This window comes from Phyllostomus discolor, chromosome 2 (genome assembly GCF_004126475.2).
Source record: "Phyllostomus discolor isolate MPI-MPIP mPhyDis1 chromosome 2, mPhyDis1.pri.v3, whole genome shotgun sequence".
Classification (NCBI taxonomy): Eukaryota; Metazoa; Chordata; class Mammalia; order Chiroptera; family Phyllostomidae; genus Phyllostomus; species Phyllostomus discolor.
The window spans coordinates 44,310,626-44,450,000 of record NC_040904.2 but is presented as its reverse complement, the minus strand read 5'-3'; the positions used below and the strand labels follow the sequence as shown (position 1 = coordinate 44,450,000).

The 139,375-nt window shown below is 48.0% G+C and overlaps 6 protein-coding genes, 1 non-coding gene and 1 pseudogene across 36 annotated transcripts; 2 read left to right on the top strand and 6 right to left on the bottom strand.

Annotated features, from left to right (window-relative positions):
* Positions 1–67,615: 67,615 nt before the first annotated feature.
* CHRD (chordin) lies at positions 67,616–77,060 on the bottom strand. 4 transcript variants are annotated; one of them, XM_036017792.1, is made up of 23 exons: positions 76,503–77,059; positions 76,162–76,265; positions 75,556–75,688; positions 75,271–75,399; positions 75,079–75,178; positions 74,860–74,950; positions 74,342–74,483; positions 74,090–74,230; positions 73,933–74,015; positions 73,708–73,855; positions 73,444–73,550; positions 73,200–73,319; positions 72,265–72,421; positions 71,708–71,928; positions 71,140–71,253; positions 70,537–70,809; positions 70,365–70,458; positions 70,195–70,251; positions 69,813–69,916; positions 69,246–69,348; positions 68,683–68,837; positions 68,423–68,522; positions 67,879–68,068 (listed from the first exon to the last, which is right to left on the bottom strand). In XM_036017792.1, the coding sequence occupies exons 1-23, from the start codon at positions 76,648–76,650 to the stop codon at positions 68,013–68,015; spliced, it is 2,880 nt and encodes a 959-aa protein (XP_035873685.1). In that variant the 5' UTR covers positions 76,651–77,059; the 3' UTR covers positions 67,879–68,012. The 4 variants fall into 4 exon arrangements, with proteins under 4 accessions (XP_035873684.1, XP_035873685.1, XP_035873686.1 ...); XM_036017793.1 differs by having other exon boundaries at positions 67,879–68,065; XM_028504688.2 differs by having other exon boundaries at positions 75,556–75,685.
* A 1,649-nt stretch (positions 77,061–78,709) lies between these two features.
* On the top strand, positions 78,710–86,132 carry THPO (thrombopoietin). 2 transcript variants are annotated; one of them, XM_036017786.1, is made up of 7 exons: positions 78,710–78,834; positions 80,433–80,601; positions 80,830–80,957; positions 81,377–81,463; positions 83,083–83,250; positions 83,465–83,545; positions 83,662–86,132. In XM_036017786.1, the coding sequence occupies exons 2-7, from the start codon at positions 80,589–80,591 to the stop codon at positions 84,307–84,309; spliced, it is 1,125 nt and encodes a 374-aa protein (XP_035873679.1). In that variant the 5' UTR covers positions 78,710–78,834; positions 80,433–80,588; the 3' UTR covers positions 84,310–86,132. The 2 variants fall into 2 exon arrangements, with proteins under 2 accessions (XP_035873679.1, XP_028360770.1); XM_028504969.2 differs by having other exon boundaries at positions 78,711–78,834; positions 83,465–84,223.
* A 1,440-nt stretch (positions 86,133–87,572) lies between these two features.
* POLR2H (RNA polymerase II, I and III subunit H) lies at positions 87,573–91,943 on the bottom strand. Of its 2 annotated transcripts, none has more exons than XM_028504498.2 (5): positions 91,541–91,943; positions 90,340–90,423; positions 90,164–90,257; positions 88,834–88,917; positions 87,573–87,936 (listed from the first exon to the last, which is right to left on the bottom strand). In XM_028504498.2, the coding sequence occupies exons 1-5, from the start codon at positions 91,611–91,613 to the stop codon at positions 87,819–87,821; spliced, it is 453 nt and encodes a 150-aa protein (XP_028360299.1). In that variant the 5' UTR covers positions 91,614–91,943; the 3' UTR covers positions 87,573–87,818. The 2 variants fall into 2 exon arrangements, with proteins under 2 accessions (XP_028360299.1, XP_028360301.1); XM_028504500.2 differs by having other exon boundaries at positions 91,532–91,942.
* Positions 89,073–89,965, bottom strand: LOC114490653 (annotated as a pseudogene).
* Positions 91,944–92,174: 231 nt separating the features above from the next.
* CLCN2 (chloride voltage-gated channel 2) lies at positions 92,175–107,548 on the top strand. Of its 4 annotated transcripts, none has more exons than XM_028504929.2 (24): positions 92,177–93,772; positions 95,961–96,117; positions 96,281–96,412; positions 96,748–96,876; positions 96,964–97,097; positions 97,192–97,269; positions 97,352–97,430; positions 97,557–97,682; positions 97,798–97,882; positions 97,968–98,069; positions 98,860–98,944; positions 99,085–99,240; positions 99,605–99,674; positions 99,921–100,031; positions 100,256–100,469; positions 100,841–100,974; positions 101,229–101,401; positions 101,526–101,640; positions 101,860–101,933; positions 102,164–102,217; positions 102,345–102,383; positions 102,559–102,663; positions 106,927–107,013; positions 107,148–107,548. In XM_028504929.2, the coding sequence occupies exons 1-24, from the start codon at positions 93,701–93,703 to the stop codon at positions 107,340–107,342; spliced, it is 2,706 nt and encodes a 901-aa protein (XP_028360730.1). In that variant the 5' UTR covers positions 92,177–93,700; the 3' UTR covers positions 107,343–107,548. The 4 variants fall into 4 exon arrangements, 2 of the variants coding, with proteins under 2 accessions (XP_028360730.1, XP_035873678.1); XM_036017785.1 differs by having other exon boundaries at positions 102,158–102,217; XR_004901292.1 differs by lacking the exon at positions 107,148–107,548 and having other exon boundaries at positions 92,175–93,772; positions 102,158–102,217; positions 102,345–102,472.
* A 147-nt stretch (positions 107,549–107,695) lies between these two features.
* On the bottom strand, positions 107,696–116,387 carry FAM131A (family with sequence similarity 131 member A). 9 transcript variants are annotated; one of them, XM_036017787.1, is made up of 9 exons: positions 116,112–116,387; positions 115,319–115,617; positions 114,877–114,937; positions 114,529–114,621; positions 113,728–113,870; positions 111,451–111,544; positions 111,019–111,201; positions 110,723–110,839; positions 107,696–109,427 (listed from the first exon to the last, which is right to left on the bottom strand). In XM_036017787.1, the coding sequence occupies exons 4-9, from the start codon at positions 114,614–114,616 to the stop codon at positions 108,952–108,954; spliced, it is 1,101 nt and encodes a 366-aa protein (XP_035873680.1). In that variant the 5' UTR covers positions 114,617–114,621; positions 114,877–114,937; positions 115,319–115,617; positions 116,112–116,387; the 3' UTR covers positions 107,696–108,951. The 9 variants fall into 9 exon arrangements, with proteins under 9 accessions (XP_035873680.1, XP_028360425.1, XP_028360426.1 ...); XM_028504624.2 differs by lacking the exon at positions 115,319–115,617; XM_028504625.2 differs by lacking the exon at positions 115,319–115,617 and having other exon boundaries at positions 116,203–116,387.
* A 483-nt stretch (positions 116,388–116,870) lies between these two features.
* Positions 116,871–135,795, bottom strand: EIF4G1 (eukaryotic translation initiation factor 4 gamma 1). 14 transcript variants are annotated; one of them, XM_028504397.2, is made up of 34 exons: positions 135,650–135,788; positions 134,774–134,830; positions 134,476–134,568; positions 134,093–134,239; positions 133,577–133,597; positions 132,808–132,984; positions 132,490–132,589; positions 131,374–131,486; positions 130,486–130,578; positions 130,215–130,281; positions 129,101–129,928; positions 128,708–128,796; positions 128,437–128,623; positions 128,213–128,346; positions 127,930–128,088; positions 127,594–127,773; positions 127,201–127,398; positions 126,868–127,014; positions 126,428–126,664; positions 126,144–126,248; positions 125,861–126,020; positions 125,554–125,654; positions 124,860–124,962; positions 124,520–124,622; positions 124,104–124,336; positions 123,848–123,966; positions 123,557–123,729; positions 123,135–123,260; positions 122,901–122,982; positions 121,077–121,175; positions 120,852–120,986; positions 120,655–120,736; positions 120,370–120,510; positions 116,871–117,486 (listed from the first exon to the last, which is right to left on the bottom strand). In XM_028504397.2, exons 4-34 carry the CDS (start codon positions 134,117–134,119, stop codon positions 117,305–117,307), a joined length of 4,701 nt encoding a protein of 1,566 aa, XP_028360198.1. In that variant the 5' UTR covers positions 134,120–134,239; positions 134,476–134,568; positions 134,774–134,830; positions 135,650–135,788; the 3' UTR covers positions 116,871–117,304. The 14 variants fall into 14 exon arrangements, with proteins under 14 accessions (XP_028360198.1, XP_028360188.1, XP_028360191.1 ...); XM_028504387.2 differs by having other exon boundaries at positions 127,594–127,776; positions 134,093–134,179; XM_028504390.2 differs by having other exon boundaries at positions 134,093–134,179.
* Positions 125,735–125,810, bottom strand: LOC114491253. The gene has a single exon (XR_003684051.1). It is a non-coding gene; the product is annotated as a small nucleolar RNA SNORD66 (small nucleolar RNA).
* Positions 135,796–139,375: the final 3,580 nt, after the last annotated feature.

Genomic DNA, 139,375 nt, shown 5'->3' with positions numbered 1-139,375 from the left:
AATGTGCTACTTACTCAACTTTGCCAAAACAAAAACAAAAACCCACAACTGTATGTTCACTTATAAAATGGAACTACAGCAGTCACTCCCGGCCCGATCCTTGGTGTTGCTGTCCATGATTTCAGTTACCTACAGTCAAACTTGGCCAAAAAATAGTAAATGGAAAATTCCAGTTTTAAGTTTTAAATTACACACTCTTCTTCACCATGAGCAACTTGAAAATCTGGAGCCATCACTCCAACCCTCCTGGGACCCAGTCACTTTTTTGTCCAGCCCTCTGTGTTACCACGCGCACCCGCTGCCTGCTTGTAGTTATCCGGAGCAGTGGTTTTCAACCAGCGTGTGACAGCAAGCACACTGGTGTGCTGCAAGTATTTTCAAAACATGCCGAACCTGACTATTTAGTCAGGGGCACTGACTTCTGTTCCCTTAGATTGCCAAATTTAAAAAATGACAAAAGCCAACACAACAATAGCCAGCCAGTGTCAATGAATCAAAATTACACCTATTTTTTTGTCAGATTGGGGGAAAAAAATCACATATTTTTTGGTGTGCAGCAGAATTTTGGTAATTAGTTTATGTGTGCCATGAGGTCAAAAGGTTGGAAATCACTCATCTGGACTTACCTTCATGGTCGCAAACATTATTGGAAAGCCCTTGAAAAGTCCCGGACCTGCCCATTAGTCTTGGCTGTGAGAGAGAGACTGAGAGACCACACTCACACTGTATTATCTGTTGTAATTGCTCTGTGTTATTAGTGCTGGCTGTTCATCTCTCACTGCGCCTAATTTATAAGTGAAGCTTTATCGTAGGTATGTCCATAGAGGAAAAACATAGTATGTAGAGGGTTCGGTCCTCTCTGTGGTCTCAGGTGTCCACCGGGGATCTTGGAATGTGTCCCCCCACCATGGACACAGGCGACTACTGTAGTTCTAGGCTCAAATATTTATCAGCAGATTTTTCACCTCCATAACTCTAGATTTGATAGGTTCTAGAACTGGATTATTATAAACAGGGTTTCACTTGTATCTGAAAGTCCTGAGGGGGACTTCTGGCCAAGATTGAGGTGTAGGTAGACACACTGTGCCTCCTCACACAACCAAGATAGAGACAACAACAATTTAGAAACAGAATAACAACAAGAACTGACAGAAAATTGAACTGTATGGAAGTCCGACAACCAAGGAGTTAAAATAGACACAGTCATCCAGACCAGTAGGAGGGGTGGAGTCGGGCAGCGAGGCGGAGAGGGGTCGAGGCACAAAGAGTGGTAGGACCAGGCATGTAAAGCATCCCAGGCACGCAAGACCGCAGTGGGCGGACCCTGGGCTTGGGTGGAAACCAGCAGACACAGCAAGGTGGCGATTGTGAAACAAGGCACTGCATGCAACCCAGGGTCCCAGCGCCAAGAAATAGAGCCTCAGGGCACTGATTGAAAATGCCTGTGGAGGTTGAGGCACAGGGAGAGACTCCCAGCCTCACAGGAGAGTTTGTTGGAGAGACCCACAGGGTCCTAGAATGTGCACAAGCCCACCCACATGGGAATCAGCACCAGAAAGGCCCAGTTTGCTTGGGGGAAGTGGTGGAAGGTACTGAAATCTGACAGAGAGCGGAGCAAGTGCCATTGTTCCCCCTCGGACCCCCGCCCTACATACAGTGTCAGAACCCAGCGACTGGGTTGACCCGCCCTGGTGAACACCTAAGGCTCCACCCCTCACTACATAACAGATCCACCCAGACCAAAAAAATGGCCCAAACAAAAGAACAGATAAAAGCTCCACAGCAAATACAACTAAACAACCAAGAGATAGCCAACCTATCAGATGCACAGTTCAAAGCACTGGTGATCAGGATGCTCACAGAATTGGTTGAATTTGGTCACAAATTAGATGAAAAGATGAAGGCTATGGTAAATGAAATGAAGGAAAATGCACAGGGAACCAATAGTGATGAGAAGGAAAATGGGACTCAAATCATTGGAGCGGTCCAGAAAGAAGAAAGAAACCACTAAACAGAAAGAATGGAGAAATATGAAATCAAAAAAATGAGGAGGGGCTTAGAAACCTCCAGGAACGTTCCAACATCCGAATTATAGGGGTACCAGAAGGGGAAGAGGAAAAGCAACAAGTGGAAAAGTTATTTGAACAAATAAAAAAGGAGAATTTCCCCATTCTGGCAAAGGAAATAGACTTCCAGGAAGCCCAGGAAACTCAGACAGTCCCAAAGAAGTTGGACCCAAGGAGAAACACACCAAGACACATCATAATTACATTACCCAAAATTAAAATGAAGGAGAGAATCCTAGAAGCAGCAAGAGAAAAGGAGACAGTTACCTACAAAGGAGTTCCCATCAGACTGTCAGCTGATTTATCAAAAGAGACCTTACAGGCAAGAAGGGGCTGGAAAGAAGTATTCCAAGTCATGAAAGGCAAGGACCTACATCCAAGATTGCTCTATCCAGAAAAGCTTTCATTTAGAATGGAAGGGCAGATAAAGTGCTTCTCAGATAAGGTCAAGTTAAAGGAATTCATAATCACCAAGCCCTTATTATAGGAAATGTTAAAGGGACTTATTTAAGAAAAAGAAAATAAAAAATATGAACAGTAAAATGACAGGAAACTCACAGTTATTAACAATTGCACTTAAAAACAAAAACAAACTAAGCAAACAACTAGAACAGGAACAGAACCACAGAAATGGAGATCACATGGAGGGTTAGCAACAGCGGAGTGAGAGAAACAGAGGGGGAAAAGGTACAGAGAATAAGCAGCATAGATGGTAGGTAGAAAATAGACAGGGGGAGGGCAAGAATCGTATGAGAAATGTAGAAGCTAAATAACTTATGACACATGGACATGAACTAAAGGGGGGGAATGTGGGTGGAAGAGGGTGTTCAGGGTGGAGGGGAAGGAAGGGGGGTAATGGGACAACTATAATAGCATAATCAATAAAATATATTTTTAAAAAAAGGAAGTCCTGAGGGACACAACAGAAACCTTTTATTGCGCCAGTCTAGTAGCACTAAAGGCTGGTGGTAACGCCGATGGACCATGACAAAAAAAATTTCCAAAACACCCCTGGGAGCAGTGTTGCCCTGCAGAGAACCATGGATTTTTATGAAGATACAGTCACACGTCTGTGGTTTACAATCTAAGTTACACCTGATTAAATAAAAATACAGTCACACAAACAAAATCAGGGCTGTTTTAACAGCTTTATGAGGTGCATACCCTTACTTGGAGGCCCTGCCTCAATCCCATCAAGCTTACTAAAATGCACCCTCAGCCTACTGTAAATGTGCTAGCAGCCAAACCTCCTGTGCTAGGCCCCATTCTAAGTATTTTACAACCACCTCTGAAGTAGGCACTATTATTATTCCTGTCTCACAGATGAGGAACAAGCTCAGAGAGGTTTGGTGACTTGCCCAAAACCACCCAGCTGGTCAGTGTTGCAGCCAAAATACAAAGCTAGGCCCTCTGATGCCCACATACTATGGCCTGTATGACTCTTGTAGAGTTTATACCTAAGAGCAATTTAAGTTGTCATTTATGAGTTAGTTGAGTGACAGAGGACTTCCCCTTTGTCAGTTTCTGCTGTGGAGTTTGTGTTTTGAGCCCATCACTAACTTGAGGTCTCAAACATCCATGTGAGGCCCCAGGTCCCCAGTCCCAAGCCTGCACTGCCTGACGCCTGCAGTTGCACCTCGCAAGCAATTGGGGGGCCCACATAGGCACTCACCTTCTCTCTCCTATTTGTTAGTGTGTGTGTGAGTGTGTGTGTGTAAACAATGACAATGATTAGCTTCTAGAGCACTGTGACCCCTGCAGTTGTTATCTCTAATGGCCCCCACCTTGCTGGATGTGTTACTATTTCAGTGTCTAGATGAGGAAACTAGTGTCAGGAAGATTAAGTGACTTGCCCAATGTTACACATAGCATAAGAAATGACAGCTAATTCAATCCTGATCCATATGACTCCACAACCTCTGCCCCTCCCCTGCCCCCAGAGAACTCAGTTTTGGCACCTTGGGACTTTCCTGTTTCTTTGCCTAACACTCCTTTCCCAGTAATGGAACTGGCAGGTTGCCAATCATCCTCCTACCTAGTTCCCATCAGCAAGAAATCACAGCTACTGGTTCTTTCCCCACAGCCACTGTCATCCCATTCCAGAGTGGGATGAAGCCCTCAGATTCTCGCTAGAGCACAGCCAGTGCAGAGGTTGCTCTGGATGGGGACTCCACAGGACTATTTTCTCAGTGCCAGACCTCCCTGTTCTTTGCCTGAGCACTACCGTCACCCATCACTTCTCCTGACCATGCTCTCTTCTTAGAGACCCCTCCTCTACAATCCTGGAGGCCGTGACTGCACCTCGTTGCCCATCACCCTTGTGGCCTGGACCCTAGGGGACCCAAGGCATGGGTGTGAAAGATTTATTCAACTGGCTCCTCTCTCTTGAGACTGAGACAGACTCCACGGGCCCTTCACCTGGAGGTCTCAAAGAATAAGGCTGAAAGAGCCAAATTTCATTGGGCATGCCGTAGAGAAAGCCAAGGGAAGGGCATGCAGAAGCAGGCACAGAGAAACAAGAGAAACAAACGGGAGACCTTGCAGAGCCAAGGTGGTGGGGGAGGGGGACAGGAACATAAAAGGAGAAAAAGACACTTGGCCCCTGCCTTTGCAGTGCCCAAATACTCCTATCCTTAGGCTTTGTGAAAGATGTCAGTCTCCTTCCAATATATTCCTTTCTCAAAACCAAAGCTCCCTGCATCACCTGCTGAGCCCCACCACAGCTCTAGGTGCTGAATCCCTGGACAAAGGTTCAACCCGTTCCTTAATCCCGTCCCCACCCCACTCACTCACCCCCACACCTCCAACCTGGTAATTTGTGAAACTAAAGTGGGGCCTGTCACCTGTTCACCTCTGAGTCACAAACACTTACCCCCAGGGCTTACCAGGAGCACTGGGCTCACAGCCCCTCCAGCATGCCCCAAGTCTAGCCCTCCTGTGGACACTGGTCCACTGTGCTCTGGCTCAGCCCTGTCCATTGAGTAGCTCCCTGAGGTCCTTTCCATGATCACTTTGCCAATCCCAGACTCTCAGGGCTCAGCAGGGACTCAAATGATTCAAAGCCTGTCCTGCCCCACCCACTGAGTGGCATCTCTCAGTTCAGAGGTTAATCTCCTATTTACCTGAGCTAGTTGGGCACATGCAATGGAGCACCACTCAGCCAGTAGAGTGATGGTAGCCTGGTGATCTGGAGATACATTCACATCTACATCACCGAAAGTAGGTACATAGATATGCTTGTAACCAGCTGTGTCTTCATAGGAAACAGTCCTGTAAGTGTCATGGTGATGTTGTTGGTTTGTTTGTTTGTTTTTGTTTGGTCTATTTGCTTAAACATTCTTCTGGCTTCACTACTTATCATAACATGGATGAATCTCACAGAGACAATGATTTTTTTAAATCTCACCAACAAGAATATACTGTCCATACATATGAAATTCAAACTCAGAGAAACCAATCTACAATAATAGGAGTCAGAATAGTGGGAATTTCTGTGTTGACTGGGAGGGGAATGAGGGAGTCCTCTGGGGTGCTGGGAATGTTTTCTCTTTATCTGGGGAGATTTCACATGGGGTTATACATATGCAATAATTTGTCAAGCAGTGCTCTCAGGAGTAGTGTACTTAGTTGCTTGTAAATTATACCTCAATTAAAAGTACAAAAACAGCCAGTCAAGAAGAAGGTGTAAGTAAACACAGCTCGCCTCCTTGCACAACAACATCAATATTTCAACTAAATATAGAACAACCATCATTCAGAACCTTCAGAAATCTAGTTGAATGGAAGTCTGACTACTGTGAAATTAAAGAAACCACATCTATCCAAAATGGTAAGAGGAGTGGAGACCCAGAATGGGCTAGTCCCAAACCCATGTGGGTGATAAAAATTCAGGAGGATCACCTCTGGAGCAGGGAATCCCATACCCACACCAGGCTCTGAGCCCAGAGTTCCAGTGCCAGGAAGATAAGTCCCCATAATTTCTGGCTGCAAAAACCAATGGAGATTGCATTGGTGAAAGAAACTGCTGGATTCCCAAGCAGTTCCTCTTAAAGAACCCACACATGAACTTACTCAGACTCGCTCTCTCTGGTCTCCAGCCCCGGGGGAGCAGTTTGAAAAGCACCAATGGCATACAGGGAAGAACTGAAGTGCCTGGTATCAAGACAAAAGCTGGGGGACAGCCTTCTCCCAGACAAAAAGGCAGGCAGAGGCTATTGTCCTTTTCTGAACACTCCCCGAACAGAGACACAGAGCTGGCAGGCAAGTGCCATATCTGACACTCCATATACCAGGCCAGCACTCTTTGCCCTGGTGATTCCCTGAGGTTCCACCCACCCAACTTACAAGCCCATCCAAACTGTTAACAGTGCCTTTTCCCTCTAAATGGCTAGTTTTGGCTCATACTTCATAACTTCCTAAATCCTCTCAAACAAGCAACTGTCATCCTCAATGAGCCTCTAGCCCCTGTCTGTCTTGCTAAGTGGCCCCAGGCCCAGCACTAGCAGCAGCCAGCCTAGACTCATAGCTTGGCTTGAAGCCAACTGGGAATCTTCAAGCCCACCACAAGTAGCAGTCATTTCAGGTTGCTTTGTAGCTCAAGCAGGGTGGCCCTGGGCAGAACACAGTGGGTGGCTGACCGTGGCTTGCACTTGGAAACCCCAGAGCCAGTGCATCCAGTAGAGAGCTACAGACTACATCAGAGCACCACTACCCTGCCTCTGGACAGCTGATCCTCCATTGAGGGTGGAGGTTGATAGTCAGTGGTCACAGCCAATCCTTGCAGCTCACTGGCTGGGTAAATCCCTTCCATTGACCTGCCCCCAACAATAAAGGCTCAACTACAAGAGGAGAGTGTACTTAGCCCACCCAGAAGGTACACTTTGAGTACACAGATTTCCCAATCTGTGGGAAAGGGGAGGCTGTGTCACTGGACCCTACAGCACACTTACTACATTAGGTCATGCTACCAAGACAGAGAGTCATAGCAGCTCTACCTCATATATAGAAACAAACACAGGGAGGCTGCCAAAATGGGGAAACAAAGAATCATGGCCCAAATGAAACAACAGATCAAAATTCCAGAAAAGAAACTAAACAAAAGGGGGATAAGCAACCTATCAGATGCAGAGTACAAAACACTGGTTATGAGGATGTTCAAGGAACCTAGTGAGGACCTCAACAGCATAAAAAAGATTCAGTCAGAAATGAAGGACACGCTAATTGAAATAAAGAAAAATTTACAGGGAATCAACAGTAGAGTGGATGAAGACAAGAATCAAATCAATGATTTCGAACATAAGAAAGCAAAAAGCAAGCCATCAGAACAACAAGAAGAAAAAAGAATCCAAACAAGGAAAGATAGTGTAAGGAGTCTCTGGGGCAACTTCAAGAAGTCCAATATTCACATCATAGGGAAAATAGAAGGAGAAGAGAATGAGAATGGTCATGCCTCCCAAGCAGGGACAAAGGAAATGGGTGAAGGAATGCAAGGAGACCTAGAGGCTTTTAGAGGTGAGCAGGGGTAGCTGGACCTCAGAGAGATTCAGGGCAAGTCCAGATTTTAACACCCACACTCTGTCTAGACCCTTTGATTAAGCAAATAGTAGGGGTTTACTTAGCATCACATTGTGGCACTGTTCCCCAGCACACATCTGACAGTGTCCAGTGCTGAAATGAGATGTAATTATGCAGGATCTCTGCACAGCACAACTCCAGGTGTAGCCACGCTCATCATAGTTTTGCAAATGGCACTCCCTGATGTGGTGCAGCATTCAGCCTTTGAAGCCACAGGCGGTAGACCTGCCCAGCTGAGTGAGCCTGAAGCTCTGGCAATACGTCCTCTGTGGGCCATCTTTTTCAAGGCCCATTGAGCAAATGTGTGACACAGAGAACTTGGGCCAGGCTTCCAGTGGCCACAGAACAATCATACTATTTCTACCTTACTGTCCTTTGCCACACACATGGCAGCAGCACACCTTCTGTGATTTCCTGCCCTGCCCACAGATCTTCCACCAGCACTGCCATTGTCAGGCTTACAGAATCCCTTCCCTCCTACCATGATGTATCAGACATCACTACTTCAGAACAAGGAACCCATCTTATGACAAAGGGAGTGTGAAATGGACATAGGATCTACTAGTCTTACTGTGTTCTTCAGCACCCAGAAACAAACAGTCTAAGAGAACATTGGAATGGCCTGTTAAAGTCTCATTTATAGTCCCACCAGCTTGGGGACACCACCCTGTGGGGCTGAGGCACATCCTCTAAGATGAGGTACAGGCACTGGCCAATGGGTGATACATAGTGTTGTTTCTTCAGTAGCTGTTTGACTTGGAACCAAGTCCAGGAACCAAGAGTCAGAAGTAGGATCAACCCTTCCCACCCTTACTCCCAGTGGCCCACTTTCAGACTTTGTGCTTCCTGTACTAACAGCCTTATCCTTGGTTGTATTAGAAGACCTGGCACCTATAGTGGAGGGGAGGAGGAGAAAACATCTAACAAAGAAGGGGTCTAGTGAACTTGAAGCTATACCTACTACCTGGACTCTTTGGAATTCTATACCAATGGACAAAGAAGCCAAGATTCTTCACTGGGGTTGATAATTGATTCTGGTTTCCATGAAGAGCTACCATTGCCATTTGGTGGCACCAAAGACTTTGACCAAAACTCAGAGGTCCCATGCCCTGTAATACCACATGCAGGCAACCATTGCAACCACTGCCCAGCAAGGTCAAAAAAGCTAAGGCTCAGATCCATTGGGATGAAGGTCTCCCCACCAGGCAACCACCCCACACCAACCAAAGTGCTGACTCATGAGAGAGGAAAATCTATACTGGTGATGGCAGGAGGTGATAAATACCAGTTTCAGCTTTGAGACAGCTGCAGCAATGAGGACCATAGCTTGTTCTACTGACATCCTTATATTACATTCTGGCAGAGATTGTAGCTGACCACCTTCTGGATTGAGACTCTGTGGTGGACTGGACTTGAGAAAAGGCAAGAACAAATCAGAGTGATGCACAGAGCCCTCTTGTGCACCACTTCAAATCCTCTTGTCCACACCTCTTACTCCAACCACTGCTTTGGCAACCAGTTTTGCACAGACTTTTTAAGCAGTTCTTGCCAGTGCAACCTGACAGTGCCTTGCCTTGGGCCCAGTGCTATATATCTCTAGTTCTGTCCTTGATGCTGTTGGCACTTATATATGTGCAACCCAAAATAGAGGGGGATTTAAGGCTCATGGTGTTATTATTATAGTCTAAGGCTTAGATCAGTGGAGGATAGAAAACAAAGGATAAATTCTTCCTCTTTAATCGCTCAAGCAGACAGCTGAGTTGCATTCATAAGCTTAGCCAAAAGCCTTCTAGTTGGAGCACCAGTCATGCAAAGCAGTGGTCAACTCACAAACACATTGTTCCTTCCCCATTTCACTTGTTTGTTCTTCACTCTTGCTCCCTGTAATCACTTTCCCAAACAAACTCACATGAAAGCCTGTATCTCAATCTCTGCTTTGGAGAAAACCAAGGTAGTTTGCATGGCCACACCTAATAACTGCAAAGGAACTGGGTAGCTATGTGTCCACTTTCTGTTACTAAGGAAGAAGGAGTGAGTGGGTTTTGGTGGCCAGCTAGAGTCTCCATCTCTGCAGGGAAGTGTGAAAACATTTAAAAGATGCCCCATGTAAAGAGGTAAATATAATAAAATTTTGGAATTTAAATGGGTAAATAGTAAAGCTGCTCTTTTCCTAAGAGGAGAAAACATTTATTTGGCCATGACCAGGACAATGGAGAGGAAAAAGGAGTATTCTAAGGGACAGGTGGCTGGAATATGACACACTTAGTGGACAGGAAAGAAATGATGAGCCATTAAAGGAGAAAAACTTGAGAAGTTTGGATAGAGGGGAGTGGCAGATGAACAAAAACAAGGAATAAGGTTGCCACTCAAAAAACCTATCATGGTTATAGCAAAACCATAAATTTGGTTATAAATATTAGTGTGAGAGTCCTGACTTGCCTTCCCCCCCCATCAAAACCCTTCCCTCTCTTGACTCAGAGTCTCTGCTTTCTTTTCTGTCTCAAAAAAACTGTTCCCTCTTGTTTAGATTTGTCCCTCCCCTGTGCTTCAAACTCATTTTCAGAACTTGCTTCAGATATGCCCTGTCTCCTTCCTCTCTTCATTTTCATGGACTCTTTCTCCTTGTGTAGATTGCCCTCAGTCCCCTTCCTTGTCCCTTGCCCCTAAACTGCCAGAGAACAGTCCATTTGTCTTGTCTCCACCTCCTTACCACCCACCCTCTAACCAGCCCAGCCCAGCTTCTTGTATGTGATAGTACCAGATGCTGTGCACTACTTGTCCCTCTTGACTACCACCTTGCTCTGAAAACTCATTTCTGCCTGTGTCTTCTAGACACTTTTTCTACATTGCTGCTCTATCCTTATCATTAGCTCTTTTGGTTCCTCCTGCCTTGCAAATATGGGTTCTCCCAAAAGTTCAGTCTTTGGTTCTGTTCTTACTGTACACATTCCCTCCAGACAATCTTATCTGTTCACATTGTTTCAACTTTTCATGTTATTAAAGTATTTCCCAGATTTCCATCTCTACTCCTGTATTTCAGACCCACATTTGTAAGAGTTATCTGAGCACTTGCACAAGGAACACCAACTAATATTTCAAACTCAAGTAGTTCTCTCAAGAGAATGGCTATCCTTTTGCTATATGACAGTTGTGGGTTATACACATTTGAAGTATTTTATATTTTTACCACAATGATAAAAAAGCCCAACTATTTTCTTGCTGAAACACACACACACACACACACACCCTGAGATCCCGAGCAAGAGGAGTTAGCAAGTATCCTTCCAATACCCTGGATCCCCAGTATCTGATGCTGTTCACCCCTCTTCCCCCACCTCATACTTCATGGCCATTCCATAGGCCAGTGATCTCAATCATGCACCCCAGTTTCTTCCCTCATCTTCTATCTTTCTAGTTCACTCCCTCATTACTCAAACTCCAGCAATGTTCTGCCTCACAAGGACCTAAGATCCATTGATCCTTCCACCTTCCCCAGTCCCTCCACCCCCAGATGTCCCCCCTTCCCTTCTTGCCAAATTTAATTTTCTCAGCCAATTACTATTATTAGTCTATTGATCAGACCTTAATTCCTTTGCCCTTCTTTCACTTCATGGAACTCTCTTGGAAGAACTACAAACCAGGTTAAATCCAGCTCTTCACCTCCTCCACACCTCCTCCTGTACCTAAATCTGCCTAGGAAAAAAGATGCAAAACTACTGAATGTTTTCACTTTAGATTCATGACCATGAACCTTAAGTTCAGCTCTACTCTAGCTAAGTAACCATCTAATATAGTCCTAAATGATTATTTTTACACCTATTTTCCCCTCAAACCTCTAACACCTTCTCTATCCTCACTCTCACTTATGGTCTTGCTTCCTGCTTTATTGAGGAAATAAAATCTGTCTAAATGAAACTGTCCTGGACTTCTACCACCACATCATCCCACCCACCACATCTGTGCCACCATATCTGTATCACCTTCTTTGACGACAGATAAACCATGTGGCCCTACCTAAAGCCAACTGCTTACCTGCTCAAGGACATCTCTCTAGTAATTCTACCCTCTCTCTCATACACATCACCAGATTTTCCCTCCCTACTGAGTTTTTCCCACGAGCATATCATCAGAAAACCTCTTTCCTGACCCTTCTTTCCTCTCCAGCTACCATTCTACTTCTTTGCTTCCCTTCGTAGAAAAGCCACTTGAAAGTATTATGTATATTCATTGTCTCCAATCCCTCTCCTTCAGTTCTCTACTGAATCCACTTCACTCAAGCTTGCCCTTACTACAGTACAAAAATGTCTTTGAACAAGGTCATCAGTCACTTCCATGTTGCAAAATCCAATGATTACTCCTCTGTTCTCATTTTACATGATCTATCAACAGCATCTAGTACAGTTGATCATCCCTTCCACCTAGAAATACTCTCTACCAAGACTACCTCTCTGGGTTTTCCCTCCTCCTTGGCTGTTACTGCTCAACCTCCCAATGCTTCATCTTCCACTTCTTCACCTAGGAGTTTTCCATGGTACTTCTTCATCCAATTTGCAATCTCACCCAATGTTAAACTATTAAATATATTCACATGCTGAAAATTTCCAAACTTATATTTCCAGTCTTGAACTCCTCCTTGAATTCCAAAAAGTATATTCAACTTTCCAAAAAAAGAATTCCTGATTGTACCCCCATGCCCCAAATATGCTCAATCTGCAGTCCTCAGGTAATGGTAATTCTATTTTTCTGTTACTCAAGCCAAAAACCTTGAACCTTGATGCTTCTTTTTCTTTTACACACAAATCCAATCCAATAGAATACCCTGTTTTCTATTATAAAAGCAGAGAATTACCTACAAAGGAGTCCCATAAGACTGTCAGCTGATTTCTCAAAAGAAAATTTGTAGACTAGAAGAGACAGGCAAGAAGTATTCAAAATGATGAAAAGCAAGGACCTACATCCAAAATTATTCTACCCAGCAAAGCTATCACTTCCAATGGAAGGGCAGATAAAGTGCTTCCCAAACATGGTAAAGCTAAAGCAGTTCATCATCACCCAGCCATTATTACATGGAATGTTAAAAAGACTTATTTAAGAAAAAGAAGATCAAAACTATGAACATTAAAATGGCAACAAATTCACAACTATCAACAACTGAACCTAAAAAAAAAAACAAACAAACAAACCAAGCAAACAACCAGAATAGAAACATAGGTATGAAGATCACTTGGAGGGTTATCAGCTGGGAGGAGAATGGGGGAAAAAGTTCAGGGATTAAGAAGCATAATTGGTAGGTACAAAATAGACAGGGGGGTGTTAATAATAGTATAGAAGTGGAGAAGCCAAAAAACTCATATACATGATCCATGGACATGAACTAAGGAGGAGATTGCTGGAGGAAATGGGTGTACTTGGCAGAAGGAGACAGAAGGGAAAAAAATTAGGAAAACTGCAATAACATAATCAAAAAAATATAATTTTTAAAATGTGCTTTCATTTTAAGAAATTGTATTTGGCATTTAGATTTTCCAACAGGGCCTGGCCAGCATGGCTCAGTTGGTTGGAGAATAATCCTGTTAACTGCAAGGTCTCAGATTTGATTCCTACTCAGGGCATATGCCTGGGTTTCATGTTCAGTCCCTAGTCAGGGTGTGTATAGGAGGCAATTGATTAACGTTTGTCTCTCACATCAAAGTTTTTCTTTCTCTCTCTCTCTCTTCTTCCCTTCCTCTTTTTCTAAAAAAATCAATAAGCATGTCCTCAGGTGAAGATAGATAGATAGATAGATAAATTTTCCAACTCTTAAGGCCATGACAGAGTGTTAGCCCTCCTGTCATAAATAACTCTAAAACTAGACAAATGTATAAGGTATCCTTATAAAGATATTGGGAAAACTGGGGAGATGCAAGAGAATGGATGAAGAGGTGAGGGGATTAAGAAGTACAAATAAGAAGTCACACAATAGCCATGGGAATATAAAGTCCAGAAATGAAGTACACAGAGAACTTATACACATGACCCATAAAAATGAACAATGGTGGGGTCATTGCCTGAAGAAGTGGGGGGTGCTCGGTGGAGAGGGGCAAAGGCGAAAAAAATCAGGACAACTATAATAGCATAATCAGTAAATATAATTTTCAAAAAGAAGTTAGCATGATGAAAAACTGCCTCAAAAAGTATTAACAGGAAATTGTTCTAGGTTAAACGGAAATAAGGAAACATAATAACTACTGTATTTTCAGACTATGCACCCCCCCTCCAAATTTGGGAGGAATAATGGTTGTTAATGCTGCTGTTGAGTTCTGTTTACATTTACATTGGTGAAATATTATGTTATTTATGTTATTAAATATTTTACCACATTTTTTGCTTCAAAAATTTTTTCCTATTTTCCTGCTCTAAAACCTAGGTGAATCTTATGGTCCAAAAAATATGGTAACTGCAATATGTGACTCTTGATACAATCCTGAATCAAAAAAAAAGAAGATATTAAAGTAAGTTTGGGCATAAATGGGAAAATTTAAATATAAACTGAATATTAGATATATTATTGCACTAATGTTAAGCGTTTAGAGTGTGGTAATGATCTTGTGCTGTGTAAGAGAATGTCGTTATTTTTACAGGATATATATGTGCAGAAGTATTTAGGAGTAAAATGTCACAATATTTGCCATTACCTTCAAATGACTCAGAAAAAAAAAACTAGAAAGAGAGAAAGAAAGGAAATGTAGCAAAAGTTGATTGATGATTAAGGAAAGGATATGTGCATATTCAGTGCAATCCTCTTTCAACTTATATGTAAATTTGAACATTCTTTAAATTAAAAAAAATTTCAGAGAAAAATAAAACAGCCAAAATGACCCTAGAGAAAACAAGGATAACTAGGGAACAAGAGAAAACTTTAAAATATACATATAGAATCTTTGGTTAAATTTGAGAAACTACAATAAGCATGAAAATACAGAATACTTTAAAACCAGAAAATTTAATGAACAAGATACCATGCTTAGAAATTAAAAATATGATCACTGAAAAAAAATTTCAATAGAAGGATCAGCAGATCAAAAAATTAAAGAGAATTTGCTACCTGGTGTATGTTGTCAATTTGGCTCAAATAAACTCTCATAAAAACTCAAAAATATGTATATTAAAAAGACCACAAAATAGAAAATGTAACAGAAGACATAAGCACTATAGAGGGTCCTAAACCAGGACTCCAACATCTGATTAACAGAAATTCTAGAAACTAGGGACAGAAACACTGGGGGTGAAGGGCAAGAGGTACCATATTTTTCAGACCATAAGACGCACCTAGGTTTTAGAGCAGGAAAATAGGGAAAATATTTTTGAAGCGAAAAATGTGATAAAATATTTAATAACATAAATAACATAATATTTCACCAATGTAAATGTAAACAGAACTCAACAGCAGCATTAACAACCATTATTCCTCCCAAATTGGCAGGGGGGGGTGTCTTATAGTCCCAAAAAGCTATATACTAAAAAAATATAATAAAATTTCCTAGAGCTGAAAAACATTTGACTTCCATACAAGATCCCACAAAAAAAGAGTTAAAAAATAACTCCACCAAGGCATACTTACATCACCATCATGCAAGTTCAAGATGCTGGGGGTACAGAGGTTGCCAAAAGATTCCATTGAAACAGTTAAAAATAAACAACGGAAACCTCATCTAAAAAGTGAAGAAGCCCTAAAGGGGAGCTCTCACTCACGGCCACCCAGGCCCCAAATGGGAGGACATACCACAGCAGGAGGAAGGAACAATTTTCCCTTGTCCAGAAAAACACCTGAATGGTCACCTGAACTTTTTAGCTGATTGCCTTCCATTTGGCATCCTGGTTACAGCCCAGCAAATGAGAAACTGCCACATCATCCAATGAGAAGCCATCACCATCTTGAACTCTTCAGACCCCTCCCAACTTCCTCTTTATCACCTATAAAAGCAAGCCCCTCTCTCTCCCCTGTTCTAGGGACTCACCTGTGATTTGCCACAGTTGGCTTGTTCGGAATTGCAATTCTCAATTCCTCTGCTATTCCCAAAAAACCTATATTCCAAAAGCAGAAACAAAAAAAAATATTTTGCTAGTAAAATAAATGGCTCATTTGTTTTTTTAAGGTCAACAAGACATGTAAATAAACACTCGAACACGTCACCTGCAAAGGACCAAGAATCAAGTAAGGAGTGCGCCTCACAGCGGGAGGCCTTGGCAGCTAGAGGCTGGGCCCTTTTCCAGGAGGGCCTTGTGCTTTGCCCAATACCATGTTTGCTGTCCTAGCCGTCTTTTTCACAAGAAAGAGAGTTACCTGAGAATAACAATATCAACTTATTTATCTTCATATCCCCCTGTCCGCTTTATTCCTAAAGTCCTACAAGTTGAGATGAAGTTCATTTATATAAGCTCCAGTCAGTCTCTCTCGACCTCATTATTTCCTCCCTCCCCATTTTCTGGCCCCTTCTTTCCCTGGTCGCTTGTTCATCCCAGAAACACTGAGGGAGAACTCAGTGTGCTAGGTCAGGGGTTATCAGATAAACAAAGACCAGCCCTGGGTTCCAGGAGTCCACCCCTGTGAGGAGAGACCAGTGCGGGCCCTCCTGCGGGCTTGGCAGTCTTCCTCTCCAAATTACAGCACAGAACCCAGAGATTCCTACACAATAGTTTCATGCTACCTATTCTTAAACTTGACTTAAAAGTGAATTAAATTTCCTGTTGAAGTAGTTTAAAGTTTGAATTTATGGAATTTTCTAAAGGGTGAGTGGCTCCTGAGGGAAGACAAGTTTCCTCCTTAGTATTGTTATATGGATACCAGCCCCGAAGGTTTCCTGGGCAGACAGAACCAGCTTAGTCGTGAATTTAGCTCAATTCCCAGTCACTGTGAAGCGCTGCCTTCTCACTGCAGAAGCCCCTTTGGGGCAGTGTTCCTCTAAGTCTCATTCTAGGTTTGGGTTTGAGTGCTCTGGGTTTGCAAACTTTTTGGTGGGTGCACAGTACATTTTTACTAATCACTACTTCAGTGATTCATTGGTTTTACTGTGGCTATTTCTGAACCTTTGACAGTGTAATCCAGGTGGAAGCCATAAATATTCCCCAACTGCTGTACCCACTCCTCCTGTGAGCCAATCCTGGAAGCAGAGGCCACAGCAGGCAGAGGTCTCATCGGGGCTCCTGTGAGGATCACAATGGTGATTGGCCCAGGGGCCCTGAGCCCAACAGGCAAGTGGGACTGGGAGCCCGAAACTCTTCACAAACAGTTCCCAGATGAGCACCTCCCCCTAGTGGCCATTAGTGGACGCTGCGGTGCTCTCAGCCCAGGAAATGCCAAAGAGGAATATAATGTTTTTCCCGCAAACACCCCACGGACCCTGGACCACCATTTCAGAGTCTGTCCTGTGGAAGAGGCACAGGCCACCTCCACTTATACAAGTTTCCCTGGGTCCTGGGTGGAACTTGACGGAGTACTAGATTCTCCTTGGTTGTACCAGACCATAGCCTTCGCTCAAGGCCTGTTTTGTGAAGGCAGCTGCCTCCTGACCAGTCCCTCTGGGCATCAAGCCTTGATAATGAAGCTTAAGCTCCAGCACCATCCCTTGCACAAGTCCCTTCTATGGACAGTGAAAAGACCTTAGCAAAATGCTTGTATAGACCCCTATTTATGCAAAATCTGAAAAAAGTAGGATTTTAAAAACTATTTTTCCTAAAGAGGATTCCAAAAATTGTATACAATCTGCATCACACAAAGTCTGCTTCTGAGCTTGATGGTGACATAGGGACCACTCAGTCCAGAGCTCTCCCACAGTCCTTTATCTCGAATGTCCAGTCCCTAACCCCACTCTGCCCCCCTCCCCCAGAGGCCACACAGAGGACTTTGGGAGGGCAGTCTGTGCAAGGGTCAAGAACACAGGTTTGTAGGTCAGACAGGTGTAGGTCTGCAGCTCACCTCTCTCCCCAGGCACATTACTCAATTGTGCCCTCTTTATTCGTTTGAAAACTAGAGATGATAATTGTACATACTCTTTGGGTTGCTGTGAGAAGAGAATCCGATAATGCACAGTAAGACTTCTGTTTGATGCTTGGCCTGTAGAACGCACTCCAGGAATGAAGGCTATGGGAAGCCTTTATTCAACGCTATATATTAGTGGAACCAAACACAATTGCTAATGTTTCACTTCCTTTGGCATGCAAAAATGATGGTTTCACATGATCCCTCCTAATAAAACAAATGACAATAATTACAGAGGATAGCTGAAGTATGGGTTGCTGGTAGGGACCCTCAGTCATTCTCATAGTGGATCTGTGCTTTGCCTAGAGAGCACGAATTTAACCAAGAAGGTAAAAGACCCGTACTCAGAAAAGTATAAGATACTGAAGAAAGAATTTGAGAAAGATATCAATATGTGGAAGGACATACCACATTCATGGAGAGGAAAAATCAACACTATTAAAATGTCCCCAATACCCAAAGCAATCTACAGATTCAACACCATTCCTATTAAAACACCAATGTCATATTTCACAAATCTAGAATGAATATTCCAGAATTTACATGGAGCCACAAAAGACTTCAAATAGCCTAACAATGTTGAGAAAGAACAAACACTACCAGATATCAAACAATACTACAAGACCATAGTAACCAAAACATCATGGTATTGGCATAAGAACAGGCACATAGACCGGTGGAACAGAACAGACAGCCCAGAAATAAACCCATGTCTTTATGGTCAATCAACATTTGACAAAGGGGTCAAAAATATATAATGGGGTAAAGACAGTGTCTTCAATAAATGGTGCTGGGGAAATTGTACAAATACATGTAAAAAATGGAACTAGACCACCTTCTTACACCATAAACAAGAACAAACTCAAACTGGATAAAACACTTAAATCAAAGACTCAAAACCATAAAACTCCTGAACTCCTGAAAGAAAACACAAGCAGTAAAATCTTGGACATTTCTCTTAGCAATATTTTTTCTGATATATCTCCTCAAGCAAGGGAAACAAAGGAAAAAATAAACAAATGGACTACATCAAACTAAAGATTTTGCACAGCAAAAGAAACCAACAAAATGAAAAGGGAACTCACTGAATGGGACTACATATTTGCCAATGATATATCTGATAAAGGGATAATTTCCAAGATATATAAAGAGCTTACACAATTCAACACCAAGAAGATAAACCAATTAAAAAATGGGCAAAGGACCTAGACACTTCTCTGAAGAGGACGTACAGACGGCCAATAAATACGTGAAAAAATCTTTAACATCACCAATCATCAGAGAGATGCAAATTAAAGCCATAATGAGAAACCACCTCATGCCCCTCAGAACGACTATCATCAATAAATTAACAAACAAGTGTTGGAGAGGATGTGGAGAAAAGAGGACATTAGTGCACTGTTGGTGGGAATGCAGACTGGTGCAGCTACTGGGGAAAACAGTATGGAGTCTCCTCAGAAAATTAAAATGGAACTGCTTTTTGACCTAGCAATTCTACTTTTGGGAATATATCCAAAGAAATCCGAAACACTATGTCAAATGTTCATTGCAGCATTATTTATCACAATGGCCAAGATCAGGAAACAGCCCAGGTGCCCATCAGTAGTTGAGTGGATAAAAAAAGCTGTGGTACATTACACAAGGGAATATTACTTGGCCATAAAAAGGAAGGAACTCTTACCTTTTGCACTGGCATGGATGGACCTGGAGCCAGGCAGGCCAGTGGCCTTTGACCTAAAGCTGTCCCTGAGAAATAAAAACTCATAAATATTCCCTCTGGCTGCTGGTGCCTGAGTTTCTCCTGTTTATCTATTACCCACCCAGGGGCCTGAAGACCATACTCTCAGAGGTCACATGCAGAATCCTACAGCCCCTAAGCAGAGGCACAAAGCAGTCCTGACAGATGCGTTGGGCATCAGTTCTTCAGATGCAATCACTTATGAAGCACTCAGAGGGGGTATGTCATTGCAGACTGTGGGTGGAATTCTCTGAGAAGCAGAGGCTGACACACAGCTGGGAGTTCACAGGTTCACGGGCCAGTAATTCCATGAAAGGAAGCGGAGGGAAATGGAATGGGGACAAACAGCTGTCATGATGTAGACACAGCAGTTTCTGCTCAACTCAAAAGAGCTCTAAGACAAAGATGCCCAAGATTTCATTTCCCATTAAGGGAGTCCCTCATTGGGCAGAAACAGACAGGCCCTATACATACACCATCACTGAGCTCAATGATATACACCATCATTGTCTGGAGCCACTCCAGGAAAACCGTGAACTCAGCTCAAAAGTTGAAGCTGACTTTGAATGGGGAAGGGGGAGGAGCTGGGCATGAAGTGGATGGATAACCAAGTTTTTCCAGCTCCATTACACACTAATACATGGTAAGAAAAGCCTCCATTTCTCATTGTTCTTAAAAAGCAGGTTGTCTATTCTTGACCTGTCCCAAAATTGGGGATAAAGCTACTTTTAAAAGTAAGGCAATATATAAACACAAATTTCAAGAAGATGAACTCCTCAGGGGTGGGGGTGGGGGGGGCTGGATAAGGGAGATGGCTGAATAAAATGTGGTGGGACCACCGAGGTAGATGTAGCTTATTGGTAATGTTTTAGTTCTTAAAATTAGTGGCAGGTTCATAAGTATTTCAACAAGTAAATAAAATTAAAAACCAATCATAGCCCAATGAGAGTGTCATGAACCAAGTTCATCATAAACCAGTCTGCAAGCTCAAGATTCCATGAAAACTGCAGATGGGTGTAGGTGCAGAGTTGGGTCTCTTAGGTGGGAGAGGTTGCATGCACTGTGCCTGAGGCTGAACTGCTGAACTTGAGAGACAGAAAGACAGAGACCATAACAGTAGCTGTCACCCACAATTGTATGATTGTGAGGAATGCAGATGCCTTCATTTTTCTCTGTCCTTTTTTGTATTGTTTTTATTTTCTAGGTTAACTGTAGAAGGGCAGATAACTTGTTTTTTAAAAATTGGCTCTATCCATGTCCACCCTGCAGGGACAAGGGTCCAAGGCTCCTAGCAGAGGCCCAAGCCTGGGAAGAGAAAGAATCCAAGTGGAGTTTCCAGCAGTCGGGCAGCTAAAGAATTTTGGAATACGGTGGGAACACAGAGGTAGATGTTTGTCTTGTTTTTTTAATAAAGTCTCCTTCTGAAATTAATGTTTGGTGTGATTGATTCTGGGGAGAATAAAGAATAGGCCTGGATCTGGGTTGGTGGGAGCAGAAGGGAAAGAGTCACCATGGAATGTGGGGTGCAAATGATCTCTGTGAGGTTGAAGATGCAGGAACTTGGAGCTGAGAGCGAACCTGAAATTGTCAGCCCCCCTGGAGTTCTCAGAAGTTTTCAGAAAAGTTTTCAGACTTCTCTCAGAATGAGGGGAGAAAGTGCAAATAAACAATAATGTGAGCTGACACATTTCATAGATGAAATGAAATACAGGAAGATCTGTGCAAATATGTATCCTGCGGTGCCATTGGGGAGCCACTGCTTCTTCCAGCATGAACCTGCTCTGTGAGATGAATCAACACAATATTCAGAGGTCTGGAGAGGTGGAGAGAAAGGAGGAGATGCCTGTCACATAGAAGAGGAAAAGGATCCCAAACTGAAATCCACACTGGCGAAGCTGCTGCAATCCCACAGTGGATTATGTGATCAGAAATGCTGTTATCAGCCATCAGAAAGCTTCAAGAAGCATAGAGAGGTTTTCCACTGTGGCAGACAAGTCGTGCTGTAGTTTGAAGGTCATCACCTAAAAAAAGTAGTGTTCCTGGGCATAGAAAACAGTCCTTGGGGGCTGAAGGGCAAGTGGTTAAGTTAGGAAACGTTAACAAGGGAAAGAACAGGGAGTGGGAAGAGCCTGGCAGACTCATCCTGGAGTGGCAGACTCCAGATGTTGGAGGGGAAGATGCCTCATTCTTCGACAGCTGGAACCAGACCAGCCCCAGCTTATCTTTTCAGGGGTGAGGCCCAACCTGGAGGTCTGGTCTAATTCAGGCAGACTCTCAGGAACCCTGTTGGAGAGCACATCCCTGCACCTACCGACCAAAGAGGAGAAGGTGAGGGCACGAGAGAACAGATGGAGAGCACGAGCTTCCGGCTGGCCTTCTGGGAGGTGAATTTACACAGGTCGGTCCTGTGTACTGTACCTTTGATGGCCCTGGGGACAGTCTGCGGTTTTCTCTGCACTTGTGTGCCCTCACCCAGCTCAGCAGGAATCTGACCACACAGACGTATGACTCACACCAGCAGATTTCTCAGGTGTCTTTGAGATGTAAAAGAATGTCAACTTCATTATAAAAGAACTTCACTCTTAAATATTAAAATTGAATTGTTATTTCATTGCCATTTCCGTGGAGGAAAAATAATATTTATTCTTTTTTTCATGATCACAGAAGTAGTAGAATTTATTGGAAAATAGCTGAACACTCTAAAATGTGTGAAGAAGGAAAGTAATATCACTCATAAGCTGACCACTCACACTTACTGAGTTCAGACCTTTTCAATACCAGGTCTGCTCTGGGCTGCGGAGACGAACAGAACTGGCAGAGCCCTTGTTCTTGTGCTGCTTGTTTGCTAATGGTGAAGCAGACGAGAGACAAGTTAATAAGTATAAGATATGTCAGGTCATCACACGTAGCATGAAGAAGAATAAACAGGGCAAGAGGGACAGGGAGACAAATGGGAAGGGCTTCTTTCTGCCCAGAAAGCACAGTAAATTTGGGGGCTTTTTTCCTTCCAATCTAGCCAAGAGGAAAGAAAGCACCCACCCATACAAAGACTTGTACACAAATGTCTACAATAAATTTATTTATGAAAGTTAGAAACTGGAAATAACCCAAACATGTCTATCAAGAGATGAAAAGATAAACAAATTGTGGTATATCCAAATGCTAGAGTACTATTCTGCAATGAAAAGAAATTAACTATGGATACACACACATAACAGCATGCATGAAATTCAAAATAATAATGTTGAGTGAAATAGAAAAAAGTATATACTGTATGAGTTCATATATATAAAATTTTAGAAGACACAAGATTCTGTGTAGTTCTAGGAAGCAAATCCATGACTGTCTAGGCACAGAGGGTAAGGGACAGAAGATCTACAAAGGGACAAAAGGAAACTTTGGGACTAATGGGAACATACATGCATTATCTTGATAATGATGCTATTACAAGTGCCAAAATGTATCAAATCGTACACTTCAAAAAAAACGTTTATTAAATATCAATTATATCTTCTAATATAGGTATAAATAAATACCTCAATAAAACTGTTTATAAAAAAAGAAGCCCAAATGTCCACTATACCTCTCCCCCCTTTCCTCTTGAGACTTTGTGTCCAGGGCCTTGTTTTATTTCCCCTTTGTCTGCCTTCTCTGTCTCTCCTTCAATTTCATAATCTGCCTAAATTAGGCAGGACTCTTCTCTGTGAACTGGGCAGTAATATCATTCTTCCATAGCAATGAAATGAAAGTATCAGGACTCAACTAATCAGAATCCAGTTACAGAGCTAATACACCCTGTATTTCCTTTTATGGTGCCAAGCACTACCCAGATATTAACCCCACTGATCTGACTCTACACCAAATGTCCAATTTCTTTGCTAGTCTAGGCAGTTGTAGATCCCAGAGCTGAGATGGCTCTCCTGGTCACAGACTAAACAGAGAGGAGTCTTTCCTAGGGAGCATGGCCTCTGAGCAGCAGCCATATACCCGTTCCAAGGGCAGAAACTGGTACTACACATTTTTTATTAGTTTCCCCAGGGCAAAAACCATGAGACCTGATTGTACATTTCTTGCATCATTCAATAACAAAGTGGAAAAATGTCTCTTGTTCATAAAAAGAAAAAGAAAAACCAAAAATGAAAAATGGCTTCAAAACAAAGATGGATTTATAACAGGGAATTGCCAGTACTTTTACAACATACCTCTTGCAGCATACATTATAAGTAGAAACAATAATCAAGTCTTCTAATTCCATCTGCTTCCTGTAAAGGGAAAAAATTCCTTACATGTAGGTATCAGGAAGCCTCTAGTCAATGGAGGGGATTTTCTCTCCAGTGTCTATCAGAACCCCTCCTGGCTGTGGTTTTGTTTTGTTTTGTTTTGTTTTGTTTTGTTTGCCTTCTCCAAGCCTCACTTCTTCCACTGTTGTGATAGAAAGGTGCTCACTGCCTGCCTCACTTCTCTTTTCATCACCCTGACCTTAACTCATCTCCATTTGGTCTTGGCCCCATCCCCTCCAGTAAGGCAGCTCTCAAAGGCCACCAGCAGTCTCAGTGCTGCTTTCATAACCTTGTTTCAGGGATGATCCTATCACCTCTCACACTCTTTACTCTTCCTCTCTCCTCTGTCCTTCTTCAAGTCTTCGGCTGGCGCTCCAACCACTTTTTTCACTGGTTCCTCATTTTATCCCAACCTCTTAAGTGCAGGTAATTTCCTAAATCCTGTCCTTGGCTGGTTTTTCTACTCTCTGTGCATAGGCTCTCCCTGAATATCTTTTACCAACCCCCATGCCTCAAGTTTCATTTCTTCAAGCTCTCCCTCTTTAAGCTTGAGATTCACAGGTGGTGACTATAAATCACCATGTATCACCATGTATACGATGTATCGTATAAATACGATACATCTCTAACAAATAAAAGATATTTTTTTAAATCTGCAACTCAAAATGATGAAGGGGTCCCTTGGTGGATCAGAAACTGTGGAGAATTTCTAAAGATGAAATGCTAATGAAATAATGATGGGACTTGACTAGAGAAAGAAAACACAGTCCAAAATATGAATGGGAGCACACAATGCCCAGAAGAAGTGCCTGGTAGCTTAGGGGCTAAGGAAACTCAAAGGAGAATCACTGATAGGAGCACAATTTGGTCTCTATAAACCAGTACTATCACATAAACTTGGTCAGTTAGTGATAACTGGGATGCTCCCCGCAAGCAACACAGTGGTTGGGAGCTTGGCTCAGTCCCATGTTTGACTCAGACAAAGCGGCATACCATGCATACCAGAAACTGGAGCTCCCACACCCACAAGACCAGCCTCTGCCATACCCTATTTCAACTGCCCATTCCCACTCCCACTCCGCTCCTTCCCCCAAGCAAATAGCACAGATGAATACTAGGAGTCTAATGAGGCAAACTTCTCAGCTACAACAATAAACACTGTCAACAATCGCAAGCTTTTGAGTAAGGTCAATACCATAAAAGAAGTAGAGCAGACAATATAAAATAACTTACATGAGCAAAGTATAACCATGGCAAGACATAAGCATAATCCCAGCCCTCAGAGGAATAAGTGAGGGTCTGGCATCCAAGAAACAAGAATAGGTGATCTGTGATGAAAATAACCAATGAGAACTCTTGAAAATTAAAACAGGCAATAATAGAAATAAGAAATTAAGGAGATGAGCTATAACAAAATAATTACAATTTATAAGAATTACCAAGTTGGAAAACTGGGCTGAGGGATTCTTTTGAAATGCAGCACAAGAAGAGGAAAATATGAATTAATGTTTTTAAGAAATGTGGAAAATGGTCTCAAGGTGGTAAGGAAGACTCCAACCTTACCTCCTCCCATGGACACACCAAAAATACATGTATATAGAGAGAATTTCTCCTGAAGAACAACTGATGGCTGAGTGAACAGTTCTACACAGCAAACGAGAGAAGGACCATATACAGAAGGATAGGAGGGATGGAGAGATGATAACTGAGAAAACCCTACCCTGACAGGGTAGAATGCAGTAGGAAGGGATAATATTGGCCTTAAGTGACACTTTAGACCAGATGGAGTTAATACATATTTACAGAACATTTTCATCCAAAAGCTGCAGAATACACATTTTTGTCAAGTACACAAGGAACATTCTCCAGGTAGATCACATGTTAGGCCATAAAGTGAGTCTCAATAAATTCAGGAAGATTAAAATCATATCAACTATCTTTTTCAACCAGACCATATGAAAGTAGAAGTTAATTATAAAAAGAAAACTGGAAAAAAAAACCCACAAGCATGTGGAGACTAAATAACATGCTACTAAACAACCAATGAGTCAAAGGAAAAAATCAAAGAGGGAAACAAGAACTTTCTTGAGACAAATAAAAAATGAAAACAACTCTCCAATATTTATGGGATGCAGCAAAAACAGTCTAAAAAAGAAGTTCTTGGCAATACAGGACTGTCTCAAGAAACAAGAAAAATCTCAAATAACAATCTAGAAAAAGAAGAACAAACAAAACCTACAGTCAGTAGAAGGAAGGAAATAATTATGATCAGAGGAGAAATAAATGAAATAGAGGCTAAAAAAAACAATAGAAAAGATCAATAAAACTAAGGACTGGTGTGGGGTTTTTTGAAATTATAAACAAAATTGATAAACCTCCTGCCAGATTCATGAAGAAAAAAGAGGAGCCCAAATAAATAAAATTAGAAAAGAAAGAGGAGAAATTGCAACTGACAGCACAAAAATACAAAAGATCGTAAAACAATACTATGAACAATTATATGCCAATAATTTGGACAGCTTAAAAGAAATAGGTAAATTTCTAATGTACAACCTCCCAAGACTGAACCAGGAAGAAACAGAAAATCTGAACAGACTGATTACTGAAATGGAATCAGTAATCAGAAAACTTCCAACCAACAAAAAATCCAGGACCAGATGGCTTCACAGGTGAATTATACCAGACATTTAAAGAAGAAATAATACCTATCCTTCTCAAAAATATTCAAAAATTCAAGAGGACAAAATGCTTCCAGATTCATTCTATAAGCCAGCATTACCCTGATATCAAAACCAGACAAAGACACTACAAAATAATTACAGTCCAATAGTCCTGATGAACATAGATGCAATAATTCTCAACAAAATTTTAACAAATCAATGTCAATAATACATTAAAATGATTGTACACCATAATCAAGTGGGATTTATTCCAGAGATGCAAGTATGATTCAATATCTGCAACTTAATCAGTGATAAACCACATTTACAACAGCAAGGATAAAAACTATATGATCATCTCAATAGATGCAGAGAAAGTATTTGACAAAATTCAACTTTTGTTTATGATCAAAACTCTTAATAAAGTGAGTGTAAAGAGAACATACCTCAATATAATAAAGGCTATATATGACAAACCTATAGCTAACATCAGATTCAACAGTGAGGAGCTGAAAGCTTTCTCTCTAAGATCAAGAGCAAGACAAGGGTGCCCACTCTCACCACTTTTATTTATTATAGTAGTCAAAGTTCTAGTCATAGCAATAAGATAAGAAAAAGAAATAAAAGGCATCCAAATTGGTAAGGAACAAGCAAAACTGTCACTATTTGCAGATGACACACTGTATGTAAAAAACCCTAAAGATTCTACCAAAAACTAATAGAACTGATAAATAAATTCAGCAAGGTTGCAGAATACAAAATCAATATTCAATTATCTGTTGCATTTCTATACACTAATAATGAGCTATCAGTAAAAGAAATTAAGAAAACAAATACATTTACAATAACATCAAAAATAAAATCTTAAGAATAAATTTAACCAGGAGAGTAAGGACCTGTACTCTCTACACTGTAAGACATTGGTGAGAGAAATTAAATATCATACAAATAAATGGAAGTATATGGAAAGACTAATACTGTTAAAATGTTTATACTACTTGAAGCAATCTACAGATATAATACAATCTTTATCAAGATATTAATGGCATTTTTCACAGAACTAGACTAAAAATCCTAAAATGTATGTAGAATCACAAAAGACCCCAAATTGCCAAAGCAATCTTAAGAAAGAAAAACAAAATTATCCCTGACTTAAAAGTATACTACAAAGCTATAGTGATCAAAACAGTGTGGTACTGGCACAGAAACAGGTACATAAATTAATGGAACAGAATAGAGTCCACAGATAAAACCACATTTACATGATCAATTAATCTATGACAAGGGAGGCAAGCATATACAGCAGGCAAGCATATACAACAGGGAGTCTCTTCGGTAAATGGTGTTGGGAAAACTGGATAGATACATGCAAAAATGAATCTGCACCATATACAGAAACAAACTCAAAATGAGTTAAACACTTAAATTTAAGACCTGAAACCATAAAACTCCTAGAGGAAAATATAGGTAGTAAACTCTTTGACACCGATTTTATCAACAAAAACAAGAATAAATGGGACTACATCAAACTAAAAAGCTTTTGCACAGTAAAGGAAACCATCAACAAAATGAAAATACAGCTTGTTAACTGGGAGAAGATATTTGCAAGTAACCTATTTAATAAGGTGTTAATGTCCAAATATATATTTAAAACATGTACAACTCAGCATAAAAAAAAATCTGTTTGAAAATGAAGAGGACTTGAATAGAGGTTTTCCAAAGAAGACATATAAATGGCCAACAGATATATGAAAAGGTGCTCAACATCACTAATCATCAGGGAAATGCAAATTAAAAACCACAATGAGATAAACCACACCTGTCAGAAAGACTATCATCAATAAATCAACAAACAACAAGTGCTGGTGAGGATGTGGAGAAAGGGGAACCCTTCTGCACTGCTGATGGGAGTGTAAGTGGTGCAACCACTATGGAACCAGTACTGAGTTTCCTCAAAAAAAATTGTAAATAGAACTACCATACAACCCAGCAGTTCTATTTCTGGGCATTTGTCTGAAGAAAATGAAAACACTAATTTGAAAGCTATATGCACCCTATGTTTACGGCAGCATTGTTTACAATAGCTAAAATAGAAGTAATCTAAGTGTCCATCAATAGATAATGATGTAACATATATGCATACAATGGAATATTACTCAGCCATTTAAAAGAATGAAATCTTTCCATTTCCAACAATGTGGATGGACCTAGAGGGACCTAGAGGGATGGACCTAGAGGGTCCATTTTGTTATACACCTGAAACTAATATAATGTTGTATGTCAATCATTTAGCACTTAAAAAGAATTCAAAGTGACAATTCACAGAAAATGAATGCCAAATGACCAATAGACCATGAAAGGGTGGTCAAACATACTAGAAATAAGGGCCATGCAACTAACTAAAAATCGTTATGAGGTACAATTTCTCATGCATCAGACTGGCAAAATAAAAAACCTGAGCCCCGGCCAGTGAGGCCAGATGGTTGGAGGACACCAAACGGTCGCGGGTTTGAACCCTGTCAGGGCGCATGTCTAGATGGCAGGTTTGGCCCCTGCTGGGGCGCACACCGGGCAAATGAGCAATGTTTCTCTCTCACACTGATGTTTCTCTCCCTCCCTTCCCCTCTCTAAAAACCAGTAAGCATGTCGTTGGGTGAGGGATTTTTTTTTATAAAAAGTCTGAAAATATTAAGTCTTGGTGTGATTAAGGGAAAATGGGGACAGCCATATACTGCTTGTTTGAATATAAAATGAAGAGCAGTTTCACAGAATCTAGGAAAATTGGAAATGAGCATATCTTTTCACCCTACAATTCTACTTCTAGATGTACACTCGGAAACATTTCATCCATGTACACAGGGCACATATTATTACATTGCTTCAAGATGGTAAAAATTTGGGACTACTACACAAATAAAGTATTATATAAAATTGTGGTATAGTCAGTAATACAATGATATATTCTACAGTGGTCCAGAGAAATTAACTGGCCCTTTCTCCATAAATGCAGAGAGAGATAAAACTTATACCATTGAGTGAAAATGGCAAGTTGCAGAACACTAGGTACAGTAGGTTATTACCTGAGTAAGATTTAACACCACGTGTGAAAGCATCATATACATTGCATAATACACATTATTGGACTGCAGAGATATACTCCAATTCATGACAGCGGTTGCTGCCCTAAGGAAAAAGGAGAGGAAGGGAGATCGGGTGAGAAGGACTATCAGCTTTATTTGTAATTTCATTTCTTTAAAAATATTACTTAAACCCTGGCTGGCATAGCTCAGTGGATTAAGCTTGGGCTGGGAACCAAAGTGTCCCAGGTTTGATTCCCAGCCAGGGTACATTCCTGGGTTGCAGGCCATAACCCCCAGCAACCGCACATTGATGCTTCTCTCTCTCTCTCTCTCTCTCTCTCTCTCACTCTCTCTCTCTCTCTCTCTCCCCTCTCTCCCTTCCCTCTCTAAAAATAAATAAATAAAATCTTAAAAAAATATATTACTTAAAGCACATCTGGTGAAACATTATAAACTGTCACTACTGATTTGTGGAAATACAGTATTATATTATTTTCTGTTCTATTTTGTAGTTTTAGCATTTCTTTTTAAGTTTTCTCTCTTTTGTTTTTTTCTTCTGGAACAACTATTGGAGGGAAATTGGAACTTTAGAATTTATTTTCCACATCTCTAGCTCTTGCTCTTTTATTAACTGTGTAACTAATTTATTTTTCATTACTTTTTAAAATAAGTATTGTTGACATACAATATTACATTAGTTTCAGGTCTACAACATAGTGATTATACATTTATATACCTTATGATGTGAGTACCACGTAAGTCTGGTAAACAACCTGTTATCCTACAGTTATTACGATACTATTGATTATATTCCCTGTGGTGTAGATTACACCCTGTAGCTTATTTATTTAATAACTGGAAGTTTGTAACTCTTATTCCCCTTCACCTTCTCCACCCATCCCCCATTCTCTTCTTTCTGGCAACCATCAGTTTGTTCTCTGTAACTGTGGGTCTGTTTATGATTGGTATTACTTGTTTGTTTTGTTCTTTTAGATTCTACATGTACATTGTCATAGGGCATTTGTCTTCCTGTCTGACTTATTTCACTTTGTTATTGGAAGTTTATACCTTTTGACCCCCTTCATCCATTTCGCCCACCCCCTGAATTTTTTCTCAGTTGCATTTGTAGTGTCTTTTTTCATACAAAAGTTTTTAATTTGTTTTATATCGTCAAGTTTATCCATCTGATGGGAGGTATACTTTTTAAAGAATGAATATTTCTCAAATCTGAAAAACTTGAGGCCTCAGAATTGAGAAGATACACTGAGTGCTCAGCAGGATGAATATAATAAATGCCCATTTACATGGTGTAGTGAAACTTCAGAATATATTTGAGGGTTTTAGGTGTTTGGGGTAGGGCCTTGCTGTTCGTGCCAGCTTTTGCAATGAGACCAGAAGAGAGAGGGGATGCTCTCTGGGTACCGGGAGAGATTGGCAAGGAGCTGAGGGGGTCTCAAGCATTCGCTGGCCTCAGTCTGTCAGCTGTGGCTGCTTCACAAAGCACCAGCGACCCTGAGACCTTCCTGCAAACAGAATTGTGGAGGCTCATTAGGAAGCATGGATGAAAGAAGTTTGTTGTTACTGTTATTTGGTTTCATTTAAAACAATATCTAACAGTTTAGTGTTCACAAAGCATTATTTATGTATTAGGATGAACCATCCAAAATTGCCATTTTTGTAGAGTAAAAAACGGTTGAATGTTTATTGGCTATGTCTTAGGTTTCGATCTAAAATAAGATTTCAGTTCATTCTGTGAAATACACCTTATTATCAACTTCGTTCACAGACGAGCAAGCAGGGTGGCAGGGAGCATGAGTCTGCCGATGGGGGCCTCGTGACGGCACAGTGGCAGAGGCTGATTTGCCTGTTCCGTCTCCCAGCCTGGCTCGTGGGGCAGCACTGCCCCCATCTGAGAAGTGGGAAAAACGCTACTTGCTCTTCTCTTCCCCAGGAAGGCTGTGCCTGACATGGAAGTCATCTGTCTTCTAGGGAGATTAGGCTGAAGATAATCAGTGCCAAGAAATGGCTTTTGCCAAGGGAACTTGGCCTGGACATTGGAACAGACGACATGCTTCAAGCATAACATATGAGTTGGAGGAAAGTATGTCAGGGCAAGAGCAGACAGCAAACCAAAGAGGATCAGGTGAGTGAGGGAGAAAGAGAGTTCTGTGCACGCCCCAGCTGCTAACCATTATCCTCAGAGCCCTAAGTAACCGGTGTGCTATTTCCTTGCACCAACAGTATTCCAGGAAGGAAAGCTCCCCAGCCTGGGTGACAACTCCAGCAGGCCTGAGATTTTTCTGCTCATTTTTAGAATAGTGTCTGTGGTCACTTTGGTTGCAAACACAGTCTCAATCCAGAAATTAGAGTGCTAATGCAAGGTATTCATCAAAAGTCTGAACTTTTTACCATAAATCCTGTTCTCTTTCCCCAACCTGGGCCTGCTCAGCTGGAAGCCCACAGTGGGGACAGTGTAGAGGGGCTGGCTTCTCTCATTTTCCACTCAGCCTCCCCAGCCAGTTACCATGGCTACGACTACTGCTGCTCTGTGGGAGCAGTCGGGGAAGGGGCAGCAACAGCTGTAAGTTGACTTCAGGCTTTCTTGCCAGGCAGATGTTAAATTCTACCTCTTTCTCACCAAGCACTTAAATGCCCTCTCCACAAGTTCCCCACTCAGCTTCTTTCTCCCCAAATTCTCTCTAACCCATGAATGGATCTCAAGTCCAATATCACTTTGGGTGGTCACCTGAGAACCCTTCCTCAGCCCCTGGGCATCCAGCTCCAGCCTTTAGCTAGTGCAGAGCTGCCGCATGGAGTCCTTGCAGGATCTTTCTACTGGGAAGCCCACATCTGTCCAGAGGAAACTTGCATGTTTCCCATACTCACTCCCAAAACTCAAAGTATAGGCTAGTCCCAGCATAGTGGCAGCAGCCCAACCAAAGCAGCTTGTGGGCCCTCCTCACCTTCCAAATTTCCCCAGAGGGACCAGAGCCCCGGCCACCATACCCCAGCTATAGGGGTTACACATTATGCTCTCAGAGTGGCCCTGTCTCCCACTCAACCTCAGTAGGTTTGAGGTTAGGGTGCAGGAACTCACTTGTCTCCAAAATGGGACTCATGGTACAAGTTTCTTTAAGAAAATGTGTCCTCACAAAATCCTCCTGTTTCCTCTGTTTTTATTTTTACAAAGTCTCAAAGTGGGCAAAGAGGTTTAAAAAGCCCTGAGACAGATTTATGCATTTCATCAGAATATCTCCACAAGGTGACTTTGCATCTCAATTTGAATTTGCACATCTACGATATTTAGTGGTGTCTGGAGGAAATTTCAGTTTTAAAGCCCTGTTATATTTATATGCTTTGACTCTTTATGTTCATAAGTACAGCTGACTATTTTCCATTTTAAAGATGAGGAAAACTTATTTCTGGGGGCCCAAAGAGATAAGGCCAAGGTCACCCAGCCAGTCAATGATAGAGCTGGGATTCCAACCATGTCTGTCCAGTGTCATCTGGAAGGTACCTGCTCCCTGGCCCTGAGCCCAAGGAAAGAATTTAGAGACACAGAGGGAAGTGCCTCTTTCATTTAGGGCCCAGGCTCCAAGTCACCCCAAGAGGCTCTGGGCCACTACGGTGCTGATATAGGTCAGCTCCTGTAGCTTGGTCCTGCCCACACTCTCAAAGGACATATTCTGGGACCTATTTCCAGAGAGAGGACTGGTAGGACTTAGGTTGCAGGAGAGACCAATAATTCTACTGATCTGGCAATGACCCCATCTCAGTGAGACTTTCAACTGGCAGGCAGATGCCAGGAGGGCTGACTCACCTTGTCTAACATCCAAGCCAAACACTGAGGAAAGGGCTCAGCTCAGCCAAGACTGTAACTGCAGGAGAATGGGGAGTCTGTGTTGGGATCCCAGCCATGCCTTTGCCTCAGTGTTTTCTCAGTGTGTTTGGGCCTCTTTTTCTCCATGAATTTTGTGTGCTTGGGAACAAGGCATGCCTCAGCTTCAACAGACGGTCAAGAACCACCACAGAAAGGTGTTGAGAAGGGAGAGACTTAGGGTCCTTACAGGAGGGGGACAATATGACACTGGCCAGCTCCCAAGACAAACTTAGTTTGGTCTCCATCGAGGTCCAATCTGGTGGGTGTTTCCAACATAGGGAGCTAGTTAATAAGCCATGATCCATCCACAATGGAGTGGCCACTGAAGAACATGACATAGCATACTTAATTTTGTGGAAAGATTATTAAGTGAAGAATGTGTAGAGCAAGATCCTGTTTTTATAAAAGTAGTGTTCTAGCTTAAACAAATGCTTCTAGAGGACAGGCATAAAAGGAGCCATCTAAATGCCACACTCCCTTGATCACTGTGGGTCCTGGGCTCACACCCTTTGCATAAGTTCCTATTTACCCTCAGGCTCACTAACCCAAAGATGTAGAGTCAGGATAGGGTCCAACCCCTTCCATTTCCTCAGGTCAGAACATCTCACCTCCACCTCTCCTAAATCCTCTCTCAGGGATCTGTTGGCTGGTCTTCTACACCCTTCAAATACAAAAAGAGTCATCATGCTTCATGGCATTAGCCCCAGACAACTGGGCCCACTCACCAGGCGCCCATCTGATGAACACTCCCTTCAGAATTGCAGGAAGCCTTGCCCATCCCACCTCCAGTTCATTGCTGAGGCCAGGATATGTTATTATCCTGTAGGCCAGGTACTTCTTCAGTGAAGAAGAGAAATGCACATGCACACATGTTCTTATTTAATCTAGGACAATCTACCTCGAAACAAAAACACAAATGCACATATAAATATTATAATTTACAAATTATATAAGTACATGCAATTGGCTCGCAACACGTATATTGCTCTGCCACTACAATTGAGCTAAATTCATGCTTAGGTCTGAAACATTTTTCCAAGGAAACAGTTGGCAGAAATGCACCCCTGCTGCCCCACTGCAAAAATGGTCTTTCAGTACACAGTGCAAGACACCCAGGTCACAGCGCCTCAGACCTCTGTGCTCCAGAAGAGGCTCTTGCAGAACTCTTAACTACAGACATGGAGGGAGATTTCTCAGGGCAAAGAACAGATGTCAAACAACTATCTCCTCTACACTGCTTGTAGCTCCAAAACTACAGGGTTCGGACTCTGTTAGGTTTGTTTATTTTGACTCTTAATCTCCCCATTAGACAGACTGACTTCCCCATTATGTATTTATGCCTGTATATGTATGCTTACAGCAAATTCTGAAAATAAATACAACAAAATGTTCAAAGTAGTTATAGAAATGACTTGAAATTAAAATATTCTAATGTTTTATTGTCACCTGTGTTTTCCACAATAACGGTGGTCCTTTTCTAATTTGCCAAAGAAATCAAAGCCATTAAACTGAACTGCCTGAATTCTTGTTGCCTTCTCTGCCGCCTTCCCCCAAGTCCTCACCCATCTCTGCAACCACATCCATCCTTCCCTCCTGCCCTCCAAAATCAGAGACTGAGGCAAACTCTCCTTGCACATCCTTATTGCCTCTCCCTGTGTTCTTACTATAATCCTAGTGTGTAAAGCTGATCTATTCACACATTACAGAGTTGTTGTCAGCAGTCATACTTCTGATAGAGCACAAAAAATGACGGTGATTATGTTTTGTCTCTCAGTACCTCGGTTTCCTCATCTGTAAACATGGTGGTTATAGTACCTGCCTCATGGGATTGTTGTAAGGATTAAATGAGTTAATTTTATGTCAAGGACTTAGAAGAGCACCTGGTATACAGTAGGTGCTCTGTAAGTATTTACTAGTACTAGTATTAGTATTAGTATTAGTATTACTAGTACTAATTAGTGTTGCTAGTATTAGTGTTAGGGCTTTCCCTCATTTCTGCCAAAACTTTGATTTACCAATTATCTCCCTCTCTCTCCCATATTTTAAACCTATCTCTCTCTTCAGACTCCTTCCTTTAGTTTATTCAGAATCAACTGTTTTCAACCCTAAATCCACTCTTGATTTTACTGACCTATCTTTCTCCCCTTCAACTGCAGACATCTGAAAGTAGTGGGTTTCAAGATTCACTCTTCCACATTTATTCACACTCACCTCTTCATCCCTCATGATATAATGCAATCTGCTGTCCCTTTCACATCTCCAGTGCAATTCCTCCAGCAAAGACCACCAGTGATCTCCTTTCACCAAATTTTAAAGACAGTATTTAGTTCTTATCTTTCTGGAACTTTCTTCCTTACCTGACCCCATTCTCTCCTGAAACATTTTTCCTTGCCTCTCCTGCCCTCCTTCTTCTCCAGACTTGTTGCCACCTCCCTGTCTGGGTTCTTTCTCACCACTCGATCTTTAAGCGTTGATGCTCCCCAGGGTTTGTGTGCAGCCACCTGCCCTCCTCATTCTGTCCTCTCTTCCTGGGGAGGCTTATGCACTGCCAGGCTACTCATCCTCATTCTCTTATAACAACCAAACCTACACATCTAGCTCCGGCCCCTCTTAAGCTGTAGACCCATATATTCTAGTACAAGCTGGATATTTACACCTGGAGGTCTCACAGCACGGTATAAACTTAAACTCACTCTCTCCTTCAACCCATGTGTTTCAGGGTTCCCTACCTAAACAGGCAAAATGTCAGGTGGTGGCTCCACCATCACCATCCCCTGAGTGAGAGTCTCAGGAAACATTTTAGACTTCTCCCTCTAGTCATGTCTCAAGTCCAGCAGAGTTCATTTCCCTAGATTTTCTCAAGTCCATCCACTTCTCTTCATAGGAGGCCATGTCAGATGCAGGCAGTAAAAGCATCGTCTCAATCTCTCGATCCATCCTCCTCCAAATCTTCCTCCTTTTTCATTCCCCTCTTGTTCCGTTTACTCACTGGTTCATTAAATCAGACAGTCAGTCAGTAAACACAGGGCAAACAGCTACAATATACTAGGCCCTGGCAATACAGAAAGAAAAAAGACAATGCCCCCTAGGGAGCTCAGAATTTGGAGGGAAAGGGCCACCAAGAAGCCCAGTGTCATGAAATATGCACACACAAAGGGAGCTCAGGAGTCCTGCTGCCAGAACTGACAATTATGGACACCTGGGTTATTGTGATTTTTATTATAATATTTCAAGCAAACAAAGAAGCGAAGACACTAACAAATTTTACATCTAAACATTCAACACCCAGCTCTATGAAATTCTGATATTTATCTTTCCCCTGTATACTTTAAAATATATACATATCTATATATAATATTCATGTTTTCAAACTTCATGTAAAGTGTATCACACTCTTTATGTCATTTTACAAAGTCATTTTTTCTCAACATTATGTTTCTGAGATATACCCATGTTTATATATGGAGTACTTTCACTGCTCTCTAAGCTCCCATTCACTTATTCATTCTCCTGTTGGTGGATATGTAGATAATTTCCAGTGTTTCCAATACAAGCAATACTATAATACATTTTACATATGTCCTATATGTGTCTCCTTGTGCACATGTGAGGACTTCTCTAGAAGTCCATTGCAAAGTTGAAGATCATGCACATCTGGCATTTATTAAACATTGCAAAATTGCTCTTCAAAGTGATTGTACCAATTTATTCTCCCACCAGCAGCCTCTGAGAGTTTCTGTTTATCTACTCTATAGCCTTGTAAATATTCAGCAGTATCCCTTTTTAATTCTTGCCAACGCAACAGGTATGAAGTGGTATCTCATATAGTTTAAATTTTTATTTCCTTGATTATTAGTGAAGTTGCCCATTCAGTTTTCCTTTTAAACAGCAAATACCTTCCCCTAGCCTGAGTCTTGTCTTCAAATTTATTTAAGATGTCCTTTTTGAACAGCTGTTCTGTAAATGTCATTCATCCCTTTTATGATTGATTTTTGTGTCCTGTTTAAGAAATCATTACCTGCCCAAATGTCATAAAGACTTCTCCCTAATTCTTCTAAAAGTTTTAAAGGTTAGCATTTCTGTTATTTATTTTGGAGGATGGAACTAAGAACCGAATTTGACGTTTTTCCATGTGGATAACAAATTTTCCAAGCATCACTTATTTTTAAAAGTAATTTCTTCCCCCTGCTGATTTGAAATGCCAACTGTCGTGCAGCTTTCCCATATGTGCGTGGGTCTCTTCCTGGGCTCTCTGTTCTGCGCTGTCACCCCACTCTCTAATTATCATCCTTCATAATGCCACTAAGACTCGTTGTCTTGTAAGTTGTCTTCCTTCCATCCCACCTCCTTGTGTGTTTTTTTTCTAAAATTATCTTCCATTTGAATTTTAAGATCAGTTTGTCAAGTTCCATCAAAAAAAAATTCATTGGGATTTTTTTATTGGAAATTTAATTGAATTTCTAGATTATTTGGGAGAAACTGGCATACATAGGCTATTGAGTCTTCTGATCCACGAACATGTGTCTCTTTATTTTCAGGTCTTCTTTTGTATTCTTCCCACAATGTTTTGCAATTTTCCCCATAAGAATTCTATTTTCTGTTAGGTTAATCACTGGGCACCTCATATTTATTGTGCCATTATGAATGAGATCTTTGTTTTTACTACTACATTTCTAATTGGCCGTGCTTGATGAGTAGGAAGGCTGATTATTTTTCTCTGTTGACCTTGTGTCTAGCAATATTACAAAATTAATTTAATACTTCAGTAGCTTATCTGTACATTAGTTTGAATTATCTATGCAGATAATTACAGTCTGCAAAAGAAAAAGCATTTCTTCCTTTCCAATTTTTATACCTCTTCTTTTTCCCTTTGAGTTGTTGCACAGACTAGGTTCTCCAATATGGAAAAGAAATGAGGACAACATGCATTTGTCTTACTCCTGAATATAAAAGAAATGCTTCTGAAATTGTGCCATGAGAGTATGCTTGCTATTGATTATTGGTGGATAACCTTTATCATGTTCAAAAAGTTTCCTTCTATTTCCAATTTCATAAATTTTATCATGAATGGATGTAAAACTTTATCAAGTGCTTTCTCTGTATCTGTTAAGCTGATCACATATTTTCTCCTTTAACTGTTTTAATATGGTAAATCACATTAATAAATTTTCCTAGGTTAAATATTTTCACATTCTGGAATAAACTCTAAATATACACTGCTAAATTCGTTTTGCAAGTGGAGGTAGTATGGCCATGGGGTCTAAATTCATTTTGCCAGTATTTTATATATAACTTTTGCATCTAGGTTCTTAAATGAATGTATCAGTTCTCCACGACAATAATAACAATCATCCCAAACTAGCTGATTAAAACAACAATAAACATTTATTATCCCTTGGTTTCTATGGGTCAAGAATATGGGAGCTATTTAGTTGGATGGTTCTATCTTGGGGCTTCTCATGAGGTTTCGGTCAAGACATTGGCCAGTGCACATCTGGAGGCTTGGCCTCCAGTCATCTGAAGGCTTGACAATGACTGGAGGACCCACTTCTGAGATGACTCGCTCTCGTGACTGGTGAAGTGGTGTTGGCTGTGGGCAAAAGTCTGGGTTCCTCATCATGCAGATCTCTCGATAGGGATGCTTGAGTGGGCTCATGACATGGCAGCTGGCTTCCTTCAAAATGAGCTGCCCAAGAGTAAGGCAGAGAAGGTGTAGTGTCTTTTATGAACAAGCACCCAAAGTCATACCCTGTCACTTCTGCAGTATCCTCTTACACACATAAACCAGCCATGACTTGTGGTGGGAGAGTACTACACAAGGATGTGAAGAGCAGATGAAGGTCATGGAGGGCCATCTTAGAGGCGGGCTACCAGTGAGAATTGGTTTATAATTTTCTTTTCTTGAACCTACCTAGTTTGGTTAGTATCAAGAATATACTAGCTCAAAAATTCATTTCCTCGTTTCCATTCTCTGAAGCAGTTCTCTGAAGGTTCTTTAAAACCTTCCTGCAAAACTCATGTCTCTTGAAGGGAAAAATGTTTGGTTAACTATACAATTAGTATTGGTTAATTCAAACATTCTGTTTCTTCTTCAGTCAAGTAGATTAGTCAATTTTTTTTAGAAAAGTATCCACTTCTTATTTTCAATTTCATTGATGTGAAGTTGTTCTATTGTCCACTATTTTTTAAAATTTCTACTCCATTTCTAGTTTTGCCTATTTTTGTTTCTAATATTGTTTGTGACTTTTTCATTGATAAGTCTTGCTATAAGCTTGCCTATTTTGTTAGTTTTCTCTTTCAATAAATCACCATTATTTTTATTATTTATTATTCTCCTTCCCCTTACTTATTTTAGGTTGATTCTGTTATACTTTAACTCCTTGTATTGAGTCCCTAATTAATCTTAAATCTGTGTTGTTTGCAATAAATGCCTTAAAATTATAATTATTTTTGCTTCATACTATAAGTTTTGCTGTACAGTATTTTGTTGTCATTTAGTTCTAAATACTTGGTAATTTTCATTGTGATATCTTTTTTAACTCACTTTGTTACGAATGATTTCTTACAGTTCATATGTGTGGTTCACATGCTTTTATCTATTCTGATCATCTCTGCATTTAATCTGTCAACTTTATTTATATAAATAGTAATTACTTAAATATTCTAATTTATTGATATCATTTTGTTTCTCTTTAATAACCTTTTCTCTTTTTCCCTTTCAAAATATCTTTGCTGTTTTCTACTGGATAAAGTATTTTTTAAGTATACTTCATTAATTACACTATTATAGTTGTCCCATTCTTTTTTCTCCCCTTTATGTCCCTCTGCCTGGTACCCCCATTCCCTCCAGCATTTCCTCCCCTTAGTTCACATCCATGGGTCATACATATAAGTCTTTGACTTCTCCACTTCCTATACTATTCTTAATATCCCCTGTCTATTTTATACCTACAGTTTACGTTTCTTATTCCCTGTACCTTCTTCCCCTTTCTCCCCCTTCCCCTCCCCACTGATCTCCCTCCATGTGACCTCCATTTCTGTGATTCTCTTCCTATTCTGCTTGTTTGCTTAGTTTGTTTTTGTTTTTTAAATTCAGTTGTCAATAGTTATGAGTTTGTTGTCATTTTACTGTTCATAGTTTTGATTTTCTTTTTCTTAAATAAGTCCCTTTAACATTTCACATAATAAAGGCTTGGTGATAATGAACTCCTTTAGCTTTACCTTGTCTGGGAAGCCACCTTATCTGCCCTTCCATTCTAAATGAAAGTTTTGCTGGATAGAGTAATCTTGCATGTAGGTCCTTGCTTTTCATGACTTTGAATACTTCTTTCCAGCCCCCTTCTTACCTATAAGGTTTCTTTTGAGAAATAGCTGATAGTCTTATGAGAACTCCTTTATAGGTAACACTCTCCTTTTCTCTTGCTGTTTTTAAGATTCTCACATTATCTTTAATCTTTGGCAATTTAATTATGATATGACTTGGTGTGTTCCTCTTTGGTCCCAACTTGTTTGGGACTCTCTGAGCTTCCTGAATGTCGCAGGAGTCTATTTCCTTCACCAAACTGGGGAAGTTCTCCTTCACTATTTTTTCAAATAAGTTTTCAATTTCTTGTTCTTCCTCTTCTCCTTCTGTCATTCCTATGATTTGGATGTTGGAACATTTAAAGTTGTCCCAAAGGTTTCTAAGCCTCTCCTCGTATTTTAAAAATTCTTGTGTCTTTATTCTGTTCCAGTTGAATGTTTATGTCTTCCTTCTGTTCCAAATTGTTGATTTGAGTCTCAGTTTCCTTCCCTTCATTCTTGGTTCCCTGTCTATTTTTCTTTATTTCACTTTGTATAACCTCCATTTCTTCCTTTATTTTCCAGCCATACTCAATCATTTCTCTGAGCATCCTGATTACCAGTGTTTTGAACTCTGCATCTGATAGTTTGTCTATCTCCTTATTGCTTAGTTCTTTTTCTGGAGTTTTGATCTGTTCTTTCATCTGGGCCATATTTCTTTGTGTTGGTAAATCTGTTACATTGTAAGAGGCAAGCCGTGGGTATTCACCAGGGTGGGGAAACCCACTTTGCCACATTGTAGCACTGCATGTAGGAAACGTCGGAGAAGGAACAAGGCTGCTTGCTAGGCTCTTGCCTGCTTCCAAGAGACCTGAAGTTTCTCCCACTGCCATAACCCCAACATATTTTTACAGCCAGAGGTTCTGAGGTTTTCTTGTCCCCACACTGGAACCCTGGGTTGCACAGTCTATCTTGCTGCCAGTTCTTCCTCCCAATTTATCTGCACGCAAATGTGGGACTGCCAGGTCTGCCAGCCACCGCCTCACCTGCCCTGGCCACCAGCTGCCACCTCTCCACATGGTCTCTCTCCCTCGGCTGCCCGTCTCCACCCCTCCTACCAGTCTGTATGAATATTTCTGCTTAAACTCCTTGGTTGTCAGACTTCCATACAGTTCAATTTTCTGGGAGTTCTGGGTATTTTTTGTGTTTAAATTGGTTGTCCCCTTTCTCTGGTTGTGCAAGGAGGTGGCTCATATCTACCTATGCCTCCATCTTGGACTGACCCAATAAACCTTTTATATTCTCTTATTTTCCTTCTGTTGGTTTTGAAGCTATACATTGCATTTTAATCCTTCATCTTATCCTTCATTGTTCAATTCTATACCTAATCATAATTTATTCTAACAAATCTAAAGTTGTTCCATTTTCTTCTTCATATACATCAAGGACATTATCACACTTTACTTGATCATTAAACAAATCCTCAATCTTTTGTCATCTAGTGTAATGCTATCCTATAGAAAACATAATAATCCATGTATGTAATTTTATTTTTTTATTTTTTTTTAAGATTTAAGAAAGCCTAAAATTTTTCCAGGAGGAAAAAAAATCCAAGATAAAGAATCTAGAATCAAAATAGCAATGGCTTTCTAAGTAGTAACACCAGAAGCTAAAAGATAATGGAATAGTGTCTCCAAATTCTGAGAGAAAATTGTTTTTGACCCAACATTATACAAACAACCTAGTCATCATTCACATATGATGGTAAAGTGGACATTTTCAGAAAGGAAAGCTCTTGAAAAATGTGCCCAGGTCTTACGCACCCTTGCTCAGGAAGCCATGGAGAATATACTCCATCCAAGTGAGGGAATAAACCAAGAAGGAGGAAGACACGAGATCCAGCTGGTAGGCAAAGGGAATCCCCAGGCTAACAAGAGGGCAGAGGTCCCAGGAACACAACTATACGGCAGGCCTACAGCGTGGCCAGCCCAGACAAAAACAGGAAGAAGAGGGTTCCCCCAAAAAAGATGAAATTGGTAAATTTACTGACATGTTCAGACATGTTGAGAGGACATGAGTTACTTACAAGAATAGGAATCTAAACAAAAAGACCATTGTCACCAAGGAAAACAAAAACTTATACTAGAAAGGAAATATAATTGTATTACAAGGTTTAGCTGCAAACAGTAGTGATGTGGTAATACTAATGTGAGCACTGAATAATTTAAAGGTATGATGTATGAACTCCTCTAAAGTAGCGGAGAATTTGAGAAGGAGGAAAATAGCATCATCTTCCATAATAGAAAATCAATGCATAATATCTAAAATGGAAAAAAAAATAAGCAAATGGAAAAACATAAACAAACATGGAGGCAAAAAACAAAAACAACAAAATACTAGCTACAGGGAGATGAAAATGTTTGCCTTTAGGGGTTCAGAACTAGGGTGAGGTATGATGAAACAGGGACTGCAATTTTTCATTAGGTCATATTGATTCTTATTGTGTAACACATCGTCCCAAACTAATCAGCTTAAAATAACAATAAACATTTTTTAATCTCACATAGTTTCTGTGCATCAGAAATTCAGGAGTTTAACTAGGATCTGGCTCTGAAACTCTCCTGAGTTTGCTGTTGAATTCCTGCCAGGGCTGTGATCACCCGAAGGCCCAACTGAGGCCGGAGGACCCTCTTCCAAGAAGGCCCAATGACACACATGGCAGCTAGTGCTGGTTGCCAGCATGAGGCCTCAGTTCCTTGCCCCACAGACCTCTCCTTGGGGCTGCTTGAGTTTTCTCACCACGGGGTAGTTGTCTTCCCCCAGCCCAAGTCCATCCAGAGAAAACCAAGTTGGAGGCTGCCACACCTCTCGTCATCTGACCTCAGAGACCACACACCGTTGTGCCCTGCAGACCCTGCTGGTTACACAGGGCAGCCCCGTTCAGTGTGGGAGGGTATGAGGCAGGTGTAGCCACCAGGAGACAAAGGTCACCAGGGGCCATCCATAGAGTCTTAGAGAGTTAAGTGACTTTTTAAAATATGTGTACATACATCTTTAATAAAAATGATAGTTTTTTAAAAGATTTTATTTATTTCTTTTCAGAGAGAGGGGAGGGAGGGGGAAAGAGAGGAAGAGAAACATCAACGTGAGAGGGAAACGTCCATCAGTTGGCTCTTGCCCACGCCCGGACAAGGACCGAACCCGCACCCTAACCAGAAATTGAACAGTGATCTTGTGCTTTGTGGGGTGATGCCCAACACACTGAGCCACACTGCTCAAGGAAAAACTGATAGTTTTTTAAAGTTTTTATTTCTAGTCAATGATTCTTTACGTTTATCAACATAATTTTATTAATTTCTGTGCTTAACATTGTTTATTGTTCCCTTTCCTTTCTTTCTTGTTTCATTTTTCTTCTCAAAGCACATTCTATAATAATTCCTTCAATGGGGGTCTTTATTTTATCTGTACGGAAATATCCTCTTTTACCTTTAATTTCAACTGTTAGTTAACTGGGTCTAAAATCCAATTGACACTTTGAAAACCCTACTCCATCAACTCTGGCCTCAGTTTTTGTTGAGAACACAAGTTCCTTTGTTAGTAACCTGTCTTTTTCTCGAGTCTATCGTAAAGTCTTTTTCTCTTTGACTCTGATGTTCTGTGATTTCCCCAAGGCAATCTTTCTGCTATTATTTCCTCACATACCACTTTACTGTGATTCCATTCATTTTTCTTCTTCTCAAACTCTTATTGAACAACATTGATCTTTATTTATGCCATCCTTCCTGTCTCGGGCTTTTATATTTTTAATCTTTGTGTCTGTTTACTGTATTAGTGTTAATTCCTAAGTAATGTCTTCTAACTCACTAATTCTCTCTTGTAACTAGTCTACAGTTTATTCTGTCTACTGTGTTTTTTTAATGACCAAAGTTTTAAAGTCCAAGATTTCTAATTGATTCTTCTTATGTCTGCTTGTTCTCATTTAATTTCTATCTACCCTTATTCATTTCTTGTTCATCTTCAATGAATATTAAGATCTAATTTGCCTTTTAGGCATACTAAACATTACTTTAAATTCTTTGTAAGACTTTGACAAAATTAATTTAATCGATCTGGAATGAATTCATATTTCAAGCATTAATTCTGTTGACTGTTTCTATTACCATCGTGTATTTTTCATTTATTTTGGTTAACAATCTCACAGTGAGTTAAAGAATTTTTACGTTTTGTTTTTACATCTATTTTTCACTCTGTCTCTAAATGTCCTGAGCTGGGGCCACTGGCTCAGCTGACAACCAGGTGTTATACCAGTGCTCCAAAGCACCTGCTCTGCCGCGGTATGAGGACATCACAGACCCAGGCACGCAGCCAGAGGGTGGCTGGGCCTGCTCCTAGTCAAGAGTCTGTCTTCATCTCCCCACATTTCAAGCCCCAGGTTATGTATGGACAGCTAGCTTTTTTTTTCTTGCCTCCTTTCATAAACAGAGGGAACCTCACCCCGCCTGGGCTTCAAGGAACCAGGTTGCTGTTTCCCATCTTTCATAGAGCACTTCAGCGCATCACCAGGAGCTATGCCTCTGGCAGCTCCTGCTGCTTCTAGGTCCCAAGGCCACCCCACCTTCAACCTTACATTTCTGAGCTGCTTGTGGTGCACAGAGATATCTGTCTTGGGTTGGGGTCTAACTATGGTCTTTTGCTTATCTTTTTAAAAATTTTATTTGTTATTGTTACATGTTTGGAAGAGAGAGAGTAGGCCACAGCATGAACTCACTAGGCCATCTTGGCTGGAAATCGAGAACTGAGTTGTGTGGTTGCCATACCTATAAAGAAACCCCATGTTTTCTTTCATTGAATGTAAAAGAGAATATATCATTTTACAGAAATTCTGTAGGCTTTTTTTAATACATGGGTTTTGTTCTGAATACTATTTGAGGGCCAGTGGTTCTGATGGAACATGTTTCTTTCTCAGGATAAAAGAGGCAAGGGTCCGTGTGTTCTTCAGCGCGTGCACACGCACGCGCACACACACACACACACACACAGAGTTAGTTGTTCTTTGAAAGGGAAGACCACAGGATGCCAAGGCCTTGTGCATTGAAGGGGGTCCTCCCCCTAGTGGCCACAAGAAGAAGCTGTGGTGCGCACAGCCAAGGAAATGCCCCCAAGAGGTAAGGTTTTCCATACCACCTAGTCCTGGCCAACCTCCCGTGGAGATGGCACAAAGAGCCCAAAGGCCTCACACTCACAGGCCCCAGGTGGAATTCTCTCTACTGTCTCCCCTGCGGTTCCAGAATGTGTCCCACCCTAGTTCGGCCTGTTCTGTGGAGGCCTCCACTTCCTGTCTCGCCCCTCGGAGCATCAGAACGTTGGCTGTAGGGGCCACTTGATCCAGAGGGCACTTTGAATGGTTCCTTAACTCAGCTGTCCAGACCGCCCCATGAAAGCTACAAAGAGCACTGTGGGAAGTCAGTCTGCAAAACCCAGAACACAGCTTTAGGGGTTAGACAGACCAGGGCCTGCCTCCCGCCTGTCACTCACTAGCTGTGTATCTCTGGGCAAGTTACTTAACCTCGTTGGAAGAATAGAACCAGGTAATTAGGTAACTCCCTGTCTCCCCTATATGTGGCACCTGTTTTGGTGATGCCTAGGCTCTTACAGCCCCTTCCTATCCCATTCCTGGGACCTGAAGTCTCGAATCGGCCTCCTCTGGGCCTTGGGTAGCAAGGACCAGGGAATTGTTTTAGGAGAAGCCAAACCCAGGAGGAGTCCACACTACAGAGGCTCCACATGAAGGCCGAAGTCCTCCTGCCTGAGCCATCTCTGAATATCACAAACACACAGACATACCCTCTGACTGCCAGTGCCTGGGTGGCTCCTGTTCAGCTAATTCCCATCCAGTGGCCTGCAGACTGTACTCTCAGAGGACACACGCGGGATTCTGGAGCCCGAGCCAGAGGCACGATTCAAGCACAGCCAGGCTGGGCACTCAGCTGGTCAGTCAGTCAGTGTTAGGTGCCTGGGTTCTAAGGGAAAGGAGGTGAACCCTGCCCTCGAGGCACTTGGAGCAGGGTGGAGAGACTGACAGGCAGACCCTCAGGGCATGACTCATACAACTGTTTTAAAGAGAGCTGCAGTGCACAGCAAAGGGTCAGTCTGGGATAACCAGGAATGGCTTCCCAGAAGAGGGGCCTCTGGCTGCACATTTGAATGTGGGTAAGAATTGGTTGAGGACAGATTTCATCAATTCGTTCAACACATTTGTATTCAATACCTACTGCCCTCTCCTCTAGTTTCTGTTCTACACACTAAGGATTCCATCGTGATAAAGAGAAAGCAAGCCCTAGCATTGGGGCCTGACACCCACAGCCAAGCTGCGGCATTCTCCTGTGGAATATAAACAATTTCACAGAACATCAACATCAGACAAGGCCACTCTGTGACCATGATGGATCTAGACCAAAGCAAGCCCTAAGTCCTTTCTGACACCTCCATACTGAGAAGCCCACACTTCCCCACCATGGGCGTTCTCCTTCACTGCAACAAGCAACAAACCCAACTCACTACACTGCAGAGGGGAACCCGATGGTCCTTGGGTTGAGAGCATTGGCAGTGACAACCAAGAAGTAGGACTGGAGCGGAGACAATGAAGTGAGAAGCAAGACATGGGGAAAGAACATTGCAGGCAAACAGAACAGCCAATACAAAGGCTCGAAGGTGAGAATGTGACTGGCATGTTTGAAATCTAGTTTCCAGGCAGAGGGAGCAGACTGCGCAAAGCTTCATGTCCAAGAAAGTAAGCCATTGCCTGGCAAGTATGAGTATTTCATGTGGTTGAACTGGAAAGTCAATGTGTTTTGTTTGCGGGGAGAGGGACAAATAAAAGGAAAGTCACAAGGAAGAACCCACATTGTCTTTTTTGAGAGATTCTTAGCAAAATCACCCTGGGTCCTAGCGCTCCGTTGGAGCCACTTACGATGGCATTTTTCTGTTAGACAGTAATGGAGTAAATAGACCATTCGTTCCCTTTTTGAGCAAGGTCTCCCAAGTGCAACTTCACTTGCTCATAACAGCTCCTTCACATTATCATTAAGCGAAAAAAGAAAATTGATATCAATCCCCCCTTTTGAGTGATCCTGCGAATTCACACTGTGGATGCGTCTCCATGATCCATCTGAGGAAAAGCCTGTCCATTTAGTGCTGGTCTAACAGGATTACCCAGGCCAAACGTTTGTGTGACCCAGTGTGATTTTGTAGTGAGGGCAACTGAACAAGTTTTATCGCCAGTTGTAATTTATGCCCTGGAAAGAAGACAAGAAAAGAACCTGCCTTGTCACTGCTGGGAATGTAAACCGGGAGTTCCAGCAGCAGCTCAGGGCTGTGAACACACACACACACACACACACCCCATCATTGTACCCAACCCCAACCAGCTCAGGGCTCAGGGCCTCTCAGCAATTAGTCTCCCAGAGAAAAGGGGACAAGTGATACAGGTGAGAGCCCAGCACCATTTCAGCACTTGGATTTAATAGAGCACAAAAGTGAGCTTGTGATTCTTTCTGTCTCTAGGTGTGCTGATGTCCTGAGATTCCTGTCTCATTAAAATGAGTAGAATCCAGTGCAGTCTGGTCCATGAAAGCAGTAAACTCTGATGAAGGACAAAACTTTAAAAATGACATGCCCAGATTTCTGGCTGTTTACCTTTCTGCCAATGGGGAGCTGTGGTAGTTTTTGAACAGAAGGGAGATGCAAGAAGATTCAAACATTAGGAAGATTGCTCTGGTAACTCCACAGTAGTAGATTCATCCCCACTGCTTCCTGAAATCCTTTTTTTTTTTTTTAGGATTAAAAATCTACAAAGAAAAAGAGAATAAGAAAGATGTCAGTAGCAACATTTTGGAAGCTGGAAAGCAACTAGACAAATGGTTACCAATGTGGCAAACCGAGAAAGCTCAATCCTGGGCTGCCGAACAAGTTAAAAAAAAATCCGATTAAAACCCCAGAATTGCCACATGGTTCAGGAATTGGTGGCATTAGGTACTTCTGAAAGTGTAGCGCGGGGAGGGATGCTGGTGAAGGTGGAGCCAAAAGCAGGAGGGCTGAGGATCCCGCCCAGCCCATTCTATCCTCATTCCCGCAGACACCAGAGGTGCATTTGCTCTGAACCTCATGGCAGGCAGGGTGAGGCCAGGACCCCACACAGAAAACGGGTTGCTGGCTGAATGCTGAGATGTGCCCCACCCACAGCCTCCTCCTCCTCTACCTACTCCCAAAACTGGCGGTCAGGTTCCTAACCCCCAGGACACTGGAAGAACCACCTCCACAAATCTGACCAGCCCAGGAAGAAATCCCTGAAGATTCTAATAGCCTCACTCCTACGAAACAGCCCCACCCAACCCAGCCCATCTTGCCTCCATGCCTAAGGCAAATTGGCTAGACCTGGTGACCCGTGGCTGGTGGGGGTGGTGGGGTGGAAAAGGGTCAAGGAGGGGAGGAGAACATACAGTGCCCTAGCTTCTGTGCAGCTGGTCCCAAAGTGGACTTCCCCCATGCCTTCTCACCAGTCTCTTCCTCCCGACTGGTGACCTTTCCCTCCCCACCCCAGGTCTCTCATGTCATTGCACATCTCTCATGCCCTGTGTCCACCTGGTGCCCAGGCAGGCACACAGGCACAGGACGCAGCCCTTGGGCCCCAGGGGAGGACAGAGTGGGTGGAGCTGCCCCCAGGGGTGAGGGGTAGGGGCCTATGGTCTCTCAACCACTGCCCAAGGTATGCAGGCTCTTATGGAGCCCCTGTCAATAAAAAAATTTATATTTTAATTATATAAAAATAATTAATTATATTAAAATTATATAAAAATAATTTATATATTTGATTTTATAACATACTATCAAAATTCAGCCCAGAGCCTTGAATTTGTCTGGTGTCCTGAGTGACTTAAAGCCATATGACCCCACATGAGCTATACTGACCCCACATATGATCCCACATAGGACCCCACATGAACTATACATAAGCTATACCTGCACCATCTCGTTCTGTCCAGTCCAGGAACCACCTTTTCATGTTGTCTATGGTCAAAGTTGTCATTCCTGGCTAGCTTCTCGAATCTCACTGTGAGGAAAGAGTAGCAAGGCTATTACTACTTGCAGTGCCATGGCTCTTCAGAACCTGTTTATGATAAAAGAACAAAGACCTCCCTGCCTCTGCAGCTCCCTAACCCCATTTATTCAATGCCAGTTCCATCAGTCTCATGGCACAGCATCGTCCATAGTGCAGCCCTGAGTGCTGGCTTCCTGTGACGCTCCCAAAGGCTGCGATGGCGCTGTCTTGTTAATGATCACAAATGCAAGTCTTCCTAGAGTATGCCAAAAATACATGCGATTATTTATTTTCAGGTCATGTGAAATTTACCCTCGAGAACTTTATAGCATAAACACAGACCACACATCTTCCAACCATAACCCCTCTAGGGCTCTTCAAGCCATAATCACTCAATTTCTAGAATGTGATCTCTTTCCCTGTTGACCACACTCTTGCCTTCCACAGGCCACGGGGAGCAGAGGTGAGGGGGCTCATGGCCAAAGTGAAAAAGAGTAGTATGAATGCCGTGCTCACCAGAACCATTATAGCAAGACATCCATGGGAAAAGCCCCTTGTTGTTGAGCTGGTATTGAAAGACCTTGGAAGAGATGGGTGATACCCAGAAGGATTCCTGGGGTGACTACCCTAGTGCCATTGGCAAGATGGGGAGGGTGAACAAGGAGCCCTTGCTGCCAACCTCACCACCCTCGGGTGCTGTTGGCTCACGACAGCACTGTGGTTGGATTACCGCCAGGCCACACACACAGTCAAGCCCAAGAGTTGGCAGTTGACCATCGTTAGCCCAGAGCCTTGAATTTGTCCTGTATCCTGAGTGACTCAGTTATGTGATCCCACAAAAACACACTGTGCTGGCTAGAGGGCAATCCATTCACCAGTTTGCCCTCCTGGAAGTGGGGCCCATGCAGGGGTCCCACGATGACACCTTTGGCATGAGTTCCAGACCCCGCAGGGTGTGTGGTTCACCTGCACTGGGGGCAGAGGGTCAGAGATACCAGAGGAGAGTAACAGGGCCTAGGGCCCAATTCTCCCCCACAAACATTAAAAGAAGTGTTTTGTACCCCATGGAAAATAACCTGAACTGTAATCATGTTTGAGGTTCACACGTGTATAGAGAGCCATAGGCATGCCTGGGTGGGTGGTGCAGAGACCCATAACATGAGCAGCAACAAGAGCCCCAGGGAAGAAATCACCATGAGGTAGGAAGTGGGCAGGACTCAACACCACAGTGGGAAGGTCAGGGGCAGTAGTGAGATCAAGGTGCCTGGGAGGCGGCGCCTGGGAGGCTGCTCCTGGTCACTCCAAACTGAACTCTGCCTGGAATGCAAAGACCTGAGGTTAAAGGGGCAAGGAGAGGGAGACCTATATCATGGGGAGCATATTCAGCTATGTTACTTTGGAAAATTACTTCTGTACTTGTTTTCCTTACCTGCAAAGGAGTACGGATAATAATAATAACAATCTCATGATTGTTTGAAGGACCACACATATATTAATTCATTTCAGTTTGTGGTAAATATTCAGTAAATAGTCATGATGGTGATGATGAAGGAGAATCAAGCATGCTTCATCCCAGAAGGCTCAGAGTAAAACCGGGGCCAGGGCGGTGCGGGGAGAAAACACCGTTAGGAACTCAAGCATGGGGCACACACATAACACTTCCTCCCTTAAAAAGCTAAACTGAAACAGAAGGATTGTGAACCCCCAAAATTTGGGAATAGGTGACAAGACACTTTTAGGTATAGGCAAAAGAGCGAGCATTGTCCCAAGACCCAAGGACAGTGTAAGGGTGCGTCCTCATCTCCACATGGGCAGCCAGGACCAGGGGAGAGGTGCAGGAGGAGCCAGAGGCTGGCGTTGGGGGATAACTGGCAAGCAGTAGTGACAGAGCCCATGGCATGGAGGGGGGAGATAGTGGGCAGAGAAGAGAGATGGTGAAAGAGCTTCAGGGACCTGCTCTAACTTAAATGAGACACCCTATTCCTGTTTCTCATCTTTGACTCCAGGACACCTGGAGAAATACAATAAGGGGAAAGGCTATGGCCCTATGTTTTGGAAGGTGATGGCAATTGACCCAGCACACTCTGGGGACAAACTAGTAACCTTACCCAGAACCCACAAGTGTGTGGGGTTTTGGAGACTGCTATGGGGAAGCCCTGAACCCTCTGCCACTGCCCCAGAGCAATCTTCTCATGGACACAGATGACATATTATCGCCGTCATTCTTGACTACAGTATACCAAAGTTGCTGCTCTGAGGGACGCCTCTGCGCTGATGAAGGGCTAGTCATATCTCCTGCTCATGTCGCTAAGGTCTGCCTTTGTCCTCATCCCTCACTTGCATCAGCATCCTGTGGGGCGCTTGATGAACTGTTACTGCCAAGCTCCCACCCCCAGGGGCTTTGGTTTAGGATCCAGGCATAGTTGTAAATGCTCCCAAATCAGACATCTACATAATCTATGCTTCTTCTACATAATCTGTACCTTGCAAACCTCTTAAAGTCCTGCGATGAAACAGACACAACTTGCTTGAGAAGCCTTCCTCAAGGGGACCCAGATCCTGCGCACTGAGTATGGGAATCCTTGGACAGCCTGTCCTCTCCCTTAAAACTGAAATGATCCCTTGAATTCATATTCCATGAGACAGATCTGCATTTGAGCCCTCACTCAACTGCTTACTAATAGTGTGTCATTGTATACCTTGCCTAATCTCCTAAGCCTCAGTTTCCTCACCTATAAAGTTGGAATAATGGTACCTACACCAGGGCATTGTGGATGAAATTAAGAATTCACTGGCCCTGGTCTTGTGGCTTAGTTGGTTGGAGGGCTGTACCATACACCAAAAGACTGCACGTCTGATTCCCAGCCAGGGCACATACTTGAGGCAACCAATCGATGTTTCTCTGTCACATCAATGTTCCTCTCTCTCTCTCCCTCTCTCTCTCTCTCACATCAATAAATACGTATCTTCGGGTGAGGATTAAAAAATGTTCTAAAGAATGCATAGCACAGAGGAGGCACCTAATAAATAATAGCTGTTGCTATTCAGTGTATTAGCACTCCAAACCAGGAGGACCAGAATGAGCACAGCAGGACATCTGTCGTAACAACTGCACACACACATCACCGCCTCCGCAAAGCACTGCAGCGGCGGGGCCAGATACCACTGCCTGCAATGTGGCCATATCAGGACCAAAGTAGACACCCTCCCCTGTACCAGTGACTGGCCTCCCTAACGTGGTTTTGCCTTGGATTCATTACTTGGCTCTGTCTTCCTCTTCTTACCTTCCTTTTGTTTCTTCTTCCTCTTTCGTTTATACTTCTATTTTCTTCCTTCTCCTCATTTCTACCTGCTCTTGCCCTATTTGTATCATCAAGTTTCATGACTTACAAACAACAAATACGTACTCTAGCCATCGTGAGGAAAATAGGAATTGGTAGGATGAAGAGGAGGAAGCAGGGAAGTCTTTGAGAGCAGTAAGAAGAATGTCTAGGGCTCAGCACATGAACTCTGCCCATGTGCTGCTGCTGTTGATACAAGGAAACTCACCTGCCAACATTTTCAAACCTTTGGTTACATATTCTCAAAATCCAAAATCCCAGGAAGGGGCACCCAATGAGTTGAGCCCAACTCACCTGCTCACTCACAGCTATCCCAGAGAGAGAGAGATAAATGGCCCCTTTGAGGCTGATACAAGGGACTGTGGTTAAGACTTCCCTGAGTGGAGAACTCAGAGGCAGTGGGTGATCTCTGAACTGGATGATCACCTAGGTAATCTGGAAGCTAATAGAATTGGGAGATTTGATTGGCAGCCTCAAAATGACAAATAATCACTACCCTACCTTTCCCCCCCCCCCCCAGTTTGTATTAAGGTATAATTTACATACAATAAAGTTCACCCTTTCTGGTATTCAGTTCTGAGAGTTTTTGACAAATGTATATAGTTGTGTAAATGCCAGTACTATCAAGATATAGAATTATTCTCTCAGCCCCCAAAATTTTCCTGTGCTCCTGTGTCGTCAACCTCTTCCCACCCCAGTCCCTGAAAGCCACTCATATTTTTTCTGCCTATATAGTTTTGCCTTTTCTAGAATGCCATATGAATAGAATCATACTTTTGAGTATGGCTTCTATCACTGAGTATAATGAATGTGAGATTCATCCACATTGTTGCATGTATATAGTAGCTCATTATTTTTGATTGCCTAGTAGTGTTGTTTCACTGAATGGTATAGCACAATTTGTTCATCTGTTAACCTCTTGAAAACATTTGGGTTGTCCCCAGTTGTTGACAGTTATTAACAAAGCTTCCATAAACATTCATGTGCAGGGTTTTGTGAAAACATAGTTTTCTTTTCACTAGGTAAATATCTAAACATGGAATTGCTCAATTGTAAGGTATATATGTGTTTAACTTAATGAGGCACTACCAAACTGTTTTCCAAAGCAGCTGTACCATTTTGTATTCCCGTCAGCAGTGAACAAGCGTTCTCGTTGCTCCACATCCTCACCAGCATTTATCTAAAATATATTTTTTGTCCTTTCCTCGCTTTGTCCACAGACTGTCATCACTCCCTGGCTGTCAGCTGTGTACAAAGCCCAGAGATAAGCATAGGGCTCTCTTCTCTCACCCTTTACTTTTCCCTTCTGATCAGAGAGCAGATCTCTCCCAGCCCCATCTGGTGAGCTACAGAAGCTCTGAGGAGCCAGAAGCTTTATCTCAGGGCCCTGGACCAGATCAGGTCCTGAGGGGTGCTTGGGTGGGAGAGGGGACACACTCCCCAGAAAACCTGAAGAAGGAACACTGCAGCCACTGTTACTTCCTGGCCCTACTCCTTCTCTATGAAATGCAGCTCCAAGAACTCAAATCCTAGAAAGCCCAGATACCTGGGTGGTTCATTCTCAGAATAGATTTGTGTTTAAGAAGTACCATTTGTGCCTCTTGATGTGACCCAATAGGAAGTTCAGAGTACTCCTATGATATATTCCTGTGGAAACTCGAACCAGAATCCAATAAAGACTCTATACTTACCTTTCAGTTAACAGGAATATAGGGCATGCAGCAACAAATTATATGGCACTACAAGAAGGCAATAAATAAATTTAGAATGAGGATCATTCTGTAAAGACAATCTAGTTTTGCCAACAAATCACTAGCATGAAATAAAGGGCAGGGGACTATAATAGAATGAAAAGATTTGAGAAACATAGTAAGAACAAACAATTCAAATCCAAAGGCACTTTAAGAGGAATTCCAAAGTTAAACATGGAATTGCCATATGAGCCAGCCATTCCACTTCCTGGTATATACCCAAAGAACTGAAAGCAAGGACTGGGGTATTTGTACACCAGTGTTCATAGCAGCATTGTTCAAAACAGCTGAAAAGTGGAAACAACCCAAATATTCATCAACAGGTGAATGGATAAACAAAATGTAAAATATACAATGGACTATTATTCAGTCTTAAAAACGTATGAAATTCTGATACATACAACTGCATGTATAAACCTTGAAAATATTATGAGAAGTGAAATAAGTACAATGCAGAAGGCAAAAATGTTATGATTTCACTTCTACAACGTGCCTAGAATAGGCAAATTCAAAGAGACTGAAAGCATAATAAACATTTCCAGAGGCTGAGGGGGAATGAAGAATTACTTATTTTTTAATGGGTTCAAAGTTTCTGTTTGGGATGATGAAAAAGTTCTGGAAATGAATTGTGGTAATGAAAATTGTGGAAATGAATTTTGCAACACAACATCATAGCTGCAAACAAAATTTTGTGTGTTGGCCCTTTAAGAGGGTGGCTATGTCTCAGGTCACCTCCCCCTAGCAGAGATACCTCACTGCTTTTCACTGCCAGATGTTATGTGGGCACCATTTCCAGCTCTGGTCCTGTAGGCTGGGGAGACTGGCTTAGGGGTTAGATCCCACACCTCTCAAGGGGAACTCCCCCAGTTACTGAAATATCCCTCCAGAACTTCAGCTGCCACCCATGGGAGCCCAGCCAGGCCTCTCGCACCTCTGTACTTCCTATCAGTCTTGATGAAATGGTGTGGTTTCTTCTGTAAGTACAGGGAGAGATGGCTAGAGACACAAGCAACCTCTTAAACAGCCAATGCACAAAGTTTGTTTGTAGCCACTTACCCTGGGCTCTAGCAGAGGGAAGGAAGAGTGGACTAGAACAATGTGAAGAGAGTATGGAGTTGGTGGCTCTGGGGACAGAGCTGAAGGGTCAGCCACTAGGATCCCTGTGCTCAGTCATTCCCCATACTGCCGAAACCAACTTGCTTAAGCAGAGCAATCCCCTTATTGTGGCATCAGCCTCAGGTGAAGCAGTAGCCCCACCCACAGGAATCCCTCTTGCCACACCCTGTTGAGTTTAAGCCCTACTAAGAAGTACAGCCAAAGGTTCTTTCTGTGACTAAGCCTAAAATGCAGCCTGAAGGCAGAGCCAGATCTCTGGGTGCTTTGAGACTTCAGCTAACCCTCCCCTGTGCCCAGTGCAGATAAAAGCCAGACTTGGTGCACAGCTTGGTCCTTTCAGCATGCACCCAAGCCCAACAGAGAAAGCCACAAGTTGTAGATTGCTAGCACTGATAGCTCCAAAAAGGTGGCCCAGGGCCCGTCACAGGCAGCATCAGACATAGGACTGCACCAGAGTCTTTGCTGATCTACCTAACACACAGAAACAAACACAAAGAGGCAGCCAAAAGGGGGAGCAAAGAAACACACCTCAAATGAAAGAACAAGAGAATTTTCCAGAAGAGTTAAATGAAATAGAGGCAACCAATTTATCACATGTAGAGTTCAAGGTAATGATTATAAGGATGTCCAACAGTATGGCAAAGGACATAGAAACCATAAAAAAAGGACAAGTCATAAATAAAGAATGCAATATCTGAAATAAATAATGCACTGGAAGGAATAAATATTAGGTTAGACAAAGCAGAGGATCAAATCAGAAATTTGGAAAACAAGGTAGAAAAAAAAACACCCAATCAGAGCAGCAAAAAGAAAAACAATTTAAATGAGGATAGTTTAGGGGACCTTTGGGGCAACATGAAGCATAACAATATTCACATCATAGGTATACCAGAAGAGAGAGAGCAAGGTTTCAAGAACCTATTTGAAGAAATAATGACTGAAAATTTCCCTAACCTGGTGAAAGAAATATTCCCCTTAAGATCAGAAACAAGAGAGGGATATCTGCTTTCAACACTCTTATTCAACATAGTACTGGAAATCCTAGCCACAGCAATCACATGGGAAAAAGAAATAAAAGCCATACAGCCCTGACTGGTGTGGCTCAGTGGATTGAGTGCCAGTCTACAGACCAAAGGGTTGCCAGTTCAATCCCCGTCAGGCACTTGCCTGGGTTTCAGGTCAGGTCCCCAGTTGAGGGCATGAGACAGACAACCAACCTCTGTTTCTCTTGGACATCATGTTTCTCTACCTCTGTTTCTCCTTCCTTTCCCCTCTCTCTAAAAATAAATAAATAAACTTTTTAAAAAAATTTAAAAAGAAATAAAAGGTATCTAAATTGGAAAGGAAAAAGTAAAACTGTCATTATTTGCAGATGACATGATACTATATATAGAGAATCCTAAAGATTCCACCAAAAACTACCAAAACTGATAAATGAATTCAGTACAGTAGCAGGATACAAAATTAATATCTAGAAATCAGTTGCATTTTTATACATCAGTAATAAACTATCACTGGGAATAAATAATCCCATTCACAATCACTTCAAAAAAATTAAATAACTAGGAATAAATTTAACCAAGAATGTAAAATATCTGTACTCACTTAATTATAAGACACTGAAGAAAGAAACTGAAGAAGATACAAATAAGTGGAAGCATATACTGTGCTCATGGATAGGAAGAATTAACACCATAAAAATCTCCATACTACCCAAAGTAATCTATAGATTCAACATAATTCTTATCAAGATACCGATGATGTATTTCACAGAACAAGAACAAATATTTAAAAAATGTATATGAAACCACAAAAGACACCAAATAGCAACAGTAATCTTGAGAAAGAAGAACAAAGTTAAAGGAATCATGCTACCTGTTATCGAACTATACTATAAGTCCCTAGTTATCAAAACAGCATGGTGCTGACATAAAAACAGACACATAGATCAATCGAACAGAATAGAGGGCCCAGAAATAAACCCACAGCTTTATAGTCAATAAATATTTGAAAGAGGAGGCAAAAATATACACTGTGCTAAAGATAGTTTATTCAAAAAATGGTATTGTGAAAACTGAACAGATACATGCAGAAAAATTAAACTAAACCACCTTCTTACACCACACACAAGAATAAATTCAAAATGGAGTAAATACTTAAACATTAGACTTGGAACCATAAAAATCCTAGAAGAAAACATAGGCAATAAAATCTCGGACACCACTTGTGGCAATAGTTTTTCTGATATATCTCTTCAAGTACAAGAAACAAAATTAAAAAATAAACAGATGAAATTACATTGAATTAAAAAGTTTTTGCACAGCAAAGGAAACTCAACAAAATCAAAAAACAACCTACTGAATGGAAAAACACATTCACCAATACATCTGGTAGGGGTTAATATCCAAAATTTATAAAGAACTTTTAAAACTCAATACCAAAAAAACAAACAATCCAAATAAAAAATAGGGAAAGGACCTGAATAGACACTTCTCCAAAGAGGACAGGCAGATTGCCAATAGACATATGAAAATATGTTCAACATCACTAACCACCAGAGAAATGCAAATTAAAATCACAATGAGATATCACCTCACACCTGTCAGAATGGTTATCATCAATAAATCAACAAATAACAAGTGCTGGCAAGGATGTGGAGAAGGGAGAACCTTTCTGCACTATTGGTGGGAATGCAGACTGGTGCGGCCTCTATGGAAAGCAGCACAGAGTTACCTCAAAAACTTAAAAATTGAATTGCCATATTACCCAGCAATTCCACTTCCAGGAATTAATCCAAAGAAACCTGAAACACTAATTCAAAAGAAAGAGGTCTGTCCAGAAAGTATCCATCTATGCAATAAAAACAAAGACATTTATTGAAGATGACACAAGATACAATAAACATTGTAGATAGGACAATGATGTCTCAGCCCCCTTCAAAGTAGACACCTCACAGAGGACCTCACACAGTTCTCCCAGTCTCCATCAGCTGCCTTGTTGTACTTTCCTGAATCTCATCAAGAGTCTAAAATCTCTTCCCTTTCAAAAGTTATTTTAGTTTTGGGAAAAGCCAGAAGTTGCAGGGTGCCAAATTTAGGCTGTAGGGGGGCTAAGTCACCTGGGCAATACAATGTTTCACAAAAAAATTCTGCACAACACATGATGCATGAGCAGGTATGTTGTCATGATGAAGCTGCCAATCACCAGTTGCGTATAGCTGCAGCCTTCTGAATCATCAAAATAGTTTCTGCAGAGAGATGTTCAAGCTTAATGAAAAATGTGATACAGGTTCATTGCTCTACTTCCTCAGTCATTTTTAATGCAATGGCCACACAGTACACATGCTCACTCAACAGGCATCTACTGCCCCCACTGACTAGTACAGTGAAGTTGTCATTGTTCACACATGCTCATTCCAGTCCACTCTCCTTGGCTACCAGGTTACATCAATGTTGCATTATATTAACAACAGTTGGACTTTTTCCAGACAGACATATGCACCCTATGTTCATTGCAGCATTATTTATAATTGCCAAGATTTGGAAGCAGCCCAAATGTCCATCAGTAGATGAGTGGACAAAATAGCTATGGTACATTTACACCATGGAACACTACTCTGCTGTAAAAAAGAAGAAAATTTTACCCTTTGTGACAGCATAGATGGACCTGGAGAACATTATGCTAAGTGAAATAAGTCAGTCAGAGAAAGAAAATTCCATATGATTTCATTCATATGTGGAATCTAATGAATAAACTGAACTAACAAACAAAATAGAGACATTCATAGATAGCAAACTGACAGCTCTGAGAAGCGGAAGGGGAGTTGGAGGGATGGAGGGATCCAGCGAAAAAGAAAAAGAACTCGTGGGCACGGACAACAGTGTGGTGTTTGAAGGTGGGCACTGTTGGTGTTGAAAGTGGGTAAAAAGAGGTTAAATGGTAATGGGAAAAAATACAATAAAAAATTAACTATTTAAAAAATAAATAAATAAATAAAATTTTAAACAACAAAACCATATGATTTCACTCATATGTGAAATATAAAACAGAAAAGAAACAAGTGAACAGACAACACAAACCAAATTCATAGATACAAAAGATTGGTGGTTACCAGAGGGGAAGAAGATACAGGAGAGAGTAAAATGGGTAAAGACAACCAAATGTTCAGTGACCGATGGAAACTAGACTTTAGGTAGTGAGCATACCACATTGAATACAGATACATTATAATGTTGTACACCTGAAACTTACATAATGTTATTAACCAATGTTTTCTCATTTAAAAAAAAGTCTCAGGTCCTGGATTCAAACCACTATACTAAGCCGCTGCTCATTCAAGACATACCATGTTTCTGGGAAGTTTTTACAAGTAAACTGAGGCAATGAGGTCAAGTGACCAAAAGGGTCTCTAGCAGAGCAGTCTTTTCTTGCTTGTCGGGTCCATCTCCACCATCATCCCCAACAACTGCCTTCTTTCTTCTCACAAAATGTTGTCTACTGAGCCCAAATCCACTCAGCTGAGTCTTTCTGGCAACCAAAATGAATGCACACGTTGCAAGCTATTAAGGTAACCACAGCTATGTGGAGAGAGCTCGTCCAAGCTTTAGAGCAGCTTTTGCTTGATCTCAGGGGGAACAGCCCCTCCTCCCCTGGCGGCACATCTGTGACTCCCTCTGACTGCCACTTTCCAGCCCCTTCGTGGCTCCTCGCTGCTTCAGACTATGGTTCATTTTAGGGGCCCAGACTCACTCCTTCTTTATCCCAGGTGCTGTCGCCAAGTATCTGCCCTGCTGTTGCCCCACTGGACCCAGGGCCAAATTTATCCCCTGAGGGAACTTAGGCTGTAGGTTGCAGCTTGTCCCTCAGCCTCTGCGTCTGGCTTCACCCAAATGTAGAAAAGGAGTCTCTGAAACCCCCAATAATCTCTGGCAAAAGTTCATGAGATATGTGGTAGTAGGGTCAAGCAAAGAAAAGAGAGATATAAAACTACAAACACAGGGTAAACTCAACCAAACACACAGAAGGAAGAAAATATCTCAAAACACTTTGCATTCTCTACCAAAAAAAAAAAATCTAGGTTTCTTTTCTTTAACCAAATTTTCTACTTCATATAAACATTACTTCTATAATTTAAAAAGATGGTTCACTAGAAATAACCATCTAAAATGGTCACATAAATCATAGTATATTAATGTTTAGAAAAAGATTAGGGGAAAAAATCAAAGGTAAAGATAATTTCTGAGGTGGCGTTTTAAGTTTATTAGGTAATTAACATTAAATTTCTTTACTTTCTCCTGTTCTATTTGCCAAAACTTTTTCATTTAAAATTATTACATTTGTTATCACACAAAAATGAAACCCTACTTCTTTTATTTCTGTCAAGAAGTTCCTTCATTCATCTATCTCTGGAGGAGAGAAGGGAAAATTAAAAACTACTCTTGAACGTCTTCCCTTAGAAGGCCATTTCCAGTGGTATCTCAGTTGGAATCTAAGTGACACCTCCATTGAAACCTGTGAGAAAAAAAATTTCCTTCATAATGATGTCAGCCTTTCTTAAAAAAAAAAAAAGCCTCTAAAAGTCAGGAAAAACATAGTTGATGTGAATCATATGTCTGAGTGGCCGAGTGCCCACTGCTGGGAGAGCGCACAGATGTGCGGGACAGAAATTCCGACTCGCACAGCAACTGTTCCGCGGAGCTCTGGAAGGTAGTTGGCCCAGGCCAGGCGCGGTCAGCGTCCCTGCCTGGAGGGCTGTCTGCAACTTCCCAGTTTCCCCACCTCCTCACTCTTCAGTCCCTCGTCCGGTCCGATACCTTTTTTCTGACTCTCCCCTTGTGGAAAAGGAACAGAATCTTACAATAATCATTTGCATTTGTTGACTGACAGGTTATATTTTAACAGATGACCTAATATCTTAACCTGTTGTTTGCATTTTAAAACTCCCATCTTCCAGCTGTGGAAGGAAAAAAAAAACTCTTCTAAAGGAATTTCAGGCATCAGCCAGCAGGTGCAGTAATGTTTGTGTCAAGGGGAGAGGGGCATGAGTCCTGAGTTAGACGACGGGGATCCTAGAGGGAGCAGGGTCAGACCGGGAGGTGCAGGCCACTCCCCAGGTGGGCTCCTGGCTCCCCTGGGAAGGCACCTGGGGCTCATGTGGTTCCAGCTGCAGGAGCTGCTGGGAAAGGGGTAGTAAGGGTGAGGAGAATAAGGCATCTGTTGCCCTCCCTCATCTAAAGTCTGCTGTTCCAGGATGAGTCCACCAGGTACCTGCCCCATCACCTTTCGAGCCCCCCTTCTTTCACGTGGACCCCTTTCCTGAGCATTTTCAGGAGCCCATTTGTGTTTTCTGTGTGATACTTCCTTAGGAGGCATTCAGTGAGAATTTCAAACTGCAGCCCCACTAGCCAACCTCCACTGCCCGCATGAGGGCCAGACAACCTCCAGGCCCGCCTGCCCAACAACCATCAGCTAAGGAGCTGGAAAAGCACTCATGGACTCTAATCAATGTGATGAAAGTCAAATCACCAAACACCAATCTACCAACTTCCCTGAGTTGATGAATTTTTTCAAAATTTTTGGTGTTTTGCCTCCCCTGCCAATTTAAATACAAGGGTCCAATTTCCCTTAATTGCAATCTCCTGCTTTCCCTATTTGTGCAGACTTACATGTGCTCCAGCTGTAAAGGTTATCATACAAATACACTCAGCTGGGTCAAGGACAGATCTCACAACCCCTTCACAAGTGCGGACAGAGGTGCTGCAGGGGCAGGCCCCAGAGTGGGGGCAGGCCTGGGGTTGGGCAAACTAAAACCTAGAAAAATACTCAGTGAGTTATTAATAGCACTTATGAAGGGGTTGGAATTCTATTCTAACAGGTGAATTTTCCTTTCTTCCTCACACATTTGTATATTACTAAAATTATTCACAATGATTTAGGATTTTTTTTAACCCTTACCTGCAACCTAGGAATGTGCCCTGACCAGGGACCGAACCTGAAACCTTTTGGCTATAGGACAACCTTCCAAGCAATTGACCCACAGGACCAGGGCTGATTTACTTTTATGATGACCAAAAATAATCCTGGCAGCCCCCTTTGTCCACGAAAACATACATTAAAGCCAAACAATGTAAAGGGTGGCTTCGCCCTCAGAACTCTATAATCATAGTCACAAAAAATTCCTCCCCTTTTGTCATCTTTAACAATATATTTCCAGTATCCCATACATACTCTGTTTTTCCTTCACATACCATCTGTAACTACCCTAAAATCTGATAAGTGAAAATATGTCTTTTCCCAGTATGCCTGCTGAACTCACTTCTTGTCCCTGTCCTATTACTTTATGAGACCTCCCTCCCTTCACTTTCATTGTGTCAGAAGTGTCACAATTTCGTGTTTCTGTTTCCCATTGTTTTCATAAAGACTAAGAGTGAAATGCAATAAAACAGTTGTTCTGAAACTTTTCAAAAGCAACCAACTATTCTTTGGAAAGTATGCATTCTAAGAGGTGCAGCAGCTGACATGGAAGTAGAGTGGGGGTGCCTACGCTCTCCACTCCCAAAAAGGACCCCAACCCCCATTTTTCCTGCTGCCTAGAGGCACCTCCACAAGTCTGAGGCAGGGTTTGAAAATCACCATTCTTAAGTCATTGTTGCAAATTATTCAAATACTTACACAGGCACTGCTCTGCTTGACTAGGGAGGTGATGGCTGCCAGCTGCCAACAGTGCCACCATGTCATAGCCCGCGGTAGCTGTCCCTCACCAGACACCAAAATTTGGATGTGGCAAATAAAAGATGGCAAAGGGGCCCTGGCTGGTGTGGCTCAGTGGATTGAGCTCTGGCCTGTGACCTGAAAGGTCGCCAGTTTGATTCCCAATCTGGATACATGCTTGGGTTTCAGGCCAGGTCCCTGGTTAGGAGCATGCAAGAGGCAACTGATCCATGTATCTCTCACACATTGCTGTATCTCTCCCTCTCTTTCCCCCTCACTTCCCCTCTCTCTGAAAGTAAATAAATCTTTTCTTTAAAAAAAAAGATGGCAAAGGGGTGTCACCAGAAGGTGCACAAAAGGTATTCACAAGTGAAAGCACAAAGTGGAGGACCGTATGCAAAGGAGTTTTCTGTGTCACTGACTTCTGGTCAAGATGGAGGAGTAGGTAAACATGCTTCACCTCCTTGCACAACCACAGAAAGAATTACAACTAGACCTCAAAACAAACAACACCCAAAACCATCAGAAAAATCAAACTGTATGGAAGTCTGAGAGCCAGATTTGAAGTCTGACAACCAAGGATTTAAAGAAGCCACATTCATCCAGATGAGAAGATGGGGAGGAGACAGGGAGGCAAGTGGTGAGGCACAGAGACATACCACCTGTGGTGCAGTGTGGTGCAGAAAGGTGTGGTGGCAAAACAAGCTGTCACACATTCACATGTGGTGGTCCCCTCTCAGAGCCATTCCCCTCACACAAGGCTACAGAGAAGCAGTGTAGCAGGTTGCCGCGCCTTGGCAATTACTTCAGGCTCCAACCCACACAATTTACAGGTGCCTTTTCTTCAATAGGCCACGCTACTAAGATGGGGAGTCAAAGCAGCTCTACCTAATTCACAGAAACAAACACAGGGAGACTGCAAGATTGAGGAGACAAAGAAATAGGGTCCAAATGAAAGAACAGAACAAAATCCCAGAAAAAGAACTAAACAAAATGGAGATAACCAACCTATCAGATGCAGAGTTCAAAACACTGGTGATCAAGATGCTCAAAAAACTCACTGAGCATGGCCACAATATAAAAAAAAAAAAAAACAGGAATAAGTAATAGTTACACTAAGTGAAATAAAGAAAAATCTACAGGGAACCAACAGTGGAGGGGATGAAGCCAGGATTCAAATCAACGATATGGAACATAAGGAAGAAACAAGCATTCAACCAGAACAGCGAGAAGAGAAAAGAATTTAAAAAAACAAGGATAGTCTAAGGTGCCTCTGGGCCATCTCCAAACATACCAACATCCAAATCATTGGAACGCCAGAAGGAGAAGAGCAAGAGCAAGAGCAAGACATTGAAAAAAAAACTTACTTGAAAAAATAATGAAAGGAAACTTCCCTAATTTCATGAAGTAAATAGACATACCAGTCCAGGAAGCACAGAGTCCCAGACAAGTTGGATGCAAAGAGGACCACACCAACACACATCATAATTAAAATGCCAAAGGTAAAAGATAACAAGAGAATGTCAAAAGCAGCAAGAGAAGAGCAGAGTTACCTACAAGGGAGTGCCCATAAGACTGTCAGCTGATTTCCCAAATACACCTTACAGGCAAGAAGGGACTGGCAAGAAATATTCAAAATATTGAAAAGCAAAGACCTACAACCAAGATTACTCTGTCCAGCAAAGCTATCACTTAGAACGGAAGGGCAGATAAGTGCTTCCCAGACAAGGTAAAGCTAAAGAAGTTCATCATCACCAAGCCATTATTACATGAAATGTTAAAGGGACTTATTTAAGAAAAAGAAGATCAAAACTATGAATATTAAAATGGCAACAAATTCACACTATCAACAACTGAATCTAAAAAAACTAAGCAAACAAACAGAATTGGAACAGAATCATACATATTGAGATCATTTGGAGGGTGCTCAGCTGGGAGGGGGAAGGGAGAGAACAGGGGAAAAGATGCAGGGATTAAGAAGCATAATTGGTAGGTACAAAATAGACAAGGAGATGTTAAGAATAGTGTAGGAAAGGGAGAAGCCAAAGATCTTGTATGCATGACCCATGAGACATGAACTAAGAGAGGGATTGCTGGAGGGAATGGGAGTACCGGGTGGAGGAGGGCAAAGTTGGTGCTAAACATCTAAAGCAGCCTAGAATTGTTAGCTTCTAAAATAGTTGCTTCACCCTGGCTGGTGTGTCTCAGTGGATTGAGTGCCAGCCTGTGAACCAAAAAGTTGCCAGTTTGATTCCCAGTGAGGGCACATGCCTGGGTCCCAGTTGAAGGCATGTGAGAGGCAACCACACATTGATGTTACTCTTCCTCTCTTTCTCCCTTCCTTCCCCTCTCTAAAAATAAATAAATAAAATATTTTTTAAAAAAGAAAAAAATACACTTGTAAAGCTATCCAAGAAACAGTTTTAAAAAACGAAAGTGCCCCGGCTGGCGTAGCTCAGTGTATTGAGCACAGGCTGCGAACCAAAACATCGCAGGTTTGATTCCCAGTCAGGGCACATGCCTGGGTTGCAGGCCACGGCCCCCAGCAACTGCACATTGATGTTTGTCTCTCTCTCTCTCTCTCCCTCCCTTCCCTCCCTAAAAATCAAGATTTTATGTATTTATTTTTAAGGAGGGAAGGGAGGGAGAGAGAGAGAGAGAGAGAGAGAGAGAAACATCAATGTGCGGTTGCTGGGGGTTATGGCCTGCAACCCAAGAATGTACCCTGGCTGGGAATCGAACCTGGGACACTTTGGTTCCCAGCCTGTGCTCAATCCACTGAGCTATGCCAGCCAGGTTTTAAAATCTTTTTAAAAAATAAATAAAAATAAAAAAGGAAAGTAACAGTAGAATAAAATTGCAAGGTAAGTTTTTCTAAAAACTAATATATATATATGTATATATATATATATATATATATTTAAAAACATAATAAAGTATATGTCATCAAAAAAATCTAAGGGTCCAAATTTCCCTCCCAACCGCTCTTCCCACCAAACTCCCTCACCAGGGAGGACAGTACTGTCAGCTCGTCCATTTCTGGGCCAAATCCTCCATCACAGCACACCTGGAGCTGTACTTGGTTCCCATGCCGATCCTGCTGCTTTTTCTCTCCTCTCTGAGCTTCTCATACCCCTACTGACAGCCAGGACTCTGGGCCAAGTCCAGTCACTCCCATCCTCATCACCTCCTCACCCTGAGCCTGGCCCCCGCACTCCCCCGGGGCAGTCAGCAGAGGATCAAACCAAACAAAATTGAAACCCATTGCCACTCTCCCCGCAGATGTCTCCCTGCCTCCTTTCAAACCAGCTCCAGGAATCCTACAGGCACTGAGCTGTGTGATTCACACGCTCTGATCGGATCCTGTGACAGAGATACCACAGAAAGGAAACAGGGACTCGGGGAGGTTAAATCACTCAGCTGATGCTCTTGTTTCCCACGAACCTGTGAGGGCTGTGGGAAAGTCCAGTTGCTGGTGGCAGGAAAGGGGAGAAGAGGACAAGGGGTCTTATTATGTGCATCACTTAGTCCCAAGGTGAGCTCAGCCAAGAACTGGACTAGGGCTGATTTCAATCCACTCTGATCCAGATTTTCCCCAGAACTTGTCCAGAACACAATTAGTTTCCAGGAAAGAAGAATAACAGGAAGTGTTTGCTTCACTTTAGACGAAGAAAATAGAGACTGGTTACACTTTTCTCTCTTTGGAGCAACTTCAAACATGGGGTTAGCTAAAATGCCAGCCATGGGTAGGCCAGTGGAAACTAAACTTGCATCTAAATCCTGCTTCAGGTTGCCTGCGTCTGAGGCTCCAGTTCCTCTCAGAGACAGCCCCAAGCTCCTCTGTGGATCCGGACGTGCCAGCCAGTTGCCGTGCTGTCCTGCCTCCTCTCCAGGCCTCTTCCCGCTCACCAAGGGTCAGAGCAAAGCCCCTGGAGCCAGAGTTCACCTCTCTTCCCCCTACTCTCAGACCCTTCTCCACTGGGGCCCACTCAGGTCCCTGACCACAAAGAAACACACTTGAGCTGAAAGACTGGGGGAAAAAATGTTTTAATAAATACAAAAATCTTCAATAATGACTCTGCTCAGCTCAGGGGCAGCAGGAGTGAAGTGGGGGGACCCTTGGTGCTGAGTGAGGATAAATTAAAAATCCCAACAAGCCAGTGACATTATGTACAGAAGGAAAGGGGTTGGGCTCCCAAGGCAGAAGGCAGAGGGTGACACGGCAAGAGTTGAAGTGGACATGGCCTTCGACCACCCTGGCTGCCCCTCCCCCATGTGGAGTTGTGGTTCCCAGAGGTAGTGGGGGAGGGAGAAGAGGCAGAAAAGAAGAGCCAAAGGCACTGAGTTTCCTGTAGGAAAACGCAGGGTCCTCAGCATTCCTTCCCCCATCCTCTTGGTCGTGCTGCCTTCCAGCTGCTCCCTAGGAGTCCTCGGCTTCTTTCTCCAGCTCTGGAACTGTCCTGTTCTCTGCAGCTGCTGGAGACAGAGGGGAGTGAACACTGGAGGAGGAGGGAGGAAGAGGGAGGTGGCATGGAAACCCAGCCGAGTATCTCTGTTCTGGTCCCAGAAAGTTCGGTGTTTTCTAAGCAAGTCAGTACATACCAGCGGCATAACCTTAATCTAGTAGCCTAATTCCTCTGGCTTCAGAAATCTCACTTGTAAAGAAAAGACTACCAATAACAAGTCCACAAGGTTACTGTGAGGGCAGAAAGGAATGGCAGTTGTGAGGCAGAGGGCACTGTTCCTGGCACAAGGCAGGTAGGTGCTCCCTTCCCTCCTCGGCACCCCACAGTCAGCCCTCGGCTGCTGCCCCTAGAGCCCCTCACTTACACTGTCGGGGTGTGCAGTGGGAGCAGCAGCGCCTCTCCTTCCCTGGGCCGCAGGACAATGGCAGCGAACAGTTATCCCGCTCACAGTGGGGCACCCCTCCCTGGTGCAGGACAGAGCAGATCCTAAGGGGCCCCAGAAGCACAGGGGGGCACAGTAGCCTTCAGCCTCTTCAGGGAAGCCTGCCCTCCCTGGGAAGGTCCCTCTACTGCAGGTTAGGCCTCCAATGCCCACCTCTCAGAAGCCCCCAACTCCCCACTTACCCCACATCTGCAGGTGATGCAGCTCATCTCCCCAAAGGGGGGTACTGAGGGGTGCCAGCTCTGGCTCTCTGGAAACCACTGCCCTGCAAAACGGCAGCCCCGGGGCCCATCGGCCTGCATGGTGTCCCCCAATTGAGGGTAGGCCCCTGCCACCACTGTTGGAAGGGAGACAGGGAGGGAAGGAGGAAGAGGTGAGCAGATACGAGCTCTGCGAGGGCCACCCAGATTTTGTCTTTGAATCTCCAGCACCTAGCAGTTTCTGGTACTTAGTAGGTGATAAATTTGGATGGATAGATGGATGGATGGGTGGATGGGCAGATGGGCGGGCAGATGGACACACGGACAGATGGGGCAGGAACTGGAATTTTTCATAGCCTATTAATACATGCACATCTTTTCACTTTGTTTGGAAGCCTGGCTCCAGACTGGGCACAGAGTAGTACCCAGTAAATGCTGCATTGGCTGAGAGGTCCCTTCCATCCACCCTCACTGTGTGCCCCCTAGCCCAGGACAAGGCAGTGATGCACCTGTCTGCCCAAGAGGCCTCAGTACCCACCCCTCACCTGGACACTGTTTGCAGCAGTCAGTGGGGTTGGCGCGGACAGGTTGGGCACAGGCCAGCCGGGGACACTGCACCTTCTCACAGTGCACTTCTCCAGTGTCCCCCTGTAGGGATCCATTGTGTGAGGGGTGTCAGGAAGGAGAGGGAGCACAGAAGCCTCCTGCTTCCTCCCTCTCCTTCTGCATACCTCAAATAATATATCCAGGGCCTCTCACTCAGAGGCCCTGGGATGGTGCTTTCTATGCCTGAACTAAATGCTCATTAGAGCCCTGCAAGGTAGGTGCTATCACGTCTGCTCATAGGAGAGGAAAGTGTGGCTCAGGAAGGTACAGGAAGGGCCTGGGGTTACATGGAGCTAGTCAGCTGGCAGAGCCAGAATTCACACCAGGTCAGCCCTTGCCCTTCTCCTACAGGAAGCCAACTCCCAAAGCCAAAGGACTTTTCTCGTATTATTTTGATCCTTGAGCCCTCCTCACCTAAGCTGGGCTTTCCTCTCCTGGCAGCTCCCTCCCCATCTCTGCAGAGACCCAGCTGGGTTATTGTACTAGAGAAGATTAAGCAGCCATACCTTGCAGGTGCAGACAGCACACTTAATTAAGCCAAAAGGGGGCACGACAGGATGCCACCGGGTACCCGCTGCCCGCCAGCTCCGGTCACCATCAAAATAGCAGCCTGGTAGGGGAGAGTGCCCAGCTCCCATCAGTACTGAGCTCATTGGCTGAATCCAAAACCAAAACTTGAGTCTCCGGCCAACTCCACACCATCTAACCCCAGGGCCCATTCATGGGCCAGTAACTCTAATGAAGCCTACTAGGTATCTCTGGAGCCTGTGTCCCTCAACCTTCAACCTCACTCATATATTCCTCACCCTCTTGTCCCCTTCCTGGTCCCACTCAACAGATCCTCTTGGTTCTCCCCTCCCCCCACCGGCTCACACACTGCCAGCTCACCCTCTCCAGGGTCCCTGCTCCTTGGCAGCCCTGGCAGCTCTCTGACATCTTCTTTCTCTGTGGAACCAAAGAAATAGTGAAGGCAGAAGGTGATCCCCTCTTCCCTCCCTAGAGGCCTCATCTCCCATGGAAGGACCCTCCATTACCCTCCCCCCCTGCATGGTACTCACCAGGGCACACGGGACAGCACTGGTCCGGCACCTGCACCGGGCTCAGGCAACTGGGTGGCGGGCATACCACAGGGTCACAAATCACAGTGCGTTTCTGCAGGGAGATGTGGGAGGTTAATGGGAACCCTTGCCCCAGAATCCAGGCCCCAGTTCACCCTTCTGAGCCTCCTACCTGGCAGGTGCAGATTGAGCAGAGCCGGTCATAGTTAGGTGCCCAGCGAGACCCATGGGGGCGCTGCTGCCCCTCAAAGAAGCAGGTGTTGGGGTCTCGGGCTCTCCAGGGGCCACTGGGTTTGACAGGTGCTGGGGTGTCAGGGCTGAGCACAGTAGTCAATGAGGGCAGTGTAGCTGCCACTGCATGAGAAGCCTTGGGCTTCTGAACCTCCTGGAACCCATCCTCAGTCAGGCGCAGACCGCCCGCCTCACATTGGTTGGCAATGTGCACCTGGGAGGAGAGATGGGCTGCTGGTAGAGATGCCCAGGTTCCCCCTTGCATCTCCACAAGCAGCAGCCAGCTCACCAGGCAGAGACGCCTCATCCCCTGAGTGCCCCTGTGCCCCCCAGGAGGATGCTATTAGCCACAGCAATCATTCTGGCTGCCAGGGACAGGGTTGTGTGCTGCCAGCTTTGTTATGTATGTACCTTGTATGGCTTCATCCTCCCAAGCAGCAAAGAAGTGTTACACGCTTCCACCCCAAGGGCTTGGAGACAGCAAGTGATACAGAGACACAAAGCCTAGCCAACCCATCCCCACAGGCCCACACTGCCTGTCTACCTTCCCTTGAAGCTCCCCTTGAGGTTTCCCCTTGGTGGCAATCAGCAGGGAGGCAGTGCCCTGCGCTAGGTGCCGCAGCAGCTCAGGCTCCAGGTCCTTCACCACGCCCTGGGCCTGTGAGTAGACAGGATAAGAGATGGAAACAAGGCACTCTGGGGCTGAGCCTTCCGTTCCCAATTTGCCGATGAGGAAACTGAGAACCAGGGAGGTTAAATGTAGTCTCCAGGGTAGCAAAGCCCATTAGCAATGGCAGGGAGCTCAGAAGCCCAGTGTCTCTAACAGCAAGGCCATGGCAACCCACTCCACTTCAGGGAAGTTGGCCATCCCATCCACTCCTCTGGAGGCCCAGGATATTACATACTACCCAAGGGGTCCCACCAGAGAAGAACACAGGAAAGAGAATGAATAATAAGTAAAGACTGGGGCAGAGTCACAGCCAGGGCTGTCTGACTCCCGAGCACGTGCCAGCTCTGCTACACCAGGCAGCCTGCTCTCCGCGCACACACACAGACCTTTTACGCTAAAAAGAAGACATTTTCCTAGCTGCCTCTCACCACCACATCCTTACCTCCGGGCCATAGAATCCCTTCAGCAGCCGCCGGGGCCCTGGCATTCCAGGGGGACCGAGGAGGTAGGCAGTAATAGTGCCCTGTTCTGAGCCACCAAGCCCAGCCAGCAGCACTTCATAATGCAGGTGACAGTGGGTATCCAGGGAGAGCCAGGCATGCCCTGCTGCCTGACTCCGCACAGGGGGCAACACCAGGGCGCCTGCCAGGGGCACAGGCAGTGCTGGATCCAGACAGAGGAGAGGTGACAGATGAGAAAGTGGCCTAGAGCAGCCACTCAATCCCGGCATTGCCCATGACCCCCAGCATAGGTTCCAGAAGCTGGCAGACACTGTCCAGGGCTGGACGAGCAGCACATTTTAGGCCCCTGCACCATGGCAACAAGAGGGTCTCCTGGTAGGGCCACCCTTTACATCCCCACCTATACATCTCCAGATGCAAGCCTAGAGCTCAGGCAGAGAAAGACACCCCAGGCTCTGGCCCTCTGGCACCATCCCTCACATGCTTGAGTCACTGATTAGAGGACAGCAAAAGGCAGGCACACCCCTGGGGCACTCACTGTTACGGCGGGCTCTGTGCCCATTGTAGGGCAGGGCAGCCACATGCCCCCGCAACTCTCCATCTGGGAAGTCCTTGGTGGCCACGTTCAGGAACAGCTCATTCTGCAGCAGCATATGAGCCCCTCGGGCACCCAGCCCCAGGCATATACCCACGGCCTAGGGGGCAGTGCAAGGTGAGCCCTAGCTACAGCCCACCAAATCCCAGATAAACCCCTCCTCAGCTTTCACACAAGCCCAAGATTCTGAAGCCTTTCCATGTTTTGTGCTCCCACTACATCCACACAACAGTAACAACTGAATAAGAACTTTGCAGTCCTAGCTGGTGTGGTTCAGTGGATTGAGCACCAGCCTATGAACCAAAAGGTCACAGGTTCGATTCCCAGTCAGGGCACGTGTCTGGCCAGATCCCCAATTGGAGGCATGCCCAATGTTTCTCTCTTCCCCCTTTCAAATCAAATCTTTAAAAAAAGAACCTTGCAGGCCCAGGTTCAAGTCCCTCCTCTACCACTTTCTACCTGTGTAACAACCCTGAGGAGTTAACCTCTCTGATCCTTCACCTCATCAACTCTAAAGTGAGTACTATGAGGGTCAAAAATAATATAAGTAAGGCAACCAGTATAGTACGTGGCACATAGAAAAGCTCAATAAGGTGTCACAATGATATGATCTTCTGCACTGGTCTCCCTGTCTAACTTCTCTCATTTGACATGAGCTTGCTGAGGACAGGGGCCGCATCTGATTCCTTTGTACTCTATCTAGGTGCTAGCCTGAGTCTCACTAAAACTGTGTCCAGTGGATCAATGCATCAATGAGAGTACCTGTAAGTGAGTGAATGATACTGTACATCTCTGCTCACCCAACCCGGTTTCCCACAGCCCCTGCATTGATAGCCAGTACATGGGCCCTGTGGTCCAGCTCTTCCCACAGCACTCACCATGTGTTCTCCTGGCTGGAGTCCAGCCATGTGGCACAGGACGGTGCGCTGGTCCCTCCGCTGAGGCTTGGTCTCCAGTGTCATGGCCACCACCTCACTGCCTGTACTTACCACTTGCACCTGGTGGGCAGGGTTGGGAAGGGCAAACTGGAGTGACAGAGAAGGCCTGGAACCTAAACTACTGCAGGCTAAAGCTCCACCCCACCTTACTGCTCTCCTACCTCCTACAGCCCCTGACTCTTACCTGGTAGATTAGGGAGCCGTTTCCTAGCAGTGTAAGGCTGGCTGAGCCAGCTGCACCCGTCTGAACTGGGTTCAGGGCATCTGCCCCACAAAGGACACTTTGCAGGACTGCAAAGGGCAAGACAAGTGGAAGCAGGCTGGCTCCACGGCCATTCACACCCCCAGCCCCCAGGATTCCCCCCATACCCACCCTGGCCATGCCCTGGCACTTATCTGTGCCTCTCAGTTTTGTGTGCCCAGGGTGCTAGGCTCCACCCTGCCTCACCATCGCAGCTCTGCCTGGCAGCAATGTGTCCACTGATACGCGGCCCTGGTCTACCTGCCCTCTCCAGAGTTATCTGCAGTTCCCCCAGCACTAGCCAGTCCATTTCCTGGGCTGTCAGGTTGGGCAGCACCTCAGCGAAGCCTGTCCCCTAGGGAGAAGGCAGGGTATGGTGGGGCACGGCAAGAGGCCAGAGCAGGTAGCAGCAAAAGCCAGACCTTTACTCACCTGAGCTGAGGCATTGGCCTGGAGCTCTCGTAATAGCTGCCCCTGGTGTAGAATCTGGAGCCGCAAGGGAACCTGGTCTGGCCCTGCAATGACGGTACATGTGGACACCTCTGAGAGCTAGGGGCCTCCTCACATGCCCTCCCCATATCCCACTTACCCCCGCTCCTGGATTCCAGCAGCCCACGGAAGAGCAGCAAAAAATGCAAGGAATCCTCTGTGTCACTGAGTGTGAGTAGGGTGATGCCCCCTATGCCCTGCTGTGGGTTGTCTTCCAGGGTCAGGATGGCACTGAATGTCTCTGAGGGAGGAAGGACCATGAGAGCCCATCAGAATGTCCCCTGCTTAGCCCACTGCATTCCTGGGGATGGAGAAGAGAACTTCATGCCCAGAGGCTGTTTGCTCCCTTCACCTGCAGCCAGGGCCCGGTGCCGGATGAGAGGCCCCCAGACCTCCCCTGAAGGATGAGCGGCTGTTACAAGTCCCACATGGAGCTGCTCTGTCCGGAGGAGCCTCAGTGACAACCGAGGCACTGCTCGCCACACCCCACAGACCTGGAGCAGAGAGACAAGACAACCCTACTCAGGCAATACATAGGACAGGCCTGCTAAGAGGCCCAGCTCTGGTGAAGAAGGAATACTGGAAGGAGCCCCCACCCCCACCCCGGGCCCTCCTAGGAAGCTTAATAAGGAACCCTGGATCCAGATGCTGGTGTCAGAGTCCTGGCTCCACCACTTACTAGCTGTGTGACCTTGAGCAAATCACATTCTGTTACTGGGCCTCAATTCCCTCCTCTGTAAAATGGGTATATAATGTCAGTGTCGTCCTCCTACTGGAATGCGGTGAGGACCAAGGCAGACCATGCAGACCGAGCACACTCTCAGCACAGTACCCAAACTGGTTAAACACTCATAAATGACGTCATCTCACCAGGCCATCTTGGTTAGGAGTCGCAGGGTGTTCAAACAGGACGCTGCCAGTGGAGTTAGAGAAGCGGACTCGGGTTGGACGACGGTCGAGCCTGGGAATGAGGGTAAGGGTGAGCACCGACTCTGAGCCTGGGCCAGAAGCAGCCCGTCCAGGTCCTCTCTAATCTTCGGCCCCAGCGCCCAGCCCAGCTCTCCTCCCTCCCTCCTCCCCCTTTCTCACTGCCGGTAGGAGATGGAGAAGCGCAGGCTAGAGCGCAGCAGTATCACTCGGGCCCGTGCCACGGCCTGCGACCTCGGCCCTGTCAGCAGCGCCACAAAGTCTGCGAGGGGAGGAAGATGTTCCTAGTATCGTCACCCGCTGTGGCGGCCAGGCCAGAACCACCACCCCAGTCCCAGCCCGGTCCCTGCCTACCCGTGTAGCCATCTCCCCTCTCCCGGCCCTCAGCTCCCGGCTCCCCGCGGTCTCTGTAGCTGCGGTGCTCTGGGTCACGCGGATACTCGGAGACCAGGCCCGTGGGCTGCGTCTTGGGAACGCTGCGCTCTGTGTCAGTGGTGGGGGACGACGGTTTCAGCCGGGCACTGGGAGAGTCGTTTGGCCTCTCCACCCGCTGTATCTGCTCCATCTGCCCCGTACTCGGAGCTCAGGATCAAATACCACAGTCCAGCCGCCCTCCCCTCACCACGCAGCGGGCCTTACCCTCGGGGCAGGTCTGGCAGCAGTGTCCGGGCAGCTGGCGCGGCTCTCCGCAGGACGGGGTTGGGCACTCGGGTTTGATGTTCTTGCAGCTGACCTTGCCCGGGCCCTTGGAGCGGGGACCCCGCTGAGGCTGCTCTCGGAAAAGACGGGGAAACTGAGTGCAAGCCGCCAATCCGTAAGTCCCAACGAGCGGAGGGGTGTTGGGGAGGGTGGGAGAGCCAGAGACCGAGGCAAGCTTGTCCCACGGAGGCAGACCACTCTGCTGCTTACAAGCTGCGAGACCCTGGACAAGTTACTTAAACTCTCTGGGCCTTGGGGACCCTATCTGAAAAACGGGGATAATAACAGTATCTATCTAGGAGGGTTGTACCAGGAGTTCCTAAGTGAGAGGGAGATGAAATGGAGCTGGCAAAGAGCGTGACACATAGTGGGTGATCAATAATAGTCAATACCTGAGACTTGAAGGGGGAGCTTCCTCCCCCAGTCCTCCGCCAAGAAAATACCTAAGTATCTGCAGGCTCACTTCTTTCTCCTCAGCAGCTCGAGTCCAGTCCGATGTCCCAGGACCCCAGCGCTCCCCCACCCGCCAGGGTCCCGGTCACTCACCGTCTCGCAGGCGCACAGCATGCAGCGCATCACCCCGAAGGGTTCCCCCAGGTCTGGGTGCCACGTCTCGTCCAAGGCATAGACCTTCTCGCCGAAGGCGCAGCCTGCGGGGACGGACTTGGCTGGCAGCTGCTGTCCCGCTCCGCTCCTGTCGTGTGCCCGCCCTGGGCGCTGCCGGCGGGCTCTGGGTTCCTGGGCACCGCGAGCCCCGCGACCCACGCGCACCCCTAGGCCACCCGCCGCGCCAAACCACCTGCGCCGGCGCCCGCGCCCCCTCCGGGAGGGGAAGGACTTGCCCCACGCCGACTTTCCTCTCGCACCTCCCCGGGGCTCCCACCTACCTGTCGCTCCCGGAATGGGCAGCGGCTCCTCCTCGGGACGAATGGGCAGCGGCGGGGGCTCGGGGCTGGCGCCGCGGGCCGACCGGGGGCCGAGCAGCAGCAGCCCGAGGAGCAGCAGCGGGGCCGGCAGGGACGGGAGGCTCGGCATGACGCGAACGGGACAGCTGGGGAGGCGGGAGGGAGGAGGGAGCCGGGGAGGGAGGAGGAAGGAGGAGGGCCGGGCCGGGGGCGGTGCGGCGGGAGGGGGCCGGGGCGGGGGGCCGGGCAGTACGAGGGGCTCGTCGGACGGCCGCGGAGTAGGCGTGGGGCCAGGCGGGAGGAGCCGCCAGGAGGAGCGCGGGCGGACGGGCGCTGACCTGGGCCGTACGAGGCTCTAGTGCCCTGGGCGCCGGCTCTGGCCCGCTTTATGCCCCGCGCTCCGCACCCCAGCCGGGGGCCTCCTCCTCAGTAAACCCGGAGGCGGCGGCCGTGGCTCGGCGAGGGGCCGGGCTGAGCCCCGGGGGTCCGGCCCAGCAGCCGCGGCCCGGATCGCGAGTGGGGGAGGGGAGGGAGGGGCTGGGACCCGGCAGGGGAGGAGGGAGGGGCTGGAGTGGAAGGGGGAGCGGAGGGGGTGGGGGGAGAGGAAGGACCGAGGGGGCGCGAAGAGGGGAGGAGAGGCAGGGCTGGAGCACCCACCCCATCGGCCCCCACTTTGCTGGACCGGGCAGGAGGTGCGAGTCCGGCTCCGGATGAGAGCCCCAGGCCAGGGAGTGGCAAAGGCTAGGCCTGAGGCCTGGGCCGGCCACCTACGTGGCTAGCATTCGGTTCCTGCGGGAAGGATGAAGATTTGTCTGTGAGGATGACACCATGCAGTGCAGCGGGGGCCAGTCAACTGATCTGCCCCTGACTCTGGGCTCAGAGCAGCTCTCAGACCCCACACCGCCCACTTCCACTGCCTAGCACACATCCCTACCTCTTCTCTGAGGTCTGTCTTCATTCTACTGTTCACCAGGACAGGGACTTAGCCAGACACAAACTGTGTCCTTTCCGGATGGTGACAGTGTTTCCCTCCCTACTGTATAACTTGTGCTCAAGCCCACCCAACCATCATTGTCCCCAGCCTGATATGCTTTCTTGCCCTCTTCCTCCCTCCTGCCCCACCCCACCCCCACTGCTCCAAAGGACCTCAGCCTCCTCTGTCCAGGTTTCCTGGTCATGACTGCCACTCTGTCCCCTCCCACCCCACACTGCATCCCAACTATCTCAGCACCCTCTTTCCTAATCTTGGGAGGCATCTCATCTGGCTGAAATGGAGAATTCCAGGATCTAGGTCGTACTCCTTAGTGGACAGCCCCATTCTGGGGAAGAGGAGAAGGAGAGAGCCTGATGAAGACCTGGTGGGAGCAGGAACAGTGTCAAGCAAGGAGGCCCCGAGGACAGAGGTTGGGGGAGCCTGGGATCAAAGGAAAAGCAAAAGAACTAGAGCCAGGGCCAAAGGAAGAGGGGGCCGGGCTGGCAGGGGGTATTCGGGGGCAGGGGTAAGGGGGAGGTTCAGCATCTGTCTTTCCTAAGACAAGGTCACATGAGCCTTCCTCTTGTCACATGTGGAACCATAGGAGATGGAAGAGGGGGAAAGACTGGCAAGCAGAGGGAGACACAGGCAGAGATAAGTGAGCTTAGCTATCTGAGCCCATGGGCCCCAGCAGAGGAGCACCTGAGCCCAACACACACGCCCCTCACAGCACAGTCCTTTCACACTGTCCGCACCCTTTCCTGGTAACAGTGACCCCTGACAGAGTTATTCTCTACTACAGGCAATACCCATGTTGCCACTCAGAAAGGGATTATAAGGCATGACCCCCTAAGGTTTAATGGAGAGAAAAACAGAAAAGCAACAGTCTTATTGGATTTCAGCAGCAGGTGCAGTATCCAGGGAGAAGAAATTTAGCCAGCCAGGAGCTGGAAACAAAAATGTCCTGCTAGATTCCTCCGGGAAAAAAGACGTTCCCCTCCCATCTCCTCTCCAGCCAGGTTTAAGGTTGCCCATTTCCTAGAAAAAGAAAGATCGTCCAAGTGGTGTGTGCAGGTGGAGGAGCTGGGCTACACTAGTAGACTATGGTCCAGGCAGGGACTCCAGGTCCAGCGAGGGTGGGAAGAGAAGGCGTCACTTCCGGAGGCCCTCACCAGTGTCTGGTGGCTCCCTGCTCTCTGATTGGGCAGAAGTGACCCCGGGCAGGCGTGTGTCCCCACTGCCGTGGAGGGGCTATACCCCAACGCCACATGCTTTCCTACCCATCCGCTCCCCAGAGTGCTGCCTGCTCTGCACCTGGGTCCTGGAGCCCTTCTCTGCCCGGTGAGTGGCAAGCAGGGTTTGGAGTTAAATGAGGGTAGGAAGGACAGGAAAGAAGAATTGGGCTCTCAGCTGGGGGAGGGGTAGGCAAACTGGAACCTACAGACACTGACCTTTGTCAGGAAGAGTGTGGCCTTCCCAGAATGGGAGGAGTAGGGCAGAGCAGGGGTAGGGGGTGGGGTGCTGGGTTCTAAGGGACTGATCACAGATTTAGTGGAACACAGCACAGTCCTGGTTGGCACCAAGGAAAGGGAACATGGGCTCAGGGAGAAAATGAGAAAGGAGGTGTCTTAGGGCTTAGGGAACACAGCAGCAAAATGGACACAGCTCCAATCCACATTCTTTCCCTGTCATTCCTAGTTAGCTTAAGGTTCTGAATCCAGGAGCTGAGAAGCTGGGTCAGGCCAGCCAGGGCACAAGGAGAGGGTAATGGGAGGAGGGCTCATGCATGTTGACAGACCTACAGGAAATCCCAATATTGAATCAGGTGCAGGCCTCTTTGTACAACTTGTGAAAGAAGGAGGAAGTCATGTGGGGGGTCCTGTGAAGGAACCGGAAGGGTCTGAAGAGGGGGCAGGGAGGAAGGTGTGGGCTATGAGACAGACATGGTGGGCAGCCAAGGCGAGGTGCACCATGTAAGGTGGGCATCCTCTTACTGAGTAGGTATTCATTCCTGGACAATTTGCCTAAGAAAAGAAGTCTCAAGAATGTTAGCCTATCTCTTTTGCTGGGAAAACCCAGTATTTCAGAACTTGGAGTGCAAAGAAAAACTCCAAAAGGTTTTATGTGTAAGTAGGGAAAGAATGAGAGATTAATTTCTCCTGTACCATCTTCTCTTAATCTTTTTTTTTCTAAAGATTTTATTTATTTATTTTTAGAGAGAGGGGAAGGGAAAGAGAAAGAGGGAGAGAAACCTCAATGTGCGAGAAATACATCAATCAGTTGCCTCTCACACACCCCCAACTGGGGACCTGGCCCCCAACCAAGGCATGTATGTGCCCTGACTGGGAATCAAACTGACAACCTTTTGGTTTGCAGGCTGGCACTCAATCCACTGAGCCACACCAGCCAGGGCACTTCTCTTAATCTTTTAATCACCGACCTCTAGTAGTTCAGTTTGGGTTTGTTTTTTTCCCTAATTCAGCCCCACTGCCCCAGCTTCCCCTCAATATATTGTACATGTTTGCTGGTTCCTATCCTGGCCCTACACCCATTTCCTACCTCTCTTCTCCAGGCTTGTGCCACAATACTTCATTCTCTAACCCCATTCCAGGTTTTCTCTATCCAAACAACCAAGGTCGCTCAGAATTTGAGGCTGATTGAGATGTGCATATGTGCACATATACTCCTCCCCCACCCCCAACCCAACCCCCTGCTGCTCTGGGCAGGGGGCAGGGCACCAAACTCCTATCAGATCCACTGAGGCACCCTGGCAAGAAGGATAGACCATATGCTCCCATCGCAAGAAAATGTGGGAGCACTGAGAACCTTAGCAGTCCTAGGCTGGTCAGCATCATAAGCCCTCCCAGAATCTGTAACCCCAGCTAGATAGTCTCTTCCTTAAAACTTGGGTAAGTGTTCATTATTCTTGTCACTTGCAGGACAGAGTCCAGCCCCTCTTCCTTGGCCCACCTGTGCCGTGCCCCACCCCACTCTGCCCAGAAGTGCAAGAGCCCAAGCCGCCTCCATGGCCTCAGGAAGGATTCAGGGGAGAGGCCCCATACAGGGAGCTGCTCCAACAAGACAACCTGGCCAGAATGGAGCTGACTGGTAAGAACACACCTAAGGGGCTGAGGGCCAAATCTAAACATGGGCGGGGGGGGGGGGGGGGAGAGAAAGGCGATATGCTGCAGTGGGCCGGGGAACCTAATTTCCCAGGAATAAGGCATCAGAGTGCCAGATTTCAGGTCTGGATCCTAAACGGAAATTCTTGGACCACCAACCAACAATGATCTCTTCCTTATCCACCCCTTTCAACCTTACCTCTCCTCATCTAAGAACTGGTCCTCGTGGTCACGCTTCTCCTAACTGCAAGACTAACTCAGTCCAGCCCAGCTCCTCCCGCCTGTGACCCACGACTCCTAAATAAACTGCTACGTGACTCCCATGTCCTTCACGGCAGACTGGTGAGAATCCCCAAGCACTGTCCCCTAGATCCATTTAACTGGCAAGAGACCCTCACTCCCATCACTGCCTCTCGCTCCCTGATCCAATCACTGTTCTTGCAATAGTGTTCGGTAAGACAGCCACCTCCTTATCACCACTCCTGACAAGGATTAGGACTTGCAGTCAAGCTCTCCTTTATTTACTTATTTTTTAAAGATTTTATTTATTTATTTTTAGAGAGAAGGGAAGGGAGGGAGAAAGAGAAGGAGAGAAACGTCAGTGTGTGGTTGCCTCTCATGTGTCCCCCACAGGGGACCTGGCCTGGAACTCCAGCTCTCCTTTAAAACCTCATGGAAGCCCCTCCTGGTCATTGGTCACCATAACCCCCCCCCCATTTCAGCTCCCTTCTCTCCCCCTCCCCACCAACCTTCTTCCACAGAGTCAGTGCCCAGACATTAACCCTTTGTCCATACCTGTGCTGCTGCCTGCTGTGGACTTCAGCTTGGGAGAATGGAAAACCCAGACGGTAAGAAAGCCATCCCTTCCCCTGGTGTTTCTAAGTCCTGTCTTCACCAGTTTCCTACTGCTTCCCATGGATTCTTCAAAATTCCTGAACTCACTGAAAATATCTCACCTTCAGCTTGGCCACTCTAACTCAATCTACATTCTACTATGATAATGTCCTTTGGACAAGGTGATGGCTGGCAGTTCCAGTATGGTAAATAGATTCAAAGCTGAATACTATGAAAAGCTGGAGAGAATTCTCTCATGGGCCATGCCTTTGACTTATTCCCATTCAAGATTCTTAAGGTGGCACGAAGAAGTGAGATTGATCTGTCATCCACAGATGACACAAAGCTGGGAACCACAACAAAAACAACAAAAGACACAATCAAGAATCAAACCCCTGAAAGGCAATGTTCAAACATGGTAAAATTTGACAGAGATGTGTGAAAATTCCACATGTGTAAAGTAATTGGGTAAAGTCCTATTCTAGCTTTCAGGTCACAAAGCCCCTGCTTCCCTCATATAAACTTTTAGCTCTGGAATTGTCTCTCTTTCTTAAGATTTTATTTATTTATTTTTAGAGAAAGGGGAAGGGAGGGAGAAAGAGAGGGAGAGAAATATCAATGTGACATTGCCTCCTGTGCACCCCCAACTGGGGACCTGGCCCACAACCCAGGCATATGCTCTGACTGGGAATCGAACCTGCAACCCTTTGGTCTGCAGGCCAGTGGCACTCAGTCCACTGAGCCACATGAGCCAGGGCAGAGCAACTATTTTAAAAGCTAGCAATTCTAGGCTGCTTTAGACATTTAGCACCAACAATGTGGAAATATTCCTCTAAAATTCTGAGTGGACTGCACTTAAAAATCCTGGCCTGAGTATTAGACAGCCTCCTCTAGACACAGGCTAATTTATTCAGAGGGATCCGTTAAACTAGCATGTGTCCAGGAGGAAGCCACCCAAACAGTAAGAGATTAGAAAACATATGAGGAGTAATTTTTTTAAAAAGAAGCCTGTCTGATCAGCTTGTAGGAAGTGGCAGTCCTGTGAGATAGAATGAAGTGCTTCAGTCTAACGCTCAGAAAAACTACTGAGAGGGAGCGCACTCCTTGGTAGGTCAGCTCTCCTACCCTCGAGATCCCGGGAATCCCGTTCTTCCCTCAGACCTCGGGGGACTGGGCTGGGGAAGGGCAGTTCCTAGGGACCCCCTGCAGTTCCAGCTCTGCCATGTGTCAGTAAACCTTCTCTTCATCTTTATGCTCTTTATGATGGTCTCATGTCTACACTGGCTTAAAAAAGAACCACATGACCCTAAGATTTTGTAGCAGAGATTTGCAACACTAGAACCAAGAGGTAAAAGCTATAAAAGGACAGGTTTCAGTATAATGAAAGAAGAGCTTTTCTGACTGAAATTAAGTGTAAGACCAGGCTGGTTTACCGGACACTGGAGTTATTCAGGCAGAGGCTGATGACCAATTGTCGGGAGACTGTGAAAGAATTCCTGTGCTGGGTGGGACCTTGGTCCTGTCCAATTCTCAGCTTCTATGATTCATTCTGCTGGCTACTCCTACAGGCTCCCCACCCGCTACTAGCCTGCCCTTTGAAGCAGTGCACTTCTCTCTTCCATCCCTTTCCCAGGAACAGACCAAGGCACAGGACGTCCTGGGAGCAACAGCCCTTCTGCTGGAGGGAGTGATGGCAGCACGGGGACAGCTGGGACCCACTTGCCTCTCATCCCTACTGGGACAGCTTTCTGGACGGGTCCGCCTCCTCCTTGGGGCCCTGCAGGGCCTCCTGGGAACCCAGGTAAATCCCCAGTCAAGGGAACTATAGCAATTGTCCTTCTTTTCTGACCCAGTCTCCTTAGAAGACCTGAGGGAAGAGGAATTCTAGGAATCTTGAGGTAAAGGAGATGACCTACTAAGAATGCTCCCTCCCAGCCATAAGGCCTGAGACAGAGACAAGGGAGGCATGGCATCTGGCCCTGGTCTCTGGCCTCAGGCCCATCCTCTGCCCTCAGCTTCCTCTACAGGGCAGGACCGCAGCTCACAGAGATCCCAATGCCATCTTCCTGAGCTTCCAGCAACTGCTCCGAGGAAAGGTGCGTTTCCTGCTGCATGCAGTAGGGCCCACCCTTTGTGCCGAGCAGGCCCTGCCTACCACAGCTGCCCCACGCAGTGCCTCTCTATTGCTCACACTGAACAAGCTTCCAAACAGGACTTCTGGATTGTCGGAGACAAACTCCAGTGTCTCAGCCAAAACTACTGGCTCTGGACTTCTGAAGAGGCTGCAAGGATTCAGAGCCAAGGTTCCTGGTCTGCTGAACCAAACCTCCAGGTCCCTAGACCAAATCCCAGGACATGTGAACGGGACACATGGACCTTTGAATGGAACTCATGGACTCTTTCCAGATCCCTCGCCCAGGGCCCTGGGAACCCTGAACATTCCTACAGGAGCTTCGGACACAAACTCCCTGCCACCCGGCCCCCAGCCTGGATATTCTCCTTCCCTAACCCATCCTCCCCCTGGACGACATACACTCTTCTCCCCCTCACCCACTTTGCCCACCCCCATGGTCAAGCTCCAACTCCCTCCTCCCGGCCCCTCTGCTATCATGCTCAACCCGACCAGTCCTCTTCTAACTGCAGTGTACCCTCACTCCCAGGATCTGTCTCAGGAACAGTGAGGTTCTCAGGCACTGCCAACAGCAGCACTGCCCCCCTCCCCTGTGTAGTTCTCTCACCCGGAGGAGAGCCCTGGGAGACAACTGCAGCCCTGCCAGAGTCCCTGCTTTCACCTGAAACACCCAGCCCTGGTAAAAGTGAATACACAGGACGGGAACTGGGGTCATTTTTCACTGTTTGAAACACCAGAAGCTATTTTTTTAAGCTATCAATAATATTCAGCAGAGCAGCTAGTTATCTTTGGTCTATTTTCTGTACAAATGTCCAAATTACAAATTCTCCATGTTTTTCATATGATAATTCCTCAAAGGCCTGACCCCTGAACAGAGGTAGAGACTAATCTTATGTGAGAAAAACAGAAAAACGAGCTTTGGTTTCTATTCAAAACTAAGGTTAGTCTCTTTACCCCCTTTTACCATCATTCTCAATAGGACTCTGATCTCCTTTTCTTAGGAGATTCTTACTCTTGAGAAATGGATGAGAAGTTGTCTCCCAGAAAGACTGTCCCTACATAACAGACAAAACTGAGCCTGGATAAATAAAGAATGAATGAGAGTACCCAAAAGCTAACTGAAAAGAAAGAGCACGACGTTCGTCTCAGGGGGCAATAGTTCTGTCGCTCCCTAAAAAAAAAAAAAAGCTAACAGGAAGTCTAGGAGTGCCTCACACCTCAGGTAAGCCTGTGCAGCCAGTTCAGTCAAGAGGAGACCTGCATGTGACAGCTGAGCAAACAGGGAGAGCTTCAGCAGCTCAGTGGGAAGCTTCGCCAGGCTTGGGTTCCTGCCTCCCTCCTGTGGAGGTCAGGGGGAAGTGCAGGAAGTGCCATGAGTCGGTCTCCTGGGGCTCACACAGCAGGAGAGACAAGTACAACTCAAGTACAAGTTGAAGGCTCATTTCCCAGTTCCCAGAAGTGAATGGTATCTAAAAAGTGACCTTGTGTGACCACTGTGAACTCTGGGAGGGGATCTCTAGAAAAGAAGCCAGGGTTATGGGGCTTTGCCAATAAATGCCATCTTGGTGCTTAGGAAGTTTCTATTGCCCCAAACAAAAACTCCACTGCAAAGGCTGTGTGGTGCAACACCACCACATCCAGAGGCTCCTGTAGGGAAAACTAATGGAAGTTTTACCTCTTCCTCCCTACCAAAAGGAGAGGAAAGGCTGCTGTGTAGATGTAGGTAGAGAAGCCAGGAAGCCAGAGTTCGGGACACTGCCCCAAATACCCCAGGGTCACTGGAGGCATTCTAAAACAGAACGAAAGTCAGTGTGCCAGGAGCCTTAAGTATATTACGTTTTTTAAGGCTCACGTGACTCTATAAGGCAACTAGTATCATCTCTATTTTATAGATGAGGAAAACAACCGAGGCTCAGAGAAGCCAGGCAAGTTCCCAAAGTTTTCACAGCCTGTGAGCAGGAAAGGAAGAAACACTCAAGGCTGACAGCCTGGAGCCCATACTGTCCCCAGTGCAGGACACTGTCCCCAGTGCAGGACGCTGTCCCATATAGTATTCAGTGACTCTATTTATTGGGAAAAGTTCCCAAGTCCTTGAGGAGCAAATACATCAACACCTCAAAGAGTTCTGCATAGAAAATCAAAGCTCTTAGTAGGGGTGACCAATTTAGACATCTCCAGGTGTCCCTCCCCCACAACATGAACAGAACAGTTGCCATGGAGAAGGAATCAACAAATGCACAAAGCTTAAAAGTATTGTCCAGATCTTGGATGCTGTCAGTTTCTTCATGGGAAAGAATCAGTTCATCCACACTACAAATTCCAGGAGGTTGTCAAGGGATTTGGTAAGTAGAAATTTTCATTTACTGCAGTACTACGGTAGATTAAATCTAATAATCAAATGAAACCCATTATGGTACATGAAATAAGCAGCACCCAGGACCAGATAAGCCAAAGGGACGAAAGACAGAGAATTAGGGATTCTCAACACAGTCAGATGAGACAAAGATAGCAAACCTGCAAAAGGCATTAGCCAAAATTTCGGGCTTCCAGTATCAGCATTTGACTTCCTCCAGGGCAAATGCAAATAACTGATGGGCGTCTCCAGTGTGAATTAATCTGCACCTACGGAAGATCTAACCTATTCCCAAATCATTCTGTCTCTTCTTCCTTTTACACACACACACACACATATACACACATTTACAGCCAGAGCACTCCTATCTCTATTCAACTGTATGCCAATTCTTTCTTCTGCCACCCCAGAGCAGCTAGGACAGTCTGCTCTGCCACCCACAAACTACTACTGGTGATTAATTAGGTTCTCCCACTTAACCTAAATTCATCCTTCTCCATCCACAGCTGCCCCCTAAAATTTGACTCCGTGGAAAGGTTCTAGGATTCCATAAAAATTCATCCCAACCCCCACTACATTTCCAATTTCCCTCTCCACCCTCCCTGCCCCATACTAGGGCAAAAGAAACACCTTTACTTGCGCCCTGCAGGGACCATTCACTTTCAACCCACTTCCCTAAATACTCTAACACCTCATGAAAGACCTGAAAATGATGGGGAAAGGAGATACCCCAGGTATCCCACCAGGGAACCAGCTCCCCCAGCAAAATGAGAGATCAAAAGAGACTACTGCTTAATACACACAAACTTTCTGGATAGTTACCCTGAATTTCCCAGGGGACATCAGAGTCCCGGGTATTTTCTCAGAGGCCTCGAACGCCAGGTGAAGAACTAGCTCCTATGCTGGGGTCCTTGTAAGCATCATCATTTCCCCAACAGAGTTCTTCCCCCACTCTCAAGTTAGTGACCGTGGTCAGGCTGCTGCATTGTCCCAGGCACTGGCACTGGACTGCCAACCTCATTGGTATTAGTGCCCTGTCCACTTCACTGGTCTGTGCAGCAGCCCTCTGTTCAGTGTCACTGGTAAGAAACACCACTTACCCTCCCTCCAGGTCACCACTAGAATACAGAGCAGTCAGCCTGCTCCTCCACCTGCTCCCATAACCACCAAACGCACTCTTCCTACTCTCTTCATAGTCGTGTCCCATGCTTATGTCTAAAAGCCTCTACCCAAAGCTTCCATAAAAATGATGAACATTTCCGGGCTACGCGAGTGACTCATTCAAGTCAACATCATCTGACTTCTTAAGACTTAAAGTGTTGGAAGGACACCAGCAGGGCTTCTCGCCAACCCAAAACTCTATGCCAAACGGGTGCTATCTTCTGGGCTTGGGTGGCCCCGGGAGCCAAAAGCATGATACTCTCTCTCACACAAAAAATCATATTGCAGGATAAATGTTGGGGATAGTCAGTCAGGAGTCTGAGAAATCCTGAACCCAGATACCAAAAGTCTAGCACAGATCCATCACCTCCCATGTGATCATCTGACTATGGGCCAGAGATGTAATATACCACAGGTAAATTGGGAAAAAAAAAATGATTTTAAAGTAAATGGAAAAAAATCTCTAAGAGAAGAAAACGTCTGCAAAAAGTAAAGTTTAATTTAAAAAATCATATACACAAAACAACTTCTGACTCATTTGAAACTCTCCCACAGGCAAGTCAGTTTTCCATTGAGTCCAGACGCCCTACAGATGCGCCCACACCTCTGGGTGGACAGAGAGCCAGCTCCTCCTGAGCAGGCGAACAACAGCACCTGCTGCTCAGGCTTGAACAAATGTCCAAGACCTGAGTGACCGGGCAGCAAGGCTGGCTTCCCAGGTGGTTCAGAAGGCCAGTTTCTTCATCAGCAGATAAACTCTGGAATCCACTTCAAATCCATGCAGGTTGTTGGCATCACCCTGCAGCCTCATGAGCAGGCCCCCATAGGACACATAGGCAGAGCTGAAACAGAAGGACCAGTCCCATGAGTCTAAGCTTTGGAGCAGCTGTTACTCAGGAGCTCTCTAGCCCAGTCTAAGAAAACAAGGCACCCTCCTAATGTTCAGTCATTAGGAACCAAAATTCACACAAAGATGAATGTACGGACATGTGCAAGGCATGTTCTTTATATTAGCAAAGGTGGGGAATACTACATGCCCAGAATAAAGGAAATGGTCGAATCAATTAAGATATACCCATTTACCAGAATGTTATACAGCTATGAAAATGCTTAGGAAAGCTCTCAACTGACATGAGGAAACATGTTTTATACAACATTATTAAGCAAAAAGACAACATTGTAATAAACAACATGATCTCAAAGCAAAAACCACACAGGAAAAAAAACTAAACTAAATTATTCAAAAATGTTTCTGTAAAAGGTTCCTTCTGGGTATGGAATTATAGGTGGCTTTTTTCCTTCTTGACATTACTTCCCTGCTTTTCATATTTCCTACAAAGGGCACACATTGTTTTAATAAGATTTTAAAGAAAAGAAAAAATAGCTGGGCAGGGAAACCAAAGAACTAGGGGTTGGGTTGCAGAGTAGGAACATACACACACGCCTAGCAGTTTAATTATTTAATGCTGCATTTGTCTCCTGTGGAAGCCACCTTCCCTTGCATTGCACACGGCAGGACTGTCAGTTTCCCATCTGGGCTACCAGAGCCAAGGCCCTGACAAAGGACAGAGAGAGCGCCCTACAGTTCAGACTGAAAACTGTTCCCGCAACTTTCTTTCTGGGTCCCACTGGGGTCAGATGTGCTTGAGGAAAGGGACCTAACACAGGAAGCAGAAGCATGGCCCAAATTCTCAGAACAGGGAGGGATGAAAAGGTTCTCACAACACCAAGGAACTTACAGACGTGTTGCTGCTTCAGTAGAAGTCTCGTCTCCCTCAATCCTGTACACTTTCCCATACATTACATACTCAAATTGGTCAGCCCTGTAGAACAATAGCAGCAGTTATTCTTAAAAATAGTTAATAAGAGCTTCTTTAAAAGTGGTAATTGCTAATTAAGTGCCAGCATTATAATAGGCCTTTTTTTTTTATTCTAATTGACTGAGTTGGGGGGTGGAAACATCAATTTGTTGTGCCACTTATTTTTTTTTTAAGAAACAAAAGCCAAGTTTATTTGTTCATTTCTTGCACTTGAAGTACTCCTCGATGACATCCTTTGCCTGAGACTTTGCCTTAGTCCTTAACCACCACACAACTGCAACCAACCACTTTAAGGAGTTTTCCCTCTCTGTCGATCTTACAGAGGCCTACCCATTCCCCTACTTTCTTATTGTCGTCAACCTTAATTAGGTCGATTTGGTGTTCAGCACAAAGGGCCTCCACCAACTTGACATATATGGGCTCATCACAGTTGGATGCAAGCACACAAAAGTGGGCGTGGCACTTGTCTAAGGCTTTGGCAGCTTCTCGAATTCTGCGCACTAGGCCATCGTGGATGAGGGCGGTCTTTGGCACCTCCTATAAAGCTGTACTTATGTCCATTACACCTCCAGCAGCAATGCCTTCCTTGGGACGGTAGTGGGTTATGGGTGGAGCCGAATCTTGAACACACCCAAGCTTCCACCTCCATGCAGCTCTGAGGCGGCAAGGAAAGAGGACTTGTGCCACTTAATAATCATTCAATGAATAATCATTCATTGGCTCTTGTATGTGCCCTGACCAGGGATGGAATACACAATTTTGGAGCGTCATTATGATGCTCTAACCAACTGTGCTACCCAGCCAGTGCACAACATGCACTTCCCAAACACAATGTCTTCTAGTCTTCACAGCAAACCTGTGAGCTAGGTACGAACATCAGTCTTTTACTGATGAGGAAACTGAGGCTGGAAAAGGTTAAGGTTATTCAACAAATGAGTGGTAGGCTGAGATCTGAATTCAGTGGGACTCCAAACTCCCATCACACCAAACTCCCCAACAGGACCCAAGGCCCACACGGCCTAGGTAACCCAGTGATCATTTCCTCAGCCATCAGGCAGCTAAAACTCACAAGCATGCCATCACTGCTCTGAATAAACAGCTGATTGTTTAAATTCTTACTGCAGCAATTTCCTTAAAATTCTTCCAATTAGAAACACTTATTCCATGAATTAAATAAGGGTTTTTCTATACCACTTATCTACTTAATCCTTGGGCATAGTTCAAAGTACTCCCTTCTCCACTCACTCACCTGGAAGGTCTGTCATCCGTGGGGTTGTATTCACCATCATCCAGGGTACCATCTTCATACAAGGTACTAGCTATGACCAACCGGAACTTATCACCTGAAAGTAACAGCAATATCTGAGGGTGAAGAACAGCTGAAATGGCAAAAAGTCTCCTGCATTGCTTGTGTTCAATACTCACCCAAGTCTACAGGGTAAATCTGAATGTTTACATCTAAGATAAGGTCCATCTTGAAAGATTCACTCTCACAATGCAGTCGAGACACTGGACAGAAGTGGAGGAAGAGTGGCAAAGTTAATTGCCTGACCCAGACCTACCCTTGCAGATTACAATCTGGGGACCACATGCAACAGAAGAGTCAATGCAACCCAGTCAATATCCACTCGCCTCTCATCTGCCCTCACAGAAGTGCAGGCTCAATCAGAACCAGATATGCAAGAACGAAAAGGGAGAAAGACTGTTTAGTGGACACAATCCCCACAAAAAAATCCACAGTCCTCTGGCAACAAATGATATCCAGATTTTAGGCCTGCCTAGGTGATTAAGAAACAACCTGACTTTGTGCAAGTTATTCATTCATCCAAAGGTTTTGTCTTTCTGTGCCAGGTGCTGAGGGGATTATCATGACATGTAAGAAGTGGCATTCATCTTGAAGAACATCTCAGTCTCCAGGTAAAGGGTGAGAAACCAGAGAGGAACAATTGATCAATGACAGAATAAAGAGCAACTCTTTATTATTCTAAGTAGTCAACTCTCACTCAGAGAGTGCTTCACAAAGAGCTAAAGATTCTAAGGACAACACAAGCATACAGGTGGAAAGAGACTTGACTTTGGGCAATGGGCACATGAGGCAGTGTGCAGATGATGTTTTGTTGACCTGTATTCTTGAAACCTGTATGGTTTTGTGAACCAACGTCACCCCAATAAACTCCAAAAAATAAAAGCAAACAAAAGAATATAGGTTCCGGTGTCGGAGCACTGGCTGTGAAGCCTTGGTTGGGTTACTTAACCACTCCGAGAAAAATGGGTAAGACACCACCTACCTTGTGGAGACTCTTGAAAGAAATAAGACAAAGCGTGCAACGTGCACAGTACAGCGCCCAGCACACAGCGGGCAGCGATTAGAAAGACGCCCAGGAGTTTACTAGCACCTCGATAAAAGGCCACCCAGGTCCCGGGGGCACAGCATGTGTGAATCCAAGGAGAGCTCGGAGTCTCCGTTCTCTCATCTATGAAACGTTTCCTGAGGGAGGGGTTCCTACATCAGGACCTGCAGGTAGGGGGCAGGCAACATGAATTGGGTGGACCAGGAGCCCAGGGGTGTGTCCCCAAGGACCAGATTAGCCCCTTACCCCAAACCGCCTCTACATACCTTACTTACCTCGGTCAAACTTCTTGCCCTCCGGGTCAATGTCTTTCACATCAAAAATATCTTCAAACAGAATGCCCGCCATGGTGAAAGAGCCACGAGAGTAGCACAGGGAGATGAGCGCGCAACCACGACTAGGGGTACGCGCAACCCCCCCGCGTGGAGAAAAGGAGGGGAGAGAGGAAAAAGTAGCGACTGATGAGGTGCAGCAAGGAAATGGAAGAACGCATGCGCACGAACAGGCAGTCGGCCGGCCACTTCCGTCGCCTGTCTGTCGGGGCTTCCTAACTTCCGCTTCAAACCCCTGTTTCCGAAAGACTTCAGAAATTTGAGGGCGTGTCCAGATTCAGATAACCCCGCCCCAGGGCGGGATCGAGATAGATGGGCCCCACCTCCCGTCGAGGTGGCGCGGTTTCTCATCCTCTGCTGAGGCTCTTCTGCGCCCTCTTCAGGGATCCTGTTGGAAAAACTGGAATGCACGGGGGCCTACCTCAGCCAGGGACCTTGATCCTTGGCCCAGAGAAGCCCAGCCCTAGCCCTCCCTTGCTGGTCTGCTCGCCCGACTAGGGCACAGTCCGCGCCGAGAAAGGGCGGAGCAGAACACCGCCCACAGGGCGCTGGTTCCTCAGGGCGCAGTAACCAGCCCCTCCAGCTGGCACCAAGGCCCCTAAGGCCGGCCCCGGCCAGCTTGGCCCTGCGGGATGTCACCCGAGCTGGGTCCCTTCAGTTTGGGAATTTGCCATGATGTCACTATGGGGAAGAGGAAAGTCTGCACTGTCCCCTCCCTGGTACTGTACACTCCCCACCACTGTCCTCTCCCTCTGAGCCCTACTCTCTTCCCCCACAGCGCCCCACAGCCTGGCATTGACCCCATCACACTGCCCTCCTGAGCACTGACCTTTCCTTCTCCACAGTCCTCTTCCTCTGAACACTGATCGCCTATGTGCCCCTTCGTCCTGGCCCTGTCCTCTCCCATGGATACTCTTCCCTTACATTGCCCCTTCCTCTTGAGTGCTGACTCCTCACACTGCCCCCCTCCTTCGGGGCACCACCTCTGCCTCCCACATGTCCCTTCATCCTGGTACTGCCTCCTCCGACACATTGCCTATTTCCTAGGCACTAGTCTCTAGCCCTGACACTATCTCTGACACACACACAGCCCATCCACCCTGTGTTCACTCCACCCTCGGCTCTACCCTTCCCCGGACCTTGATAGAGAACCAAGAGCCCCATCAAGCCATTCCTCCTTAGTGGCGAGACGTCAGAAGCTACTCGAGTTTCTCCTTGGGCCCTGCCAGGAAGAAACGACCTCTGCACCCCGCCACCCCTCCCCACGCCCTCCTCCCAGGAGCGGCCCCTCCCGCACCTAGACCTCCCGTCCTTGGGGCCTCACTCTTTCCCTCACCGCCTCCACCCCGCCCCACTTCCCTCACACCCCGCAGTCCAGGTTGCTCCAGGTGCATTTCCCTGGGAGAGCCGTGGGGACCGGGTGGGGGAGGAGGAAGAGAGGGGATGAGAAAGACCAAGCATCACAGCTCTGAACATCGCCTCCCCCCCCCCCGGGACCTAGTGACCCCCTCCGAATCCCCACAGCTTTCCTTCTCACTCTCGATGGAGCAGCGGCGCATGTGAGCCGCTGGCCCCTCTGGAGAAGCAAGAGAAGGCACTACTCCAGAGAGAGAAATTAGGGCCTGATGAGCTTGATTTCGACGGCTCTGCCGCCCCTGGCCCCAGGCCCTACTGAGCCCCGGTGTCTCCAGCCTCCCGCCCGGGAGCCGGGAGCTTCAGACCCGGCCCAGCCCCTCCACGTGCCAGTGGACCCGCCCCCACTGTGGCACCAGGCGCCCCTCTCCGCCTCCAGCCCCTGCGCAGAGGGGTCCTGGGCTAGCGCGTTCCAAGCGCCCCCTACCGCCTCTCCCAAGCCTGGGAGGCGTCCCCAAGGCAGACCCCGACCGGGCTGGGCCGGCCCCTGTGAATGGGCCGGCGGGCGGAGCAGCACCGAGGGCACCGCCCTCGGCCCGCCCGCCGAGGAGGGGACGCGAGCGGGAGGCTCTGCACTCGGCCACCCGGGCTGCGGGGACGGGACGGGTGCCGGCGCGGGCTCAGCGGGCGGGTAGCCGAATCCAGGCCGGAGCCCGACCACAGCGGGAGGCCGGAGGGCTGTGCGCGGAGATGGCGGCCGCAGCGGCCGCGGCGGCGGAGGAAGGGATGGAGCCGCGGGCTCTGCAATACGAGCAGACCCTGGTAAGTGAAGCCGAGCCAAGCCCAAAGGGGTGCGCTCGGGACTGCTGCTCCTGGCTACCTTTAGAAGCGCGAGGACAGGGGGCCTATCCTAATCTGTCCCAGCCTTGTGAGCTCGAGAAACTGAGGCTGGAAGGCCTGAGAGGCTGGAGGGCTAAGGGACAGGCTGCATGCAGGTTTCTGGGTGAGGCTGGGGACCTGCAGGGGACAAGATCAGGTGCTTGTCCCAGCTGTCCTTCCCTTTACCTCCTCCGCCACCACGTTTTCTTTGCTCCTCCCCCCGACCACCTGGTCCCCAGTCTGAGCACCCCACTACCCCTCCCCAGCACCGCTCACACCCATTGAACTTTATGTCTCTACACTCCTATCTCCACTATCCAGGACATATCCTGTCTGTCCCCAGTAAGTGCATTTTCTGTACTAGACACAGAAACATGAGTGTGCATAGAAAGACGGCCAGACCCAAACCCAGCCCCTACCCCTTCAGCCTGGCAACCCAGCACTAGCAGGAACCCCTCTGACTAAATAGGTGTGGGGACTGGGACCTTTGTCCATGCTTACTCTGGGTATCCAGCCCCCGCCCACCCCAGGGGTCTCCCTTGACCTCATTATAAGCCAGGGTCCTGGGTTCTGAGCTTACTCATGGCCAGCCCCTTCTTGTGTCACTGGGGTGGGGGACTCAAACTCTAGGGAAGAGCTCCTTTTTAAACGGCTGGTCCTGAAATTTGCCCAGGAAGGAGACAGGGAGGGAATCTCTCCAGGAGGAGTGAGCCCCCGGGCTGTAATTGAGGCTGGGAGGTGCCCAGTTAAGAGAGGGAGTGACTGGATGAAACAGGATGACAGGGAGAGGTGGCAGGGGTGGAGTAGAGCAAGGGTTTTGGGGGAAGCTGTCCTGTAAAGTGGGAGGTGTCCGGCCATCTGCATAAGCCAAGAATGGGGCATTGGTCAAGAAGCCAGGTACCTGGCCCTGAAATGTTGCACCAGTCCCATCCTATCTGCTTCGCCTGGTCTTTATCTCTAATATGAGTTCTCAGGATCAAGCTCTCTCCCAGGCACTCTCTGCTCCAGTCTCCCCCTTCTCCTCCTGATTCCTTTGTCTTTCCCTCACAGGTCACCTCCCACTCTGACACTGTGTCTGCCTCTTTATACTCTTTCTTGCTCTCCCTTCCTCCTCCCTTTTTCTCCCTTCTCTTCTCTGCTCCTCCAGGTCTCTCTTCTCCCCCTCTTTCTTCTCTCTCTGGTTCCCTCTCCTCCCTTTCCACGCTCTCTATCTCACTCTCTCTCTGTCTCTATCTTTCCCTTCCTCCTCCCACCACCACCCCCCCCCCAGCCCCAACAGGAGCCCTTTGTGTCTCAAAGCTCTGCGGGTGGCAGCCGGAATATACTGCTCCCCACCCCCCAACACACGCCCAGCTTGGCAGGTCTAGCCAAGGCTCGGAAACTCTCCCGTCCCATCACCCCAGCATCCCCAGTCACAGCCCAGCCATCAGTTTCTGCTGTCCCTCAAACCACCACCGCGGGACGCAGGGCAGCTCCAGAGTGGGCTGAGGCCACCAAGCACTCCCCACCCACCCAAAGAGACTTTCCACTCCCAGCTGGACTGGCAGGCTGGTGTTTTTGTGTGTGTTGGGATGGGGGGATGGAGAATAGGAACAAGAGGATTAGGGTGGGTGGAAGGGGTACAGCTGAGTAGGTCACAGGCCAGAAGCCCAGCAGAAACGTGATAAGGATTGAGGCCCCGCCTGTTCCTAGGCCCAACTCAGCTGCCCCCAGCTCCTTGAGGGCCTTATTGTTACCCAGATGCCCTTGACCATCCCTTAGTCTCTGACCTTCCCTCTTCCCACTTTCAGACTGCCTTAGTTTTTTCCATCTCTCTTCCTCTGGGACATTCCCTCCCACTTCTCCTCACTGGCCCTCCCTCCCTCAGGCCTGTGAGAAGAGGACTGATTATTCTGCCACCCCCAGAGCTGAGTCCCTGTACCTTGGCTGTCCCCATCACTCTGGCCAAGACAATCCCGTAGTCTGCAATGTGCATTGTTCCCACACCCCAAGCCAAAGTGGGACCTGTGGGTTCAAGAGGGCATATATAATATGGGGGCTGGGAGAAGGGGAGCTGAGACCCCAGGAGCCCTCCCTGAATCCCCTCTGAGCTCACACGCAGGGCTGCTAACCCGTCTTCCCCATTGCTCAGATGTATGGCCGGTATACTCAGGACCTTGGGGCCTTTGCCAAAGAGGAGGCTGCTCGGATCCGCCTGGGAGGGCCCGAGCCCTGGAGGGGTCCACCTTCCCCTTCGGCTCTCCCAGAGCTCCTGGAATACGGACAGAGCCGTTGTGCCAGATGCCGCAGTGAGACTTGGGTTGGGGCAGGGCAGGGGATCTGGCTGCGCTGCGCTGTGCTGTGCTGGGGGCCAGGTGGCCATTCACTCCAGCTTCCCACTGGGGGTTGGGGGAGGCAGGGGTCGGAAGCACTTTGGTGTCAACCTCCTCCTTCTCCCTTCCCTGCCCCCAGTCTGTTCGGTACACTGTCATAAGTTCCTAGTGTCCAGGGTCGGTGAAGACTGGATCTTCCTGGTCCTGCTGGGCCTTGTCATGGCGCTGGTCAGCTGGGCCATGGACTACGCCATCGCTGCCTGTCTGCAGGGTAAGGACAAGGGCTGGCAGGGGAGGGCGGGGAAGCACCAATCTGCTTCCTCCATGCCGCACTTGTCCAAGTATGTTGGCTACTTGGCCGGCCCGAGTGCCACCTTTAGACATAATCACTGCCACTCCCACAGACCATGGCTTCTTGCCTCCTGTCCAGCTGAGCCTCCTACCTACAGTGATCTCCATCCCACCGACGGCCCTCCCTCTAGGGCCCTTTGTACCCAGGCTCTGTGTGACATGCCCTGGGACAGTGTGTCATAAAAGTATGTCCCACGGGCCAGGCAGGGACTGGGTGTACACTGCAGAGCGCAGCAGCATGTCCTCTCCCCACAGCTCAGCAGTGGATGTCTCGGGGCTTGAACACCAGCCTCTTGCTCCAGTACCTGGCCTGGGTCACCTATCCTGTCGTCCTCATCACTTTCTCAGCTGGATTCACACAGATCCTGGCCCCTCAGGCTGTCGGTACTGTAGGAGAGACGGGGAGGGCAGAGGTGGAAGCTCCTGAAGTGGGCACCTCAACTTACTCTCCTGGGACTGCACGCTCTCCAGGGTCCGGCATCCCCGAGATGAAGACCATCTTGCGGGGTGTGGTGCTAAAGGAATACCTCACCCTCAAGACCTTCGTAGCAAAGGTCATCGGGCTGACCTGTGCCCTGGGCAGCGGGATGCCCCTTGGCAAAGAGGTAACTGCAGGCTGGGGAGTGAAGGGGTCCCAAGAGGAGGGAGCCAGGGTCAGGGCATGCCCCTCCCCGCCTCATGGCCCGCCCCCACCCCCAGGGCCCCTTCGTGCACATCGCCAGCATGTGTGCCGCGCTGCTCAGCAAGTTCCTCTCCCTCTTTGGGGGCATCTACGAGGTAAGGGCGACCCTGGAGCAGGGCAGAGGAGAGAGATGGGCTGCTGAGCTCCGCCGACTCTCCTTTCCACCACTCTCGCCAGAATGAGTCCCGCAACACAGAGATGCTGGCCGCCGCCTGTGCCGTGGGAGTGGGCTGCTGCTTTGCGGCACCCATCGGAGGTAGGCGGCCCGTCCAGCCCCCAGGATGCCCTCGGCCTCGCCTCCTTTGCTCTTCTCATCCGGCTCTGAGTCCTGAGGCCAGGCCCCGACCTCATGCGGTGCTCTCCCTGCTGCCCCCTCCCACAGGCGTTTTGTTCAGCATCGAGGTCACCTCCACCTTCTTCGCGGTGCGCAACTACTGGCGGGGCTTCTTCGCGGCCACCTTCAGTGCCTTCATCTTCCGGGTCTTGGCGGTCTGGAACCGCGATGAAGGTAGAGGAGCCCGGGGGGGGGGGGGGGGGGGGGGACGCGGGCAGCCCCCGAGATGGCTCAGGCGGGGCCCTCAGCGCCACGGCCGCCTCCCTCTGCTCCTCTGCCTGCCCCCCAGAGACCATCACAGCTCTCTTCAAAACCCGCTTCCGGCTGGACTTTCCCTTCGACCTCCAGGAGCTGCCGGCCTTCGCCGTCATCGGGTGAGGAGCTGAGGCTGCCGGGGCCCCGAGACGGGGGGCAAAGAGGGAGGACGCTGTTTTACAACCGCGCTTCTTCCCTCTCCAGTATTGCCAGCGGCTTTGGGGGAGCGCTCTTTGTCTACCTGAACCGGAAGATTGTCCAGGTGATGCGGAAGCAGAAAACCATCAACCGCTTCCTCATGAGGAAGTGAGTTGGCTTTGGGCTCCTGTCTTGGCTGCTTTGGGTTGTGTGAGGGTCACAGTGGGGCAGGAGGGCCGGTAAGGGAGACGCTGGCATCCAGTGGCCCAGTCAAACACAGACGCCCCATTGAAAAAACCAGCCATGGTGTTTTCCAGGTGGACTGAACCCCTTGGCTCTCATGTGAATTACCTGAACTTTGGCACTTTTGAATTTTATCTCTGGAGTACAGCTCCCTCCATTGTGCCCTGAAGACTGGGAGTAGGGAGGCCTGAGACGTGACTTTTGTTGGGACTGGCGTCCTTCAGGGAAAGGACAGCCAGCTGAACCTGCTCCCTATGGCACCTTCAGCCAGCTCCATACGTGACCCCGGCTTCCTTCCCTAACACTGACCTTCAGTCTGAGTCACCACAGAGAAACAGAGGCAGGAACCTCTCCACTCATACAATGCACCCTTCAGCTAGGGCTTCTGAGGGCAGGGGGAGGAGACACAGCTCAGAGGTGTCTCAGAGAGGGCGGGTGCAGGGCGAGGGTGGACTTTCTGCCACTGCGACCCACTTAGGGAGTCAGGAGCCAACAGAAGGTTGTTCGGGCCCATGACAACCCTGGATGGCCATCACCCTTGGGGCCATCATCTCATGAACAGCAAAGGGGACCTTCTGTCAGAACTGTGTGCTTTTGTATAAGAGCCAAGGCTGTGCCGTGACCTCAGCCCTAACGTATGCGAGGGCACCAGCCTCTCACCAACCCGTGGTAAGTGCACCACCCACGTCTGATGCTGTGAAACCTACACCTCTAGACGCCTGCTCTTCCCAGCTCTGGTGACCCTGCTCATCTCCACTCTGACCTTCCCCCCTGGCTTGGGACAGTTCATGGCCGGACAGGTAACCCCAGGCAGAATAGGAATGTATGCTTTTCCCTTGGGATGCCTCCCTTCTAAAGCCAACAGCCCCTGCTCTCTCCTGTGGGTCCCTTCCCTTCACCCTGTCTGTTCCCCAACCTGAGGCACCCTTTTCACCTGTAGCTCTCACAGAAAGAGACACTGGTCACTCTGTTTGACAACCGGACGTGGGTCCGCCAGGGCCTGGTGGAGGAGTTAGAGCCGCCCGGAACCTCGCAGGCCTGGAGCCCACCACGTGCCAATGTCTTCCTCACCCTCGTCATCTTCATTCTCATGAAGGTGGGCTCCTTATAGGTGTATAGCTGTTGCTTCCATAGGCTTGTGAGGTGCCAGGTCCCGGTCCCAGCACTGGTTCAAGCTTTACAACAGTGCCATGGAGAGGTACTGTTAGCACCCCGTGTAACAGATGGGAAGCCGAGACATAAAGGGGTTGTAATTGGCCCAATGTCACACAGCTGGTAGCAAAGTGAGAATTTGAACCCAAGCCATCTTTCTGGAGTCCTTCATCCCTTCACCTCTGGGCGATTCTGGGATAACTGGGAGGTTTACTATCAGACAAGCAATGAAGGTTCCTTGGGGTGGAGCTGGGGCTGCCTGGAGTCAGGTGGCGCCTCTGCCTGTCTGAACTGCCTCCTGCCTGCAGTTCTGGATGTCTGCACTGGCCACCACCATCCCAGTGCCCTGTGGGGCCTTCATGCCTGTCTTTGTCATTGGTGAGTCCTCAGTTGCCTGTTCTCCCAGCCTGCACCCTCCCCACCCTCTGGCTCTCTCCTGGCCGTCTCTTCTCTGCCTGGGAGTGGGTTTCGGTCCAGCCCCAGCCCCAATGTGCACCCCCACAGGACTGTCTCCCACAGTGAATGACCCACTGGCCCCTCCCCCACCCTCTGACCCTCTCTCTTCCTAGTGCCCCCACCCTCCCCCTCCACTGCCTGTTTCTCTTCCCACCCCCCTCCCTGAAGGAGCAGCATTTGGGCGTCTGGTGGGCGAAAGCATGGCCGCCTGGTTCCCAGATGGGATTCACACGGACAGCAGCACCTACAGGATTGTGCCTGGGGGCTATGCAGTGGTGGGTGAGTGCTCCAGGGCCCCATCTGTCCTGGAAGACCCTGGTGGGGACACAGGGTCTGAGGCTCTGGTGCCCCCTGCTGACAGAAACCAGACTTCCTTCAGATGCAGAACCCCAGTTCCCAGGACGGTACTGGGCAGTCATGAGGGCACCCACAGACTGTCCTCAGGTGGGGAGGGTCATCTGGTCCCTGGGCACCCTGAGGAGACTAAAGGTGGCTGTCCCCAGGGGCGGCTGCGCTGGCAGGAGCAGTGACACACACAGTGTCCACGGCCGTGATCGTGTTTGAGCTCACAGGCCAGATCGCCCACATCCTTCCTGTCATGATCGCCGTCATCCTGGCCAACGCCGTCGCCCAGAGCCTACAGCCCTCACTCTACGACAGCATCATCCGAATCAAGAAACTGCCTTACCTGCCCGAACTGGGCTGGGGCCGCCACCAGTATGGAGGGCTGGGTGACAAAGGGGTTGTGGGTGAGGGGCAGAAGGTGTCCCTCCCGGGGCCCCTTCACACCCACCTCCAGCAAGGTCCTCAGTCAGTGAAGCTGGGAGACCAGCCACCATGCTCCCTCCAGGCCTGAGCTCCCCTTGGCCGTACCCTGGGGGAGCCCAGGCAAGCCCTGCCGGATCCGAACAAGGGCCAAGGAGTACTCCGTATACAGTGCCCATGCGTTCTGGGGCCTTCCTTACGGCCCTGGTGGTATGCTCTGGTAGTGCTAGCATGGTAGTCCTGGTGGTCCCCCAGCATGGTAGTCCCCCAGCATGGTAGTGCTCCATGCTGACCACAAACCAAGTGCCTCTCGCTGCCCCCAGGCAGTACCGGGTCAGAGTGGAGGACATCATGGTGCGAGATGTTCCCCATGTGGCCCTCAACTGCACCTTCCGGGACCTGCGGCTGGCACTGCACAGGACCAAGGGCCGCATGTTGGCCCTAGTAGAATCCTCTGGTGAGACCAGCTGGGGCCCCAGATGCTATGAACATCTCCCAGGGTCCCTGCTCTGGAAGTGGGAGGGAACAGGAGTGCAGGATTGGTCTTCTTGGTCCCAAAGGGAATAGCCAGCCTTTGCCAGTCAGGGCTTTCCCTCTGTGTCCTTTCCCCTATGTCCAAAACCCCGTCTCGAGTGTAGGAGAAGGCTGGGGGCTGGGGAAAGGGCCTCCCCATCAGCTCCTGAGCCCTCCCGCCTACTCTCCCCCCCCTAGAGTCAATGATCCTCCTGGGCTCCATTGAGCGCTCACAGGTGGTGGCATTGCTGGGGGCCCAGCTGAGCCCAGCCCGCCGGAGGCAGCACATGCAGGAGCGTCGAGCTGCGAAGACCCCTCCACCGCCTGATCAGGAGAGTCTCCCCAGCCCTGAGACCTCCGTCCGCTTCCAGGTGAGGGGAAAGCCCTACGCAGTCACACAAACTTCGTCCTAAATGTTGTTGTGCAGACTGATCGGGAGGGTGACCTACAGGCATCCTGGGGCCACAGACTCACCAGCCCCTTCCACCTACACAGGTGAACACAGAGGACTCGGGCTTCCCTGCTGCCCGAGGGGAGACTCACAAGCCCCTGAAGCCTGCTCTCAAGAGGGGGCCCAGCAACTCCATGAGCCTCGGGGAGAGTTCCCCAGGTGAGCCCAGCACCCACTGGCACCTCCCTCCACCCTCCTCCAGCAGAGTCCAGCCTCTGAGACTGCACAAGGGCCCTTGCGCCTCTTTTGGCTGGGGCACATCCCTGCCGAGGGGCTGCCTGAATGACCAGGAGTAGAACCAGGACACCTCCCCCCTCTTCCTCCTCCCCTCCCCCACAAAGATGACATTGCCCTAGGGCCTTGTGTTTGGGAACACAGGGAATGTGGAGCAGGCTGGCATCGCCCTCAGGAGCCTCTTCTGTGGCAGTCCACCCCCCGAGGCTGCTTCGGAGGTGAGTGGATGGAACCTCTCCATCTTCCTTTCCAACTCTCTCTACTGCTGAGATAACCTCTCCATTAGCTCTGCAGCACCTGCTTCCATTCTCCCTGCCCCTCTGCCCTCCCAGATGCCAGCTCTGTCCCTGCAGTGCACCCTTCTCCTGGCCCCACCATGCTTCTCACCTCCCTCCTCCCTATAACATTGATTCCTCTTCTCTCCTGTTCGGCTCTAACAAAGTTGGAGAAGTCAGAACCATGCGACAAGCGCAAGCTGAAGCGGGTCCGAATCTCCGTGGCAGTAAGTGCCCACTTCTTTCTGCAGCTTAGGAGCATTAGACAGGGTCAAGGTGGTAAACCTCCCCCAGTGGGGGAGACACACCCCCTTTCCCCAGCCCCCAGTGCCAGCCTCCCTCCCTCTCTCCTAGAGCGACTCAGACCTGGAAAGTGAAATGACCCCTGCAGAGGTAAGGTGTGACTGGACTCTGGACTCTGTTTCTTCTGGGATGTGTTCAGTCATCATCTTGGCTTCTGTCCCCAAGGGAGGGACCGTGGGGTAGGAAAAAAGGGCAGACCAGCTTTCGGGGAGGTGGGGGCAGCTATTTGCACCTTCCCCCAACCCCCCTAGTCTTCTACCCTCAGATCCTGGAGTGGGAGGAGCAGCAACTAGATGAACCTGTCAACTTCAGTGACTGTAAAATTGACCCTGCCCCCTTCCAGCTGGTGGAGCGGACCTCTTTGCACAAGGTAGGGCGGGCAACCCAGCGCTGGCCTGGGCTCTCGGGAGCACTGCTGGGGACCTAGGTCCTCCCACCAGTTTGGACTCAAGCCAGTGGGGGTGGGGGAGGACAGCGGAGAGTGGGCTCTGTGCTGATAATGTTTTTCAAACACATTATTTCAAGTGATGGGAGGCCAGGAGCCAGGCCTCTGCAGCCTCCTCTGGCCTGCGGTGGAGTCAGACATTGGTGCCCCGCCCCCCACCTCCCGCGCCTCAGTCTTGCCCCCCAGGGACCTCTGGACCAAAGCAGCAACAAAGACAGGGCTCAAGCAGGGTACAAGCCAAAAGGCCAGGCTAGGGTCAGAGCTGGGAGGGAGGCTGCCAGCTCCCGACAAGGCTGATACACCCACACAGAAAAAAATGGGTGAGAAAGAGGCAGGGTAAGGAAATCTAACAAACAAGCTAACAAACAGCCAAGCAGGGGTCGGGACACTGCAGAGAAGAGATAAACAAAGATGAGAAACGCCCAGTGGGGGGCTTGGAATGTCAGACCCCAGAAAGTCTCACTTAATGTAGGCCCAAGGAAAACCGGTAAGGACGCGGGAAGGCAGCTCAGGGGAAAGGCAACACCAGCCTGTAGAACCGGGGAGAGCACTTGAGTGCGGACAGACTGGCGGTGGGCAAGGCTGACATAAGAGGAGGGCAGGGCCTGCCCAGGAGGGGGCAGTGGCGTCCCTGGGCACCTTCAGGCTTCTAAGTGGAGGCAGGGAGTGCAGGCACACCAGCAGACTGCTGGAGAGGAAACCAAGCGGTGTTTTAGCTAACTTGCCACAGTGAATGTGCAAACCTTTGAGGCATGGGGACAGGGCCAGGGGGAGAGCACTCCCAAGGTCTGCCACTGGGACAGCTAGCGTAGGTGAAAACTGTGCTGAAGAGCCAGCTTAGTGTGGATGAGCAGGGGCCTAGGCAGAAAGGACAGGAGACAAGAGAGAAATGTTTTTTCAAAAAAGCAAAAAATTAATAAAGGAACTTATAAAACTTTGGGTAAAGACCTCCAATCAAAGTGAGTGGGGAATTGCAGTGCAATTGCAAGAAAAAAAAGAGGCCTGAGAATAATACATGCAGCTTTCATTGGAAGCCCTTCTTCCTGCCCTGGCTGGTGTAGCTCAGTGGATTGAGTGTGGGCTGCGAGCTAAAGGATCACCAGTTTGATTCCCAATCAGGGCACATGCCTGGGCTGCAGGCTGGGTCCCTGGTACATGAGAGTTAACCACACATTGATGTTTCTCTCCTTCCCCTTTCTCTAAAAATAAATAAACAAAATCTTAAAGAAAAAAAAAAGAAAGAAAGAAAGCTTTTCTTCCTAAGACCTCTAAAGCTTTTCCATCATCTTACTTAGCCCTCAAACATCGCACAAAGATGATGATGCTGCTGACATTTTTTAAGTGCCTGCTATACGCCAGGCACTGGGCTAAGCTCTTCACATGTTTAGTTTAATCCTTATGACCACACTGTAAGAGAGATGGTGTGATATTCCAGTTTTTACAGATGAGGACATTGAGACTCAGAGAGGTTAAGCTAGTTGACCAAGGTCACACAGCTAAGATGTAGCACAGCCAGGCCTGGAAGCCAAGATTGACCCGAAGCCTGTGGATTTAGCCATTTTAATACACGGGGAGACTGAAGCAATGAGCAGGTCACTTGCCCGAGTCAATATAGCAGAGTCAGGCCTAGAGCCCAGAGGTCCTGGCCCCGGTGCCAGTGTTCTTTCAGAGGGCCACGCTGTCTCTCTCCCTGTCAGTTCACTCACTGTTCCCAAGCCCAAGAAATGCGGGCCCTCCAGTGAGCTCCCTGGTGTCTAATTAAATTAAAGCGAAAAAGAACAAAGCATGCATTTGTTAGAAACTTAAAAATCAGAGGAAGAGACGGAGTCTTTGAGGAACCGACTAACAAAAGTACAAAGGACTAGAAGTGATAAGAACATTAAAGATTAGAATTCAAAATGTCCTTGCAGGCCTGAGGAGTCAATAAGTAGTAGCCCAATTAAGTTCAGAAACGGAACAGAGGGTCAAAGGAATACACTGGAGACCATTAGGAACCCGTGCAATGGGAGATCGCCATGTCAGCTAAGTACCTCACTTGTGCAGAGGCCACCTACAATGCGGCCGTGGGTGGAGTGGTCCAGGAGGCTGGAGCGCCAGCACTGGGTCAGACGAGCCGAAGCCCAGTCCACACTCTGCGGTGCGTGGGCTAGCTGTGTAACCTTGTCACATTTCTTGGCCTCTAGGTGTTTCACTTCCCTTACCTGTCAACTGGGGATCATAGCACCTACATCATAGGGTTTTCTGAGGGTTAAAGGAGTTGATACATGGGAACCACTTAGAACAGTACCTGGCACATAGTAAAGATTCCACATACTTTAGAAATTACTACTACTCACCGTTATACTTAGAGGCGAGCAGTAGACTTTAAAAGGTGATGTAATGTGGGAAGTGTGAGAGATATTGGTGTTTGCAGATGAAGCTGAGTGATTATGTGATGCTGTAAACTAAGGTGCCTAGCGGAATCCGAGGCTGGAGAGACAAGCTGGGGCAGGCTTGGAAAGGGTCTTATGGACCATTCTGGGGAGTCCAGGCTCCGACTCAAATTTGAGAAAGCTGATAGGCTGGCAGAGCCAAAGTGTGTGAAGGGAGGCAGGAAACAGAACCCATCAAGGTGTTACAGCCCCATCCTGGTGATGATGGTGAGGGAGTCGGGGAATGGCCAGGAAGTGCAGGAAGCAGATCAGTAAGTTCAGTGACTGCCCAGGACAAGTGGTTTGCAGACCTAAAAGGCCTACAGCCTGCCAGAAGCTCAGTCAGATTAGGCCTGTGGCGAATAGAAAATCCAGGGGAATGATTTAATAGGATCCTCGAGAGAGGATGAGATGGATTATTAAACATAAGAAGACAAGGCCTAGGGATTATTAAAATAGGAAATCTTATGATGAAGATATGTCTCCCTATATAATCAGAGGAGGAAACTAAAGACAACTTGTAGCGTGTAGGCTTCAAGGGACTTGCTAAGCCATGACAGTTATGACACGGGCAGTAGAGGGGCACAGGAGAGCTTAGGCTGAAACTGGACTTTTCTAGCTCCTTTTGTAAGTACTGTCACACCTCAGCAGGAGGTTACGAAAGTTCTATTAAGTTCTTTCCTAAAGAATTCGGCAACTGTGTAAGAAAACGTTTTTAAAGTGTTGAGACAATCACAATGACTTTGGAGTAACTGGTGCTCAAGAAGCTGGGATATTAATGCCCATTTTGATTCCAGCATTAAGCCAAGAGGCTTACAAGTAAACTGAAAACAGTGTGATAAATGATAGGCCAGAAATTCCAGGAACTGCTGAGTCAGTAGTGTTTTTCAAGACATCTGGCCCGAGAAAATCCACTTAGAGCACAAGGGGAACTAGCTGACAATTTCTGAACCCTTGGTGATTACAGTTGAAAGCTTGGGGGAGGGCCCAAAGCAAGAAAAACATGGGTGGGGGATGGGGGAAGCAGATATCTCCTGGACTGTAAGCTGCATCTCACACGGGCCTGGGCTGCTTTGGGCCGCAGAAAAGGAAAACCATACAGGAGGTGGAGTGCTGCTCGCCAAGACAGTAGGGGGAGGTCAGAGCCAGGGCGAAGGGGTACCTTGGATGGCCAGACAGCTGAGGGCAGAGGGGAAGCACGTGTCCGCCACGGTGAGGGGAGAAGAGCAGGAGCCACACCCCTAAGGGCCCACGGGGAACCTTCCTCCTGGATCCATCCACGACTCACGAGACATCCGAGACATCCGCCCAGGACCACTCGGGCAGCGCCTCCTCCTCCTCCTGCAGTGGGAGGAAAAGAGGCCGGAGTGGGAGGGCCACTTCTCACTGATGACCCTGAGCAATGTCGCCTCACCGCTGAGCCTCATGCTGTCTGTCCTGTAGAATGGGTGGCATACGTAGGACAGTGCCGAAATCAAACACCAGTGTGAGACTCAGCCGGGTGTCTGGCGCTCGTTAGGTGTCACATCTGAATGGTTCTCTCTCCTCTGTTCTAACACGGGATGACGAACCCTCCCTCTGTCCATTTTCCCATCAATGTAGAGATTCCTGCTACGGAGTTTCTGCAGACTGGTGTATATTCTCGTTATCCTTTTCCCTCTGGCTGTCTTTCTCCCTTGCCCCACCATCTGTGGCACCCCTTCTGTCCACCCCTAACCCAACAGCTCATCCTGTGCCCTTGGGCATCAAGGCCAAAGTTTCTCTCCCCACCCTGCAGACTCATACCATCTTCTCACTGCTGGGAGTGGACCATGCTTATGTCACCAGTATTGGCAGACTCATTGGAATCGTCACTCTAAAGGAGGTAAGATGATAGTGGCCGTCAAGGCCATTCCCACTTCCGAAAAGGCAGTGGGGGGCTTCTGTCTAGCCTACCCCGGGGAAGTGCTGGGGAGGAGTCTGAACAGGGAGCTCCGTCTGACCCTCTCACCTCTCCAGCTCCGGAAGGCTATTGAGGGCTCCGTCACAGCACAGGGCGTGAAAGTCCGGCCACCCCTCGCCAGCTTCCGTGACAGTGCCACCAGCAGCAGTGACACAGAGACCACTGAAGTGCATGCACTCTGGGGGCCCCGCTCCCGCCACGGCCTACCCCGGGAGGGCAGCCCTTCTGACAGTGACGACAAGTGCCAGTGAATTCCTCGGCGGGTGGCCCAGGGCGGTGGTGGCCTTGGCTGTCCGCGCAGCCCCTGCAGCTCTCCTGTGCCTCCTGCCTTGGGAAAGCAGGAGGCAGCTACGTCCAAAGGTTGGAGCCCCGGCCCCCCTTCCAAGCCGGGGGCACCAGCTTCTCCCAGTTCCTCCTACCTGGAATGGGACTCAGCTCCCACCTGCGGCGAGTGTCCCTTTCAAGGGCAGGAAGGTCGGCACTGCCCTGGCGGGACGGGGGTGGGGTTGCTTGACCCCTGCTGCCCCTTTGAGGAGCAAAGGGGTAGAACTAAGATGGGTTTATACTGGAACCTCCAATGACCAGATGTATATAGAGATTTACAAAGATTTTTATATTAATTTAATAAAACAAATTCTCAAATAGAACAAAATAAACACCTAATGAGCCACTTATGTATAGAATGCCTGTGCCCATCAGCTCGTGTTCTTACCTTGGGCCCTCTTACCTGCCAAAACCTACAAGGCCTGAAATCTGTAGCCACCACACCCCGTGGCCATAAAACTCTAGCGCCTGCCTTCCATGGAATGCAGGATCTGCGGAGGCCTCTGCTGCTTGGCCATCAGCACCCTGGCTGCCCCCAGCACTCTCACTTTGGCCCTTCCTTCAGACAAGAAAGGCACTGCCCTCCTTCCTCCCCAAGGAGAGACACTCCCTCATGACTGTCACCAGTTGGCACAATTCCTGCCCTGCTCAGGCATCAGCAGACGATTGTCTGGCCACCCGTGTGGCCCCCTGGTGGCCCTCCCTGGAAGAACACCGAAGTCACAGCTCTTAGCAACCACAGCCATCCCCTTTTCCAGGAACTGCACCCTAAAGAGAACTGGGTGAATGCAGCAGCCCGGTGGGCTGGGAGCCACCGGGCCCCTTCCCACACATCCTACGAGGGACTGGGAAAGGGCCCAGACCCATTGGGGCGGCCAGGAAAAGGGTGGAGGGTACAGGCTTTCATCATTCCAATGCCTCCCAGAGAAGATCCGACTGAAAGAACAGACCAAAACCCCTCTTTTTCTTTAGAAAAAAGAAGAAGATTTAGAGACAATGGAGAGGTGAAGCACAGCACGAGCCCAGCTGGGAGAGGGGCCCTGGGGGACGGCTCAATCTGTAGGCTCCCCGGGTGGGGGTGATTCTATCAAGCACTGCACGTGGACTTGGAGGTGAGGAGAGAAGCAGAGAGGAGAGAGGCAGAGGGAGGGGCGGGGGAGGCCAGGCTCCCCTCCCACTCTGCCCCACACAGCCCAGTCATAACCGCCCCTCAGGGGTTCACACCATCAGAGGAGGAAATATGTGGCATTTTTTGATTTAAGAACATGACATCACTCTGCCACAGCTGTAGCCATGCCCCAGGGGCCCCGGGCAACCCCCGGCAAACCCCAGGAGTGGGGGCTGGACATGCGCCCCCAGCCTGGTCCCTGCCTCCTCTCTAGACACTTTCATGCAAAACACACAATGAGGAGTGAGTGCTCCAAGGAGCCCTCTAGGCTTTGGAGCTCTGCTGGAAGCCTCGAGCCCACACGTGGGCACGGAGGCTCTGCCCCCAGCAGCAGGCAGGGGACATGCCACCACCAGGCATGATTGGCGTCACTGTTCCTCCGGTTCTACCTCATCCTCGTCTAAGGACAACACCCCAGAAGAAGCCACGTCAGAGGCTTGCTGCTGCTGTTCCCAGCGGCCGACCGGTGGCGGACAGAGTGGCTGGCAGTCCTCGCAGGGGGCTGGCTCCTCCTCGGTGGGGGAAAGGCGAGACTCTGGGAGGGGTGAGTTGTAGGGCGAGTCCTGGGCCTCCAGTGGGCCCAGGCTGCGGAAGGCACTTTCCCGGCTGGGGGGCAGTTTGGCAAGGAGCAGCTCTTCGCCCAGCAGCTGGGAGGCCAGGCGGGCCGGGGAGCCCAGCAGCCCGTCCTCCAGGCTGCACAGACTGGAGCACAGGGTGTCCGGGGACACGGTCTGCGAGCAGTCGCTCTCGGGCTCCACGGAGCCCTGGCGCAAAGGCCGAGAAAACCGGTGACCACTGAAGAGGTCCTGAAGGTGGGGTCCCAGGGGCAGCTGCCCAGCCATGTCTGTCGGGGGAGAGAAAAGAAGACAGTCCTGCTAGCCCCATCTCAGTCGGCCACCCTGGAAGCCACATTCTCCCCACTCTACCTGGACACAGCGCTGAGGACAGTGGCTAAGAGCCAGGGAGCTTGAGGCAAGTCACTTAACTTCTGCTTCAATTCCTTAATGGTGAATTGGGGGTTCTAATATACCTACCTTGTGGGGGTACTGAGAGAACACAGTAAGAAAGCAATAAATGCAGGGATACCACACGTGGTCGTGCAGGCTGTTCCCTGCACAGGCGAGCCTGTCCAAGCCAGTGGGTGAGGGCTGAATTTCAGCACACCCTGGCATGGGGCTGTGCCCACTGGAGAAAGGAGTGCCTTTTTCAAATCTACACAAAAATTCCACATGGGCTAGTAGTGGCCTTGGGTAAATGTTAGTTATTATCATTAAATCAGGGGTCAAAACAGACCTGGAACTCAATTAAACAAAAACACCGAGGCTCAGGTCCGTCTTGGTCCCGGGCATCCAAATCAGTGCCCTGGGGACCACAGCAGCAGTCTCCAATCTGCTCTGATGTGCTGCCTACCTCTGAGAACTTGTTAATTAGCTAGAGGGGTGGGGGTGTGGGGTGGCAATCTTCAAAGGCAAAGGGGTGGGGGGATGGTAGCCTGGGAGGCTTGAGCCCAGAAGCTACAGAGAAAGTCCGCCATGTGGTCGGTCCTGAGAATGGAAGATGAAAGGAGGGCCTTGCCCAGCTGCACAGCCCCGCAGGGCCCCCTCTGCAAGCAGTGGCAGAGAGACAGGCCCAAGGCTTGGAATGCAAGCAGGATGCTGAGCTGGAGCCAACAGCCCTGTGGGCAGCCCAGGCCCAGGCCCAGGCCCAGGCCCAGCAGGCTTCCTGTCTGCCCGAGGCCACAGCCCCCTGAGGTGCTGCTGTGCTGTTGCACTCGCTGCAGCCAGCCTGGGGGCAAGATACAGCAGACCCTCCCAGAGATGGGGCTAGTGAGGTCTCTGGGCAGGGTGTTTGTTTGTTTGTTTGTTTGAGGCCTGAAAGGCCCAACTGCAAAGACAGGCAGAGAAGGCTCAGCACCCTTGAGAAACTCCACTGCCACCTGCTGACTGCCCCCCACGGGGGTGGACAGCCTTTCTGCCCATGGAAGGTCAAGGACTGCCTGGACAGAGTCTGCCTCTCTTGCTCTCCTTCCAAAGGCTGAGGACATCTGGATCTCCCCTTCAGAGGCTGAGCTCTGAATCAGAGGGCCTATCAGGCAGCTCCACCCCAGATGGCAGCACTAGCAGGACATGTCCCCCTCACCTGAGTCAGTTCCCCCAACAAAGTCCTCATCATAGGATTCATCGGTAGAGTCCTCACCATCCACTGACGACCACGCCCGGAGCTTGGCTTCTGCAATGGCAAATTGCTCAGCCACTCCTGTTGGGGAGGACATGGAATTCATTTGCAGAGGGAGCTAAGATTAGGACTCAGTTTGGAGACAGGAAAGGGAAGACACAGGGGGAGGGAAGGACTCCAGCCCCCACAGCAGGCCCAAGGAGATGAGAGAGTGTATCCCTATCGACAAAAGCGTGGCTGATCCTCTTTCTGTCACTCACCCGCTGCAAAGCGAGCCTCTTGTTCACCCTCACTGAGATCCGAATAGGAGGAAAACGCTGATTCCAAGGCAGCAGGCGAGTCACTTGGCTTGCTCCAGCCCTTCCATTCAATGAGGTGAGCCACACGGCCCTGGGCCATGGCGGTAGGCTTGGTCACGTGGTCCTTCACCACCTGGGAAATACCTATAGGTGGGGCAGAGTCAAAAAGCTTGGTAAGAGCATGGGTCAGGGAGCATTTGGGAAGGGAATTAAAGGGTGATGGTAATGAAGGTCCACATGTGCCTTTGTGGGGAAGGACGGGGCTGGGATTCACCCGAGAAGGAGAAGAAAAAGGAGAGGGCAGCAGGAGCTCACAGGAAATAATCCCCAAGGACATGTGCAAAGGGAGAAGAAAGGGCCAAATGGCCAGGGGCATGGGAGCGGGGTGCATACCATGCAGGGAGGATCTGGCCAGTGCAGCAATCTCCTGGATGGTTAGAGCTCTCCGGGACTTGGGCAGCATCGCGACTGTGTCTCCAACATTCACCTTGGGTAACAGTATCAGAGGGTGAGTACTCCTCTGACAGCAGTGTCCTCGCACATGCCCAACCCCCACCCAAGGCATCAAGGGGATACAGGAGCTGGGAAGAGATGCTGGGGCAGCGCATGTGTCCCACCGGCTGCTGGGATATGTAAGAGGGTAAGAAGCCAGGACCAGCAAACTATGTCCTCCCAGGGAGCAATGGAGACATGGGCAGGCCCAAAAGAGCAGAACTGCAGCTAACCCTGCACCTTCCCAGCTCCTAGAGGGGAAGAAAGCAGGTCAAGAAGAACCATGCAGGGTCTTTGAGAAAAGAGGAAGGGAGAAGGATATAGCATCCAGGTCCCCTTCCTTTTGCCCCTCTTCTTTCAGTCTTCAGACCCACATACTGTCTGTAGAGCCTACCAGGGCCACAAACTCAGCATGACCAAGACAAAGCCAACACCTTCTCCCCATGTCTGGCTCTGCCTCCAAACCTCCCTACTTTGCATCACCCTGCCATTCTCCTATTCATCCTGGCTCCAAACCTCAGCATTACCATCAGTTCTCCTGTGAGCTTTCCTCCTCTGTACCTGTTGTTAAGATGTAATGATGAATCTCCAAACTCCCTCTGATACTATGCTCATCCTTTGCCACAGCCCTTCCTCAAGCCCTCAGTGCCCCTTGCCCAGATGAGCACAGTGGTGGTCCCCCAAGTTTGTCTGACTCCATGCTATTTGTCAGCCTAATATGTTGTGTAAGTGTCCCCCTTCCCATGTCTGCCTGGTGCTTGCTTTCTCACCTTTTGGGTCTTGGCTGAAATATCACTCCCTCAGAGAAGCCTTCCTGGATACCCTGCCAGCTGTCGACCCTCCCTCTGTAGTCTGTAACAAGTCACCCTCCTCTATCAACATATCCCATGTATGTGACTATGGTCTATTTTGTGTGTTTCCTTATTTCTTGTTCGTCTCCCTCACTGGTCTTAAGCTCTTTCAGAAATACAGTCTCTTTTGGTCACTGATGCACACCTTTGCTCTGTGCCTGGTACACAGTAATCTCTCAAAATACATAGGCCAAATGAGCAAAGCAAGGTAGGGATGTAAACGATTTTCCTGGAGTGCAGCTGGTCACAACATGCCCTTATTTAAAATCTTTTCTGGGCTCCTCCACTGTCCAATGAAGTGCAAGCTCACAGCCAGGCCCTGAAGAACTCTGTGCGGCCCTGCCTCCTTCCAGGCCTGCTGGCAACCCACTACTGACCTCCTCTGCCCAGTACAACACACTTCTCCACTTTCCTTGTCAGCAAGCAGCCCTCATGCCTTCCTCTAGGCAAAGAAACCCCGCTTTTCCCTGCACTAAGAATGCCTTCTTTGCCTGACAAAAAGGCCCCCTAACATTTAAGGCCTGACTCAAGTACCACCTCCTACTGTGTTTTCAGTCCAGTTTTCTCTGTATCTTCTTCAAACCCACCCAACCCCAGCATTATCCTTGCATCACTCCTGAAGGGTCTCAGGATGGCAGGGCCTGAGTCTGTTTCACCTGGGTTCCTACCTCCACCCTGCACCTTGCTCTGTGCTCCTTGGCAAGCCCAGGCAAATGTTTGCCTCAATGAATGAATGAATGAATGAATGAAGTCAGAGGTCCGGGTCTCCTCCCCAGCATTGCCTAGCTCCACTCCCTCAATTCCCACCCCTCACAAGAGGGGCTCCACCTGCCCCTCGACCTCAGGCCCACCCGCTCTGTCTCTCCCCTTCGGTACCTGGTTGACAGGGCCCCCAGGGTGGCGCCGGTAGCCTGTGGCCGGGCGTGGAAGGAGGAGCACCTGCTGGGTGTTTCCTGGCTGGCTCTCCCTCCCTCCCCTCACTCCCCCTGGCCGCCGCCATCCGTGCCAGCACTCCGCGCAGCTGCGGCTCAGGCCCAGAGAAAAGGTGTATGTTTCCCTGGCAACCCATCACCATGCAACAGGGTCTCCCGGGATATGGCCCGGGATGCGCTGACGTCAGCGCCAAAGGCGCAAGCAGCCCTCCTGGCGCTGGCGAGGCGCCGAGCAGAGCAGACCGGCGGGGGCGGCCCTACTGCCGGCCGGATAGCGCCTCCGCTCACAGGCAAAGGGAGCCAGAAACAGGCTGGTGAGGCGGGGGTGGGGGATACAGATCCCCTTCATGTGGATGCGGTTCCCCCTTCCCCCTACCAACACCAGGGCCCAGCACCTCCGGCAAGTCCTGGCTGTCCACGGAGGAAGGGCGAGAGGACCGGCTCCAGCCTCGGAGGGTCCTAGCGGATCCCAAGGAAGACAGAGAGAGGCCCCGAGGAAGTTCGATCCACTCCACAGCCCACGCGGGGTCCGAGGCCACTGGGGAGTGGGGGAAAGGCTGTTCAGCTGGATTCCCACTTCTGCAAAGATCCCCCTCCTTCTTCATCCAGGGTTGCCATATCATTCCTCCTCAAGCCCTCCCCAACCTTACAGAACATCAGCAACCACCTGGTGCTCTCAACTCTAAAAGCTCCCATCCGCTGCCCCTAACCTTTAGGCTCCTGGGGTCGTTCTGTGGCGGCCACTAGCCATCTTCCTCCACTGGATATATTTTGTCATCAATACCCTCGGGATGACACTAAACTTTGATAAATTCTGAATCTTCTCCCGTTTCTAGGCCTATCCATTCCTCTTGGAAAGCACACCTCATTCTTCCACCGCCATCACCGTCCCCCTCCCCACCACTGTCTGGGACCCTTTGCAGGCTCGCTGCCTTCCTTCTCTCGGTTCTTCCTTCTTGCCAGACTCAGCCGGTATGCAGCCCTTTACTCTTCTTCTCTGACAAACCCATGCGTTTTCTTTCGCCCCAGTCCCCTAAGGCTGTTTCCTGATGTCCCGCCTGGCCCCAGCCTGATTGTTCCTGTCTCAGCCTGGTTCCCAATATCTAAGCCAAAGTAATTTTTCTCTCGCCACCTGAGCACCCGACTCTTCAGCTTCCCATCACCTCCCAGACTACATCTACAGTCCCTGGTCTCACCTCTGCGACTTGTCTGACAAGTCCATCGTCCTCCAGGCCCTTCACGCTGCCACAGGAACATTTTCCCCAGCACAGAAATCATAGGCATGCTGGCTGTGTTGATGCAGAGAACCAAAAGCCCAGAACTGCTCCAGGCTCAGCTCCCAGTTCTATTCCTATTTTGGTTCCGGATGCTGAGCCAGTCCCCTCCCCGCTTGGAACCTGTTCCTAGTCACATAAGGAGAATGCTCCTGCCTCATGGCTTTGAGGAGGTGGGAGTGCCAGGGGCCCAGCCAAGCTCTGTGGAGCTCGGCAAGCTGAGGCTTGTTCCCTAGACAGTGCCAACAGGCAATGTATATCACAACTGACCTTTAACTGGAGCAGCCGTCTCTGTCCCTGAGCCTCAGCCTGCTGGTGGTCCCCAGAAATGCTACCAACCAGAAGGAAGACACAAGGTTATAGGCCATCCCTGGCCCCAGCTGGTACCTAATCAGGGTTCTTGATGCGAATCCTGAGGTCAGCCAAACTCTCCTCTGACTATAGGAAGGAATGACCTCCTGAACTCCAAGCCTTTCAGGGCCAAAGGGGATCGGAGCAGCAGCCTGCTGCTTCTCAGCTTCAAAAGCCATGAGGTTAATTTAGGACTACAAATCCCAGAATTCCTCAGGGAACCCAAGAAAAATACTAATCTCAGAGTCTTGGTTCCGAAGAACCTCAAGTACTAACCACACTAAGGTCTGTGTGACTGACCACCTGCCCTAAAAGCCCAGGACCCATTCGAAACCTAGCCCTCAACATCATAAGTTCCTACCTGGCCTTAGGCTTGGAGAAATCCATGACACTGGAGTAAAGTAGGCTGGCCAACCTCAGATGCACAGGACTAAAACCAGGCCCCAGCATGCACCATCCATGGGCACCAAGGCCCAAGCAAGAGTCAGCAGTTGTAGGAAGGAAGACCTGATGGCCTGCCTCTCTCTGGGCTCCTGTTTCCCTCCACAGGGTAGGGTGATTTTTTGTTGTTGTTGAGAGTGGGGGAAGGGAACTAAAAGAGTTGTGAGAGGTGATCAGCTGCTCACAGGTGCCCAAAGTGAGGCCTGAGTCCATTTGACGCTGAAGTGGGGAGTAAGATTTAATTAAAAACTCCTTGGTAGGGTACTTGGCTAGCACTTGCAGGCTTAAAGGGGTTGGGACACAGCTGGGGAAAGCAGATTCCCAGTCTAGGGACACCCCCAGCGCTGCGAGGAGAGGTGCAGGCAGAGCGGGGTGAGTGTATGTGGGTGGACAAAGACAGTCACCATGGGGTGGAGAGAGTCGATTAGCCCTTTCCCAGGCCAAGCGCCTCCTGTCACCCTCAGCAGTGGAAATGCAGGCGGAAAGACACGAGTCCACCCTGCAGAGTCCAGAAGCAGGGAGGCCACAGGACAGAGCCCCAGTCAATTTAGCCCCCTCCCAGCTCCAGCCAGCTCCCTCCTCTTGCCTGGCCCGCCTCCCCGGTGCAGGCTCCTCCCTTCCAACACCGGCCCCTTCCTCAGGGCCCCCACCCACCCGCAGCCGGCGCACCCGCAGCCCGACTCCCCAGCCGGTGCCCGGCCTCTGGCTCTTACCCTGACCCGCCGGGCTCCGAGAGCCAACACAGCCCATGGCCGGGCACCCAGGCACGCTAGCCCGCGCTCGGGACCCGGGCCATCGGCTTACCGAGGGTCGAGCCGCGGCTGCCACCGGGGAGGGGAGAACCCGGGAGGGGAGGGGGTGGGAACCGCGTCCGCCGCCGCTCCCGAGAGAGGGAACCGGGCCGGTGACGCCAGCGCGGGGGCGTGGCCATCGCGTCACCACCCAAAGCGGGCGGGGCCGAACAGGCGTCAGGGCCACGCAGCAGCGGCCAGAGGGCCAGAAGCCGAGTACTGAAAAAGCTTGCCCTGTGCTCCCAGGCCCAACTGCAGAACCACTTAAGGTGAACACAAAGGGAGAAGGGGAGGCGACAGGCGAGCACTCGCTGAGCCCGAGTTTCCAGTAACACTGTACGAGGCAAAAGATCTCTTTGAAGCCAACCCCATTTTATAGATGCAACCTTGTAACCGTAAAGGACTTCCGAGCTGTCCCAGGACCTTCTCCATGGAAGAGAATTTCAATCACATTGATAGGAGAAACCAGCCAAACACTAAAGTACCCCACAGCTATTTGTGTCCCTGTCCCCTCCTAATCAACAGGACACCCAACCACCATCCACTTTGAGGACCAAACCCTCCAAATGACTCCCAGCTCCTGCAATAAGACAGGGGATACAAGAGGGGTGCCAGTTCCGAATGAGGCTGCCCACCGATGCATACCTTCTCCAGAGAAGGCCATAAAGCAGACAGGCAGTAAATTTAATTGAATTCATGTTTAATAATTACAGGCACCGTGCCCCCCCCTTCCCCCTGCCCAGGCAGCAGCAGGGGTGGTGCAGGGGCTGGGGCGTATGCCCCCAGCAGCGAGGACGGCAGTCCCAAGAGTGATTTTTCGGAAAATAAAAAAGGACCCCAGGGGCAGGCAGTGGTGCCCCCCCCAAGACACACCAAATTTCAAGACTTTATATATAATATATCTCTGTGCCCCAGGGGGGAGGAAGGGACACCTGGCAGCATCCTGGAGGGGGCCCAAGCCATCCTGCCTCTTCAGCCACTTTATTAGCTCTGACAATCGCACTACAGGCACCCACTGCCGCCACCGCCGCCGCTGCTGAACCCCCTGCAGTCCGGGCGGCTGGCTGGGCCATCCGAGTGTCCACGGGGCTCCAAGTCCCCGGCCCCACCCGCCCTCAGTTGTGGTCGGACTCCTCTTCCTCCTGGCGAAGCCACTTGAAGAAGCCTGTGACAGATTTAAGGGCCACACCCTTGCCCTGCTGCTCAGTGGGGTCCTTGCTACTCTCCCAGCTGTAGAAAGCGTCCTCCTTCACCACGTCCTCATCGTACAGCGCATCGAAGAACATCCCAAGCAGGTCTGCAAGCAGGCAGGACAGAGTTCAGAGGTGTGCTGCCCACAAGAGGTGTGCTACCTCCCAGGATCCCTCCTACACTGTCCTGTTAAAACAAGGCCCTTGACCCACCATCCAGACACCCTGTTTGACCATTTCAGCGTCACTAAGTCTTTAACAAAATGCTAATCTCACAACCTAAGAGACTGGCGGGCAGGAATGAGTCACTTGGCCAAACCATACAAACATGCCTAGCCTCACTCACCTCAGCAACTTCCAGTTTCCTCACTGATCATAGATATATTTAGTGGGGAAAACTGTATGTAAAATTGGTACTCTTCAATTTGGGGAGTCATGTAAGTCAAGAGTATAACCCGACACACCCACCGGCCCCCCACTACGGACCCTGACATATTCTCGATCCCAATTTCTTACTTTCCACCTATCTCCTGAACACACACAGCCTTTCTGGCCTTGCCACTTTCACCTGTGCTAACACTTTTGCCAAGAACATCCTTTCTCTTGTCACTTTCCTGGTGGATTCCTTTCAGCTCAACTCAAGTACCCTGGCTCTGACCCTCTCTTCCCCCTCGGCCTCGGCCTTCCCAAGCACCTGTCCTCTAACCCTGAACACAACCTACTTTCTTCCCCACACTGTGCTGCATTCCAAAGCAAACTTTACATTCCTAAAAGCAAACGGAGGCTGAGTAGTGAATACGTTTCTCCTGAATAAAAAAATGAGTAAAGCACAGGATCTAGAGTCCTATCCATTTGTGAAACTCTGAGCCACCCAGGAGAAGCTAAAAGCCAGAATGTTCCTAGGGGCACCCACACCCATCTATAACCCCTTGCCCCGAGGACAGCTCTCCACCCCCATCCCACAGCAAAGGCAGCAGCCCATCATTCATCCCAAACCTGTTTTCCAAACACTATGCACACCCACTATGGGGACCCTGCACCATCAATGATCCACTCTGCCCTATATTTTTCAAGCCCAAGTGTCTCACATCTCAACACCAAAGGCCTCCTTTACAACCACTATCTCTTGTAACCAAACAAAAAATTGTTGTCTTTTGACTGGAGATTTAATTCAAAGATTTTTGTTTACATTTGCAGTTTTTTCTTTTCTTTTTTGTCTCAGGCAATTATTACTCAGTCCTTTCTAATCAAGATCCTGGCTCCCTGTCCACCAAATAATGTTTCTGCCAGGGTGGCCTCCATGTTTTTATACTGCAGAAGCCTTTAATTTTCAGGTCTCCTCCCATGGAGCTCTCAAGCAACATCTAGCATTACTTAGATCACTTCCCTTTCCCAAAATTACTGTTCTTTGTTCACAGAGCCCTGTCCTCCTTTGGTCCACACCTGTAGCACAGGTGACCAACACAAGGCCCATGGGCTGAATCCAACCCTTCACCTTGTTTTATCCGGCCCGGCACCTTGTTTCTACCCAGCGGCACTGCCAAGCTCTTGCTTAGCTGTTAGGGAGTAGTTGCATTTATACAGTCCTAAAATTACATTCGGCCCTTTGAAGGCAACCATGAGGCTGATGTGGCCCCTGGTGAAAATAAAAGCCTGACACCCCTGCTGAAGGTCCTTCACCTCGAGGTTCTACTCAGACCCTCATCACTCTCACTCGGGCAATCCCATACCGCCTTGTGATTTGCACATGTTGTGGCGCTGTGCTAGCAACTTGCAGGTGGACCTTCAACCCTCCAAATGAGTTCACTCTCCGAATGAGTTCAGATATCTAGCAGTCTGCCAACATCTCTGGTCAGGCCCACCCATGAACCACAAACTCAATACAACCAAATCCAACCTGATCCAGCGGATGGCACCGCACTATCACCTCACCTACTAAAAACCACCCTGAAATCACAAGACTTCAGATCTCTCATCGCCCTCTCCCCAAGCCTATGTCTTGCATCTGCCCACTCCCCTCCCATCTTCACTGCCACCAGCCAGGCTGGGCCACTATCGACACACTCCTGGTCAGCTGAATCGACCGCATACACCCCCACTCCAAACTAACCACTCTTCCCCTAATGGCCAGGATGGTTTAAAAACTGAATTAGAACTTTTTAATTCCTTGTTTAAAATCCTACCAGAGCCTCTCCCTGTCCTTAAGTTAAAGCCCAAAACCCACCCCATGGCTTACAGAGCCCTGTGTGACCAGGCCCATGTCTCTCTCCAGCCCCTTTTTGCTTCACACGACTGGTTTCCATGCTCTCCCTCAATGGTCTTCCTTCAACAGTGCTTTTCACCTTGTGTCCAGTTCTTCCTTCCTCTACACACAGCTCTCCTTTGCTCCAAAAGACTCCCCCTCCCATCTGTTACTTAGCTCCCATCTGTCAATTCCCACTCATGACCCCTTAACCTAGGTGCACTCCCCGAGAGAGCACTCTGTAGGACCCATCTCCCCAAACTCATCGTCTGTGACAGCCCCAGGCCAGCATGGTGACTGTGCTTGTCTTACTCTCTGCTAATATCCCAGGGCTCCAAGACATACCTGTTGGCAGAATGCGTAACCTCAGGCATGTTAGCCCTCACTCTCCCAAGATACAGAGGAGGAAAATACCATCTACTCTAAACAATAGTTGTGAGGATTAAATGGGGGCAAGAAAAGCATCCTAGCCCAGTATCAGGCAGAGAGAAACATCATTTATCAGCTCTGCACTGCTGGCATCTAACAGCTGGCTAAACCCAGAACAGGTGGCCAACCTTCAAGGCCGAGTCTAATTCCTCCCACACGTAGGCAAGGAAATAAACACTGTAGGGGGAAGGCATCAACCATCAGAGCATTTGCTCTCCAATGACCACCCACTTTTCTTGGGTTGAGACCCTTTCCAAGACTGTCCCCACTATCTGGAAGTTCTCCCATCCCACCCCCAACCCTCCAGCCTGGCTCTTACGGGGGGGCTGTTCTAAGGTCACTACAAGGGCCTGGAGGGCATAGAGTGCCTGCAGCTCCTTCTGCTCGTCACATAGGTATTTCTGTAGCAGTTTCGCTCGAGCTTTCAGCACCTCAACATCCACTCGGAGGGGAGTCTCAACTACAGAAAGGAAGACAGGGATAAGTGGGATAATGCACCGTCATCCTGGTTCAGAATTAGGAGGCAATGACCAAAACCTCCCTCCCTCCCTCCATTTGTCTCTTGGGCCCACCCTTGCCCCACCATCTCCCTGGCTCCTCTTACAGATAATTGCGGAATAGCAGACACTTTTCATGAGGGCTCGAACTAATGTGTTGGATGCTACCTGCTGTTCAGACAGGTTGGCCTATGCAGGAGAAAGAGAAACACATGGCCCATAAACTCTGAGTTTTGTGCCCCACCCCTCACCACACCAAGGACGACTTCTTTATCCTCCTCTCCCAATATCAAAAGAAGCATACCTCTATCCAGTCAAACACCTGCTGGTTACTGCTGCCCTCCTTGAGCAGCTTCTCCAGCTGTCTGCTCAGCTCCTCAGGGGACAGCAACCTCTGGCCAGGGCCTTCTGATTCCTCTATCAGGGTATACTCCACCTTCTGCAACCAAATTGGCCCCCAGTCAAGAGGTAGGTAAATACACCATGCCAGCCCCCCAATGAAGTTATCCTGACTCCAGCACAAACCTACCTGTTCAGTGACGAATGCACCAACATCCTGGTCTTCCGGTAGAAATTCTTTCCAACTGAGTCCAGCCTCTTGCCACAGCGCCCCCACCTTTTTGGGACCCTGGCACACACAAGACCAACTCAGCAACCCTCCGTCTCCCAAAGAATTTAACAACACTACAAATGGCACCCATCAAATATGAACTGAAAGGCTACTAGGTGCCTGCTATAGGCTCAGGATGCTAATAGGTACCAAATAGGCACAGTCCCTCTGTGCTTACTGTCTCCTACTGGGCACAGAGCTCAGTTACAGATACAAGAACTCATCCACTGAGACTGAAGGGTGGGGGACTGGCCTAAGAGTCTCCAGGAAATATGTCAATTACCTTTCATGGAATTCTCAAAAGAATTACTGGACCACAAAAGGTAAACCAAATCCAAATAAATATCTCACCCCAGCCTTCCACACTCATCTCTTTTTTCTAAAATAACTTAGTTTTTCATTACTCCAAGTAACAAATGCTTATGGGAGAGGACAATTAACAAGTATGTTTGATTCCCAAGTCCAGAAAATTTTAGAAGCATACATACCCACCCACCCCCAATGCAAATCAGAATCTTCACATAAACAGCAGGGTGAGCCCATTTTCTGTAAAAGGCAAAAGATTCTGAAGGCATGACTTTTATAATAATAGGTATGTAAAATGATGACATCAACCCTTAACAAGATTACTGTGTAGTTCAGGGATTTTAAAGATGCCCATTTTAACACCTCTAAAATGGAGTTGTCTCAGTTGATATACTGCATTTTAAAAACATGGTCGTAAGTCTTTTTTTTAGCAGAGCATAAATGTCCTATAACCTATGGCAACTTAGAGTCAGTAAAAATATGTAAGAAATTCAACACGCTTTTCCTTTTTTTTTCAAACAAATTATCCTGGTACATATTTTTACCTAAAAGGATTAATATTTCCCCCTGGCAGGTATAGCTTAGTGGAATGAGCACTGGTCTGTGAACCAAAAGGTTGTTGGTTCTATTCCCAGTCAGGGCAATCTCTGGGTTCCAGGCCAGGTCCCCAGTTGAGGGTGAGAGAGGCAACCAACCAATGTTGTTCTCACACTTTAATGTTTCTCTCTCTCTTTCTCCCTCCCTCCCCCTCTCTCTAAAAATAAATAAAACTTTAAAAAATAAATAAAAGGATTAACATGAAGTCTTACTCCTCTGGGTCCCAGGTAGCTGAACTCTTCCAAAACTGCACTTTCCAACTTCTCACTACCACTAAGCACCACACCCAGCTTGCCCTTCCCATCTTTCCACCTGCTAGTCACCAATTAACCTTCACCAGGCAGTTTCAGCACCCTTCTAGGGAAGCATGCTGTCACAAAATTGTCAAACAGACACTCCTTTGCAACCTCACCGTACTTAAAACCCTCAAATTCAACCACTTTATTCCACACTTTACTTCACTGTTGTTTGTGTTAAGCTGTCGTTTTTATTTTTCCCTCTTCCTTCTTGTTTCCTATTTCATTCACTTGCTGTATTATCAATGCCTAGTACTTAGTAAACGTTTGTTTTTTTAAAGCATTAGCTGAATGAATGAACAAATCAACCAATCAATCAGGGTCAGGGTCCTAGATTCCTGTTCTCCAGTGCTGGCCAGAACTCACAAGAGGAACTGACCTGAGGGATGGCCGGCCTCTCCCAGACACTAACGCAGGCACTACCACCCATCCCCATTAACCCATCCCACCAGAGGACCATGGGGCTTGCATCACTACAAGTAATCAAAACACAGAGTGGAAAGTGAAATCCTGAAAACATCACCCCCAAAGGGTTCTCACTCACCATGCTTTTGCATAGGAGCCTCAGGATCTCCAGCAACAGGGACGCAGCTTTGCCCATGGGCCTCAGAGGTTTTGTAATCTCCCTATAAGAAAACTCCAGTGTTGACAGCCTCTCCAAAGCCCTAAACACACTATCCTACCCCTCCCTAAACCCAGGCACCTTAACCTGCCATCCCTCCCTCCCCTCCCCTCTTTTTGTCTTTGCCTCTCCTGAATTCTACCAAAGGGAGCTCACCTGAACAGCTCCCCCATGGGTACTCCACCATCCTGCAAAATTGGCGTTACTAGTTCTGCCAGGTAGAGCCACACGTGGGGGATGTCAATTTCCATGTCTTCAGCCAATTCTAGGATTTCATACAGCCTGCAAAGGGAATTCAAAGTCAAGGCATTCTAGGAAACAGGAACCTCACCCTCCTTCTGGGGCAACTAGGCATGACTAAAAGGATCAGCTGCAGAGCCCATCAGGAACATTTCCTCAACATGGGCAATTATCTCAAGCTAAGGACACCTTCTTGTCCTTAGATGGCTCACCACCCCCATCCCTGCCAAAAATAATGTTGACCAGGACAGCTGAGGAGCCTACATTCTTCCCAGAGGTCCACGGGTCCAAAGGGTGTGGGTCTGTAAAAGTGGGAGGGTCGCAGAGGTCGGTCATACCCTTGGTAGTACTGTGCAGTGGAGAGGTGCCCGGCAGAGAGCAGCCGGTGCAGCAGCTGTCCCATGTGCTCTCGAGCAATGGCACTGCGCTCTAGTGTGGACTCGACACCGTGCCGCACAAAGATGAAGAGCAGGGATGGCGAGGCCAGCTCCTGCACACACTGCACTGCCTCCTGCAGGAGGCCCAGGTACAGGAGGACAGCAGTCAGTGTCTGGCCCAGACCCTACACTGTACAGCTGTCGGTGCGGCCCCGCCCTCTCTGCCACCACTCAGACCCTCCCACCACCAACCTTCATGTCATTGAGATGGAGGTATTCCTCAATGATGGCCTTGGATTTCTTCTCCAGCTCCTCCTCTGAGAGTGCAGCCTTCGGGGGACTCATGGGAGGCAGGGTGGCTTCTCGCTTCACTGAGGGGGACGGAACAAACCACGAACTCTAGTTCCAATCTCTCCAGCAAACACAGGAGCTCTGAACACTGTCTAGAGACAGACTAGTCCCAAACCAGGCTGCACCACTCCCTTCCCTTCCTCTCTCGGCCCCTTACCAGCATCCCGCCCTCGGTCCCGATCCTCAGACAGGCTGGCTGCCTTGCGCAGCCCCTCAGGCTGTGAGGGCCGCTCTCTACTCCGCTCCTCCACTTCCTTGCTGAAGCTGCGCTTGGTGGCAGGTGTCCGAGATCGATCAAGCCGGTCACCACGATCACCTCCCCGTTCACTCCGCTCTAGGCGGTCTCCTCGGTCCCCAGCTTTTTCACCTCGTTCCCGGCTCAAGCTACTCCTAAAGGAAGACAGGCTCATGGTGTCTCACCTGTGCCACCCAGGCGCTCTCTTCTTTAGCTATGTAACATGCTGAGCAACCACCAGGCCTTGTTCTTGGCATCAGGTGTATGTCCCAATCTCAGCCAGAGCCTCTGAGCATTGCGGGTATTTATGGAAAACAAAGACACCTGGGAAATCTCACCTCTGAGCCACACGTCTGTTTTCTGTGCTTTCTGTAGGTGCTGCTTGTTGAAGGGCTGAGAAGCGATTCAAGGTACTAGTAGCTGGACGAACAGCTTCTGATGCTGAGAAAGCAAAATATGAGAATTAAAATCTGTTTTCTTACATCCTACCACCTACCTGCCACTTTAGGACACTTGGTCCTACTCCCAACACTAAAGCAGTTCAGTCCCTAGCCCACCAAGTAGTACACGGCTCCTGCATTACCTAACCATTCTGTACTGAAAGCCTCCCACAGACAAGGCTCTGCCTTCAAGAGAACCCACTAATAACCACCCAGCTCTTTACAGCAGCATCCATACCTGCATCAGAGGGCTTGGTTCCTGAGCCTCCACTGCTGCCCTTGCCCCAGCTCAATCGCCCTCCAGGTGCAAAGAGCTGGTTGTTAGAATCAATGGAGCCAGGCTGAGGAAGGAAAGGGAGTGGAGAGTCACGGGTCTGATCTGGCCAAAGCCCCCAGCCACACACAGCCACGAACAGCCTAGACCAGGGGTGAGGCACACTTTTCCTGTAAAGGGCCAGACGTAAGTATTTTAGGCTTTGCAGCCACAATTTCTATTTCAACTACTCAACACTGCCGCTGTCATACAAAAGCAGTCACAAAGGATAAAGGGAATGGCTGTAGTGGAGCTGCAATAAAACTATGGACACAGAAATTTAAACTTTATGTAATTTCACGTCACATAACAGCATTCATTTTTTTCAACCACTAAAAAAATGTAAAAGCCATTCTTAGCCTGGAGGATTACAAAATAGGGAGTGGATCTAATTTTGTGTGCATGTCCGTCTGCTGACCAGAGTGGCCCACGCCAATGGGATCACACACCCTAGGGCTAGTGGCCCTATCTCCAGTAATCTAACCAGTTAATCTAAGAGGAAAATTTCAGCTGTCGAGAGAATGAGGGGGCTAAGACCCAAACTGTGTTTAATGCTAACTTTCATCCTTCTTTACCCTTCTATTACTAACATCACCCCCTCCAATACACACACCCCTACCTTCGTGATCTTGGTGAGTCGTGAGGTGTCAATAGGGCGGCTGCCCTTGCTGATGGGAACTGTGTTCCAGCCACCATCATCTACAAGTGGAAGGCCACGGCCTGGGACAAAAAACAGAGAGCTATTAAAATAATGAGCAAGCCTTAATAGCCCCGTTCCCTTGGGCTGGCCCCAGCCTTGCTTCCTCAGTTCCTCAGTTCCATCACAGGGTCTCAGTGGCCCAGACACGTGGCACTAACAAGAAGTCATCAGTGGAAAGCACAATCCCCTCACATTGCCCCCTCCTCAATCCTAGCCTCGAACTCACTGATAGGTGGGCCTGGAGGGCCACCCCGACGTTTGTCGCTGCCCTTGGCCATCAGCTGCTGTACTTTTATGTGCTCTCGATGCTCCTCCATCTCCGCCTCCTTATGGATCTGGTCAATGGTCTTGGGACCCTGATCCCCTCGACGTGGAACCCAATTGCTCTGTGGAGACATGAAGCCAGTCACAAGATAATTACATCAGAGAGGCCAGACAAAGCAATGTCAGGAACTGGGGACTGTGGACTCAGAGGCAACCGACTAGCAGGGGAAGGGAGCAATACACACCCGTCGCAGATCCAGCACATCTTGCAGCATAAAGCGGATTCGGGATGAAGTCTTCTTTTCCTTAATTATTTTTTCCATCTGGTTGAAATACTGATCCATTCGGGGCTAGGGAGAAGGAAAGGGATCAGGCCAGGAACTTCCAATTCCTCTCCTCCAGCTCCAAGCCCTGAGCGCCAACACTGCGGTTCAGAGGCCCAGACACGACAGCCCAACAGGGAGCTTGTCAGTGGACAGCAGGCCCCACATACTTCAGCCTGTCCCCCTCCACATCCCGGGACCCCTACCTTGGCTTTTTCAAAGTCCAAATCTTTGCCAATGGTAGTGAGCAGACGGCACAAGCATTCGAGGGACTCTTCATCGTGATTCTTAAGTAGTTTAACTACACAATCGTGCATTATTGCCTCTGTTAACATCTTCAGCTTAAACAGCTCCCCAATGAACTTGATATTCCCTAAAGAACGCCGCCGGGCTATGTCTCGAGCTTCTTCCAGCTCTTCCTTCAAGCGTCCCCGTTCTTCTGCCTGGCAGTCATGGGACAGGGATCGCATCAAGAAGAAACTCAGTCCCTTGGCTAAAACCCTCTCCCTCCACTACCTGGATTTCTATACCCAGCAACAAGTACTCATGTGCTTAGGCAGAGAAACCCCCATCACCAATCCCCACGCCCCATTCTACAGCTAAGTAGCATCTGGATGAGCAATAGAGCTGGTGCGTTTTCTCTCACCGTAGCAGCTTCATCCATCTCTTTTTGCTTCTTCTCAAAAACCTCATCATCATCTTTGTCTTTTTCAAACTCCTTCTGACATCGATTCAACAACAGTTTTCGAAAGTTTACAGTCACTGTTGGCTTCTCCGTAGTGGGCACTTTCAGCTGTGTATCAAAGAGAGTGTTACATTTGGATTACCCATAGCAAGGAAGACCCTCCCAGAGTCTTTAACTACCTAACCCAGGAAGAGCTCCAGCCCTGGGTCTGCCTCCTCTTGGAGGAGAACCAAAAAGATGGACTTCCAGAGTGGGAGGCCAGACCACAAGACTGGGAAAACAGTGGAAACTCACCGCCATGAGGCAGCGACACATGTTGGCATAGGCCACAGAGAAGTTGGGTTCTGAAATGGCCTTTTCAAAGATGAGGTCAATGACCCCTTTCAGGCGTTCCTCGGTGTCGATGGCCAGCTGCGTCACCTGTTTCATCAGCTGCTGGAACATCTGGGGTGTCAGCTTATTCAGAATTGCGCGTACCCTGCGGAACAGGTCCTGGTGGGGAGAGGGAGCAGAGAAGACACAGGATCCAGTGAGGTTCTCAGAAGAACAGGGGACACCGAGAAGGGTGAAGAGAGTAGGGAGGATGGAAGAGGCTACTGAGGGGGATGGACGGAAGCAAAAAAGCACAGCCAGCTCAGCAGACCCTGAAGAGAAGGAATGGAGACCAAAAGCAGGGCCTACCAGTACCTGGGTTTTGCTGCCATCAGCATCCTCTTCCCCCCGGTCCTTTTCTGTCCGCTTGCTGCTGGGTTTCCAGGCCTTCTCTGCTTTGTTCAGTTTTATATCTTCGGTCATTAACACTGTGGCAATGATCTTACGTGGCTCCTTTCGGGGGCCCTGTTGAGAGCGCCTGGGTCCCAGACCAGCCTGCTAAGCAAGAGTTACAGAAAAGATACAGTAGTGAGCACAACCTGAGACACCACCACATATCTCCAGGGCAGACTTCTCATTTCCCATGAGACACAGAGGGTCACACATCCCAACTCCCCTGGCCCATCTGCCCCTCTAGCGAGTCCCACTCACCGGCCCTCGGGGCAGCTCCCCACCTGGCCCACCCCTTGGGGGCCCACGGTTGCTAAGGGTTGGTCGACCAAGGTTGGCAAAGGATGGCGTGAAGTCTGGGCCACAATTTATACCCTGATGTCTAGGAGGATCCGGTGGCCGAAATGGTGTTTTATTGGCCTACGAAGAGGACAGAAAAAGTTATCAGAAACAGGCCAGGGCTACTGACTGCTCTTTCAGGACCACAGGCTCCTCCCCAGCCACCCATCAGTACAAACTCGGTCTCCCCCTCAGGCCCACCAACCTTATCCAACACCACATCACTGATATGGGGCAGTCCCTCAGGCTTCTGCATACTGGCAAAGATGAACTGAAAGCCAAGCAGGAACTCACGGTCATAACGTTTTTTCTCCTCAAGGTTTAGAGGCTTCCACTGATCTGTAAGGAAGACAGGGTGAACCGACCATACTATTGTCTCTTGGGACCCTGACAGAGTGCTCAGCCCTCTCAGCCCTTCCTCCTGCATACCTGACTTGTATTCATACTTCTGTTCCCCGGGTTGAATGTTCTCAGCATTGTGGATTTTGTCTTCCTTTGAGTCCCAAGTCTCATCTGCTTCCTCAGATCGTGAGGGCACACTGCTGCCCTCAGGCTCTGGGCCGGGGTTGTTGCCTACAGGTGACTGATTTTCTCCCTCTGGTACTCCTGGGTTTGCCTGTAACCACAGGGCATCCATTTGGTTGCAGCTCAAACATCACTCCACACTCAAACTCTGCCCCGTGCTACAACGTGCTCTTACCTCCTTGAAGGCGTCTAGAAGGTCTCCTACAGCTTCCTTCTTATTGAGCTCCTTAATTTTCCGTCTCCTCTTTGGCACAGATACTGCCACTATTTAGGGAAAAAACAGAGTGGGGATAACTTAAAAAGTGCCCCTAACCCTTGGGAAGAAAAGCAGCCACAGTGTACCACTTCCTCTCTCTGTCACTTTCCTCTCCAGACTTAAAATCCCTTACTCTAGTAAGATTCAGGAGTTTAATCTAGCTCTTAATCTAGTTTACTTAAGCTCTTAAGTAAGCCATTACAGGGCTTCTGACCCAGACATTAGGGAACAAATGGGAGATCATCAATAAACAGAAAGAACCCCACCCTCCAGCCCAGCCCAACACACCTCCACCATCCAGCCACACCTTACCTGGGGTGGCTGTTGCTGCCTCCAAATTCTGGGACAGGTGAGCTGAAACAGGGATGCTCTCTGGGGGGAGCAGTTCCTCTTCTCCCTTGTCACCCTCAGCTTCTCCTGCTTCTCCTTCTTCCTCTTCCTCCTCTTCTTCCTCCATTTCCTCCTCTAGAGCAGGGGAAGTCACTGGAAAATCCTCAGCTGGAGCGGCAGAGAGGACGACAGGGGGAGCCACTGGTGCTGTAACCTCTTCCGTCTGCTCCTTTGGCTCACTGACTGGGCTTAAGTCCACAGCTGGTGGCGAGGGGGCTCCATTGAGCAGTTCCTCAGGTTGGGCAGTTGGAGCAATGGGCGTGGGGGAATCAGAGGGACAAACAGCGGGGAGAGGGGCAAGCTCTGGGTTCAACTCCAACTCTGGTTCCAGATCCTCGGGTGGGACCGTGCCATTAGGCTCAGGAAGAATTTCCACCTTGGGAGATGCCAAGGGGATAGAAACCTGGAGAGGACTAGAAGAGAACTCAGACTCTGGAATTGGTTTGCTAAGTGTCACTTCTACTTCCAGTATGGGTTCGGCGAGGGGAGTGGGTTCTGAAGAGATGCAATATGGCTCCCCAGTTTCACAGGGCATAGGGGTTGATTCTTCTACAGACATTTCTATCATCCCCGTTGTCATAGTGTCCCCAGGAATGGAGAGGACTGCGAGATTAGGCTCAGATCCTGGTTCCAAGATTGGAGGTGGTGATGGGGTCGGAGAAGGTGAGGAAGGCTGGGATTCTGAAGGGCTATGCTCTGTGCCAGGCAGCCCCGGCCGGGCCCCAATGATTGCTCCCTGTGACCGGTCATCTGCACCATGGGAAGGAAGAGTAATTAGAGGCAAGCCCTTCACTACTGTTGTTCCTCCTCCTCCTCCACCTCCCAGCCAAAGCATTCCCAACCTAACCCCCCTGCCCAATCCTCTCCCTCCTAAGCCTTTCCCCTTTTCACCCAAAATCCAATCCACACACAAAATCCCACTACCTTAAACCTAAGTCATTCTTCTCCAATACCCTCAAGTCACCCCACCTCCTTGGCATTTTAAATTGCCACACTCCTTTTCCCTGTAAAAGCTCTGTCCCACATGCTTGCATACCTGGCCGGACAACAACAGCAACCTGGGGAGTCTCCCCATTAGCTTGAGGCTCCAGACCGACTCCCGTCTGCAGGACACAAAGGGTTACCAACTTTGCCCTGAAGAGTCCCACAACCCTTCTTTACTAGAGCCATTTCTACTTTAGCTCTGCCTAGAAATCCAGGAAAGCAGGGAAACAAATCCCTTAGTTGAAGGAAAAGACCAAAGAACTTGGGAGTCCAAGGCAGAATAGCCATCCCAGCCATGGCATTACTCAAAGAACAGACAATACCTGGGGAGGAGTGGGTGTGGAGGCAGTTCGGGCCCCAGACATAATTTCCTCTGTGATATCCTTCCCTCCTTGGTTTGGATCTCGAATTCTGATCTGGGGAAAGAAAGCTACAGTTTGAGTGGAAAGCAGGAGGAGCCCACCTCTCCACCCTGCCCCACACCTAAGACTCCAGGCCAACCCTCCACCCCCAGACTGGGAAGCAGATGGGTGGGTGTCAGAAACCCCATGAGTTCTACTGTCGACCCATCCGGCTGCCCTGGTCCCACCCCTAAGAGACCCTTGACTTCACAGAGCAGCTCTGTACATCACAATGCTCCTCCCTCTCTCCCTCATCCCTGCCCCACCAACAAGCCCAGGTCTGTGGCTGCACACCCTGGGGCCCAGGACCCCCGTCTAGCACCCATACAGCTCACTTTGTGGCTACTCGGCCTGATCTCTGGGGGCAGGGCCCAGATCCAGTAGGTGGAGCCAGGGTGACTCAGCGGCTTCCCCAGCCCTGGCACCCTATTCTGGGCACCACGCCCAGGGCTTGAGGATTGAGCAGAGGCGGAGGCCTCAAGAGCTTCCAGGACTTGGGGTTGGGGGTGGGGCCACAGAAAACTAACCATTTCTAAAGCAAGCCACCAGAAACCTAAAACCAAACTTAGATCTTACGGACCCCTCCAATTCTCAGGAACTTCCCCACTTAGGCACTTCAGTCTTCCCATGAGCTTTTTCTACACTGTAATGTTAGTATCTTACAAAGAACCTGAGCACTTCACAGATCCCCATTCTTTACCCACTTCAACTAAAGATCTCCTTCCTTAACTTCCTGCTCCATGACCCACAATGCACCTGACCTTGATTCTCCCTTTTCCAGATGTCCCCGAGCCCACTGTTGCTACTCACCGTTTTCCGCTCCCTCTTGGGAGCCATCTGGGGTGGCTGGTTCATCAAAACTGGGGTGGGGGCCACGCCAGTGGGAAACTGCTGTACACCCTGGGCTGGGTAGTAAGTGCCAGCTTGGGGGTGGTGGCAGGGGGGAGGGGAGACACACAGAAAGAAAAAATGGTGGCAGCGTCAGGGCCCAACCATATACAAATGCCTGCTCAAGCACCTCCCTGCCCCAGAACCTCTCATCACCCACAGCCGGCCCCTTGCCCTGCTCCACCCTCCTCCCCAAGGGAATTAGGTGTCTATCAAAGCAGGGGAACCAGTCTGAACTGCGTTTACAAGAATTCCTGACACTGGCACACACACCCCTTATAGGCAGGCACTCATTTCCCATCGCACCACCAGCCACCAGAATTGTCTGTTCCTCTTCTACCTCATAACAAGCTGTGTATGTACCCCACCCCCTGGGCACCACATACACGTATACTCTGAGGGAGCGGCAACTACTTAACCTGAAACAGAATCAGGTCTTTGGCTGAGAATGAGAAAAAGAGATTTGCCAACCCTATCTGTCCATTTAACCTGAGTCCAGTTGCAGTCTGCAGCCCTTTGCTCAGGGGTAAGGAAATAAAAACACTATGAACCAGACCCAGGACAAGGAAAAATTCTTTAAAGCAAAGGTCTCCAAAATGGGGTGCATTTCTTAAACTCATCCATAATCTCCACTTGTCTTTCATAAACATATTTGTTTAAATTCTGCAAACGTATAAACAAACAAAAACATATATATGTTGGAAGTACTTGCTCAAAATTTTCCCTGACCAAAAAATTTTGGAAACCATTGCAATAAGGAACAGACTAATCCTTTCCTAGAATATAAATGAAAAAAAAAACAGCTACAAAAAACTTCTAAATCCATGTTACATTATTACTAAAAGACCCTCAAACTGGTACCCAATCATTCCTTGAGGAAGGACTTTACTCTCAGGGACAGGATAAAATAGCCCGCCACCCACACACATCCCTACTACCTACTAACCCTATCATTTTTAGACCAAGAGACAACACTGAAATTGTTGAGCTTAGATGCTCCCTGGGACTTACTCTCACCTGACTCCATCCCCTGCTTACCGTAGGTCCCAAACTCTGTAGGGCTTGCACCCGGATAGAAGCTTGGGGCTCCTGGCTGCACAGGATACTGCTGTGTCGGAACAACATATGGGGAACGCCCCTGGTGGAGGGGGAGGAGGAAGGAAGAGAAGGAGTTGAAGAAGCTGAGTACCATATCAGACTACAAAGAGAATGTAGGGCAAGATAGGACAAGCCAACTCCAGGAAATGACCAGAAGAAAGTCCCACCTCTGGAGAATAGATGGAGGGTCAGGGTAGGAGTGGTGAGGGTTGGGGTACAAGGTTCTGTGGCTTCCAGCCCCCAAGCCTCCAGCCTCACCTGTCCAGGGATATAGTAGGCCCCCTGGGAGGCTGAGTAGGAGATCTGGGAAGGGATCATCATTACTTGGGATCCAGCAGGGTAGACATGGGCAGCTGGGCCAGGGCGGGCGGGGGCTGCACTCTGCACTCGGGAAGCTGCACTGCTTGGGGGCTGGGCCCGGCTAGGGTAGAAGTGCTGTCAAGAGGGAGGAAGGCAGTTGATATTGGGAAGGGGAGGAAGTAGACAGCAGAATGGCCACTCTGCAATGTCTCTAGTCTGGAGAGAAGTACTGGGAGCTTTGGAGCACAGGGACCAGTCCTTTCAAGACCCACTTGACCAAATGATGGTTAAGTGGCCTCTTTTACTCATGTATGCCCTCCACAGTGAGATACACACGTTGCACCTTATGTATTTACTCCCTCACAACCAAGCATACTCATGTCACCTCCACCAGGCTACCCCTCCGCAGAGGCTTCCTAACATCTGGATGCATCATGCCTAAGTAAAAAGTAAAACCCTTTCTAGTAACATACTCCCCAGCATGCACTGTTCCACCCAAGGTCCAGAGGAACTAACTGCTAACATGCAATGGTTGCCCAGTTCCCAAGTACACGTTCTACAAAATTTAGCCTCTAACATGCATCACTCAGCCACAGACAGAAGCCCCAGATGGCAAATAAGTCCCCACCCTTTATAAAGCCTCCAGTCCCTAGGTCTAGCCCCTGACTAGGGCAGAAGGTAAAGAGTAAGGCCAGGAGAGGGTCCAGGATTAGCAAAGGAATATTACCTGCAGAGACCTGAATCCTCCCTGAGAGCACATGGGACAGGAAAGAAAAGAATTATCCCCAAGGTGATGAGGGGAAGAAAAGATGAAGAAAGTAGGACAAGAATCCTCCCACTTAATGAGGAAGAACTTAGGGAACACAGAAAGGCAAGAACCAGCTGGAGTGTTTATCTTGCCATAGTCCAAAGTGAAAGAGGGGAAGGGGAATGGAGCAATGGCAGCCTCCCAATAAAAGGAGGAAATAGGAAAGCAGGAGTTGGCAGCTGGGCCCAAAACACTGCTCCCAATTCTCATGGCACCAAGACCCCTAGTAATGCCACCCCCACCAACTACATACTCCCCAAGGGGGCCATAGGTAATCAGCAATGCAAAGTGCAGAGTTGCATAAAAGAACACAGAGCAACTGTCAAGAAACTGGACAGATACAGGACCTCCAGAGTTTCCAGCCTAGACCCAAGCTGGCTTAAGCTTCCCATAGCTCCCACCTAGGCCCCTACTCCCAACCCCACAGCCCCTCACCTGGCGGGGCTGAGAAGGCGTGTTCATTTGTGTTGCTTGTGGCGTACTGAACACCACCGGTGCTGTCTGCCCCGGGGGAAACGCTGGCTGAAGGGGGGAGACCAGAGTTCAGCAAGAGGGGAAACCCGGGTGGGGCAGAAACCCAAGCTGGTGAAGTAAGGGGAACAGATCTGTGGCAACAGCCTCAGCAGTTCACATACCCCCTCCCCATGACAGCCCCTGGGAAGAGCCAGCGGCCCTGTCTCAATTTGGCAGCAGGAAACTGCACTTTGCCCTGACACAGATGGGGGTGGGAAAATCCAGAGGGTTGGAACCTGTTCCTCCCCAGCTGCCTGGTCTCCCCCCACTCCCACCCCTGTCTCTTCTAATTCCTCCCTAATTACCTGTGGGAGTCCAGGGGATGGGGCGGGTGGGGGGCCTGTGGGCTGTGGAGCTTTGTTCATTTCATTTGGTCCACATCAGGGTCCCCCCAACACCTGTTGAGAAAGAGTAGCGCTCGGAAAAGGGAAGGGACCCAAACTTAAGGCAAATGGAGTAGAGGAGGGGTTGAGGCAAGGGCTATGTCCCACACCGAGCCCGGGAGGCGCAGAAAAGATACAGCTTATATCCCCACCAGCACGTTGCCAACCCGCATCACCACAAACCAACCCCCTGACCTGCTGAAACAGCCCTCTCACTCACCCCCTCGGTTAAGAATAAGTCCACGGTGCGGCCTACAGGTTCTGGGCATCCGAGGGCCTGGGGTTGGGAGGTGAGGGGTATCAACCTGGCTCCGCGGGGCCCAAGACCAACCAGACCGGAAATTCCAGGTCTCGCTGGCACCAGGCTCCCGGATCATAAACGGAGCTAGCAGCAGCTTCGGCCGCGGTGTCCCCACCCCCCACCTGGGGACACCGGGTTCCGGGCCTGGCCCAGGGGCACACAAGGCACGCCTGCCGCGGGTGGCCACGGGGGCACCCGCGCGGGGCCAGAGACGAAGCCTGCCGCCGCCCTGAAGTGGAAGCCAGGAAGGGCGGGAGTCGGGCGGTAAAAGGCCAGGCGGGCGGCGGCCGAAGAGAAGCCGGTTTCAAGCGAGGGTCGGCCGGGAGGGCGGGCGGGGCCGGGGGCTCCTCCCTGCCCACCGCCACCGCCTCCCTCCCCTGCGCCCTCCCTGCGCAGAGCCGGCCAGTGCCAAAGAACAACGTGTCACTTCCCGGCGGCCGGGCCGCAAAGGGGGGAGGGGACGGCAGGCCGGGAGCCGCGGTGCCTGCGCCCGCCGGGCCTCCTCGGGTCAGACCGCTGTGGCACTTCGTGGCCGGTGAACGCGGCACTCTCCCAGGCCGCAGGGACCACATATTCTGGCCCCGCGCTTCCCCACCCCCACCCAGCAGCCAGGCCGGGCCAGGCCGGGCACACGTGGGCCGCGGATCGGGCCCTGGCGGGCGGGGGCCCGGGCTTGAGCCGCGGAGCCAGGGCGCCGGGGCGGTGGCACAGGGCAGCCGGTCCCGGCCCGGATGGCGGCGGATGCGGGGGGAGGGGGTGGGGGGGCCGGGTCGGGCCCGGACATGGCGGCTTTACCTTCAGTCTCCTTCAGTCCGCGCGGCCGAGCCCCACGCAGCCGCACAGACGTAGTCCACAACCATTTCCGGCTCCCCGCACAGATCCCGCTCGGCGGCCACCGCTTCTCCGCAGGCGCAGCCGGCGCCCCCACGTGACCGGCGCAGAAGGCGGAGTTGCGCCGGGCGCCGCGGAGCACATGGGATTTGCCCCGCCTCGTCATGTGACAGCCACTACCCGCCCCCCGTGTCCCCTCCCGAACTTTAGAACTCCCAGACGGACAACCCCCCCTAGCTCTGAGTCTGTGTTCCGCAGTTCTTTAGTTCATTCATGCTTTTCAGCCAGCGTTTATTGAGCGCATACTAAGCCCTAGGCCAGGTGCTGGCTAGGGGCCGAGAATACTGAAATTAAAAACTCTGTTCTGTGTAAGTAAATCATGGTACAAATATAGAATGAAATACGAATTTTACAGCCTTTGAAAATAATGTAGGTTAGATCACTGAAAGGCCTATTAAACTGTTATGCTAAAAGAACTGCAACATTCTAACTAAGAAATTTGTATGAGTGATTTGTGTTTAACAAAAGTTCAGCCACTCTCAGAGAGGGCCAAAAATCAACCATGGAAAATTCAGAATGCTGGAAGAAGTAATCTCAAAACTGCTGCCCATTAGCCCAAAGATTTGGGACCCCAGAAGGAACCATACTACAGCCAAACCTACATAATACGAGTCAGGTAGGTAGCCCGGGCATTAATTCACATACTGCTCCTTACTCCCGGTGATGTTACCTACTACCTACCTATTTAATACTGGTTGTACAATAAAATGATAAGATTTGAAACCAGGCAGTCTGGAGCAAGTCTGAGCTTTTAACCATTGTGCTTTCTCTCACAATAACATCTGCCCTATTGGATTGTGAGGATTAAAAGAGTTGATTTATGTGAAAATGCTTAAAACAGTGCCTAGGTACCTAGCAAAAATTCTCATTCTCTCCACCTTGCCTGTGTATACACATAATCTCAGAAGAAATTTTCTCAGCACCAAAGATGAATGGGCCACTTAGTATATATGACCTATGTGACCTCAATCCTCACAATTGCCTACAAAATACAGGTTCCTGCAGAACAGAAAGTAAGGCCTGCTTGAGTGTGATTGGTAGGATAATAATATGGGTGTAATAATTTATAGTTTTGAACATTTCACCTAAAATGCCATATGTTGTGCTTGAGTGTAATATTACATTACAGAGTAGATGCTTACAATTTTATAATGAAGGGGGGGGGGCATTATTTGTGCCAGACCCTGTAAATGTATTATCATCTGCATTATATATGAGGAACTGAAGCTCCAATGGTAGGAGAGCAAAATAGATACATGGAGGAGGAACTACAGTGAGAAAGAAAATGCAGATCTAGAGTATTCTGTGACCCTCTTCAAGTGCTGTGACTTGATCATGTTTGGCTCCCTTCTCTACTCTACTCTTCTCTCTTTCCCTCTGAGCAAACTAAGAAAGAAAAATCAATTACTGCTGTGACTTGATCATGTTTGGCTCCCTTCTCTACTCTACTCTTCTCTCTTTCCCTCTGAGCAAACTAAGAAAGAAAAATCAATTACTACCTACATGCCAATCCATTCCTAACTCAGAAACCACTCTCTTGAACTCAAGTCAGAACAAGGTTCTACCTAAAAAATACCTTCACCTTAATCACTCCACAGTCATCTCAAATTGTGTATGCCCAGATAGGAATTTGTTATCTTTCTCTACTCAATAGTCTACCACCGTGACGTCAAACATGTGCCTGCTATATTCTATTTCAATGAATACTTCCCAACCAGAAAATCTGAGATCCATCCTACATTCCTTCCTACATGTAACCAATCAATCAGACACCAGGTCCTATTGGTATTTGGATAAAAACCCAGTCCTATTGATTTTATTCCTTAAAAAATCTTTCTTCTGCCCTTCCCGCTCTCCTCATTTCTACTGCCCTAGTTCTGGCATTCACTTCCATTGCCTGGTCTCTGGGCCTCCATTTTGAACTTTCCCACCCAGATAGCTGATCATGTCACTCTGTTGCTCTTTTCAGGAAATGTTTCTTAGCACAACAAAGTTCTTTTAAACTTGATGAGGTTTGGAACTGTGTCTCCTGCCACACTTTCTGTGGCTCTATACACTTAGCCAAACCAAACTATCCATGGTTTCAGAAAACAAATAACTTTTCTACTCTGCTTTTGCTACTTCCTTAGCTATATCCTACCCCTTTTCCCTCTGGACAAACTCATCTTCCTCTAGGTCTGTTTCCTCAAAATCCCTCACTTACCCAGGCACTTGGGCCCTATTTCAATGATCCCAGGGTAACTCGTTCACACCCCAGTCCAGTATTGATCACAGTATATCACAATTGTTTTCTTTTCCCTTATGTAAGCTTTTTGAGGATTTTTTCAATTTTTGCATCCCCACAAACTAGAATAACGTCTAATGCAGAATAAGGCTCCATTGATATTTCTTGCTGAATGAATGATTGAATGTGGCGTCATGAAGTTTAAGAGGCACCATGAAAATTTCTTGCCCTAAAGTACAATTGCTGATTTGGGAGGGAATTATCCTTGTTTTTCAGTTTACAAATTGCTTTCTAATTTATTTTAACATCACCACCATTGAAAATCAGGTAAAGCAAATATTATATCCCCCTTATACAGATAACAGAGGCTCATCAGACACACTGATTTGCTCTACAACAGGTCCCATTAAAGGGCTTTGACAGGTCTGCTGTCTCCCAAGTTCAGTGCTTCAAACTTTTATACAGGTTTTATAAAGACTGTCACCCTGGCTGGCATAGCTCAGTGGATTGAGCGTGGGCTGTGAACCAAAGCATCGCAGGTTCAATTCCCAGTCAGGGCACATGCCTGGGTTGCAGGCCACGGCTCCCAGCAACCACACATTGATGTTTCTCTCTCCCTCTCTTTCTCCCTCCCTTCCCTCTCTAAAATAAATAAATAAAATCTTTAAAAAAAAAAAAAAGACTGTGTCAAATGAGAGCAGAGAAGACAATGGAGACACTCAATCCAAACTTGCTGTTTCTCCAGCTAGCCAAGAGCTTGGACTACATTGGGGTCCAAAGCTACAGAAACAGATTAATATAGTGAATTTAAGGTTATGGGTTTGGAGTCAGGTGGACTTAGATTCCAATCCTGGCCCCACCACTTACTATGTGACCTTGCATAAGTTATTACATCTCTACAAACTACCTTCCTCTCAAAGTTGTTGTGAGGTCTCAGATGTAGAATTATTCAACATTTATAGACCTATTAAGTGCCTATTAATGTCACTGTTCAGAGGTTAAATCCACAGAAAGTGTTGGATAAAATGCTAGCAATTACTGCCAGGGCCACACGTTCTCTACTGTATCTGCAGGGGTCTCGGCCCCAAGAGTCAGTATAGCTGTAGTCACACCAGCACCACCAGGAAGCAGCACTGCAGGTCAACAGTGACTACATTCCAGGGAGGAGGCCACCTCTTTCCCATCACTACACCAAGAGGAAGGTCAGGGTCAAGTTTTCTTACACCATTTCTTCAAGGACAGCCCAATGTATGTTAACATGATCAAACCTCTCAAACAGCAGCCTCCCCAGAGTGACAGAGGGTCACAGGAGCTCAAAATGTCCCTTTCACTCAGCAGCAAAAAATCAAAATAGAAAGAATGGGACTAATTCTGCTGCCTCTTAGAGCAGGGATCTTTAGTCCAAA

Bases quoted from the DNA above. Each gene is read 5' to 3' on its own strand.
- CHRD (XM_036017791.1), bottom strand. From the start codon at position 76,650: ATGCCGAGCCTCCCGTCCCTGCCGGCCCCGCTGCTGCTCCTCGGGCTG. The intron at 75,400-75,555 runs GTAAGGCCCGCT...CCACTGACACAG, and splicing joins CTGCCAGACCTGCCCCGAGG to AGCGCAGCGTTCCCAAGACG. The intron at 69,917-70,194 runs GTGAGCTGGCAG...CTCCCCTACCAG, and splicing joins GAGCAGGGACCCTGGAGAGG to GCTGCTATTTTGATGGTGAC.
- THPO (XM_036017786.1), top strand. The intron at 81,464-83,082 runs GTAAGAAAGCCA...TCCCTTTCCCAG, and splicing joins GAGAATGGAAAACCCAGACG to GAACAGACCAAGGCACAGGA. The intron at 83,546-83,661 runs GTGCGTTTCCTG...GCTTCCAAACAG, and splicing joins AGCAACTGCTCCGAGGAAAG to GACTTCTGGATTGTCGGAGA.
- POLR2H (XM_028504498.2), bottom strand. From the start codon at position 91,613: ATGGCGGGCATTCTGTTTGAAGATATTTTTGATGTGAAAGACATTGAC. The intron at 90,258-90,339 runs GTGAGTATTGAA...TGTTACTTTCAG, and splicing joins GATTTACCCTGTAGACTTGG to GTGATAAGTTCCGGTTGGTC. The intron at 88,918-90,163 runs GTGAGTGAGTGG...ATTGTTCTACAG, and splicing joins ACGGATGACAGACCTTCCAG to GGCTGACCAATTTGAGTATG.
- CLCN2 (XM_036017785.1), top strand. From the start codon at position 93,701: ATGGCGGCCGCAGCGGCCGCGGCGGCGGAGGAAGGGATGGAGCCGCGG. The intron at 99,241-99,604 runs GTGGGCTCCTTA...TCCTGCCTGCAG, and splicing joins TCATCTTCATTCTCATGAAG to TTCTGGATGTCTGCACTGGC. The intron at 107,014-107,147 runs GTAAGATGATAG...TCACCTCTCCAG, and splicing joins GAATCGTCACTCTAAAGGAG to CTCCGGAAGGCTATTGAGGG.
- FAM131A (XM_036017787.1), bottom strand. From the start codon at position 114,616: ATGCCTATGATTTCTGTGCTGGGGAAAATGTTCCTGTGGCAGCGTGAA. The intron at 111,202-111,450 runs GTATGCACCCCG...CCCCACCTATAG, and splicing joins GGCCAGATCCTCCCTGCATG to GTATTTCCCAGGTGGTGAAG. The intron at 110,840-111,018 runs GTGAGTGACAGA...CCTCCCCAACAG, and splicing joins AGAGGCTCGCTTTGCAGCGG to GAGTGGCTGAGCAATTTGCC.
- EIF4G1 (XM_028504389.1), bottom strand. From the start codon at position 134,535: ATGAACAAAGCTCCACAGCCCACAGGCCCCCCACCCGCCCCATCCCCT. The intron at 126,249-126,427 runs GTAGGGGTCCCG...CCTTCTCCCTAG, and splicing joins TGGACTTTGAAAAAGCCAAG to CCCCGAATGGATCAGTATTT. The intron at 120,737-120,851 runs GTATGCTTCTTT...TCTCCTGCATAG, and splicing joins AGGTGTTTGACTGGATAGAG to GCCAACCTGTCTGAACAGCA.